General features: G+C 55.8%; 3 protein-coding genes across 12 annotated transcripts; all 3 read left to right on the forward strand.

Annotated features, from left to right (window-relative positions):
* The first annotated feature begins 961 nt into the window (after window positions 1–961).
* LOC148815968 (EH domain-binding protein 1-like protein 1) lies at window positions 962–64,043 on the forward strand. 10 transcript variants are annotated; one of them, XM_088904823.1, is made up of 30 exons: window positions 962–1,171; window positions 1,721–1,918; window positions 15,171–15,228; window positions 16,155–16,250; window positions 17,303–17,356; window positions 20,242–20,420; window positions 20,607–20,746; window positions 22,989–23,054; window positions 25,239–25,418; window positions 27,712–29,145; window positions 30,187–30,249; window positions 30,846–31,125; window positions 35,034–35,510; window positions 37,153–37,608; window positions 38,986–39,387; window positions 40,198–40,653; window positions 41,257–41,667; window positions 42,242–42,652; window positions 43,072–43,503; window positions 44,528–44,813; window positions 45,438–45,610; window positions 50,355–50,403; window positions 52,584–53,153; window positions 55,065–55,125; window positions 55,530–55,606; window positions 56,599–56,719; window positions 58,155–58,254; window positions 58,345–58,418; window positions 60,245–60,359; window positions 61,377–64,043. In XM_088904823.1, the coding sequence occupies exons 2-30, from the start codon at window positions 1,815–1,817 to the stop codon at window positions 61,462–61,464; spliced, it is 7,413 nt and encodes a 2,470-aa protein (XP_088760949.1). In that variant the 5' UTR covers window positions 962–1,171; window positions 1,721–1,814; the 3' UTR covers window positions 61,465–64,043. The 10 variants fall into 10 exon arrangements, with proteins under 10 accessions (XP_088760949.1, XP_088760950.1, XP_088760953.1 ...); XM_088904824.1 differs by having other exon boundaries at window positions 962–1,918; window positions 55,533–55,606; XM_088904827.1 differs by lacking the exon at window positions 41,257–41,667 and having other exon boundaries at window positions 962–1,918.
* Window positions 64,044–67,952: 3,909 nt separating this feature from the next.
* On the forward strand, window positions 67,953–90,695 carry LOC148815969 (tyrosine-protein kinase receptor TYRO3). Its single transcript, XM_088904807.1, has 15 exons — window positions 67,953–68,455; window positions 71,384–71,445; window positions 72,295–72,931; window positions 73,619–73,777; window positions 75,000–75,332; window positions 76,479–76,638; window positions 77,282–77,376; window positions 77,559–77,654; window positions 77,867–77,947; window positions 78,298–78,390; window positions 79,525–79,646; window positions 81,528–81,637; window positions 87,469–87,628; window positions 88,191–88,327; window positions 89,158–90,695. The coding sequence occupies exons 1-15, from the start codon at window positions 68,359–68,361 to the stop codon at window positions 89,492–89,494; spliced, it is 2,679 nt and encodes an 892-aa protein (XP_088760933.1). The 5' UTR covers window positions 67,953–68,358; the 3' UTR covers window positions 89,495–90,695.
* A 2,359-nt stretch (window positions 90,696–93,054) lies between these two features.
* On the forward strand, window positions 93,055–121,029 carry bbs1 (Bardet-Biedl syndrome 1). The gene is made up of 17 exons (XM_088904809.1): window positions 93,055–93,203; window positions 94,524–94,600; window positions 95,849–95,883; window positions 96,770–97,042; window positions 98,536–98,582; window positions 99,805–99,843; window positions 101,921–101,993; window positions 104,073–104,204; window positions 105,088–105,194; window positions 106,110–106,230; window positions 106,873–107,031; window positions 107,248–107,317; window positions 108,416–108,574; window positions 110,910–111,043; window positions 113,202–113,336; window positions 115,983–116,069; window positions 118,689–121,029. The coding sequence occupies exons 1-17, from the start codon at window positions 93,172–93,174 to the stop codon at window positions 118,773–118,775; spliced, it is 1,767 nt and encodes a 588-aa protein (XP_088760935.1). The 5' UTR covers window positions 93,055–93,171; the 3' UTR covers window positions 118,776–121,029.
* The last annotated feature ends 6,478 nt before the right edge of the window (window positions 121,030–127,507 follow it).

A 127,507-nucleotide genomic window follows, 5' to 3' on the forward strand; every position in this document is an offset into this window, starting at 1 on the left:
GAGTTAAGAGAGTTCGGGAGAGTTCTTGCCGCCAGACCACCCGAACACACCGAACCGGGACAGAACTCGCGTTGGATCTTTAACTGAAAAGGCAGCACAATGAGCCGACTGGCTTGCACTGGGTTCGGTGAGCTTGACTCGGGGGCACCCCCCTGCTCGGATAGACGGAACACCCCGCCGGACTGACCCCCCTGTACTGACTGGGCGCAGTGGGAAAATGTAGGAATTGACGGGGAGCGACGAAGGCGTCTGCAATATGGGCAAATACAGAAATACAGAAAATCACGTGTCGTGAAAAACCGCGGCAGGGGGCCGATGTCAACACATCAGCGGCCGAGTTTGTATGTTTATTTCTGTTGTTGTTGGCCCAAATAAGTGTTGTTGTTGTTGTTGTTTTTTTTTTCCCCCCACACACCAGTCACAACCCTTCAAAGAGCCCAAGTCTTGAAAGCTTCGCTTTCGCTTTCAAATTGAAGCTGTGGGGCTGCTCGATGTGGTTCTTCAGAGGTGTGACCTGTCCCCCGGGGGTCGTGCGTGGTCCCCTTCACGGGTGGGGGGGTGGGACTTCTTTTTTTCTCTCTACCCGGGAAACTGGCTCGAAACGTCCCGGGTTTTTCGCGTGAGCCGCTGCAAAGTCCGGGAGATTACCAAACGCACTTTGCCTGCCGGTCACATCGTCTCTGCTTTGCATGTCGTCTCTCCTCCCTCTCTCTCCCTCTCTCTCCCTCCCTCTCTCTCTTCCTCGCAGGCAAAGTCGCTCACAGCGGCGGAGCTCAAGTCTTCAAACAGACTTTCCAGAAAACCCCAAGAGCGGCTCGGTTCCTGCGGGCCGTGGGGTCGTGAAATCGCTCCCCCCCCCCTCCTCCTCCCCTTCCACAGCAGCAACAGGTTGAGGAATAACCGGCCCATTTTGTGTTCTTGTTCTTTTTTTGTGGTCTTTTACTGTCGCAAGCGGAGGATGAACTAACTCATCTGCAAAGGGAGAGAGAGAGAGAGAGGAATAAAAAAAAAGAAAACGTTTCTTGACACACGCGGTCGTGGCGCGACCGGGCCGTTTGACCTGCCGGGGGGGACTCCTTCCTATAACCAGCGAAGAACTTGTTCTTTAACGACGACAACGACAACAACAACAAAACTGTTTTACTGGAGACGACGCGGACTTGGCGGCCGGGTGAGGAAGCGACACTGACAGCGAGCTGCGCCTTTCGCCGGCAGGAGTTGGTTCCTCTCCGGGGCGTCTTTTAATTAATTAAAGCCGAGCTCTGCAACTTCTCTATCTGCTCGGATCTGCCCCCCTCCGGGGCGGAAAAGTGTGTGTGTGTGTGGGGGGGGGGGTTGATTTCTGTGAAGAGGAGCTGGGGGTGGGGTGGCATGGAACCGGGGCCACGGGCGAACCCCGGCACCAGCGACACACCGGACCCACACCAGCGTCCAGTCCCGTCCCGTCCCGTCCCACCGCCACCGAGCCCGCCCGCAAGCCGGCGAAAAATGCCCTCACCTCGGACCACCACCCCCGCCGGAGCCTGTGAGCGCCTCTCCGGACTCTGCTGGACCTGAGGGAACCCGTTACCGGTGTTTTTTTTTTGGTTTTACCCCCCAACACCCCGGTCCCGGACGGGGTGGACAGGGGGGAGGCTTTTAAAAAAAAACATTGGTCTAAGAAGCTCGGAAACCGCAAGTGTGTTTTTTTTTAATTATATTTTTCGCGCTGTTGGTGTAGTTCGTTCCTGTTTTCGGAACCACCCCACCCCCGCCCCCCCGGGGAGACAACCTCCGCAAACACCACCAGCACCAGTACCAGCAGCAGCCCAGCCATGAGCTCGGTGTGGAAACGGCTGCAGAGGGTGGGGAAGAAGGCGTCCAAGTTTCAGTTCGTGGCGTCCTACCAGGAGCTGATGGTCGAGTGCACCAAGAAATGGTGAGTTGGGGTGGTGGGGACCGGGACCGCGCCCCCCCCGCCGCCGGCGAAGTTTCCTTCGGAAAGAGGGGCGTGTTGCCTTGCCCGCCGCCCGCGGAAAGGTCCGTGGACGTGCGATTAAGCGCTTCGTGGGGAGGGGACCGCCGGTGTGAGCCGAAAGATAAGAGACGGGTGTAGCTCGCCAGAAGTGACGGCTCTGGGGAGGAGGAGGAGAGGGGGGTCTCTCGTTTCTCCTCCTTGGGGCTGAAAGAGTTTCCCCCCCCCCCCCCCCCCACAAGAAGCGAACAGCGCGACTTGTTCGTTCCGCACTTCCGCGTTGAGTCGCTCGGCTGCTGCTGTTGCGCCACCCCGGCAGCGGCAGCGGCGAATATCGCGTCGGTCGGGAGAGGATTCGTGTGTAAGCCCGTGTAAGCCCGGCCTGCGCACCGTTAACCCCCCTCGGACGGTCGCTCGGCTGTGAAAGGAACGGAGCAGGGCGGAAGAATTAAAAAAACAACAAAACCGACGTCATTTCGCCACCGCGACAACGGCGAAGTCACTCCGGTCCCGTTAAAACCTAGTTTGTGTCGTCTTTCAAAGCTTTCTCAGACTTGAGGTTTGTCTCCCCACTTCCTAGTTGGCCTCATAAGTGTTTCCTAGTTTATAGACTATTACTCTGTTGTAAGCTGTGCTTTTTTTTTTGTTTCGCCGAAGGAGTGCGGTGACCTGATATTTCAGGTGTGTGAAACAGCAGCTACGCTTGGCTGTTGATTGAGAGAGCTCCTTGCTCAGAAGGTCACACTGACAGCGTTGTGGCGCTAACGGTGACAACCGCAGTCCTGCCCTTAGCCCAGCGCCGATGGTCCAACCTCCATTTTCAGATGCGTTTCTTTATGTTATAGTCTATAATATGATTCATAACAAATCTTGCAGCTGTGGGTTGGCACAGTGGTGCAGTGTTGCTGCCCTGCAGTCCTGGGGCCCCGGGTTTGGTTTCTGAACCTGCCTGGTGCTGTCTGGGTGGAGTTTGCATGTTCTCTCCGGGTAAATTGGCTTCTCGGTAAATAGGCTGTGGTGTGTCTGTGTGTGGCCTGTGATGGACTGGCGTCCTGCCCAGGGTGTACCCCGCCTTGCGCCCGTTGCTTGCTGGGATAGGTCACCCCGCTACCCTGTAGTGGATAAAGCAGTTAGAAAATGGATAATAGTGTTTGCATATTATATAGTTATATTTATATCTGATCTCCCTAAGTGTAAGGAGGTGTCCCAGATAGTGGGTCAGTCCGCCTCCAACAGGAAGTAGAGCTGTGTCGTCAATCCCACAGGAAGTCCACAGAGATTGGGGGCCACGTTGCTGACAGCACGAGATTCGGGGTGGCTTTTCAGCGGTGTCTTTGCAGGCCGAATTGGCCCATGAGCCAGGTCTGCTGTTGCCTTCTGCAGCGAGGGCTCCGGCCCTCGTGCGACTCTTGTGAGGAGACAAGAGTTTCCCCGCCCGTTAGGGTCCAGGGGAGGAGCCAGACTCCCAGTAGGACAGAACTCTTGGGATCTGAGTGCGGAATGGCAGGGGACTGCTCTCATTGGCCACAGGCAAGTGAAGGCCAGGTGGAGCAGCCAATCAAAGCTCGCCGGCGCGACAGCGATGGGTGGGAGCAGGCCACAGGCCAGTGAAGGGCAGGTAGAGCAGCCAATCAAAGCTGGCCGGCGCGACAGCGATGGGTGGGAGCAACCCCGAGCGACCAATGAAAATGCAGCAGCTCACAGCAGGGGCACATGCAAACTCCACACCGTCGGAAAGAGAGGCGGGGCCCATCGAGAAGCCCTCCCCCTTTTTAAACCTGTTTCTTCCTTGTCTGAGATGGACTGAAGAGTTTTTGAAGGCTAGGGAGGAGTCCTTACTCCTCTCTGTCCTACAGGGGTGCACGTCCCCTGCCGAGCTGTGAGCGTGAGAGGAGAGCTGGGGATTCTCGGGCTATAAAAAGCGCCCGTCCGCGCAGTGCGGCCTCCGTCCCCTTGAGCCGAAATTAGCCGGCTGTTCCTGCCATTGTTCTCCTCCGAGCTTCCCTGGGAATAGGGCTTCCTCTCAAACACAGCACAAACTGGAAAGCACAAAGGCACACAGTAGCTGAGTATCTGCCCAGGGTAAGAGACATTGAAGAGAAACTGACTCTGATGAAGGACAGGCTGGGTGACCACAGCCTGGCCATAGAGACTGGACACAGGCAGACCTGGCTGTCCAGAGAGGACAGGCTCAGTGACCACAGCCTGGACACAGACACTGGACACAGGCAGACCTGGCTGTCCAGAGAGGACAGGCTCAGTGACCACAGCCTGGCCATAGACACTGGACACAGGCAGACCTGGCTGTCCAGAGAGGACAGGCTCAGTGACCACAGCCTGGCCAGAGAAACTGGACACAGGCAGACCTGACTGTCCAGAGAGGACAGGCTCAATGACCACAGCCTGGCCATAGAAACTGGACACAGGCAGACCCGGCTGTCCAGAGGACAGGCTCAATGGCCACAGCCTGGCCAGAGAAACTGGACACAGACAGACCTGGCTGTCCAGAGAGGACAGGCTCAGTGACCACAGCCTGGCCATAGAGACTGGACACAGGCAGACCTGGCTGTCCAGAGAGGACAGGCTCAGTGACCACAGCCTGGCCATAGAGACTGGACACAGGCAGACCTGGCTGTCCAGAGAGGACAGGCTCAGTGACCACAGCCTGGCCAGAGAAACTGGACACAGGCAGACCTGGCTGTCCAGAGAGGACAGGCTCAATGACCACAGCCTGGCCATAGAAACTGGACACAGGCAGACCCGGCTGTCCAGAGGACAGGCTCAATGGCCACAGCCTGGCCAGAGAAACTGGACACAGACAGACCTGGCTGTCCAGAGAGGACAGGCTCAGTGACCACAGCCTGGCCATAGAGACTGGACACAGGCAGACCTGGCTGTCCAGAGAGGACAGGCTCAGTGACCACAGCCTGGCCATAGAGACTGGACACAGGCAGACCTGGCTGTCCAGAGAGGACAGGCTCAGTGACCACAGCCTGGCCATAGAAACTGGACACAGACAGACCTGGATGTCCAGAGAGGACAGGCTCAGTGACCACAGCCTGGCCATAGAGACTGGACACAGGCAGACCTGGCTGCCCAGAGAGGATAGGCTCAGTGACCACAGCCTGGCCATAGAAACTGGACACAGGCAGACCTGACTGTCCAGAGAGGATAGGCTCAGTGACCACAGCCTGGACACACACACTGGACACAGGCAGACCTGACTGTCCAGAGAGGACAGGCTCAGTGGCCACAGCCTGGCCATAGAAACTGGACACAGGCAGACCTGTCTGTCCAGAGAGGACAGACCACAGTCTCACAGGCAGCAGGGAGAAGCAAAGTCAAGAGATGCACTTTCTGCTGCCCTGTGAGAAACACTCTGGGAAGAGACAGACATTCTTCCCTAAAATAACACATCCGATCCCGGAAATTCCCACACCTGCCAGAATCAGCCCAGCTGCTACTGGGGGAGGAAACTCACTAGATCTTCAGCCCAGCGTGTGATCTCCTGTCACGGCCCGAGGAGCAGAAAGCGAACCTCTCTCAGAATACTGTACGTTGGTGTTCTAAGTGTTCGTAACTGTGTATCTGATCGTTTCTGCCTTATAATTCAGTGATCCTGCCAATAGAGCTCCTCAGCCACTGAACGAGCTGGGAGTGATCCCACATCAAGAGCCACAGCCACATTTCCAGCTTTGATCTCTCCTGCCCTACTTCTTTTTGTGATTGCCCGCCAACTCTGTGCCCGGGCGGACGTGTGCCCTTCAAGATTCGGGAGAACTCGAGAAAACTAGGAACCCAGCCTGTACATTTCCAGAACCGGACCGGACCGCCGCCGCCCTGGCCCGGCGTGAACTGGTGTCCAAGCTCTCCAACCCAACGCCGTGGATGCTATGGACGCTGTGGACACTGCGGACCCTTTGGACGCTATGTATATTGCGGACACTGTGGACGCCATAGATGCTGTGGACACTGTGGATATTGCGGACACTGTGGACACTATGGATGTTGTGGACACTGTGGACGCCGTGGATGCTGTGGATGTTGTGGACGCTGTGGACACTGCGGACCCTGTGGACACTATAGGATGTTGTGGACACTGTGGATGTTGTGGACACTGTGGACACTATGGATGCTGTGGATGTTGTGGACACTGTGGATGTTGTGGACACTGTGGACACAATGGATGCTGTGGATGTTGTGGACACTGTGGACACTATGGATGCTGTGGATGTTGTGGACGCTGCAGACACTGCGGACCCTGTGTACACTGTGGACGCTGTGGATGCTGTGGACACTGTGGACGCTGTGGATGTTGTGGACACTGTGGATGCTGTGGATGTTGTGGACGCTGCAGACACTGCGGACCCTGTGTACACTGTGGACGCTGTGGATGTTGTGGACACTGTGGACGCCGTGGATGCTGTGGATGTTGTGGACACTGTGGACACTGCAGACCCTGTGTACACTGTGGACGCTGTGGATGTTGTGGACACTGTGGACACTGTGGATGTTGTGGACACTGTGGACACTGCGGACCCTGTGGACAGCGAACCCGTCTTCCTGAAGGAGACAGCCCAGGAGCCCGATGACGGATGCGAGATGATGGAGACCCCCAGGGTCTTTGTGTTAAGAAGCAGCTTCTGTTCCTGGGATCAGAACCTGTGTTTGACACTTCTGTCCCCTTGTGGGTGTTTGATTTTGATTTTGTCTTCTGTGCCCGAGACTGGGCCGTCCTGTCCTCGTCCTGGAGGGGGCGCTGTGTCTGCAGATTCTCTAGGTCTCTCCAAGGGGGAGCAGCAGCTAAAAGACCTGGGAGCCTCGTTAAGCCAATAATGAGCCGATGGGTCCCGTTAGGAGCCGAGTGAGAACGAAAACCCGCACCGGCCCTCTGGGACTAGGATTGCCGACCCCTTTCGCAGAGGATGAACCCCTGGGGTACCCGTCAGAAGGGCCCCACGTCTTTGCGGGACGGGAGGAAAGCAGAGCACGCGCTCAGGCAAATTGCAAACGCGAGGCAAAACATGGGGCATTGGGATAACATGCAGGCTCCCCACAGCAGGACTGAAACAAACCCAGGACCCCAGAGGCCTCAGCTGTGTCCCCCAGTAGCAAAGTCAGAAACAAGCTGAAATAGATACCCCGTACGAGTTAGTCAGCGATCTGCACCTTTGAAATCCAAGCCTGAACATGTGTCTATGGCTGTCATTATAATCGCAGGCAAAAAACCGGTCTCTTACGTGCGCGGTGCGTCCCTTAAGATCTGCGTCTGACTGTTACTTGAAAACTGTTGCAGGGAGTTTCTCGGTGGCACACTGGAACGATGAGGTGCGCGGTTCTGTTGACTCAGGAGGTGGCCACGCCCTGCGCAGACGCCTGTGTGGTAAATAAGGGCGAGATCCGAGCCGCTCCAGACATGACTCAGTCCGTTGCCAGAGAGAGCCTGCCCTCCTTCTCCCCCTGCGGTGATCAGGTGTCAGGAGTGCAGATTTGTAATGATGTCAGGACCCAGCTGTACCTGTACTATTGTCTGCACTGTGTGTCTCTGTACTGTAGACAGGTCTCTCAGTGTGTGATCTGTACCTGCTGTGTGTCTCTATACTGTAGACAGGTCTCTCAGTGTGTGATCTGTACCTGCTGTGTGTCTCTATACTGTAGACAGATCTTTCAGTGTGTGATCTGTACCTGCTGGGTGTCTCTATACTGTAGACAGGTCTCTCAGTGTCTGACCTGTACCTGCTGTGTGTCTCTATACTGTAGACAGGTCTCTCAGTGTGTGATCTGTACCTGCTGTGTGTCTCTATACTGTAGACAGGTCTCTCAGTGTCTGATCTGTACCTGCTGTGTGTCTCTGTACTGTAGACAGGTCTCTCAGGGTGTGAACTCTACCTGCTGTGTGTCTCTATACTGTAGACAGGTCTTTCAGTGTGTGATCTGTACCTGCTGCGTGTCTCTATACTGTAGACAGGTCTCTCAGTGTCTGATCTGTACCTGCTGTGTGTCTCTATAATGTAGACAGGTCTCTCAGTGTCTGATCTGTACCTGCTGGGTGTCTTTATACTGTAGACAGGTCTCTCAGTGTCTGACCTGTACCTGCTGTGTGTCTCTATACTGTAGACAGGTCTCTCAGTGTGTGATCTGTACCTGCTGTGTGTCTCTATAATGTAGACAGGTCTCTCAGTGTCTGAGCTGTACCTGCTGTGTGTCTCTATACTGTAGACAGGTCTCTCAGTGTGTGATCTGTACCTGCTGAGTGTCTCTATACTGTAGACAGGTCTCTCAGTGTCTGATCTGTACCTGCTGCGTGTCTCTGTACTGTAGACAGGTCTCTCAGTGTGTGATCTGTACCTGCTGAGTGTCTCTATACTGTAGACAGGTCTCTCAGTGTGTGATCTGTACCTGCTGTGTGTCTCTATACTGTAGACAGGTCTCTCAGTGTCTGATCTGTACCTGCTGAGTGTCTCTATACTGTAGACAGGTCTCTCAGTGTGTGATCTGTACCTGCTGTGTGTCTCTATACTGTAGACAGGTCTCTCAGTGTGTGATCTGTACCTGCTGAGTGTCTCTATACTGTAGACAGGTCTCTCAGTGTGTGATCTGTACCTGCTGGGTGTCTCTATAATGTAGACAGGTCTCTCAGTGTCTGATCTGTACCTGCTGTGTGTCTCTATACTGTAGACAGGTCTCTCAGTGTGTGATCTGTACCTGCTGTGTGTCTCTATACTGTAGACAGGTCTCTCAGTGTGTGATCTGTACCTGCTGTGTGTCTCTATACTGTAGACAGGTCTCTCAGTGTGTGATCTGTACCTGCTGTGTGTCTCTGTACTGTAGACAGGTCTCTCAGTGTCTGATCTGTACCTGCTGGGTGTCTCTATACTGTAGACAGGTCTCTCAGTGTCTGACCTGTACCTGCTGTGTGTCTCTATACTGTAGACAGATCTCTCAGTGTCTGATCTGTACCTGCTGTGTGTCTCTATACTGTAGACAGGTCTCTCAGTGTCTGATCTGTACCTGCTGTGTGTCTCTATACTGTAGACAGGTCTCTCAGTGTCTGATCTGTACCTGCTGTGTGTCTCTATACTGTAGACAGGTCTCTCAGTGTGTGATCTGTACCTGCTGTGTGTCTCTGTACTGTAGACAGGTCTCTCAGTGTCTGATCTGTACCTGCTGGGTGTCTCTATACTGTAGACAGGTCTCTCAGTGTCTGACCTGTACCTGCTGTGTGTCTCTATACTGTAGACAGATCTCTCAGTGTCTGATCTGTACCTGCTGTGTGTCTCTATACTGTAGACAGGTCTCTCAGTGTCTGATCTGTACCTGCTGTGTGTCTCTATACTGTAGACAGGTCTCTCAGTGTCTGATCTGTACCTGCTGAGTGTCTCTATACTGTAGACAGGTCTCTCAGTGTGTGATCTGTACCTGCTGTGTGTCTCTATAATGTAGACAGGTCTCTCAGTGTCTGATCTGTACCTGCTGTGTGTCTCTATACTGTAGACAGGTCTCTCAGTGTGTGATCTGTACCTGCTGTGTGTCTCTATACTGTAGACAGGTCTCTCAGTGTGTGATCTGTACCTGCTGCGTGTCTCTATACTGTAGACAGGTCTCTCAGTGTCTGACCTGTACCTGCTGTGTGTCTCTATACTGTAGACAGGTCTCTCAGTGTGTGATCTGTACCTGCTGTGTGTCTCTATAATGTAGACAGGTCTCTCAGTGTCTGAGCTGTACCTGCTGTGTGTCTCTATACTGTAGACAGGTCTCTCAGTGTCTGATCTGTACCTGCTGGGTGTCTTTATACTGTAGACAGGTCTCTCAGTGTCTGACCTGTACCTGCTGTGTGTCTCTATACTGTAGACAGGTCTCTCAGTGTGTGATCTGTACCTGCTGTGTGTCTCTATAATGTAGACAGGTCTCTCAGTGTCTGAGCTGTACCTGCTGTGTGTCTCTATACTGTAGACAGGTCTCTCAGTGTGTGATCTGTACCTGCTGTGTGTCTCTATAATGTAGACAGGTCTCTCAGTGTCTGATATGTACCTGCTGTGTGTCTCTATACTGTAGACAGGTCTCTCAGTGTGTGATCTGTACCTGCTGTGTGTCTCTATACTGTAGACAGGTCTTTCAGTGTGTGATCTGTACCTGCTGGGTGTCTCTGTACTGTAGACAGGTCTCTCAGTGTGTGATCTGTACCTGCTGTGTGTCTCTGTACTGTAGACAGGTCTCTCAGTGTCTGATCTGTACCTGCTGGGTGTCTCTATACTGTAGACAGGTCTCTCAGTGTGTGATCTGTACCTGCTGTGTGTCTCTATACTGTAGACAGGTCTCTCAGTGTCTGATCTGTACCTGCTGTGTGTCTCTATACTGTAGACAGGTCTCTCAGTGTGTGATCTGTACCTGCTGTGTGTCTCTATACTGTAGACAGGTCTCTCAGTGTGTGATCTGTACCTGCTGGGTGTCTCTGTACTGTAGACAGGTCTCTCAGTGTCTGATCTGTACCTGCTGTGTGTCTCTATACTGTAGACAGGTCTCTCAGGGTGTGAACTCTACCTGCTGAGTGTTTCTATACTGTAGACAGGTCTCTCAGGGTCTGATCTGTACCTGCTGCGTGTCTCTATACTGTAGACAGGTCTCTCAGTGTCTGATCTGTACCTGCTGTGTGTCTCTATAATGTAGACAGGTCTCTCAGTGTCTGAGCTGTACCTGCTGTGTGTCTCTATACTGTAGACAGGTCTCTCAGTGTCTGATCTGTACCTGCTGGGTGTCTTTATACTGTAGACAGGTCTCTCAGTGTCTGACCTGTACCTGCTGTGTGTCTCTATACTGTAGACAGGTCTCTCAGTGTGTGATCTGTACCTGCTGTGTGTCTCTATAATGTAGACAGGTCTCTCAGTGTCTGAGCTGTACCTGCTGTGTGTCTCTATACTGTAGACAGGTCTCTCAGTGTCTGATCTGTACCTGCTGGGTGTCTTTATACTGTAGACAGGTCTCTCAGTGTCTGACCTGTACCTGCTGTGTGTCTCTATACTGTAGACAGGTCTCTCAGTGTGTGATCTGTACCTGCTGTGTGTCTCTATAATGTAGACAGGTCTCTCAGTGTCTGAGCTGTACCTGCTGTGTGTCTCTATACTGTAGACAGGTCTCTCAGTGTGTGATCTGTACCTGCTGTGTGTCTCTATAATGTAGACAGGTCTCTCAGTGTCTGATATGTACCTGCTGTGTGTCTCTATACTGTAGACAGGTCTCTCAGTGTGTGATCTGTACCTGCTGTGTGTCTCTATACTGTAGACAGGTCTTTCAGTGTGTGATCTGTACCTGCTGGGTGTCTCTGTACTGTAGACAGGTCTCTCAGTGTGTGATCTGTACCTGCTGTGTGTCTCTGTACTGTAGACAGGTCTCTCAGTGTCTGATCTGTACCTGCTGGGTGTCTCTATACTGTAGACAGATCTCTCAGTGTCTGATCTGTACCTGCTGTGTGTCTCTATACTGTAGACAGGTCTCTCAGTGTCTGATCTGTACCTGCTGTGTGTCTCTATACTGTAGACAGGTCTCTCAGTGTCTGATCTGTACCTGCTGAGTGTCTCTATACTGTAGACAGGTCTCTCAGTGTGTGATCTGTACCTGCTGTGTGTCTCTATAATGTAGACAGGTCTCTCAGTGTCTGATCTGTACCTGCTGTGTGTCTCTATACTGTAGACAGGTCTCTCAGTGTGTGATCTGTACCTGCTGTGTGTCTCTATACTGTAGACAGGTCTCTCAGTGTGTGATCTGTACCTGCTGGGTGTCTCTATACTGTAGACAGGTCTCTCAGGGTGTGAACTCTACCTGCTGAGTGTTTCTATACTGTAGACAGGTCTCTCAGTGTCTGATCTGTACCTGCTGCGTGTCTCTATACTGTAGACAGGTCTCTCAGTGTCTGATCTGTACCTGCTGAGTGTCTCTATACTGTAGACAGGTCTCTCAGTGTGTGATCTGTACCTGCTGTGTGTCTCTATACTGTAGACAGGTCTCTCAGTGTGTGATCTGTACCTGCTGTGTGTCTCTATACTGTAGACAGGTCTCTCAGTGTCTGATCTGTACCTGCTGTGTGTCTCTATACTGTAGACAGGTCTCTCAGTGTCTGATCTGTACCTGCTGTGTGTCTCTATACTGTAGACAGGTCTCTCAGTGTGTGATCTGTACCTGCTGTGTGTCTCTATACTGTAGACAGGTCTCTCAGTGTGTGATCTGTACCTGCTGGGTGTCTCTATACTGTAGACAGGTCTCTCAGGGTGTGAACTCTACCTGCTGAGTGTTTCTATACTGTAGACAGGTCTCTCAGTGTCTGATCTGTACCTGCTGTGTGTCTCTGTACTGTAGACAGGTCTCTCAGTGTGTGATCTGTACCTGCTGCGTGTCTCTATACTGTAGACAGGTCTCTCAGTGTGTGATCTGTACCTGCTGCGTGTCTCTATACTGTAGACAGGTCTCTCAGTGTCTGATCTGTACCTGCTGCGTGTCTCTATACTGTAGACAGGTCTCTCAGTGTCTGATCTGTACCTGCTGCGTGTCTCTATACTGTAGACAGGTCTCTCAGTGTCTGATCTGTACCTGCTGCGTGTCTCTATACTGTAGACAGGTCTCTCGGTGTCTGATCTGTACCTGCTGCGTGTCTCTATACTGTAGACAGGTCTCTCAGTGTCTGATCTGTACCTGCTGTGTGTCTCTGTACTGTAGACAAGTCTCTCAGTGTGTGATCTGTACCTGCTGTGTGTCTCTGTACTGTAGACAGATCTCTCGGTGTGTGATCTGTACCTGCTGTGTGTCTCTATACTGTAGACAGGTCTCTCGGTGTGTGATCTGTACCTGCTGTGTGTCTCTATACTGTAGACAGGTCTCTCGGTGTGTGATCTGTACCTGCTGAGTGTCTCTATACTGTAGACAGATCTCTCAGGGTGTGAATTGCTTTTTTGTGAAAGGATCAATTCATCAGGAGGGAAATTTGTTTTTCGAACAACTTGTATAAAAAATGATTGAAACACACAGTGTGCGGGGAAGAGGGACAATATGTTATGCAGTGTCTTTAAAAGTAGCTTCTCAAAGTGCCTTACAGTAAACTTTCTTAAGTAGACTTCCAATCTATAGGATTTTAAGGTCTTCGACAGCTGATTGCTTCAGACATTGACCTGCTTAAAGGTCTGGTCACATTTGTTATACCATGAAGCCTGATGAGAAGTGTTAACGATTAAATGGATAATTAATTAGTCCTGCAAAGGACCAAAAACCTGAAGACTCTGTGCAGGAAGTCACAAAAAAGGTCCAGATCACGCCGTCGAAGGGACTCAGTCTCTTCGGTCCTGGTTCGGTCCTCTGAGATCCTGCCGCCTGCCTGTCCGTCCACATTGAGGTTCTTCCACCCCCGTCTCCTTCTGTACCAGCAGGACGAGAGGCAAAGTTCCTCTTTCCTCTGCCCGCACCCCCCCCCTCCCCCACTCCCCTCCTCCCCCCACGCACGCCCCCACCCTGGGGCGGTTTCAGATCTGCTGTCACAAGATCCGCATTACTGCCTCTGCCTAAAATTACCTCCCTGTCTCATCCAGGCCACCCTGGCCTGTACTGACAGCCCCATGTGCTGGACCTGTGTGTTAGTCACTCTGTGTCCCCTGAACAGACAAGTGTGTGTGTGTGCACATAATTTTTTTATCTTTCATACACATGGGTCAGGCATGGCCGTCCAACAGGCCTGGTGGATCTGTGTCTATGTGTGATTGTGTGTCTGTGTGTCTGTGTGTCTGAGTGACTCTGTGTGGCTCTGTGTCTATGTGTGACTGTGTGTCTACGTGTGTTTGTCTGTGTATCTGTGTGTGTGACAGTGCGTGTATGTGTGTTTGTGTTTGTCTGTGTGTCTGAGTGTCTCTGTGTGTCTGTGTGTGTGACTGTGTCTGTGTGTGTGTGTGACAGTGTGTGTACGTGTGTTTGTCTATGTGTGTGACTGTGTGTGTCTGTGTGTGTCTGAGTGACTGTGTGTCTGTGTGACTATGTCTGTGTGACTGTGTGTGACTGTGTGACAGTGTGTGTCTGTGTTTGACTGTGTGACGGTGACAGTGCGTCTGTGTGTGACTGTGTGATTGTGTGTCACTGTATGTGTCTGTGTGTGACTGTGATTGTGTGTTTGTGTGTCACTGTGTGTGTCACTGTTTCGAATCTTGTGTGGGACTGTGTGTGTCACAGTGTGTGTCTGTGTGTGACTGTGTGACTATGTGATTGTGTGTTTGTGTGTCACTGTGTGTGTCTGTGTGTGTGCCCGGTCTGCGTTGTCCTAATAATAATAATTGCTTACACTTATATAGTGCTTTTCTGGACACTCCACTCAAAGTGCTTTACAGGTAATGGGGATCCCCTCCACCCCCAGCAGTGTGCAGCATCCACCAGCATCCATCCTAGTCTGCACTTCTGTGATCCCACTACACAGTCTAGAGCTTTTTCCATTTTCCAAGAAAGCCTTTACACTCAATAAAGACTGGAGGAGTGGACTTTAGCTCTTGTTTCTAAAGGGCTGCAGGTTGAGTGGACTTTAGCGCTTGTCTCTAGAGGACTGCAGGTTGAGTGGACTTTAGCTCCTGTTTCTGGAGGAGTTTCTGGCCCTGTTTCTGCAGTCCAGCCCAGCTATATCAAAGGTTTCCTGCCTTTACTAGAGTAGTTTCATAATCAAGCCACTGCGTCACCCCTACCAAGAGGAGGGAGATTTAATGGATACTCATAACTCTCTTAATAATAGCTACAGGATATGGGAGGAACCCAGGGAATGGGTGACTAGACAAGGATTTTCAACTAGAAATAAATGCAGACTGGTTGATCAGCTTGCCATGTGAGGTCTTAGAATCGATAAAGGCGTGATGGCTCACAGCTGTTGTCTGTGTGATAAAGGTGCTGTACTTTACCCCCGAATACTTCAGTCGGCACAACTGGACCACGGTGCACCAGCACTACTGTCGACGGCAGATTAGCCTTCAGTGTACTGTAGCGCCCCCTCCAGGGCTGGTCTTGTAATAGCAGCTCTCTGAACAATTACAGAGACCGATGTGCTCTGGCCCCTGGGAGAGGACCAAACTCTGGTTCCTGCGCAGACAGGCCAGATCCCCTTTGGGGGGAGAAGATTACTTGGGGTGGATTATCGAATGCAGAGCAGTGTCCGACCTCAACCTTGAAATCTCACGTTCTCTCTCCCTGCTTCCCCTCTTCACAGGCAGCCGGACAAGCTGAAGGTGGTCTGGACCCGGAGAAACAGGCGCATCTGCTCGAAGGTAGAGTATTTCATCCATCCACCCGTTTTCTAACTTGGTCCTTCCTGTCCCGGGTCACGGGGGGGGGGGAGCCAGAGTCTATCCCAGCAGGCAACAGGCGCAAGGCAGGGACTAGACCAGGACTCTTGACTCGACAGAAATGCGAATTGAACATATTTTTGTCGGTCTCTAGATATATTTTTTATTTTGGGCGTAAACAGGGCAAGTGCTTTGGCACTGCTCATCCGGGTGATTGGCGGTTACCCACGAGACACTGCTGCTGCTCATTCAGAATGGCGACTGGCGGATGGGGGGTTACCCACAAGACACTGTTGCCGCTCATTCAGAATGGCGACTGGCGGATGGGGGGTTACCCACAAGACACTGCTGCCGCTCATTCAGAATGGCGACTGGCGGACGGGGGGTAACCGACGAGACACTGCTGCTCCTCATTCAGAATGGCGATTGGCAGACGGGGGGTTACCCACGAGACACTGCTGCTCCTCATTCAGAATGGCGATTGGCGGACGAGGAGTTACCCACGAGACACTGCTGCTGTTGATTCAGAATGGCGATTGGAGGACGGGAGGGTTACACACAACACACTGCTGCCGCTCATGTAGAATGGCGACTGGGGGATGGGGGGTTACCCACGAGACACTGCTGCTGCTCATGCAGAATGGCGATTGGCGGACGGGGGGTTACCCACGAGACACTGCTGCTCCTCATTCAGAATGGCGATTGGCGGACGAGGGGTTACCCACGAGACACTGCTGCTGTTGATTCAGAATGGCGATTGGCAGACGAGGGGTTACCCACGAGACACTGCTGCTGTTGATTCAGAATGGCGATTGGCGGATGAGGGGTTACCCACGAGGCACTGCTGCTGCACTTTCAGAATGGCGATTGGGGGACGGGGGGTCACCTGGCTTCTCTTTTTGTTCCAGCCCCATGGATGGCAGCCGGGCATTAAGAACCCGTACCGCGGGATGGTGGTGTGGCCCGTACCGGAAAACGTGGACATCACCGTCACACTCTATAAGGTAGCCCTCCCTTGCCTGGGTCAGTGGGCACAGCTGCATTAGTGTCGAAGAGCAGAAGGGTAGATCCATTTATCCATTTTCTAGCCTCAAGATGACAGGGAAGCCGGAGCCTATCCCAGCAAGCAACAGGCAGAAGGCAGGGTACACCCTGGGTGGGACGCCAGTCCATCACAGGACGCACACAGACACAGACACTCGCACTCAGACCGGGGCCAGTTTTCCCAGAAGCCAATTAACCTCCCGAGCACGTCTTTGGACTGTGGGAGGAAACCCATGCAAACATGGGGAGAACATGCAAACTCCACGCAGACAGCACCCCCAGCTCTGGAATTGAACCCAGGGCCCCAGTGCTGCAAGAACCACAGCGCCAGAGGGGTACTATGGAATGTAAATCGAGGGAAGTTTACAATGCGGTCTCACCGCCTGATTTTTGGCAACATTTTGGCCCGTGTGTTAAAGATCAAGACATCACTGCTCTGGAATGGGTTAGAGGGGGAATGATCATGATGACAGAGCAAGGCCCTGTTCAGACAGGCCAAAGGGACTGAATACACATATACTATACTGTACACACCTCTATTACTACATACACAGAGTTACATACGTACTATACACTGTACAATTACTATATACAAAGAGGTATGCACATACTATAGAGCAGAGATTTGAGGAGGTTATTGTAGATATACATTAGCATGCGTATTTGCACTGCTCTCTCGGGAAATGCACGGTACAGCAGGCAGCACCACACAATGTAGACAGGACATTTCAGACATAATAAATAACAACAACCAGAACCGTAAATACACTGTAGAGAACAATAAATAAACTTGGTAGTCCTTTCAAAAAGTGCAGAGGTGAATTGAATTCTAAAGCACTGCAGTTAGCTGTTAAGGAGACACACTGCCGTAGGGTGGAAAGGGGTACAGTCATTGCAGGCTGCTGTTCACAGTTACAAGAGGCCACAGGCCTGAACAGTGCCTGTCGACTCTGGGTCGGTTCTCGCACCCTGGCCTGTAGTGACGGTGTGCGTATCGATCCCTCTCCTGCAGGACCCTCATGCCGAAGAGTTTGAGGACAAGGACTGGACCTTCGTCATTGAGAATGTGAGTTGGTTGGCCTTAGTCGCCATATTTACTCCTGATGTCCACTGTTTCCTGCTTTCAACAGAGGTTGGAAAGGCCTGTGCTGTCCAGTATAGACCCAGGTTAGAAATCATTGACAGATATCTAGTAAATGATGCAGATATTGTTGACCTGTACTCTCACTCTGGGCCTGTAGTGTCACTCTGGGCCTGTACTCTCACTCTGGGCCTGTAGTGTCACTCAGGGCCTGTACTCTCACACTGGGCCTGTAGTGTCACTCAGGGCCTGTACTCTCACACTGGGCCTGTACTCTTACACTGGGCCTGTACTCTCACACTGGGCCTGTAGTGTCACTCAGGGCCTGTACTCTCACACTGGGCTTGTAGTGTCACACTGGGCCTGTACTCTCACACTGGGCCTGTAGTGTCACACTGGGCCTGTACTCTCACTCTGGGCCTGTAGTGTCACACTGGGCCTGTACTCTCACACTGGGCCTGTAGTGTCACTCAGGGCCTGTACTCTCACACTGGGCCTGTACTCTCACACTGGGCCTGTAGTGTCACTCTGGGCCTGTACTCTCACACTGGGCTTGTAGTGTCACACTGGGCCTGTACTCTCACACTGGGCCTGTAGTGTCACACTGGGCCTGTACTCTCACTCTGGGCCTGTAGTGTCACACTGGACCTGTACTCTCACACTGGGCCTGTAGTGTCACTCAGGGCCTGTACTCTCACACTGGGCCTGTGTCACACTGGGCCTGGGCCTGTGTAGTGTCACTCAGGGCCTGTACTCTCACACTGGGCCTGTACTCTCACACTGGGCCTGTAGTGTCACTCTGGGCCTGTACTCTCACATTGGGCCTGTAGTGTCACTCTGGGCCTGTACTCTCACACTGGGCCTGTAGTGTCACACTGGGCCTGTACTCTCACACTGGGCCTGTAGTGTCACTCTGGGCCTGTACTCTCACTCTGGGCCTGTAGTGTCACTCTGGGCCTGTACTCTTATACTGGGCCTGTACTCTCACTCTGGGCCTGTACTCTTACACTGGGCCTGTAGTGTCACTCAGGGCCTGTACTCTCACACTGGGCCTGTAGTGTCACTCAGGGCCTGTACTCTCACACTGGGCTTGTAGTGTCACACTGGGCCTGTACTCTCACACTGGGCCTGTACTCTCACACTGGGCCTGTAGTGTCACACTGGACCTGTACTCTCACACTGGGCCTGTAGTGTCACTCAGGGCCTGTACTCTCACACTGGGCCTGTAGTGTCACACTGGGCCTGTACTCTCACTCTGGGCCTGTAGTGTCACACTGGGCCTGTACTCTCACACTGGGCCTGTAGTGTCACTCAGGGCCTGTACTCTCACACTGGGCCTGTAGTGTCACACTGGGCCTGTACTCTCACACTGGGCCTGTAGTGTCACTCTGGGCCTGTACTCTCACTCTGGGCCTGTACTCTTACACTGGGCCTGTACTCTCACTCTGGGCCTGTACTCTTACACTGGGCCTGTAGTGTCACTCTGGGCCTGTACTCTCACACTGGGCCTGTAGTGTCACACTGGGCCTGTACTCTCACACTGGGCCTGTAGTGTCACTCTGGGCCTGTACTCTTATACTGGGCCTGTACTCTCACTCTGGGCCTGTACTCTTACACTGGGCCTGTAGTGTCACTCAGGGCCTGTACTCTCACACTGGGCCTGTAGTGTCACTCAGGGCCTGTACTCTCACACTGGGCCTGTACTCTCACACTGGGCCTGTAGTGTCACACTGGACCTGTACTCTCACACTGGGCCTGTAGTGTCACTCAGGGCCTGTACTCTCACAATGGGCCTGTAGTGTCACACTGGGCCTGTACTCTCACTCTGGGCCTGTAGTGTCACACTGGGCCTGTACTCTCACACTGGGCCTGTAGTGTCACTCAGGGCCTGTAGTGTCACACTGGGCCTGTAGTGTCACACTGGGCCTGTACTCTCACACTGGGCCTGTAGTGTCACACTGGGCCTGTACTCTCACACTGGGCCTGTAGTGTCACTCTGGGCCTGTACTCTCACTCTGGGCCTGTACTCTTACACTGGGCCTGTACTCTCACTCTGGGCCTGTACTCTTACACTGGGCCTGTAGTGTCACTCTGGGCCTGTACTCTCACACTGGGCCTGTAGTGTCACACTGGGCCTGTACTCTCACACTGGGCCTGTAGTGTCACTCTGGGCCTGTACTCTTATACTGGGCCTGTACTCTCACTCTGGGCCTGTACTCTTACACTGGGCCTGTAGTGTCACTCAGGGCCTGTACTCTCACACTGGGCCTGTAGTGTCACTCAGGGCCTGTACTCTCACACTGGGCCTGTACTCTCACACTGGGCCTGTAGTGTCACACTGGACCTGTACTCTCACACTGGGCCTGTAGTGTCACTCAGGGCCTGTACTCTCACAATGGGCCTGTAGTGTCACACTGGGCCTGTACTCTCACTCTGGGCCTGTAGTGTCACACTGGGCCTGTACTCTCACACTGGGCCTGTAGTGTCACTCAGGGCCTGTAGTGTCACACTGGGCCTGTAGTGTCACACTGGGCCTGTAGTGTCACTCTGGGCCTGTACTCTTACACTGGGCCTGTAGTGTCACACTGGGCCTGTACTCTCACACTGGGCCTGTAGTGTCACTCTGGGCCTGTACTCTTACACTGGGCCTGTAGTGTCACACTGGGCCTGTAGTGTCACTCTGGGCCTGTACTCTTACACTGGGCCTGTAGTGTCACACTGGGCCTGTACTCTCACACTGGGCCTGTAGTGTCACTCTGGGCCTGTACTCTCACACTGGGCCTGTAGTGTCACTCTGGGCCTGTACTCTCACACTGGGCCCTAAAAACGGCGTGTTCTTCTGACCGTCACCCCCGTGACCTCTCCCGCAGGAGTCCAAGGGGCACCGCAAGGTGCTGGCGTCGGTGGACGTCAACATGAAGAAGTACGCCAGCGCCCTCCCCACCCAGACCGACCTCACGCTGAAGCTCAAGCCGCTGTCCGTGAAGGTGGTGGAGGCCACGCTGAAGCTCTCCCTGTCCTGCGTCTTCCTGAAGGAGGGCAAGGCCACGTGAGTCTCCCGCCGGCCGCGGACGGACGGACGGACGGGCGGGCAGGGGGGGAGGGGGGGGTCCGCGCGGCGGGGCAGGACGGTAATACACTTCATCAGATATGGTATAGCGCCTTTCAGAGTGACGTGCAGCATCCAGACGACGGGCGCCCCTGCATGTGATGTGTGGGTGTTCTTCTCCCGCAGGGACGAGGACATGCAGAGTCTGGCCAGCCTGATGAGCGTCAAGCCCGCTGATATCGGCAACCTGGACGACTTCGCCGACAGTGACGAGGAGGAGGAGAGGAGATCGAGCGTCGGGGCCAGTCTGACTGCCGCCGCCATCGGTACTGACTGCCCTGCTGGTCCCCTGTGCTGTTACTGCTCTGTCCCACTGCTGCTGCCCCTCTCTGGGCCTGAGTCCCACTACTGCTGCCCCCTCTCTGGGCCTGAGTCCCACTGCTGCCCCCTCTCTGGGCCTGAGTCACAGTACTGCCCCTCTCTGGGTCTGAGTCAGAGTACTGCCCCTCTCTGGGTCTGAGTCCCACTACTGCCCCTCTCTGGGCCTGAGTCCCACTGCTGCTGCCCCTCTCTGGGTCTGAGTCAGAGTACTGCCCCTCTCTGGGCCTGAGTCAGAGTACTGCCCCTCTCTGGGCCTGAGTCCCACTACTGCCCCTCTCTGGGTCTGAGTCAGAGTACTGCCCCTCTCTGGGCCTGAGTCCCACTACTGCCCCTCTCTGGGCCTGAGTCAGAGTACTGCCCCTCTCTGGGCCTGAGTCCCACTACTGCCCCTCTCTGGGTCTGAGTCAGAGTACTGCCCCTCTCTGGGCCTGAGTCAGAGTACTGCCCCTCTCTGGGCCTGAATCACAGTACTGCCCCTCTCTGGGTCTGAGTCCCACTGCTGCCCCTTCTCTGGGTCTGAGTTCCACTACTGGCCCTCTCTGGGTCTGAGTCAGAGTACTGCCCCTCTCTGGGCCTGAGTCAGAGTACTGCCCCTCTCTGGGCCTGAATCACAGTACTGCCCCTCTCTGGGTCTGAGTCCCACTACTGCCCCTCTCTGGGCCTGAGTCAGAGTACTGCCCCTCTCTGGGCCTGAATCACAGTACTGCCCCTCTCTGGGCCTGAGTCCCACTACTGCCCCTCTCTGGGTCTGAGTCAGAGTACTGCCCCTCTCTGGGCCTGAGTCCCACTGCTGCTGCCCCCTCTCTGGGTCTGAGTCAGAGTACTGCCCCTCTCTGGGTCTGAGTCAGAGTACTGCCCCTCTCTGGGCCTGAGTCCCACTGCTGCCCCTCTCTGGGTCTGAGTCCCACTGCTGCCCCTCTCTGGGCCTGAGTCCCACTGCTGCTGCCCCCTCTCTGGGCCTGAGTCCCACTACTGCCCCTCTCTGTGCCTGAGTTCCTCTACTGCCCCTCTCTGGGCCTGAGTCCCACTACTGCCCCTCTCTGGGCCTGAGTCACAGTACTGCCCCTCTCTGGGTCTGAGTCACAGTACTGCCCCTCTCTGGGCCTGAATCACAGTACTTCCCCATCTCTGGGCCTGAGTCACACTACTGCCCCTCTCTGGGCCTGAGTCACAGTACTGCCCCGTCACTGGACCGGGGCAAATCAGAAGGGGAAGACAGGCTCCTCCTACCTGCGTCTCACCTACCGCAGCGCCATGCAGGAGACTCAGCTCTGATTGGAGCGGAGGCGCATCCGTTGCTGACATCATCGCCAGCCTGCGGGTGACCAGGATGCTGCAGAGCAGAGCCCTGGTCTGGCCGTCACCAGCTGGTCAGGTGCAGCTGGCTAATTGCTGAGGCTGCGCCTAACGAGCTCCTCGTGCACCTGGAGCCGGCCTCGTACAGCCCTTCCCAGAATCCCCCTGGGAGTGGAAGAGTGGTCAGCTCAGGATTCTGGTGACGCTCGAGACCGCACAGCCGCCGCCAGCCAGTCAGAATCTTGTTTTCGGAGCGCAGAGGAAGGTGGAACTGGAGTGTCTCAGGCTTCTGGCCTGCCCTCAGTGTAGCATCACTCTTCCTCACCCTCTCTCACTCTTCCTCTCTCTCTTTCTCACTCCTGCTCTCTGTTTGTCTTTCCCACCCCCACGTGCCCTCCTTTCCTTTCCTCCAAACTCCTGGCCCCCAACTCGGCCCTGTCTCTGCTGCCTCTCCTCCTCTTCCCCCTCTCCCCCCTCCCCCTCTTCCTCGTCTTCCTCCTCTCCCACCTCCTACTCCCCCTCTCCCCCTCTTCCTCCTCTTCCTCCTCTCTCACTTCTCCACCTCCTCTCCCCCTCTTCCTCGTCTTCCTCCTCTCCCATCTCCTCCTCCCCCTCTCCCCCTCTTCCTCCTCTCCCCCTCTTCCTCGTCTTCCTCCTCTCCCACCTCCTTCTCCTCTCCCCCTCTTCCTCCTCTTCTCCTCTCTCACATCTCCTCCTCCTCTCCCACCTCCTCCTCCCCCCTCCCCCTCTTCCTCCTCTTCCTCCTCTCTCACCTCCTCCTCCCCCTCTCCCCCTCTTCCTCGTCTTCCTCCTCTCTCACATCTCCTCCTCCTCTCCCCATCTCTCACCTCCTCCTCTCCTTCTCCCCTTCTCCTGTCCTCCGTCTCTCAGCGCCTCTCCCTCCAGCCCGACAGAAGGAGTGGACCCCAGTTATTGTTAAGAGCAGTCACCCCAATGGTACCTCAGCATCCCCCCCCCCCCCGCCACACTGTGTCCCGCTGTGTCCTGTAAAACCTCCCTGGCCAGCCCCCCACTGTACCCCTGTAACACTCTTTGGGGGTGGCGTCTCTCTGTAGTGCCTCTCCTCTCCCTGCCCCCTGCTGTACCCCCGCTGTACCCCTGTAACACTCTTTGGGGTTGGCGTCTCTCTGTAGTGCCTCTCCTCTCCCTGCCCCCTGCTGTACCTCCACTGCACCCCTGTAACACTCTTTCGGGGTGGCGTCTCCTCTCCCTGCCCCCTGCTGTACCCCCACTGTACCCCTGTAACACTCTTTGGGGGTGGCGTCTCTCTGTAGTGTCTCTCCTCTCCCTGCCCCCTGCTGTACCCCCGCTGTACCCCTGTAACAGTCTTTGGGGTTGGCGTCTCCTCTCCCTGCCCCCTGCTGTACCCCCACTGTACCCCTGTAACACTCTTTGGGGGTGGCGTCTCTCTGTAGTGTCTCTCCTCTCCCTGCCCCCTGCTGTACCCACCGCTGTACCCCTGTAACAGTCTTTGGGGGTGGCGTCTCCTCTCCCTGCCTCCTGCTGTACCCCCGCTGTACCCCTGTAACAGTCTTTGGGGTTGGCGTCTCCTCTCCCTGCCCCCTGCTGTACCCCCGCTGCAGGAGGGAGGTGTGTGTGTGCCCCCTGTAGGGTTTGGGGTGACCGGGGTCCCCAGAGCGCAGTGGGGTGCTCTGCCCTGTGTGGAAGAGACTGTTAGAGAGACGCTTCTTCAACCTGCTTCTCTCTCTCTCTCCTCTCTCTGGCCTTTTTCTGTCTCTCTGTGCCTCCATCTCTCCCACTCCTCTCTCTCTCCCACTCCTCTCTCTCCTACTCCTCTCTCTCCCTGTCTCTCTCTCCCACTCCTCTCTCTCTCCCACTCCTCTCTCTCCTACTCCTCTCTCTCCTACTCCTCTCTCTCCCTGTCTCTCTCTCCCACTCCTCTCTCTCTCCTACTCCCCTCTCTCCCACTCCTCTCTCTCCTACTCCTCTCTCTCCCTGTCTCTCTCTCCTACTCCCCTCTCTCCCACTCCTCTCTCTCTCCCACTCCTCTCTCTCCTACTCCTCTCTCTCCCTGTCTCTCTCTCCCACTCCTCTCTCTCTCCCACTCCTCTCTCTCCTACTCCTCTCTCTCCCTGTCTCTCTCTCCTACTCCCCTCTCTCCCACTCCTCTCTCTCTCCCACTCCTCTCTCTCCTACTCCTCTCTCTCCCTGTCTCTCTCTCCTACTCCCCTCTCTCCCACTCCTCTCTCTCTCCCACTCCTCTCTCTCCCTGTCTCTCTCTCCTACCCCTCTCTCTTCCACTCCTCTCTCTCTCCCACTCCTCTCTCTCCTACTCCTCTCTCTCCCCGTCTCTCTCTCCCACTCCCCTCTCTCCCACTCCTCTCTCTCTCCCACTCCTCTCTCTCCCTGTCTCTCTCTCCTACCCCTCTCTCTTCCACTCCTCTCTCTCTCCCACTCCTCTCTCTCCTACTCCTCTCTCTCCCTGTCTCTCTCTCCTACTCCCCTCTCTCCCACTCCTCTCTCTCTCCCACTCCTCTCTCTCCTACTCCTCTCTCTCCCTGTCTCTCTCTCCTACTCCCCTCTCTCCCACTCCTCTCTCTCTCCCACTCCTCTCTCTCCCTCTCTCTCTCCTACCCCTCTCTCTTCCACTCCTCTCTCTCTCCCACTCCTCTCTCTCCTACTCCTCTCTCTCCCCGTCTCTCTCTCCCACTCCTCTCTCTCTCCTACTCCTCTCTCTCCCTGTCTCTCTCTCCTACCCCTCTCTCTTCCACTCCTCTCTCTCTCCCACTCCTCTCTCTCCTACTCCTCTCTCTCCCCGTCTCTCTCTCCCACTCCTCTCTCTCCTACTCCTCTCTCTCCCTGTCTCTCTCTCCTACCCCTCTCTCTCCCACTCCTCTCTCTCTCCTACCCCTCTCTCTTCCACTCCTCTCTCTCTCCCACTCCTCTCTCTCCCTGTCTCTCTCTCCTACTCCCCTCTCTCCCACTCCTCTCTCTCCTTGTCTCTCTCTCCTACTCCTCTCTCTCCCTCTCTCCCACTCCTCTCTCTCTCCCTCTGTGCCTCCTTTCCTGTCACCCTCTCCCTGTCTCTCCCTCCCGCTCCCCTCTCTCCCTCCCTCCGTGCCTCCTCCTCTCTGTCTGTCTGTCTCTCTCCTTCCTCAGTGCCTCCCTGTGCCTCCTGCAAGGCCGGAGCCGGGCCCCTGGGGGCCCCCTCCCTGAGCCCCCCCCGCGCAGGCGCTGCTCCCGCGCCCCGCCGCTCCCCCTACGCCTACACCGTGCCCGCCTTCGCCCCGGCCCACCCGCCGGCCCTGCCCGCCGTCTTCCAGCCCGCCGGCGGCTCAGGTACGCCTCCGGCAGCGTGGCCCCCCCAGTCCCGCAGAGCGCCGCGTCTCTAGTGTCGGGGTCCCCTGTCCCGGCGGCTTGCTCTCACTCGCGTTACCCCACCCTCCACCCCCCTGTAGGACGATCCTCTGGGCCAAACCGGTTCCAGTCATAATAATAATAATCCTGACACTTCTATAGCGCCTTTCTGGACTCTTAAAGGAAGTGATGGAGTGTTACTGTGTGATCAAGCACACGTTCAAACCCATGATTCCTCTAACGAGCTGAAAAGTTAATTGAGGGGTCCTTGATTGAACCGAACCAAGCGCCTTATTTTAAAAATAACAGTTCCTGACACTTCTATAGCGCCTTTCTGGACCCCCCACTCAGAGCTCTGTACAGGTCAGGGGGATCCCCTCCACCCCAGCTCACCCTGCGGTCCGTGTGGGTCCTGATGCCCCAGTATAGTGACGGGGGACACTAGACTGTAAACAGGCGCCGTCCTTCGGATGAGACGTCAGACCGAGGTCCTGACTCTCTGTGGTCATTAAAAATCCCAGGGCGTCTCTCGAAAAGAGTAGGGGTGTTACCCCGGTGTCCTGGCCCAATTACCCCCCTGGCCTTTACCCATCATGGCCTCCTAATAACACCCCTCTCTGAACTGGCTCCATCACTCTGCTCTCCTCCCCACTGAGAGCTGGGGTGTGGGGAGCGGACTGGCGCCTCATCCAGGTGGGGGTACACACACTGCTGGGGGTGGAGGGGATCCCCATGACCTGTACAGAGCTCTGAGTGGGGTGTCCAGAGAGGTGCTGTAGAAGTGTCAGGAATTGTTACAAAGGACCCTTCGAGACAGAGTGGTCCAGTTTCAATGAATCTTTCAGCCCGTTAGAGGAATCATGGGTTTGAACGTGTGCTTGATCACACAGTAACACTCCATCGCAGTAACTTCCTTGCAGAGTCTCGGGCTGTATGAAGTCGACGTTTTCGCCTCTCCTTGCTGTTCCCTCAGTGGCCGCAAGGTGGCAGCACTCCACTCTGTCACTGGACGACAACTCTTGTCAATTCCCAGGTGGCAAACAAGGAGGCACAATTTAGCCACAATTAGGGATTGGGCTGCCTGATAATCTGTGATAATAATCACTGACTGCACCATAAATGTACCCTGATAAGCTTGCAATATCTAGAGCCTGGCTTGGATTGGTATGCAGTGCAGGAAAAAGTCCTTTAACATTATTTAACAGTTTTTTCAGTGACTGCACTGCTGGAAACAATATAGTAAAATTTTGTTGCTTTGTCGTGACAAAATTTTTGTTTTGAGGTCTTATTATCTACCATTTCCTCATATGTTGTCACCTTCAGTACTGCCTCCGATGTCATTAAAAGCAGATATTCTCCTCGCACACAAGAGGTGTTGCAGTTATACAAAATGTGATATTATTTCTGTAGCATCTTTCATACCAGAAGACCCCAAGAGATCCTGAAAGATCTTAACATAGAGCTGGGGATCCACTTCATCCCCCAGTGCAAACTGCAGCCCCACCCTGGGAGACACACAGTGGTCATTCTGCTCCAGCAGCCCCCACCTGGGAGACGCACAGTGACCATTCTGCACCAGCAGCCCCCACCTGGGAGACGCACAGTGTTCATTCTGCCCCAGCAGCCTCCACCTGGGAGACGCACAGTGTCCATTCTGCACCAGCAGCCCCCACCTGGGAGACGCACAGTGATCATTCTGCACAAGCAGCCCCCACCTGGGATACACACAGTGTTCATTCTGCACCAGCAGCCCCACCTGGGAGACGCACAGTGATCATTCTGCACCAGCAGCCCCACCTGGGAGACGCACAGTGTTCATTCTGCCCCAGGAGCCTCCACCTGGGAGACGGACAGTGATCATTCTGCACCAGCAGCCCCACCTGGGAGACGCACAGTGTTCATTCTGCCCCAGCAGCCTCCACCTGGGAGACGCACAGTGATCATTCTGCACCAGCAGCCCCACCTGGGTGTTTCACTAATTGAATTAAGGGGTGTCATTTGAGTCAGTCTGTGGTCAGATTGTTCGGACCCCATTGGAGTAAACAGCCACAGGATCATTAATGACCAGGTAGTGAGGACCCACCTTTAACCTCTCATTCCGAGCTCGACACCTCCTGGAGCACAGCGTCCAGAGGGCAGAGCGCCCCCTACAGGTCCCCCGACAGGATGGTTCTCCTTAGAGCTCACTCTGTGTCCTCTTCCTTTACCACATTGTTTCCTGACTCTCTCTCTCTCTCTCTCTCTCTCTCTCTCCTCTCTCCCCCTCGCCCCCCAGCACCCGTCTCCGCCGCCCGCAGGCACGAGTCCAGACCCCCGGGGGCTCACGGCGCCCCCCCTGCTGCCGCGGCTGCGGGCACAGCCCTTTTCTCCTCTTCCTCCTCTTCCTCCTCCTCTACCGTCCCCACGCCCACGTCTCTGCTCCCGCCCAGGCCCCCCCGACGTGTGACCGCCTCTGCCCCTGCCCCTGCTGCTCCTGCCTTTGCCCCTGCTCCTGCCCCTGCCGCTCCTGCCTTTGCCCCTGCCCCTGCCCCTGCTGCTCCTGCCTTTGCCCCTGCTCCTGCCCCTGCCGCTCCTGCCTTTGCCCCTGCCCCTGCCCCTGCTGCTCCTGCCTTTGCCCCTGCTCCTGCCCCTGCCGCTCCTGCCTTTGCCTCTGCCTCTGCCCCTGCTGCTCCTGCCCCTGCTGCTCCTGCCTTTGCCCCTGCCCCTACTGCACCTTCCTTTGCCCCTGCCCCTGCCCCTGCTGCTCCTGCCTTTGCCCCTGCCCCTGCCCCTGCTCCTACTGCTTCTTCCTTTGCCCCTGTCCCTGCCCCTACTGCTCCTGCCTTTGCCCCTTCCTTTGCCCCTGCCCCTGCCCCTGCCCCTGCTCCTGCCTTTGCCCCTGCCCCTGCCCCTGCCCCTGCTGCTCCTGCCCCTACTGCTCCTGCCTTTGCCCCTGCCCCTGCTCCTCCTACTGCTCCTGCCTTTGCCCCTGCCCCTGCTCCTGCCTTTGCCCCTGCTGCTTCTCCTGCCCCTGCCTCTACCCCTGCTCTTGCCCCTGCCCCTGCTCCTGCCCGCCCTCCTGCCCCTACCCCTACCCCTACCCCTGCCCCTGTCCCTATCCCTATCCCTATCCCTGCCCTTGCCCCTGCCCGCCCTCCTGCCCCTACCCCTGCTTCTGTCCCTATCCCTGCCCTTGCCCCTGCCCACCCTCCTGCCCCTACCCCTGCTCCTGTCCCTACCCCTGCTCTTGCCCCTGCCCGCCCTCCTGCCCCTACCCCTGCTCCTGTCCCTATCCCTGCCCTTGCCCCTGCCCGCCCTCCTGCCCCTACCCCTGCTCCTGTCCCTATCCCTGCCCTTGCCCCTGCCCGCCCTCCTGCCCCTACCCCTGCTCCTGTCTCTATCCCTGCCCTTGCCCCTGCCCGCCCTCCTGCCCCTACCCCTGCTCCTGTCTCTATCCCTGCTCTTGCTCCTGCCCCTGTCCCTACCCCTGCCCTTGCTCCTGCCCCTGCCCCTACCCCTGCTCTTGCCCCTGCCCGCCCTCCTGCCCCTGTCCCTATCCCTGCCCTTGCCCCTGCCCGCCCTCCTGCCCCTACCCCTGCTCCCGTCCCTATCCCTGCTCTTGCTCCTGTCCCTGTCCCTACCCCTGCTCTTGCCCCTGCCCACCCTCCTGCCCCTACCCCTGCTCCTGCCCCTGCCCTGCCTACAGTCTTCCAGCCTGCAGCTGGCACAGGTACAGACGGGCACACTGGATCAGTCGGTGCCTCGCGCATGTCAGCCGCATGTCGTGAGTCTGGGGACAGTTCTGGTCACGCGTTCCAGTATGAGCAGCGGAGAAGTCCTGTTAAAACTGAGTCCCAGTGGCACGTCTTTACGCAAAGGGCGGTGGGGGTGTGGAACAGGCTGTCCAGCCATGCTGTAGAAGCCGATAACCTGGTTTTTCTCGGGGTGAGATCCTGGTACCAATTATTTACCGAGCAACCAAAGGGCCTTGGCTCATTTGTGACCTTCCCTGACGCCTCACAGTACATGCCAAGATGTAAATGTAAATTTAATCTTTATCGCACCTCCTTCTTGCTCGCTGTGCATGGTTTCATATTAGCTCTCCTTGTCCAGAGTGCACGTCAGTGCTGCTGGGAGCTGGGAGCAGTGTGCAGTGCACCTGTGCATGTCTGTGTGTTTCTGCTTGTCCTTGCTCACTCCTGTTCTTCCAAACGAGTGACAGTGGGTGCCTGTTCACGGCCCCCACTTCCTTCACCTTAATGGGTCGATTTGAGGGGGGCGCGGTGGCACAGCGCTGGGGCTCCGGGTTCCATTCCGGACATGGGGTGCTGTCTGGGTGGAGTTTGCATGTTCTCCTCGTGTTGTTGTGGGGTTCCCTCCAGGCGCTCCTGTTTCCTCCCACATGTTTTGGCTCATTTGGCTTCTGGGAAAACAGGCCCTGGTGTGTGTGAGTGTGTGTGGGTGTCCTGTGATGGACTGGCGTCCTGTCCAGGGTGTAGCCTGCCTTGTGCCCCTGTTGCTTGCTGGGATAGACTCCAGCTCCCCCGCGACCCTGGACTGGATAAAGGGGTTCGAAAAACGGTTGATCTGGCGTGAGCGGTGCTTGCCTTGCAGTTGGGCGCCCCCTTTATTTTCAAAGAGCGGAGGGGGCACCCCCCTCTTTGGCTCCAGCCGTATAGGCGAGCTCCTGGGGGGCGCAGTCCGGAAACCGGGGGTGCGCCAGCTCGGTGGGGCCCCGAGACGCTCAGCGCGTGTGCTTCTGTGCTTCCAGAGATCCAGAGGGAGCTGGGCACGCTGGCTGAAGAGGAGGACGACTCCAGCGCCGCCTGTCAGGGTGAGTCCCCGGGGCGCCGGGACCCGGAGGAGCTCCCCGCCTGGGGGCGAGTGGTTCCTGTTCTCCCAGGCGGTGGAAATCAGGCTTGTTTTCCATTCACCCCCGGCAGCGATCGCACACATCTGGATCACATGGCAGGATGGCTGCCACACCAGATGTTCACAGCTGTTCATGCCACTCGGCCCAGCAGTCTGCAAGACGGGTTTTTTTTGTTTTTCAGTGAGCTGTTCCAGCACATCTCATCTTTGTGCAGCCAGCCGCAAGCTGTCAACAGCTGGGGCTTTCTGTCTTGAAACATTAGCCAGGTCTGCTGCTACTTTACGGTCCTCAGGCTTCATGAGCAAAGGACCGTGCACACCGCACTTTGGACAGAATAGGCCACTCCTCTGAGACATACCATGCTCTTAAAAGTTCAGTCTATGAAGAACTTAGGGTCTGAAAAGTTTGGGTTTTCCACATATTAAAAATGTTGCACACCCTAATATACTGTATAGCAACACGGCACGCTCAGATCGTCTGAATGGGCTTTTAATATTAATATTGTATTTTTTTTTTATGAAGGGTCTCAGTTCTCTTCCTGCTGATTTCATCCACAGGGTCAAAGGTCAACGCCGGCGCCCAGGAAAGCGAGTGGGTCCCCACTCTCAAACCGGCCCCCCGCCCTCTGAGCATCGGCCGCCCCGAAGACCTTCCCCGGCCTCCCCGGGCCGCGGGCAGCATCAGTATCGCCAACCAGGGGCCCCACCCGCCCACCGAGACCAGCGCCGGTCCGGGAGGAGAGCTGGCGTCGCCCAAGCCGAGCCCCGCCCCGGAGGAGAGAGGCAACGTGAAGACGTGGGGCGGAAGAGGGGCAGGAGGGGCCGCCCTGCACAGAGGGTAAGTGCACGAGGATACCACTGTCCGACACGGCTTGGCAAACATAACATAAGAGAGGAGATTATTAGCTGTTAGCACACGTACATCGGGATTCATATATCAGCTGTTCACTCGGAAACGTGCACAGTACAGTGGGTAACACTGTCACACAATGAGCACAGTCATTTACAGAACAGTAAATAATAATAATTAATAAGATCAGATCACTTTATTGGCCATATACAATTTCTTGCATTAGGAACGTGTCTTTTCGCAGACCCCAGCTTGCTCTCCAGGAGACACACAGACGGGGAGAGAGAAGCTGGGGGGTCAGAGCGCAGGGTCGGGCATTTATATGGCGCCCCTGGAGCAGCTGGGGGTGAAGGGCCCTGCTCGGGGGCCCAACGGAGTAGGATTCCTCTGCCGGCCGCGGGATTCGAACCAGCAACCTCCCAGACACACACCACACATTATTGTTGTAATAATGACAGTACATCAAAGCACAACAACTTATAATGGGTAGTACACGACAATAAACACATCAATACGTTCATTTGAATAAACAATATAATAATAATAAACTTTATTTTATATAGCGCCTTTAAAGGTGGCTTCTCAAAGCGCTTTCCAGAATGACAACAATAATAAATAAGAAGAATACACAAGATAAAACACAATGACAATACACAGAGGAGACCGTGGATGGTGATACTGAGTCTGGATTTGAAGGAGTTTAGAGAAGGTGACTCTCTGATATCCTTGGGCAGAGAGTTCCAGAGCTCGGGGGCGTAACAGGAGAAGGCCCTGTCACCCCTACAATGTAGACGGGCTTGGGGGGACAGTAAGGAGAGCAGAATTCGAAGAGCGAGGGTTTTGCGAGGCGGGGAGTAGGGCGATAATAGCTCAGACAGGTACTGAGGTGCCAAGCCATGCAGAGCCATGTAGGTGAGCAGGAGGATTTTAAAGTCTACACAGAATAGCAGGCTAAACTGGTGTCATTAAACAGTAGTGCTAGTGTATAGCCTGGGAGTGCTGTTACAAGATGTATTACGTAGTGTGGCACCGTGGCCCCAGCAATGCTAACTTCTGGGTACCACAGTGCCATCCGAACTCACCTGCCTCACCAGAGGGCTGGAGAAACCGGCCTCGGCCTGTCAGCGAGCTGATCTGGCGCCGTAGAAGGGACCAGCTCGGAGAGACCCTTGGGATCTAACGCAAAAGTTGGGCGGGTTCGGAAAAGTCCCAGGGTGCAGCTCCGTGCAGCGCCTGTAGGGGCTCAGTTCAGAGACGAATCTCGCAGGCTTAAGTGAAACACCGGTCGTCTGTAGCTTCTGAGCCAGAGGCATTCCTTGTCTCCCCCTACCGACTGCTGTAGAAATGTATCATCTGTTCCCTGGCCAAACAGGATCAGCCAGTTGTTACAGTGTGATAATAGTGCTAGGGACATCAGAACGGCTGTGTGACACTGGACCATGGTGGGGAGGCTGGGTTGGTATGACACTAGCTGATTAAGTATCCCTGGCCAAACAGGATCAGCCGATTCTAATAGGGTTTGTATCCCAGGGACACCAGGACAGCTGTCAGGTTGAGGGGCAGAAGTACTGCAGGTTTAATACCGGTCCCTGGCCAAACAGGATCTTGGCCAGATGTGTGTGGTTGAGGCCTGGACCGGGGAGGGGAGGCTGGGTGGGATGACATCAGCTGATGAGAGGGATTACCTGAATCGTCGCCAGGTCTCATGGACTAGAAGTTACCTGTAAAACCTGGTGCGGCCTCCCAGGAACAGGATTGCTTGTTTTGATTGTCACTACTGTACAGGTCGCCTAACCAAAGCAGAAGTGCAGGGCTGTGCTTCTCAGCCGGAGTTCCTGAGTCTTAGAGGACAGAGTGTTTAGGGCGTAACGTTCTCAGAACAGGTTCTGCGTTTCTAACTTAAAAAGATTTGTTTTTACAACACAGTATTTTCCAAATGCACGTTAACGCTGCAGGCTGGCAGTGTCACAGTGGTGCTAAGCGCCCTCTACTCACCTGGTGTTCGTGTGGCGTAGTAGGTATTGTGCAGAGGGTTATGGGTCTGAATCTTTGGTATGCTGTTGTGCATATACAGATTTTGATGTGCATTAACATATTAGCAATTTTTTTACGGTGATACATCATGGTTTTTCGGAAGTTACTGTGCTCCGTTCCTCAGCTGGTTGGGTTTGAGACTTCAGGTGGATTTTAATGTGGGTTCAGGGCTGGAGAGGCTTAAATGCTGCTATTTCGCAAAATGCCAGATGTTGCCGGTGACCGAGGACGCATGTAAATCACAGCTGACGGTCTCGCGCTGGAACCGTAGGCTCTGGTTCTGCAGCTTCCTTCCTGTCGCTGATGCGTGCGCCAGTGCCGTGGCCACAAGTGTCGAAGCTACAGCCGAACCCCTGCTTGTCACGGTCGTCATTCCACCCCTCGAGGGCGCTCCACTTGCTCCTGTCAATAGTCCCCTGCGATCGTTGACACGTGCTCCAGGCGTGCCCCTGTCGGGAGATCATGGATGGGATTTCCAGGTCTATCCCAACTCTTTCAGAAAACGTCGGCTTCACCAACTCGTGTGCCACAAGTATATTTTTTTTACTGTTTCCACAGCACTCGATGTCTCAATGAATGTAGGTCCCAACTTTTGCTTCTCTCTCTCGATGGCTTCACATAATAATAATAATAATAATAATAATTGCTTACACTTATATAGCGCTTTTCTGGACACTCCACTCAAAGCGCTTTACAGGTCATGGGGATCCCCTCCACCCCCAGCAGTGCGTACCCCCACCTGGATGAGGCGCCAGTCCGCTCCCCACACCCCAGCTCTCAGTGGGGAGGAGAGCAGAGTGATGGAGCCAGTTCAGAGAGGGGGGTTATTAGGAGGCCATGATGGGTAAAGGCCAGGGGGGAAATTTGGCCAGGACACCGGGGTAACACCCCTACTCTTCTCGAGAAACTCCCTGGGATTTTTAATGACCACAGAGAGTCAGGACCTCGGTTTGACGTCTCATCCGAAGGACGGCGCCTGTTTACAGTCTAGTGTCCCCCGTCACTATACTGGGGCATCAGGACCCACACAGACCGCAGGGTGAGCTGCACACTGCTGGGGATGGAGGGGATCCCCCTGACCTGGAAAGAGCTCTGAGTGGGGGGTCCAGAGAAACGCTCTAGAAGTGTCAGGAACTGTTATTTTTAAAATAAGGCGCTAGCTAGGTTTGGTTCAATCAAGGACCCGTCAAGACAGAGTAGTCCAGTTTCAATTAATCTTTTAGCTCGTTAGAGGAATCATGGGTTTGAACGTGTGCTTGATCACACAGTAGCACAGAGACGCCCTGGGATTTTTAATGACCGCCGAGGGTCAGGACCTCGGTTTGACGTCTCATCCGGAGGACGGATATACTTTCGGTTCGTAGCCATCGGTCCGCACTTCTCCACTTTATTAATGATAAACTCTCCCCATTCTTCACACTGGTGTTCCATGGGGCAATCGGGATATTCAACCCCCCTTCCCAGGTGCGAATCCGCCTCCCGTAATCGAGAGGCTTTCTCCTCGGGGGAACTGGTCTTCCTTTCTTTCTCCCTCTCCATGTTAGGCGGTCAAAAAAACATTCCATGAAAAAAAAATCAAACGCACGACGCTACACAAGACCACCGTTCGGCACAAACACTGAAACAGTACCGGCGGACACCTGAGGGGGCGCTGTTTTGGTTGGGACTGGAAGGAAAAAATGGCGTACCGGACGGGAGAACGTAAATCCCGATAACGCAAATCCGGGGTTCGACCTATATATAATTTTCGGGGTGCTGCCTTAGCTCGTCCTGTAAATTTGAGGGGTCAGTGGCTCCCCAAGACGTAAGATTGTTCTCCTTTACGAGAGTCTGACCTGAGCCCTGGTCTCATTGTCCATCAGCCCTGAGAGTGCAGCCTCTAAACTGCAGCCGTCTGGCCCGGTACCAGCCGGGGTATCGGGCGGCTCGTCCGCACCCCTGCAGCCCGAACCCGGAGTAGCCCCGAAAACGGACCAGCCGGTGGAGTCTCCCCCTCCGGCACCACCTCCGCAGAGAGTGGACAGAAGGATCGAAGACGTTCCGGAAAGCCCAGTGACCCCCCAGACCTCTCCTCCTCCGCTGCCCCAGGCTGCCCCCCCCGGGGATCCCAGCAATTCTACCCAGACACCCCCAGCCCGGGACCAGAGGCCCCTGCTGGGGGGGCAGCCGCCATTGGCTGAATTAGGCCCGGCTCTGGACGGGGCGGCCAATGAGAAGGAGGAAGGGGTTGAGCCGGCGCGCGGATTGGAGGACGGGGAAGAGGGGGCGGGGTTTGAGGCCAGGCAGGAGGAGTTACTTCCTGTGCTGGGCGCCCAGCTTCCTCTCCACCGTGCCCAGGGGTAAGTGTGGGTGCGGCGGCCCCCCCTGCATGGCTTGGCACGGTGGATTTTAAAGATGGCGGCAGTAAAGCTTTTCGAGTGGCTGAATCGGGACCAGCCCGCGGAGGCTAGCCCAGCGGACGGGTGTCTCCGCGCGGAGAGGAGAGAAACCGGGAGAGAGATCTCGGGGAGGCGCGGATCGACTCCTGGCTTGCCCTCTCAGGATAGGCGAAAATGTTTTTCGCCCCGCCCGGAAAAAGATACCGGAGCGGCCGCCCCCCCCCCCGTTGGACGGAACGGTATCTGGACTGACGTCAAACAAGAATCGTTTTCAAATTGAGAGCACCCTTCGTTTCAAGATCCAGCGCCCCTGTCACAGTGCCTCTATGTGACAGATTTACATGGCTGCTGCCTGCATATATGTATTTAGCCTTCTGCATCGGCACTTGCTCCTGGTGAGGATGAGCTCTAACAGTAGTTGCTTGTGTCGAGATATTTGCTGTCACATCAGCCACGACTCCCCTGGTCAACCCCTGTGCTTCTCCCAGAGCCGGGGCAGCTGGATGATGCTTCTGCTTCTAGGAGTGAATTGCAGTGTGAGCTCGGCAAAGAGGAGCCGTTCATTCGGCACTGCAGTGTTTTATCATGATGTATCCCTGACCCCTGACCCCTGACCCCTGACCCCTGAGCTCTGATGCTCTGGGGTGCCCCTGCTCTGATTGGCACTGCAGTGTTTCATCATGATGTATCCCTGACCCCTGACCCCTGAGCTCTGATGCTCTGGGGTGCCCCTGCTCTGATTGGCACTGCAGTGTTTCATCATGATGTATCCCTGACCCCTGACCCCTGAGCTCTGATGCTCTGGGGTGCCCCTGCTCTGATTGGCACTGCAGTGTTTCATCATGATGTATCCCTGACCCCTGACCCCTGAGCTCTGATGCTCTGGGGTGCCCCTGCTCTGATTGGCACTGCAGTGTTTCATCATGATGTATCCCTGACCCCTGACCCCTGAGCTCTGATGCTCTGGGGTGCCCCTGCTCTGATTGGCACTGCAGTGTTTCATCATGATGTATCCCTGACCCCTGACCCCTGAGCTCTGATGCTCTGTGGTGCCCCTGCTCTGATTGGCACTGCAGTGTTTCATCATGATGTATCCCTGACCCCTGACCCCTGAGCTCTGATGCTCTGGGGTGCCCCTGCTCTGATTGACACTGCAGTGTTTTATCATGATGTATCCCTGACCCCTGACCCCTGACCCCTGAGCTCTGATGCTCTGGGGTGCCCCTGCTCTGATTGTAACTGCGGTGCTTCTCGCTGCTGTATCCCTGAACCTTGACCTCTGACCCCGGCCCCTGAACTCTGCTGCTGAGTGGCGCCCCTGCCCTGATTGTAACTGCGGTGTTTTATGATGATAGATCCCCGACCCCTGACCCCTGAGCTTTGCTGCTGTAGGGTGCCCCTGCTCTGATTGTCCCTGAACCTTGACCTCTGACCCCTGAACTTTGCTGATGTGGGCTGCCCCTGCTTGGATATTTACTGCGGTGTTTTATCCTGATATATCCCTGACCCCTGAGCTTTGCTGCTGGAGGGTGGCCCCTGCTCTGATTGTCACTGCAGTGTTTCACACTGATGTATCCCTGACCTCAGTCTCCCTGTCCATCAGCCCTGACAATGTGGCCACAGAGCTTCAGTCATCTGATCCAGAAGCAACCAGAGCCCCTGGGGCTCCATCCACACGGGAGCCCAGATCAGAGGAGCCCTTGATGGAAGAGAAGCTGGAGAAGGCTGCCCTCCCAGCTCCAGCGCAGAGCAGAGCCGACAGGCAGACGGAAAGGGCATTGGCCCCTGGGCGCCCGCCCTCTCCAGGATCACAGACTGTCCCCCCCAAAGCCCCCTCCACGACTCCTCAGGAACCCGCACCTCATGTCCAGAGCCCCTCTCAGGAAGAGCAGCCCCCACTGGCCAATGCAGGCCCAGTTCCGGATGAGAGCACCAATGGGAAGGAGCTAGGGGAGGGGCCTGTGTCTGGATTGGATGCCCCGCGGGAGGAGGCGGAGTCAGGGGCGGGGCAGGAGGAGGAGGTGTCCCTGGGCGCAGTGGTGGGCATCCTGGACCGGGGGTAAGTGCGATAGGGGCACACGGGCACCACTCTTGTCGCATGGCTTGGCACGGAGGATGGCAGAAGGAGCAGCACAGGAGGATATCGGCGTCTGCGCAGGCTTCACTGAAATCCTCCCCCCCCCCCCAAACTCCCACTCCCTCATCCCCACCCCTCCCTCCAGTCTCTCCAGCACTTCTCTATCCCAGTACCTCTCTATCCCAGCCTCCTCTCGCTCCAGTTTCTCTGCTTTTCCTTGGCTCTCGCCTTCTTTTTCCAATCTGCTATGTCAACAGATGGGTCGGCACACAGATGCTCCTCAGAGACGTCATGGGGGTCTGCTGAGCTGGAGAAAAGACTCCCTTAGTTCAAGGAGAAATCTGGCCATCGCTCAGACCAGACACTTGTGGGGTCACCCCTATATGTCGCCTGTTTTTTGCTCTGTCCGAGTTCTTAATCCCAGGGGTTCATTTTATTTTAGATTCGTCGTACGGATCTTTATTTTGAGATTTTACAAGGGGAACAATACCGCAAAATAAACAACTGAGCAGGGAGTCAGCCACCTAAAATGAAAAGGCCTAGATCCCCAGCAACACCCACCCTGAAGCACAGAGCCTAGGGCAAAAGGCAATACAAGTACAGGTGATCAGATTAAAAACGATTAAACAAACCAAAAACAAAGATGAAGCAGCAACAAAGATACAAATCAAGGTACACTTTGTTTCAAAAAGTTCCAAAAGGCCTGGTTTTCGATCTGCTTTTAACCGAGTGCGGTTTGAAGCAGGGCGAGGTGGGGCGGGTGGAGTCTAAATCTTGATTGGAAGTCTTGCATTGGGAGGCGGGGCTAGAGGTGGAGTCTAAATCGGGATTGGAAGTCTTGCCTTATGGGCGGAGTCAGGGGAGGGGCTGGCCTGAATGGGGAGGGGCAAAGAACCCTTCCTCCCCGTGTGCGGTCACAGGGTTTGTCGCCGTGAGCCGGGACGCAGGGATGGCGTACCCTTTTCTGCGATTCCAACACCGGTCCCGGAATATAACCGAATAATTGGGGGAAAGAATCCCACCGAGGCGATCTTCCACCTGTTTGGTTTGATCGAATTTCGATTTTGTAGGGGAGTTAACTTGACCGCTGAAGAGCTCAAAGAAAGGTGTTCATATGCACATGCCACTCGATGCCACTCCCGTTCCCCGAACAAAAATTCAAAACCCCCAACTGGACGGGCCAGAAACAGGCCAGGGCGCGCGTCTCGCGCTTTCCCACACGCCTGGGCTTTGCCGTTGTGCGTTCTGCTGAAGTCCTGCCCTCTGGGCTGTTCTCTTTCCTGTCACCTTCCCCTTTCTGCCCGGTTCACCTCTTTAACCCCCCCGTGCCCTGTCCCCTTCCTGTCCCTGTCCCGTCAGCCCCGAGAGCACGGCCGCCACGCCTCAGCCGCCCAGCCCGGGGCCGGGTGGCGTTCCCTGTGCCCCGCCCACGTCGCGACCCAGATCCGGGGGGGCCCCACCGGAGGCCCCCGCAGCGTCGCCGCCCCGGGACGGAGGGGACGGACCCACGGATGCTCCCGCAGAAAGCCCACCGCCCCCCCATCGCCATCCCTGTCCGCCGGTGCCCTCCGAGGCTCCCCGCGTTGTCGCCCCGGAGCCCACACCCCCGGATCGGAGCCCTTCCCCGGAAGGAGAGCCAGCAGTGCCCGGCACGGTGATCGGGGGAGCCGAGGGGAAGGAGCCTGTGTCCAGACTGGAGGCTGTGGCGGAGGACACGCCCGCGGGCCCAGGAGAGGCAGCTGCGGGCTCCCCGGACAGTGGGTAAGTGTGGCGTGGGAGCTGCACCCTCCAGCATGGCTCGGGCCCGCCAGCGCACGGTGTTGCCGTCCTGCAGCGTCGTCATGGGACCCCCCCCTGCCATACTTCCCACTGAGGCTGATCGTGGGCCAAGATCCTCAACATCGACGTCAACTTCTTCCCGTGCCGGGTGTCGAGCCCACCCCAACGCCACCCTTTGTGCCACCCTTGGCGCTTCGCTCAATGTCACTGCTAGCTCAGCTGTGCCAGCCGGGAGTCCTCCGCCAGACCTCTGCCAGCGCGACATCTCGTCTGGGCTCGGCTCAGACGGGGTTCTGCAGGCGTGCGTGCGTGCGCGCGTGCGTGCGTGCGCGTGCGTGTGTGGCCCCCACGGCCCAGCTTTGTGCGCTAGCGGAGGTGGTGGGAGTCCGTGATCCGCTGCCAGCTGCTAGAGCTGCACTGTCTTCTCCGGCTCTGGAGAAGACGGCGGATTGGCTGGCGCTGGGGTTGTGAAGTCTGGGCATGCTGGGATTGCGGGCGGACTAGCCCCTTCGAGAGGGGCGGCTGGTAACCCTAGCGGAAATCAGAATTGTCGGTCGTCAGACGCTGGTGGCTGGCATTCCCGGGACCAGCATGGGGTCCCAGAATTCTTCCTCTATTCAGATCTTTTAGAGCGATCTTTAGCCTCGTAGTTTTTTCTGTTAACGGTGCTGAGTCAGTTGTTTCTGATTGTCGGTGGTTCGGGGGCAGTGTCCTCGTTGACTGTTGTACACCTGCACCCTGTTCTCAGGGCAACAGTGCTTGACCTCTGACCTCAATCTCCCAATCCATCAGCCCCGAGAGTGTGGCCGCTGTACCGCAGCAGCCTGAACCAGGTGTCGCTGCTGCCCTGTCTGCACAACAGCCTGGATCGGAGGAAGACCGGATCATGGAGGGACCAGCGGAGGCTCTCAGGTCAACTCCAGCCCAGGATGAAACAGGAAGACACACAGCTGCTGTAAAACTCCCAGTGACCCAGCTGTCCCCCACTCCGCTGTCCATTGGCTTTATGGCCCCCAAAGTCCCTTTCACTGATGCCCAGGAGCCCTTATCCCGGGACCACACCCCCTCCCAGAGGGACGACACGCCATTGGCCAAAACAGCCCCTGCTGTGGATGAGGGAGCCAATGAGAACAGCCTGGAGTTGCAGCAGGTGTCCGGATTGGAGGCTGTGATGGAAGAGGCGGGCTCTGAGCTGTGGCCGGAGGAAGTGGGCGCGGTGGAGGCGATAGTGGGCGCCCAGGTTAAGGGGTAAGTGCGTGAAGGCACACCGCTCTCGGCTCTGAGCGGCACTGGCGATGTGGGGCCTCTCAAGCCGGCGATTCCGATTCGGATTCTTATACTTGGCCCTGCTTAACTGCCTACTGACGCCCGTCCCTTGTGCTTGGCGTGACTTTTCAAAAGCGACTCTTGGTGCTTTAACACCGTCCCATGCTCGAGACCCGCATGGGAGTGCCGGGCTTTGCTGTGCTTCACCCACCTTCCTGGCATTGAGATCCAGTGCCGGAGATGAAGCCATCACCGTTTCTGTAGCGGGTGGTCGGTTGGTGCTGTGGACTAACAAAATGGCGACAGGTTTGGCATGTTGGGCTGATGTGAGAACAGATGGCTAGCTCGGAGACGAGCCTGCTGTGACCGTAGGATCCCAGTGTTGGCGGCTTATGGCGGCTTATGGTCGCTGTCAAGATCCAGTTCCGTTGAAATAACGGTATGAGCATGCTTTCGGGCAGAGGTGCCGAGTCCGTTTCCGGTGCGCTAAACGTTTGTGGTTCTCCGTCTCGCTCAGGGTGTGACCCCGGCCGCGCCCTTAACCCCTGACCCTTGACCCTTGACCCTGATTTCCTTGTTCGCCAGCCCCGGCGGCTCGGAGGTGTCAGGTGTGCGTGCCAGACCGCCCACAGAGCGGCCCGAAACAGAGGAAACCCCGACGTTTGGAAATCAAGCGAAGGCTCCAGATTTGCCTTCAACCCAGTTTTCAGGAGGCACATATCCTGCTCCAGTGACACCTCAGCCCTCTCCCCCTCTGCTGCCCCGGACTGTTGCCCCTGAGGCCCCTGGCGTCACCGCCCAGGAGATACCAGCTGAGGCCCAGAGCCCCGTCCAGGAAGAAGAGCCGCCATTGGCCGATGTCGTGGACGAGGGAGCCAATGAGGAGGCTCCAGAGCGGAAGGCTGGGTCTGGATTGGAGCCCGTGAAGGAGGAGGCGGGCTCTGGAGGGGGGAGGGAGGAAGAGGAGGCGGCAGCACTGGGCGCCCTGGACAGGGGGTAAGTGTGTGAGGGCACACAGCTCCCGGGCATCACCCCCCCGCATGGCTGGCACCCCTGCGCTTCTCGCGCCCGCTGCCCTGGACGAGACCGTTCCCGGTGGGTCTTCCCCATGCCGGGGTCTCTGGGCGGTGCCAGGGCCCTGCTGCACTGCTGGGCCGCGCCCCTCTGTCAGTGGCGGGAGCTGCGCCAGCTCTGGGGCTCTGGAGCAGCTGCTCGGCGATCACTGCTCTGCAGGAAGTAGAGGCATGGCATGCTGGGATTGTGGAGGACTAGGGCTGTCCAGAGGGATCTCAGAGCGCTCAGTCGTTTGGATTGGCGGGTGGCTCAGCTCTCTTTATTTTCATTAGTGGGTCCAGCGTGGGGCCATAGTGGAGACCCCAGCCCTGCACCCCCCTTCTGTTAAAGTGATACTTGTTCTGGCTTTGTCTTTTGATGACTACAGTCAGCAGAGTTGGGTATGTTTTGATTTGGTGGCAGTAGTCCAGATAGTATGACTTCCTTCATCTTGCACTCGGTGTCAGTGCCTGACCTCTGACCCCTGACCCCTGACCCCGGTCTCCCTGTCCATCAGCCCCCAGCTGTCTGGCCCAGGAGCAGCCGGTGTCCCCAGCGGCCCATCAGAGTCCCAGCGGATGGCAGAGAAAGCCCCAGAGCCTCCATCCCCGGAAAGAGAAGGGAAACACCGGGATGTCGCTCCGGAGCGCCCAGAGACCTCCCATCCCTTGGACTTCTCCCTGCCCCAGCCTGTCCTTCCCATAACCCCCCGCAGCCCCGCCCACGGACTCTCGGCTGAGGTGCAGGGCCCCTCTGGGGGAGAGAAGACGCTATTGGCTGCTGAGGGCCCTGTCGTGGACGAGGCAGCCAATGAGGAGGCTCCAGAGCGGAAGGCTGGGTCTGGATTGGAGCCCGTGAAGGAGGAGGCGGGCTCTGGAGGGGGGCAGGAGGAAGAGGAGGAGGCAGCAGTGGGCGCCCTGGACGGGGGGTAAGTGTGTGAGGGCACACAGCTCCCGGCCGCGCCCTCCAGCTTGGCTGGCACCCCTCTGCTTCTCGCGCCCGCCGACGCTCGGCCCCCCCGTTACAGGCCAGATTAACCCTCGGGCGCCGAAACAGCTGATTAGCCGTCGCTAAGGTTCTGCCGAAAGCAGAGGCTCGGCATGCTGGGAATTTTGGGTACCGCCGGGCTTTCCAGAGGGACGACTCAAGGAATCTCTGGAGACTCGGCCGTTTTCGACTCCTTGGCGGTTCTTCACAGGCATGCGTGTGACCGACAGGGGTCACGGCACTTAACGTGATATCCGGTGTGACGTTGGGGTGGTTCGTCTTAGCGTTGCTCCTGCAGTTAGCGCTCGGTGTCATGGTAGCTGACCTTTGACCCCTGACCCCGGTCTCCCTGTCCATCAGCCCCCAGCCGTCTGACCCAGGAGCAGCCGGGGTGCCCGGCGGTCCGGCTGCAGAGCCGCCCAGCTCAGAGTCCGAGCGGATAGCAGAGAATCTGGTGGCGGCTCCTCCTCCGGCTCCAGCCCCTGAGGGAGAGGAGGCCTTTCCATGCGCTCCTGCAGAAATCTCTGTGCCCTGCCAGCCCCTTCCCTCTGCGCTGCCCCGGACTGTCGCCCCTGAGGCCCCTGCCATCACCCCCCAGGAGATACCAGCTGAGGCCCAGAGCCCCGTCCAGGAAGAAGAGCCGCCATTGGCCGATGTCGTGGATGAGGGAGCCAATGGGAAGGAGCCAGAGCGGAAGGCTGGGTCTGGATTGGAGCCCGTGAAGGAGGAGGCGGGCTCTGGAGGGGGGCAGGAGGAAGAGGAGGCGGCAGCACTGGGCGCCCTGGACGGGGGGTAAGTGTGTGAGGGCACACAGCTCCCGGGCACAGCGATCACTGCTCTGCAGGAAGTAGAGGCATGGCATGCTGGGATTGTGGAGGACTAGGGCTGTCCAGAGGGATCTCAGAGCGCTCAGTCGTTTGGATTGACGGGTGGCTCAGCTCTCTTTATTTTCATCTGTGGGTCCAGCGTGGGGCCATAGTGGAGACCCCAGCCCTGCACCCCCCTTCTGTTAAAGTGATATTTGGTCTGGCTTTGTCTTTTGATGACAAAAATGAGGGTGTGTTCCATAGTTGGTTCTGTAACTCATGTCAGAGAGCATCGTACCTGTCGGTGTCTGACCCTTGACCCCTCACCCCTGACCCGGGTCTCCCTGTCCATCAGCTATGAGCGTGTGGACGCCACACTGCAGCCACCCAGGCCTGAAGTAGCCTGTAGCCTCTGTCCCCAGCAGCCCAACCGCACAGCAGCCTGTAAAAGCCCCCCTTCCAGGCCTGGGGGCGGGGGAAGGATGCCATTGGCCGAAACAGGTCCCACCCTGGTCGAGGGAGCCAATCAGAGAGCCCACTTCCGCATTCACTGGGCACCTTTTCCTGCCCCGCCCCCGAGCCTGCTTCCTCCAATCCCAATCCTCTCTGTGACACGTGAGCCCCCTGATTGGCTCCCTCATCCAGGGCGGGACCTGTTTCGGCCAATGGCATCCTTCCTACCAGGGTCGGGACCGAACCCGAGGCCTAGAGATGAAGCCCAGGCACATGTCATTAAGGCTGATGTCTTTCCAGCTGGGCCTGAACGCCGGGAATAGAGCTCGTGAATCAGGCTGCGGGCTTATGACATCACATCTTCCGATCAAATACATCGACTTGCGTTTCCTCACAAAAGGTGGACGACATCATCTTCAGGGGCCTTCAGGTGCACGGTTCAGGTCATTAGAAGGCGCTGTCTAACGGATCTGTCTGAAGCCGCCGTGCTTTGCAGTGAAGTACATACCCATCCTCCTCCTCCTCCTCTTTCTCTCTCTCTCTCTCTCTCTCCTCAGTCCTAAAAAGTCTCCGACGGCCCCCGAGGTGCCCATGCCCGCCCCCCGCCTGAAGAAGAGGCTGACCCTCTCCGACGACCGCGCCCCCTCCCCGGCCTCGGTCACCCCCCAGCCCAACGGGCGAGCCCCGGCCAGTGAGAGGGCGGCCCCGGCCCCGGCGGCCAATGAGCCGGTGGCTCCCAGGCGCTCCAAGAAGAGCCCGCCCACACCCCTGCTCAGCCAGGAGCAAGGCATTGTGGGAGGCCGGGAGGCAGACAGGAAGGCGGACCCAGCAGAGCCTCCTGAGGTGAGATGAGTCTCATCTCTCTGTCACTGTCTCCTTTTCTATTCCTCTGTTTCGGAGCCTTCCTCTCCTGCCTCTGTCTGGAGACTGAAGGCTGGTGGGTACCCTTTCAGTCCCTCCTTTTCCAGCCTTTGACTAATTCCTTACATTTATATAGCGCCTTTCTGGACCCTCCACTCAGAGCTCTGTACAGGTCCTGGGGATCCCCTCCACCCCCAGCAGTGTGTACCCCCACCTGGATGAGGCGCCAGTCCGCTCCCCACACCCCAGCTCTCAGTGGGGAGGAGAGCAGAGTGATGGAGCCAGTTCAGAGAGGGGGGTTATTAGGAGGCCATGATGGGTCAAGGCCAGGGGGGGGGAATTTGGCCAGGACACTGAGGCAGAAACGCCCCCTTTATTGTTTTCTGTTCCCTTTGGACGAACCTAAGAGAATAGTTTGCCGTTCCCCAGTTGGGCCCCCGAGGCCGGAGCTCGGCTTGGGCGATCTCAGCCTCGTGGGCCGGCCGCCTCCCGTTGTCCGTTTCCCTCTCCATGGAGGGTCCAGGAGTGCGACGCTGTCCCCACCGCCCTCTTGTCGCTCTGTGGTGGGTCACCTGACCTCCTCTCTCTCTCTCCCGGCGTGTCCAGATGTCCAGTCCTGTGCCCAGCCCTGGCCTGGTGAGCTCCAGCCAGTCCCTGCTGCAGTGGTGCCAGGAGGTGACCCGCGGGTACCGGGGCGTGAGGATCACCAACTTCAACACGTCCTGGCGCAACGGCCTGGCCTTCTGCGCCATCCTGCACCACTTCCACCCGGGCAAGATGTGGGTACCTGGGGCCCAGCCGCCCCCTGTGGTGATGTGTATAATGAGTATATACTGTATGTAGGGATATCAGTGGGGGCAGGCATGCACACAGGAACAGGAACTCTATATGAGCCATGAGTGTGGTGTGCAAGTCTTTCCAGTATAGTTATTATTCCCTTTCAGATCTTGTGGATTGTTAATTTATCGAACCCAGAATGATAGCAGAACACCCCTCTCCCCAGACTGACAGACTGACTCACTGACTCACTGACTCACTGACAGACTGACAGACTGACAGACTGACTCACAGACTCACTGACTCACTGACAGACTGACAGACTGACTCACTGACTGACAGACTGACAGACTGACAGACTGACTCACAGACTCACTGACTCACTGACTCACTGACAGACTGACAGACTGACAGACTGACTCACTGACTCACTGACTCACTGACTGACTGACAGACTGACAGACTGACTCACTGACAGACAGACAGACTGACTCACTGACTCACTGACTCACTGACAGACTGACAGACTGACTCACTGACTCACTGACTCACTGACAGACTGACAGACTGACTCACTGACTCACTGACTCACTGACTCACTGACAGACTGACAGACTGACTCACTGACTCACTGACTCACAGACTGACTGACTGACTGACTGACAGACTGACAGACTGACTCACAGACTCACTGACTCACTGACAGACTGACAGACTGACTCACTGACAGACTGACTCACTGACTCACTGACAGACAGACTGACTCACTGACTCACTGACAGACTGACTCACTGACAGACTGACAGACTGACTCACTGACAGACTGACAGACTGACTCACTGACTCACTGACTCACTGACAGACTGACTCACTGACAGACTAACAGACTGACTCACTGACTCACTGACAGACTGACTCACCGACAGACTGACAGACTGACTCACTGACAGACTGACTCACTGACTCACTGACAGACAGACAGACTGACTCACTGACTCACTGACAGACTGACTCACTGACTCACTGACAGACTGACTCACTGACAGACTGACAGACTGACTCACTAACAGACTGACTGACTGACTGACTCACTGACAGACAGACTGACTCACTGACAGACTGACTCACTGACTCACTGACAGACAGACAGACTGACTCACTGACTCACTGACAGACTGACTCACTGACTCACTGACAGACTGACTCACTGACAGACTGACTGACTGACTGACTCACTGACAGACTGACAGACAGACTGACTCACTGACAGACTGACAGACAGACTGACTCACTGACTCACTGATTCACTAACAGACTGACTCACTGACTAACAGACTGACAGACAGACTGACTCACTGACAGACTGACTCACTGACTCACTGACAGACTGACAGACAGACTGACTCACTGACAGACTGACAGACAGACTGACTCACTGACTCACTGATTCACTAACAGACTGACTCACTGACTAACAGACTGACAGACAGACTGACTCACTGACAGACTGACTCACTGACTCACTGACAGACTGACAGACAGACTGACTCACTGACAGACTGACTCACTGACAGACTGACAGACTGACTCACTAACAGACTGACTGACTGACTCACTGACAGACAGACTGACTCACTGACAGACTGACTCACTGACTCACTGACAGACAGACAGACTGACTCACTGACTCACTGACAGACTGACTCACTGACTCACTGACAGACTGACTCACTGACAGACTGACTGACTGACTGACTCACTGACAGACTGACAGACAGACTGACTCACTGACAGACTGACAGACAGACTGACTCACTGACTCACTGATTCACTAACAGACTGACTCACTGACTAACAGACTGACAGACAGACTGACTCACTGACAGACTGACTCACTGACTCACTGACTCACTGACAGACTGACAGACTGACTCACTGACAGACTGACTCACTGACTCACTGACAGACTGACAGACAGACTGACTCACTGACTAACAGACTGACTCACTGACAGACTGACTCACTGACAGACTGACTCACTGACTCACTGACAGACTGACAGACAGACTGACTCACTGACAGACTGACTCACTGACAGACTCACTGACAGACTGACAGACTGACTCACAGACAGACTGACTCACTGACAGACTGACTCACTGACAGACTGACTCACTGACAGACTGACAGACTCACTGACAGACTGACAGACTGAGAGACTGACAGACTCACTGACAGACAGACAGACTGACAGACAGACTGACTCACTGACAGACTGACTCACTGACAGACTGACAGACTGACAGACAGACTGACTCACTGACTCACTGACTCACCGACTGACTGACTCACCGACAGACTGACTAACTGACAGACTGACTGACTGACAGACTGACAGACTGACAGACTGACTCACTGACAGACTGACTCACTGACTCACTGACAGACAGACAGACTGACTCACTGACTCACTGACAGACTGACTCACTGACAGACTGACTGACTGACTGACTCACTGACAGACTGACAGACAGACTGACTCACTGACAGACTGACAGACAGACTGACTCACTGACTCACTGATTCACTAACAGACTGACTCACTGACTAACAGACTGACAGACAGACTGACTCACTGACAGACTGACTCACTGACTCACTGACAGACTGACAGACAGACTGACTCACTGACAGACTGACTCACTGACAGACTCACTGACAGACTGACAGACTGACTCACAGACAGACTGACTCACTGACAGACTGACTCACTGACAGACTGACAGACTCACTGACAGACTGACAGACTGAGAGACTGACAGACTCACTGACAGACAGACAGACTGACAGACAGACTGACTCACTGACAGACTGACTCACTGACAGACTGACAGACTGACAGACAGACTGACTCACTGACTCACTGACTCACCGACAGACTGACTCACCGACAGACTGACTCACCGACAGACTGACTAACTGACAGACTGACTGACTGACAGACTGACTCACTGACTCACTGACAGACAGACAGACTGACTCACTGACTCACTGACAGACTGACTCACTGACTCACTGACAGACTGACTCACTGACAGACTGACTGACTGACTGACTCACTGACAGACTGACAGACAGACTGACTCACTGACAGACTGACAGACAGACTGACTCACTGACTCACTGATTCACTAACAGACTGACTCACTGACTAACAGACTGACAGACAGACTGACTCACTGACAGACTGACTCACTGACTCACTGACTCACTGACAGACTGACAGACAGACTGACTCACTGACAGACTGACAGACTGACAGACTGACTCACAGACTGACTCACTGACAGACTGACTCACTGACAGACTGACAGACTCACTGACAGACTGACAGACTGAGAGACTGACAGACTCACTGACAGACAGACAGACTGACAGACAGACTGACTCACTGACAGACTGACAGACTGACAGACAGACTGACTCACCGACAGACTGACTCACCGACAGACTGACTCACCGACAGACTGACTAACTGACAGACTGACTGACTGACAGACTGACAGACTGACTCACTGACAGACTGACTCACTGACTCACTGACAGACAGACAGACTGACTCACTGACTCACTGACAGACTGACTCACTGACTCACTGACAGACTGACTCACTGACAGACTGACAGACTGACTCACTAACAGACTGACTGACTGAGTGACTCACTGACAGACTGACAGACTGACTCACTAACAGACTGACTGACTGACTCACTGACAGACTGACAGACAGACTGACTCACTGACAGACTGACAGACAGACTGACTCACTGACTCACTGATTCACTAACAGACTGACTCACTGACTAACAGACTGACAGACAGACTGACTCACTGACAGACTGACTCACTGACTCACTGACTCACTGACAGACTGACAGACAGACTGACTCACTGACAGACTGACTCACTGACAGACTCACTGACAGACTGACAGACTGACTCACAGACAGACTGACTCACTGACAGACTGACTCACTGACAGACTGACAGACTCACTGACAGACTGACAGACTGAGAGACTGACAGACTCACTGACAGACTGACTCACTGACAGACTGACAGACTGACAGACAGACTGACTGACAGACAGACTGACTCACTGACTCACTGACAGACTGACAGACTGACAGACTCACTGACAGACTGACAGACAGACTGACTCACTGACAGACTGACTCACTGACAGACTGACAGACTCACTGACAGACTGACTCACTGACAGACTGAGAGACTGACAGACAGACTGACAGACTCACTGACTCACTGACAGACTGACAGACTGACTCACTGACAGACTGACAGACTGACAGACTGACAGACTGACTCACTGACAGACAGACTCACTGACAGACTGACAGACTGACTCACTAACAGACTGACTGACTCACTGACTCACTGACTCACTGACTCACTGACAGACAGACTCACAGACAGACAGACTCACTGACAGACAGACAGACTGACCGGCCGGCCCCGATTGGCTCAGATAATCCCCTCGCCCCCCCAGCGAGTGGGTGAGCTGACCCATCCAGCTGCGGTCCAGCTCTCTGCTCGTCAGCCGCCTGGAGCCCAGAGTTCCCCGTGCGGGGGGGGGGGGCTCGGACTCCTGGCGGCCTCAGGGCCTGTGTGTGAGCCTGCAGGGGGTGCGCCGGACCCTCCCTCACGCGCTGTGTTTGTCTTGAGCAGAAGCTACGAGGCTCTGGATCCGCTGGACATCAAGGCAAACAACAAGAAGGTGAGAGCCCTGCTCACCTGCGCACGAGCTCTGTGCTCTGTGTTCTCCTGTGTCTTTGTATACAGCCTCTCTAGATGTACTGTGTGTGTCCTCCGTGTTCTCTTCATATGCACGCTCTGTGTGTTCTCTGTGTTCTCTGTACATGTTGTCTGTGCGGGTTGTCTGTGTTTATTGTCTGTGTGTGTTCTCTGTGCATGTTCTCTGAGTGATCTCTGTGCTCTCTGAGTGCTCTCTGTGCTCTCTGAGTGATCTGAGTGATCTCTGTGCTCTCTGAGTGATCTCTGTGTTCTCTGTGCATGTTCTCTGAGTGACCTCTGTGCTCTCTGAGTGATCTCTGTGTTCTCTGTGCATGTTCTCTGAGTGATATCTGTGCTCTCTGAGTGATCTGAGTGATCTCTGTGCTCTCTGAGTGCTCTCTGTGCTCTCTGAGTGATCTGAGTGATCTCTGTGCTCTCTGAGTGATCTCTGTGTTCTCTGTGCATGTTCTCTGAGTGACCTCTGTGCTCTCTGAGTGATCTCTGTGTTCTCTGTGCATGTTCTCTGAGTGATATCTGTGCTCTCTGAGTGATCTGAGTGATCTCTGTGCTCTCTGAGTGATCTCTGTGCTCTCTGAGTGATCCCTGTGTTCTCTGAGTGATCTGAGTGATCTCTCTGCTCTCTGAGTGATCTCTGTGTTCTCTGTGCATGTTCTCTGAGTGACCTCTGTGCTCTCTGAGTGATCTCTGTGGTCTCTGTGCATGTTCTCTGAGTGATCTCCGTGTTCTCTGAGTGATCTCTGTGCTCTCTGAGTGATCTGAGTGATCTCTGTGTCTCTCTCTCTCTGTGTTCTCTGAGTGATCTCTCTGAGTGCTTTCTGTCCTCTCTGAGTGATCTGAGTGACCTCTGTGCTCTCTGAGTGATCTCTGTGTTCTCTGTGCATGTTCTCTGAGTGATATCTGTGCTCTCTGAGTGATCTGAGTGATCTCTGTGCTCTCTGAGTGCTCTCTGTGCTCTCTGTGCTCTCTGAGTGATCTCTGTGCTCTCTGAGTGATCTCTGTGTTCTCTGTGCATGTTCTCTGAGTGACCTCTGTGCTCTCTGAGTGATCTCTGTGTTCTCTGTGCATGTTCTCTGAGTGATATCTGTGCTCTCTGAGTGATCTCTGTGTTCTCTGTGCATGTTCTCTGAGTGATATCTGTGCTCTCTGAGTGATCTGAGTGATCTCTGTGCTCTCTGAGTGCTCTCTGTGCTCTCTGAGTGATCTGAGTGATCTCTGTGCTCTCTGAGTGATCTCTGTGTTCTCTGTGCATGTTCTCTGAGTGACCTCTGTGCTCTCTGAGTGATCTCTGTGTTCTCTGTGCATGTTCTCTGAGTGATATCTGTGCTCTCTGAGTGATCTGAGTGATCTCTGTGCTCTCTGAGTGATCTCTGTGCTCTCTGAGTGATCCCTGTGTTCTCTGAGTGATCTGAGTGATCTCTCTGCTCTCTGAGTGATCTCTGTGTTCTCTGTGCATGTTCTCTGAGTGACCTCTGTGCTCTCTGAGTGATCTCTGTAGTCTCTGTGCATGTTCTCTGAGTGATCTCCGTGTTCTCTGAGTGATCTCTGTGCTCTCTGAGTGATCTGAGTGATCTCTGTGTCTCTCTCTCTCTGTGTTCTCTGAGTGATCTCTCTGAGTGCTTTCTGTCCTCTCTGAGTGATCTGAGTGATCTCTGTGCTCTCTGAGTGATCTGAGTGATCTCTGTGTCTCTCTCTCTCTGTGTTCTCTGAGTGATCTCTCTGAGTGCTCTCTGTGCTCTCTGAGTGATCTGAGTGATCTCTGTGCTCTCTGAGCTCTCTGAGTGATCTGAGTGATCTCTGTGTCTCTCTCTGTGTTCTCTGAGTGATCTCTGTGCTGTGCTCTCTGAGTGATCTGAGTGTCTCTCTCTCTCTGTGTGTTCTCTAAGTGATCTCTGAGTGATCTCTGTGCTCTCTGTGCTCTCTGAGTGATCTGAGTGCTCTCTGTGCTCTCTGTGCTCTCTGAGTGATTTGAGTGATCTGAGTGCTCTCTGTGCTCTCTGAGTGCTCTCTGTGCTCTCTGTGTTCTCTAAGTGATCTCTGAGTGATCTCTGTGCTCTCTGAGTGCTCTCTGTGCTCTCTGTGCTCTCTGAGTGATCTGAGTGCTCTCTGTGTCTCTCTCTCTGTGTCTCTCTCTCTGTGTCTCAGGCGTTCGACGGCTTTGCGGCGCTGGGCATCTCCCGGCTGCTGGAGCCCGCCGACATGGTGCTGCTGTCGGTGCCCGACCGGCTGATCGTCATGACCTACCTGTGCCAGATCCGCGCCCACTTCACGGGGCAGGAGCTGAGCGTGCTGCAGATCGAGCGCAACGGCCAGCACAGCACCTACGGCGTGGCGCCGCCCGAGCCCGGCCCGGCCGGGGGGCCCGACGCCAGCGCCGCCGCCCGCTTCTACGCCCAGCGGCTGCAGGCGGGCGCCCTGGAGCCCCCCCCGCCGCAGGGCAAGACCAACGGGGAGCTGGTGCCCCCGCCCAGGCCCCGGCGCGCCCTGCTGCGGCGGGGCGAGAGTCAGCCGGAGGGGGACGGGGCCCGGCGGGGGTCCGGCGGCAGCCTGGGCCGGCCCTCGTCCCCGGCCGCCGCGGCCCCCCGCCCCCACGCCGCCTTCGCCCACGTGCGGGACGCCGACCTGGTGAAGAAGCGGCGCTCGCGGCTGAAGAGCGAGTCGCAGTCGGTGGACGAGGGGGACGGCGCGGAGGGCGCCCCCCAGGCCGGCGCGGAGGTGAGCCCCCCCCTCCCCCCCCCACCCAATCCCACCAGGCGGGACCCGATCGGCCTTCCTCCCCCTCGATCCCGGACCCCTCCTATCCCAAAGGCGTGGGGCCAGTAGCCACGGGATCCATGCAGAATCCCGGCCAGTTAGACCCCTTTTCTCCGTGAAAGGGCGCCCCCTGCTGGTCTACCAGTGCCACTTCCAGACCCCCCCCCCAAAAAACGCATACTTTTTTACCTGATCGCTCAGTAACCGCGTGTCGCCTTCAGAGATGTGATCAAAGGTCAGAAAGTTAGGCTGTTAGGTCAAGCAATGAACTAAGACCCCTAATAATAATAATATAAACTTTATTTTATATAGCGCCTTTAAAGGTGGCTCCTCACAGCGCTTTACAGAATGACAACAATAATAAATATGAAGAATACACCAGATAAAACACAATGACAATACACAGAGGAGAGCGTGGATGGTGGTACTAAGAAGAGCAGAGGGGTGAAGAATGGAGCCAGTTCAGTAAAGGCTTTTCTGAAGAAGAGGGTTTGGAGTCTGGATTTGAAGGAGTTTAGAGAAGGTGACTCTCTGATATCCTTGGGCAGAGAATTCCAGAGCTTGGGGGCAGAACAGGAGAAGGCCCTGAGGTCACCCCCAGAGTGTAGACGGGCTTGGGGGGACAGTAAGGAGAGCAGAATTCGAAGAGCGAAGGTTGCGAGGTGGGGAGTAGGGCGATAATAGCTCAGACAGGTACTGAGGTGCCAAGCCATGCAGAGCCTTATAGGTGAGCAGGAGGATTTTACAGTCCACACGGAATTTGACCGGAAGCCAGTGCAAGGACTCCAGGATAGGAGTGATGTGATCACTTGCACTAGACCTGGTCAGGATTCTGGCTGCTGAATTTTGGACCTACTGCAGTTTGTTCAGAGTAGATTTAGATACCCCAGCGGGTAGAGCATCACAGTAGTCAATTCGAGAGAACACAAATGTGTTGATCAGCTTTTCAGCCCCCAGTTAGTGATAGCACAGGGCGTAGTCGAGCGAGATTTCTGAGGTGAAAAAAAAGATGTTAAGTAAAGGCTTTTCTGAAGAAGAGGGTTTGGAGTCTGGATTTGAAGGAGTTTAGAGAAGGTGACTCTCTGATATCCTTGGGCAGAGAGCTCCAGAGCTCGGGGGCAGAACAGGAGAAGGCCCTGAGGTCACCCCCAGAGTGTAGACAGGTTTGGGGGGACAGTAAGGAGGGCAGAGACCCCTGTTAGCTAAGACCCCTGTTCCCTGTCGTGTTGCTGAATCTAGAGTAGGGTCCGTGAGTGACACCTCCGGTCGAGAGACCCTGGAGAAGTGTGGCCAGCTGGGAACGCGCAGAACAGTAGAACAGGTCTTGAGGGCTCCCAAAACAGACCCGGGTTCCTACTGACCGGATCTCTGCAGGATCCGTCTTGCCGTAGATCCGACCGGCTCAAACTCCCTCTAGGGCTGCCGGGCGAGGGTCCGGCAGGCTGTGTGTGCAAGGCCGGGAGTGAGCTGTGTGCGTTTTTGAGCGCTAGCGTAGGAGAACCGCTCCTGTAACGCGGTTTAAAGGGAAAAGCCAGGATTCGCAAAACTCTCCGCAGCCTGAGCAGCTCAGGGGGGCCGGCAGTCGAATCGGTCGGCCGCAGCCGCTCGTCGATTTCATTACGGACCGCAGGGCGTTGAAACCCCGAAGATAGGGGCCGCTTCTTTACACCGAGGGCGGTGGGTGCGTGGAGCAGGCAGCCCAGCCACGCTGACGGTCCTGGTTTCTCGCTGGACGCGCCACTGTTGCTGGATGAAAACGGGCTCGCTGGGGGGACGAACGGCCGGTTTGTCGTCCTTGTGGTGCCCCACTGGCCTTGACGGGAAGGGTGCATCGTGGGTAAACGCTGACCGCCCTTGTGTTTGGGTCCTCAGGTGTCCTCCCAGACGGACGGTGCCAGCAAGGCCGGGCCCCCGAAGGAGAGCCACCCGCCAGGCAAGATCAGCCAAGGTTTCCTCCTTGGGGGGGGGGGTCCCTGTGCAACAGTGCCTCCCTGTGGCCAGGGCTGGTAACAGCAGACGCACCCGGGGGCTAGCGATGGGCTTTGTGCAGTGTTGAGGCCAGAGTGAGCCCATGTATGGGCGGGGGTGTTGGGAGGGAGGGAGGGAGGGAGGGGTTCAGAATATTTGGTCCAGTGGAAAGGGCGCCCCCTACTGGTCGACCAGTGCCACTTCCTGCAGCAGCCACATTTTCTCCCACCCTGGTGCTGATCGGCAACCTCCGGTCTTTAACCCCACTTCTCCCCCACCTCCCCCCCAAAACTAAAATGAGAAGCGGGGGACGCCCCCAGCTGAGGGTCCTTCTCTCCACCTTCAATCCCTGTGTGTTCTTTTCCACAGCAGCCAAGACCCCTCCCTCACCCAGGGAGCCCAGGGGTGCAGCTGAGGAGCCCCGACAGACAGAGGAGGAGAATCTGGTAAGTTAGCTGAGCTGAGGGTTAGGGGTTGGGGGAATGGGGGGCTGGGAAACTGGGGGGCACTCACCCTGCGGTCTGTGTGGGTCCTGATGCCCCAGTATAGTGACGGGGGACACTAGACTGTAAACAGGCGCCGTCCTTCAGATGAGACGTAAAACCGAGGTCCTGACTCTCTGGGGTCATTAAAAATCCCAGGGTGTTTCTCAAGAAGAGTAGGGGTGTTACCCCGGTGTCCTGGCCAAATTTCCCCCCTGGCCTTTACCCCTCATGGCCTCCTAATAACCCCCCTCTCTGAACTGGCTCCATCACTCTGCTCTCCTCCCCACTGAGAGCTGGGGTGTGGGGAGCGGACTGGCGCCTCATCCAGGTGGGGGTACACACTGCTGGGGGTGGAGGGGGTCCCCATGACCTGTACAGAGCTCTGAGTGGAGGGTCCCGAAAGGCGCTATAGAAGTGTCAGGAATTATTCATTATTAGATCTACATCAGCAACATAGATGAGTGGCTTGTCACAAACCCCCACCACTCTTTGTATAAAGCACAGCCGCCTGTTCTCGGTCCTAGGCCACCTGCCTTCTAATGTCTACTCAGTTTCTATTCATGTGCTTTTCTTTTGCTGCTGAGCAAAAGGGATTCAGGACAGAAGAGATTCAGTGCCTTGAGCCTGTGTGTGTGACGTTCGATTCAGAGCCCGAATTATTCTGGTCGCCCCTCTTTGAGCACTATCTGAGGTGTGAAAACATGGCCCCAGGACTGGAGTTGATCTCAGCTTATGCAGTCTGGGCCATTACAGGACTTTGGTTCTTCTAGTACGTTAATTGCTAAATTGATCCCTAATTGCTTAATTGATCCCCCCAACGACTGGAAGATCGTGGCGTCTGGTGCTCTGGGGGCATGGCGGTGTGTTAGCTTGCGGTGGGCCTGTCCTGTGGGAGGCCCGCGGGACCCAACAGGCCCGGTCTGAGCTGGTGTCTTCCTGTCGGCGCCTTGCAGAGGCTGCGGGACACCAGCCAGTACGTGCTGAGCGAGATCCAGGCGCTGGAGAGCGAGCAGAGGCACATCGACGGCCGCGCCGCCGTGGTAGAGATGAAACTGCGGCAGCTGATGGAGTCGGGTAGGTGTGGGGGTGTGGGGGGGGGGACAGGGGGTTCTGAACGAAGCAACGAACGGAGCAGACCCCCACCACTCTTTGTATAAAGTAGAATCTCCTGTTCACAGTCCACAGTCAGTTTCTTCACGAGCCTTGAGGCTGGCTCAGAGAGGTGGGTGTGTCTGCAGGTGTGGCTCGGAGAGGTGGGCATGTCTGTAGGTGTGGCTCTGAGAGGAGGGCGTGTCTGCAGGTGTGGCTCTGAGAGGTGGGCGTGTCTGCAAGTGTGGCTCTGAGAGGTGGGCGTGTCTGCAGGTGTGGCTCTGAGAGGTGGGCGTGTCTGCAGGTGTGGCTCTGAGAGGTGGGCGTGTTCACAGGTGTGGCTCTGAGAGGAGGGCGTGTCTGCAGGTGTGGCTCTGAGAGGTGGGTGTGTCTGCAGGTGTGGCTCTGAGAGGTGGGCGTGTCTGCAGGTGTGGCTCTGAGAGGTGGGCGTGTTCACAGGTCTAGCTCTGAGAGGTGGGCGTGTCTGCAGGTGTGGCTCTGAGAGGTGGGCGTGTCTGCAGGTGTGGCTCTGAGAGGAGGGAGTGTCTGCAGGTGTGGCTCTGAGAGGTGGGTGTGTCTGCAGGTGTGACTCTGAGAGGAGGGCGTGTCTGCAGGTGTGGCTCTGAGAGGTGGGCGTGTCTGCAGGTCTGGCTCTGAGAGGTGGGCATGTCTGCAGGTGTGGCTCGGAGAGGTCGGCGTATCTGTAAGTGTGGATCTGTGAGACGTGGGCGTGTTCACAGGTCTAGCTCTGAGAGGTGGGTGTGTCTGCAGGTGTGGCTCTGAGAGGTGGGCGTGTCTGCAGGTGTGGCTCTGAGAGGTGGGTGTATCTGCAGGTGTGGATCTGTGAGAGGTGGGCGTGTTCACAGGTCTGGCTCTGAGAGGTGGGCATGTCTGCAGGTGTGGCTCTGGGATTTGGGCGTGTCTCTGCAGGTCTGGCTCTGAGAGGTGGGCGTGTCTGTAGGTGTGGCTCTGAGAGGTGGGCATGTCTGCAGGTGTGGCTCCGAGGTGTGGGCGTGTCTGCAGATGTGGCTCCGAGGTGTGGGCGTGTCTGCAGATGTGGCTCTGAGAGGTGGGCGTGTCTGTAGGTGTGGCTCTGAGAGGTGGGTGTGTCTGCAGGTGTGGCTCTGAGAGGTGGGTGTATCTGCAGGTGTGGATCTGTGAGAGGTGGGCGTGTTCACAGCTCTGGCTCTGAGAGGTGGGCATGTCTGCAGGTGTGGCTCTGGGATGTGGGCGTGTCTCTGCAGGTCTGGCTCTGAGAGGTGGGCGTGTCTGTAGGTGTGGCTCTGAGAGGTGGGCACGTCTCACATATATGATGCATATATATGAAGTGTTGGCGTTGATTGGTGCCAAGAGTGGGGTGTGTGCTGTGTGCTGACCTCTGACCTGTCCCCCCCCCCACCCCCCACCCACTGTCCTGCAGGCAGCAACCGAGATGAGGAGGAGGAGCTGATCCAGGAGTGGTTCACGCTGGTCAACAAGAAGAACGCGCTGATCCGACGACAGGACCACCTGCAGCTGCTGTGAGAGCCCGTACCCCCCTCCTCCTCCTCTCTCTGTCTCCCCCCTGCACCCCGTCATCTAACTCCAGCCTCTCTGTCTCGCACCCACAGCCAAGAAGAGCAGGACCTGGAGAGAAGATTTGAGCTGCTCAACCGGGAGCTCAGGGCTATGATGGCCGTAGAAGGTACTGATGAGCTATTGCTGTATAGGTGCTACTGTGCTGTTGTAGAGCTGCGCTGTGCTGCTGTAGAGCTGTGCTGTGCTGCTGTAGAACTGTGCTGCTGTAGAGCTGTGCTGCTGTAGAGCTGCACTGTGCTGCTGTAGAGCTGTGCTGCTGTAGAGCTGTGCTGTGCTGCTGTAGAACTGTACTGTGCTGCTGTAGAGCTGTGCTGCTGTAGAGCTGTGCTGTGCTGCTGTAGAACTGTACTGTGCTGCTGTAGAGCTGTGCTGCTGTAGAGCTGCGCTGTGCTGCTGTAGAACTGTGCTGCTGTAGAGCTGTGCTGCTGTAGAGCTGTGCTGTGCTGCTGTAGAGCTGTGCTGCTGTAGAGCTGTGCTGTGCTGCTGTAGAGCTGTGCTGCTGTAGAGCTGTGCTGTGCTGCTGTAGAACTGTGCTGCTGTAGAGCTGTGCTGTGCTGCTGTAGAGCTGTGCTGCTGTAGAGCTGTGCTGTGCTGCTGTAGAGCTGTGCTGCTGTAGAGCTGTACTGTGCTGCTGTAGAGCTGTGCTGCTGTAGAGCTGTGCTGTGCTGCTGTAGAGCTGTGCTGCTGTAGAGCTGTACTGTGCTGCTGTAGAACTGTGCTGCTGTAGAGCTGTGCTGCTGTAGAGCTGTGCTGTGCTGCTGTAGAGCTGTGCTGCTGTAGAGCTGTGCTGTGCTGCTGTAGAACTGTGCTGCTGTAGAGCTGTGCTGTGCTGCTGTAGAGCTGTGCTGCTGTAGAGCTGTGCTGTGCTGCTGTAGAGCTGTGCTGCTGTAGAGCTGTACTGTGCTGCTGTAGAGCTGTGCTGCTGTAGAGCTGTGCTGTGCTGCTGTAGAGCTGTGCTGCTGTAGAGCTGTGCTGCTGTAGAGCTGTGCTGTGCTGCTGTAGAGCTGTGCTGTGCTGCTGTAGAACTGTGCTGCTGTAGAGCTGTGCTGCTGTAGAGCTGTGCTGTGCTGCTGTAGAGCTGTGCTGCTGTAGAGCTGTGCTGTGCTGCTGTAGAACTGTGCTGCTGTAGAGCTGTGCTGTGCTGCTGTAGAGCTGTGCTGCTGTAGAGCTGTGCTGTGCTGCTGTAGAGCTGTGCTACTGTAGAACTGTGCTGCTATAGAGCTGTGCTGCTGTAGAGCTGTACTGTGCTGCTGTAGAGCTGTGCTGCTGTAGAGCTGTACTGTGCTGCTGTAGAGCTGTGCTGCTGTAGAGCTGTGCTGTGCTGCTGTAGAGCTGTGCTGCTGTAGAGCTGTACTGTGCTGCTGTAGAGCTGTGCTGCTGTAGAGCTGTGCTGTGCTGCTGTAGAGCTGTACTGTGCTGCTGTAGAGCTGTGCTGCTGTAGAGCTGTGCTGCTGTAGAGCTGTGCTGTGCTGCTGTAGAACTGTACTGTGCTGCTGTAGAGCTGTGCTGTACTGCTGTAGATCTGTGCTGCTGTAGAGCTGTGCTGTGCTGCTGTAGAGCTGTACTGTGCTGCTGTAGAGCTGTGCTGTGCTGCTGTAAAACTGTGCTACTGTAGAACTGTGCTGCTATAGAGCTGTGCTGCTGTAGAGCTGTACTGTGCTGCTGTAGAGCTGTGTTGCTGTAGATCTGTGCTGCTGTAGAGCTGTACTGTGCTGCTGTAGAGCTGTGTTGCTGTAGATCTGTGCTGCTGTAGAGCTGTACTGTGCTGCTGTAGAGCTGTGCTGCTGTAGAGCTGTGCTGTGCTGCTGTAGAGCTGTGCTGCTGTAGAGCTGTGCTGCTGTAGAGCTGTGCTGTGCTGCTGTAGAGCTGTGCTGCTGTAGAGCTGTGCTGCACAAGCATCAGCCGTGACTCCCCTCCCTCGCTCTCCTTCAGAGTGGAAGAAGACCCAGGCCCAGCAGCATCGCGAGCAGCTGCTCCTGCAGGAGCTGGTGGCGCTGGTCAACAAGAGGGACGAGCTGGTCCGCGACATGGACGCCAAGGAGAGAGGGTGAGTGCACCCACCCCCACCCCCCCCCGAACCCGCGCTCCCCGTCTCGAATCAGACAAATCCACACCACAGCGGGGCTCCTGTAACTCTTCTAGATCTTCTAGATCTTCTCAATACTGACATTCTAGACTGAGACCGGGCAGCCCAGGTGAAGACTGGACCTGTGCTCTCTTGCAAGACTGTGAAAAACTGTTTGTAACCTTTTATGATGCCCTGATTTACCACTAATCGTGGGCTAGCGATCCATCTGCTAACAGCTTCTCAGCTTCTTACGATTCAGGGTCGCAGGGGAGCCCGGATTTTCTCTGCCAACCAGTGGGCGTACAAGGTGGGGTACCACCTAGACGCCAGTCCGTCGCAGGGCACACACAGACACACACGCTCACACACCCACACCAGGATCTGTCCGTTCATGGATTTCCCAACCGCGTTATCCAGTACGGTCTTCGGGAGCCGGCGCCTATCCCAGCAAGCAAGGGGAGCAAGGGCAGGCTACACCCTGGAGGGGACGCCAGTCCATCACAGGGCGCACACAGGGACAGACGCGCTCATTCTCACACCAGGGCCACATTTCGCAGAAGCCAGTTGACCTCCCATGAGCATGTCTGTGGACTGCGGGAGGAAACCCCGCATGAACATGGGGAGAACGTGCAAACTCCACACAGACAGCCCCCCAGGTCCGGAATTGAACCCAGGGCCCCCAGCGCTGCCAGGCAGAATCACGGACAGCGCTCTGGAGAGTCTGTCGGGCTCGTGTGGTTGATAAGTAGGTTATTGATCCCAGGCTCTCATCCACCCATGTCTTGAATGAACCCAGGGCATCTGGTCCAAAATTCCCAAGGGGCCACTCCGTTCCTGACACCCACAACTCTTTGTGTACAGCGGCCGCTCCTGCTTTCGGGCTTCCCCCCACCGCCGGGCTCCCTCGGGCTCTAAGACAGAGCAGGACGGAACCCCAGGATCTCGACTGCCGGCCGCCTAAACGGGGTCCCCCCCCCCTCCCCCTTTTCCCCACAGGGCCCTGGAGGAGGACGCCAGGCTGGAGCGCGGCCTGGAGCAGCGCCGCCGCAAGTACAGCCGCAAGGAGAAGTGCGCCCTGCAGTGACCGGCGCGGGCAGAGGGCAGAGGGCAGAGGGCAGAGGGCAGAAGCCCAGGCGCTCGTTCATCCTCGCCAACGGAAACAACGGAGTCACTGCGGCCGTGGCACTATGTGTTTGTGTGTGCGTGCGTGTGTGTGTGTGTGTTTGTGTGTGTGCGCGTGCGTGCGTGTGTGTGCGCGCCGCAGACCGACCTCCCAGGGCAGCCTGCTGTAAAACCCCCCCGATCCGGACGGCGCTTTGCGAGCTCTGTGAAATCCGCCCTCCGAACGCGCGCGGTGCCGGTCCCTGTTCCGCGCGGCCTGGAGACCGACACTGGCGGGTCTCCCCTGCTGGGAAGAAGGGGGCGCTTCCTCTTGCGAACACGGGGGGGGGGGGGACACCTCCCGCCTCCTAACCCCTGTGTTCAGGATGGGCAACGGGCACCGCCCGAAGACACTGCCGTGACATTTTTTTGGACTTGCGAGCTCTCCTCCGAAAAACGTCACACAGTTATTGCGATCATTTACCTATATTTGAGCAGTGGTTTTGCCTTTTGATGTTGTTAATTATCGCTGCAGATGGAGCTTCTGAAAGCCCCAAAATGTAAAAGAGAGGAAGTTAGTTGGGGGAGGGGGGAAGCAATTAAGGGTCGCACCAGGTGCATTTGTTTCCTGCCCCTATGTTGGCCAGGCATTACCGTGCGACGCTGAAATCCTTCCCCCTAGATACTTCCTGTCACTCAGCTGTTAGAAGTAACCCCACTGAGCAAGTAGCTCACTGAATTGTTACACATCAGACCCACGGAGACAAACCCATCGACGCACAAAAGGGTCTAAACGCTACCGCAGCAGAAAGTACAGAGTCCTGTCCGCCTGCGTTTGTGGCTGCTTGCACTGAGACTGAAAGATCACCTTGGAGTGTTGCAGGTTCAGGGAGTTTGTAAACCACAACTGAGGCAAGATCCCTGCTGCGAGATTTACAGTCAAGAAGGCGTTTTTGAAAAAAGGCACTAAACCGGCACAAAAACGAGATGATCGGATCGCTGCTGCCTTTTCCTGGAGGTGTTTTTAATGCCAGCAGTGGGAAAACCTGACTTTGGAGACAGAGGGTGCAGGCTCTGTGCTGCAGTCTTCAAAACACAGAAGACTTCCTCCTTTCCTCCGGTGTCTTCCAGCCTGCGTGTCCTGCCCTCTGTCGTGTGGTCTGTGTTTTAGAAGAGTTTTTAGAAGCAAAACAAAAAAAAAAACAGAACAACTTCCATTAGCTGAAAGGCAGCCTCTTGCCGTAACTATTAAAACACATATTCTGCACTAATACAGCAGACTGTTTCAGAGCATCCCACGTGAACTTCCTCTGCTAAAAAAAACAAATTATAACTACCTTTTTATTTAAAACTGTTACTTATTACATTTTAGCGCTGGATGTTTTTGTCTTGAGATCTGGTTTCGTCCTATGCGCTGTGTTACCGCACTGTGAAGAAGGATTTGGGACTGTCTGTGGAGGTATTTTAATTTGACCTGCTGTGCTATCCCCCCCTGATTTTTGAAGATGATAACGTTGACGTCGCCTGAACTCCACCAGAGACATAACCTCTGTCTTGTGACATAACCTGCGACGAGCCCAGAGGTGTACGATGCACGGCACTTTCCCCCAGGTGCCTCACTGTCTTGCCGGACCAATCGCCAGGCCTTGATTGCAGACACGCCCCCCCCAGCCCGGTCCAGGTACAGGTGAGGTGGCCCGTGATTGGTCAGATGACGAGCCAATCGCGTGGCACCAGGTCACAATGAGCCAATCACGTGGCACCTGACCGGCGCCTCTCTCAATCCTTTGTCAGCTAAGGAAAACAAATCACTTCACCTGCAGTGTTGCTGTTACACTGAGCTTTCCAGAGCTCACTCAAGCGAAGAGAAGAGAAAATATAGCAGTGGGAGATGGGGGGAGGATGAGCTTGTAGCTCAGTTATGAGCTCCCTGGCCTGAATGTTGTGCGACAGGCTTTGCTGCTATACATGTACCAGGAGTGCCGTTTTTGGGAGGTGCCTGGGGGTCACCTAGTGCTCCGGGGTGGCACATCAGAATAGGAGCTGCATGTGCAAAAGGTCAAAGTTCCCCATCGCAGAGGGAAACAGGGAGCTCAGCAGGAAGGAGGTGTGGGGTGGGGGGGCGGGGGAGGTGGAAGTCAACTCCTGCCGTGGTGAGACCCCCCACCCCTCGGAGAACGAGGAGGTCCGTTTTGGCACTGAACCGAAACATGTATGGGATTGGGGGGGGGAATGGGGTATGGCGGGGGCTCGGCTCAGGCGATCTCCTGGAGGCCTGGATAAGGAGATCAGTCTGACCGGCTGGCCCAGCGTGGCCGCGCTCCTGAAAAAACGAGTCTCCCCTGAAAAGCGTCGTCGCCCCCTGCCTGCGCTTCCCGTGGTACTCTAGTGTCTCTAGATTTAGCTTTACCGCGGTACGCGTTCCTGTTTGTATGTGGAAGAGCACGGCAGATACAGTATGTTACGCCTTTTCTGCGTCATTTACTAACTAACCTCCTGGATTTGCACTATTTGGAATAACTTCTGTTTGGGAATAAAGCCATTGTGAACGCTCCTGAACAATGTCTGGTTTGTGCGAACTCTCCGCGCGGATATTGACGACACCAGCAGGGGGAGTGCTATCACCTGTGCAGCTGTCTCGCTGTCAGCCTGTGTCTGTTTCTCATCGCCCCACAGAGCAGGCATAACACACAGCAGGGGATTACTGTTATTTAGACACCCAGTACATCAGCAAATACAATAATAACAACTCTCCCCCTCTCTCCGATTCCTATATCCCCCACACTGTACTATTATTATTGAGAGACAGGCTCACTGTTCATCAGACTGGGACAGGAGATCACACACTGTATTATTATTATTGGGAGACAGACTCACTGTTCTTCAGGCTGGGACAGGAGATCACACACTGTATTATTATTATTGAGAGACAGGCTCACTGTCTGTTCCTCAGGCTGGGACAGGAGATCACGAACTGTATTATTATTATTGAGAGACAGGATCACTGTCTGTTCCTCAGGCTGGGACAGGAGATTACACACTGTATTATTATTGAGAGACAGGCTCACTGTCTGTTCCTCAGGCTGGGACAGGAGATCACACACTGTATTATTATTATTGAGAGACAGGCTCACTGTCTGTTCCTCAGGCTGGGACAGGAGATCACACACTGTATTATTATTATTGTTGAGAGACAGGCTCACTATTCCTCAGGCTGGGACAGGAGATCACACACTGTATTATTATTATTGAGAGACAGGCTCACTGTCTGTTCCTCAGGCTGGGACAGGAGATTACACACTGTATTATTATTGAGAGACAGGCTCACTGTTCCTCAGGCTGGGACAGGAGATCACACACTGTATTATTATTATTATTGAGAGACAGGCTCCCTGTCTGTTCCTCAGGCTGGGACAGGAGATCACACACTGTCTTATTATTATTATTATTATTGAGAGACAAGCTCACTGTTCCTCAGGCTGGGAATAAGGAGATTATTCCTCACCTCTCCCTTTAGTGTGATGGCCCCTGCGCCAGTCTGTCATGTTGTTTACTTCACCCAGAGTGAAGGAAGGAAGGAAGGCGGGAGCAGGGCTGACATTTCCTTTGTGTTCCTCGACTCGCTCTCTGCCACCCTCGAGTTGGGTGGAGACTGCTCCCAGCCCACGCTCCGGTCTGCCGCGCGTGTGGCGTCCGAGTGCTGCGGGCGTGGAGGAAAACCAAGCCCTGGGCAGAATCCCCCAGTCTGTGCAGGAGGCGTAGTCCCCCAGGAAACTGGATAGACATAAGCTCTCCTGGGACAGGAGGCCTGCCCCTTTGGCGTAGGGGAATTCCCCCTCCTCTGAAGGGCCACTGTGTGGCTCGTAACCGAGAGGAACTGAACCCGGACAGGGGAGAGAGGCTGGGAAAGACAATGTCGGTGGCCCGGACACGGAGAATTTCTAGGAAAAATCTTCCTCGTGATGCATAGGCGGGCAGAACTCCGGGAGGATGAAGACATGTTGATCGAGAGGAGGGCTGTTATCTTTTAATTACCAGCCCCGGGGTGGGGTGGTGCATACCTAGCATTTTTCCAAACGCCTGAATTGTCCTCCCACTGCCTCTCCGTGGTACTTCCTCCTCTCCCTGTTTCCGGTGTGACTCAAGCGTCTGTCCCCTGTCGACAGCCCCCAGCAGCGGGCTGATTCTCCTGCCCCACCAGGGGCAACTTCTGCCCGAACAGCGCGATCCCGGATTTATTGTTCCTTAATTAATGTTCCTGGGCAGGTTGAGCGGAGATTTTGGTGAGTGGGATCAGCTGATCACCGCTGAAGCGGGGGGTGTAGGTTCGGTGGGGAGCTAAGGGGGTCTTCAGTCGAGTGGGGGGGGGCTAATCTCTCCTTCTGGCACTCTGGGCTGAGAGTAGGTAATTGATCTGAGAATCCCTGGACGGGCTGTTTCCTTGAGGGATCCCCAGGGGCCTCCACAACCAGGCTGGGCGTCTCGTTCCAGACCCCCGCCACCCTTTGTGTACAGCGCGGCCCTCCTGCTCTCGGCCCGGCCCCAGCTTTTGCGAGGAAGAGGAGGAGGAAGACGAGGAGACCGAACAGATGGCGGCGTCATCGTCATCAGGCCTTAATTGCGTGAGAACCCTCTCTATATTTGAAACTTGTTGGCTATTTTTAAAAACCGAAGGGTGAAAAAAGCAGAAAACAGAAGGAAATCATCTGACCCCTTCCTCCCTCCCCCCCCCCCCAACACACCAAGAGAGAGGAGAAGTGAAAGAGCGATGGATTGAGGAACAGGGGCTCGATCCTGATGACCTCAGCTTTCTGTGCCGCGCCGGACAGGGTGGCGTGAGAGAGGTGCCAGGCGAGAGGGGAAGCCAGCCCTGTCCGTGCTGGTGCCAGCGCTACGTCAGCGGGTATCTGCTGGACAGGACAGGGACTGGACTGAGCCGAACGGCAGGGCGTGACTGAGGCAGGAGACTCCTGGACTCCTGACTCCCTCTCTCTGCTGTGGGTTTATGAGGCTGATGAGCTCCTCCAGGATATAACCTCTACCCAGAATTATGGGCTGCACATAAAAAGCAGGGGCCAGAACTCCTACCATCACAGGGCCCCGCTGAGCCCAGAGCTGAGCCCAGAGAAGAGGCCTCTGAGCCAGCTGGTCCTGAGGCTCACTGACACCAGCCAGCCTCAGGACAGCTACAGCAACACCCATCACAGCACAAGACACACAACACTGCCTCACCCGCTGGGACACACACAACACACAAACACAACACACACTGAACAGCACTGCCTCACCCACTGGGACACACACAACACACTGGACAACACTGCCTCACCCACTGGTACACACACAAACACAACACACACTGGACAACACTGCCTCACCTACTGGGACACACACAACACACAACACACTGGACAACACTGCCTCACCCACTGGGACACACACAAACACAACACACACTGGACAACACTGCTTCACCCACTGGGACACACACAAACACAACACACTGGACAACACTGCCTCACCCACTGGGACACACACAACACACAGGACAACACTGCCTCACCCACTAGGACACATATACACAACACTGCCTTACCCACTGGGACACACACACAACACACTGGACAGGCTCAGTGACCACAGCCTGGACATAGAAACTGGACACAGGCAGACCTGACTGTCCAGAGAGGACAGGCTCAATGACCACAATCATGACACAGACACTGGACATGGACAGATATGACTGTCCAGAGAGGACAAGGTCAGTTACTACAATCTGGCAAGATCCACTGGACTGTGGGAGTAAACCGGAGCACCCAGAGGAAACCCTCGAGCTCAAGAGGAGAACATGCAGACTCCACACAGACAGCACCCCGGGTCCACAATTGAACTCAGGACCCCAGAACTGCGAGGTAGCAATGCTAACGACTGTGTCACCCCAAAATTCACATAATCTGTCCAATAATTATTTTTTTTAACGGGCTGTTTCCTTGAAGGATCCCCAGTAAGGACGTATCTCAAAGCGCCCGGCAGGTGTGAGCGATACAGCAAGCGCTCTGCCATTAACTGCAATTAAACGGTTCTCATCTCCACCAGCAAAAGACCCGACAACCCGAGAGACCAGTCGCGGAAATCCTCTTCGATTCATATAGCGCCTTTTCGGGGGACGTGACGTCATGAAACGTGACGATGGGGCCAACAAAAAGTGATCAATTCAAAATTAAAGTCAGGAGAGTTTTAAGACGGGGGCTCAGAAGGGTTTACTGAGGGACTGGAAGAGTCTTCTACTTTCTCGGCAGAGCCGACCCGCCTGTGTTCGGATTTTGATATGAAACACTGCGACAAGATGTTTTTTAAAAAAAACAATTCACAGAGAAGCTGGGTGTTATTTTTTTTTGTCGTGGCCGTCCCCTGTAGTGAACCCACCGCTCGTTCCTGTTATTGTGAGTCTTGAACACGAACAGGAGTGACCCCTGAGGGCGTCGCCAACGCCACAGAAACAGCCCGCGTAAAAGCAACGACCGTCGTCGTTCTTCACAAAAAACAACCCAAAACAAAACAAAACAAAACAAAACAAAACAGAGAGAACGCAGTCCTCGGAAACGTTACGAAACCCGACAACTAAAAATACGCGGCTGGGAGACGTGTCTGTGTGTCTGTGTGTGTGTGTGTGTTTTTCCTCTTAAATTCCTGAAAGCCGCAGGTTTATGATTATTCCCGAACAGCGAGGGAGGAGAAGGATTCGGGGACGGAAACTTCTGGATAACACACGCCGGGACGGCCGGGCGGGAGTCTGGGCTGGGCTGGGCTGGGCTGGACTGGACCGGACTGGGCAGGACTGGGCAGGACTGGACTGGGACGGCCGGACCCGGTCGCCATGAAGCTCGTGAGGCTGCGGGGCCACACGCTGCTGCTGCTGCTGCAGCTCCTCGCGCTCCCGCCGGGCGCAGGTGGGCAGCCCGCGCCCCTCGAAGGTAAGACCGCGGCGCGCGGGTGTTGGGGGGCTGAGACCGGGTGGGGGGGGGCAGAGGAGCCCCGGGGCTCTGCCGTCCAGATGTGAGGAGCCGACAGCGCACAGCAGTGACTTGACTTCAGCCGGCTGGGGAGGACACTGTTAGAGGTGGTGCAGAATGAGCACTGTGCGTCTCCCAGGTGGGGGCTGCTGGTGCAGAATGAACACTGTGCGTCTCCCAGTGTGGGGGCTGCTGGTGCAGAATGAACACTGTGCGTCTCCCAGGTGGGGGCTGCTGGTGCAGAATGAGCACTGTGCGTCTCCCAGGTGGGGGCTGCTGGTGCAGAATGAGCACTGTGTGTCTCCCAGGTGGGGGCTGCTGGTGCAAAATGAGCACCGTGCGTCTCCCAGGTGGGGGCTGCTGGTGCAGAATGACCACTGTGTGTCTCCCAGGTGGGGGCTGCTGGTGCAGAATGATCACTGTGCGTCTCCCAGGTGGGGGCTGTGCTTCAAAGTGGGATACAACCCACCCCACCCCCCGTCCCTCATTTAGGAAAGGAATTCAGGAGTGAACAGCTCAATATAAATCCTAATTATCGTTGTTATTGCTGCTCTCTTGTTATTATTATCCCGGTAAAACAGGGACAGCGCGATACTGTTGACGAAATATCAGCGACGTATGTTTGCCCGTGGTCCACCTGTAGGGTCGTGCACTTTTTTTTTTTTAAACGTGTTGTTCTTAGACGTGTCTGATATTTATGCCGCTGCCGGCTCCCACGCCTATAACCCCGAAGGTGATCTGAGGTTGGCGTGAGGCTGCAGCCGGGAAGGGGGCTGAGAAACCGGGCGTGTCCGGTCCACACCTGCCGCCACCGGACAGCGGGGGCCGCGCAGGCCCACAGTAACGGCGACGTTACTGGTCAATTCAAGATAACCCCCCCCCCCCCACGCTCAGTCCCGTCTTCTCCAGTCCTCCCGTCTCCAGGTGTGGAGAAACGGCTCGGGAAGAGCCTCAAACCTGCTGAGGGGGTGAGGAGGGGAAGTGAAGCGACGCGTTGCCGGGGTTGAGAAACCTGTTCGGGCCGCTCGGTCCCGGTCGGTCTCGCTCGGGAAGAGCCGACGCCGACGACGAGGCGGGGCTGCCCGAAGCGCCCTGCTTCACGGGGGACCCCCCCGGGCGCGTCTGTCTCCCGATACAGGTGGTTTTCCCAGCCGCAGGGACAGAGGCGAAGCCACCCAGCGGCACAGGCGGGGTGACGCCTGCCCGTTCCTAAGCGGGAGTTTAGCCCGACCGTTCATACTCGCCTTGTTGACGCACAACAAAAGCGAATACGCCTGAAAAAAACACCCCCACTAACCACGGACTTCGAGGGAACCAAAAGCTTTATTTTTCAATCGAACGAACGGGTACGCTTAGAATTGAACGGAGACGGATTTGCTTCTTTTTAAAACGTTTTTCCTCAGAGAAGTCGCTCAGGCAGGACGGGGCGACTCTGCCAGATGTCGGTGGAGTGGGGGGGGGTATTCTCCCGTCGGTGACGTCGGCGGTCCGGATCCTCCCTCCGGGAAAGCGACGCCGCCACCCCGCTTGTGGGCCGCGAGCGAGCATTCAGAACCGGGCGAGACGCGACACCCAACGTCGCTCGGACCGCACTCCTCGGTCTCTTGACTGCGAGTTTGAGGAACCTGAACCGGGCCCGTATAAACGCCCGGGGGCCGCCAGCCGGCTAATGGCGCTGATATTCGGGTCCGCGGTGGAGAAGAAGTCAAGTCGTTTCCCGACCTAGTGCTTATTTTCGTGACCTCAGGTCTCAGCAGGGGCAGGTGGGGCGCTGTGGAGGGGGAACTGGAGGAAGACGCAGTGAAATAAACCGAACTTAGAAGAATCTTTCAATTAGAATCTGGGTCTCGGCGGGCGCTGTGGTCCCGTTTTTTTTAATCATGGCGAATTGGAATAAATATCCTTTAAACAGCCAGTAAACCTGCACAGATTCACGGCAGAAGAGGGCATCTGTTTACACCGAACATCGGTTATATCACAGCTGACTACAGTTGTAAGAAAGTGGAATAGTTGTGCTGTGGGGGGGCACAATTTCTATTATAATGGTCTTCGTAAAAAAGATCTTGGAATATGCACTGTACGAGCAGGTTCCGAGCCACTGTGACCGAGGTGTGTGTGTGCCTATTTAATTCACTTCTTCACAAAACAAAAGAAATGCTGTGAAGCAGTGGACTTTTGCACGCTTTCCTGTGTGCCAGCACAGAAACACGTCTGCGCCGATCGAATGGCCTGAAATGTTGTGGTCCGGGGGTCAGCGAGATATCCGCCAGTCTCTCAGGAAAGGCGCGTCCCCTGTTCTCTGTGGACGCCCGTTTCCGCCAGGGAGTAAAGAAAAACGCACTATGGTATCTCAGAATTCCGACTTAGTCACTCAGAATTGCGACTTAGTATCTCAGAATTGTAACTCAGAATTCCGACTTAGTATCTCAGAATTGCAACTTAGTAACTCAGAATTCCGACTTACTCAGAATTGCGACTTAGTATCTCAGAATTCCGACTTTATATCTCACATTTGCGACTTCGAAATAGCCCACGTTTCATGGTCTGTCCTCTTGTTATTGTAACGGATTCGGGGTCAAGGGCTGTCAAGGGATAGACAGTCTTTACGCCAAGAGTTGTGGGGGTGGGCAACAAGTTACTCAGCCCTGCGGTTGGAGTTAATTGTTTGGGATCCTTCAAAGAGTGAAGGGTTCCAGTCGGCTGCTAGCATCCAGATGGGCAGCATGGGCTGAGTAGCCTCCTCTCCTCTTCTTTGTGACCTGTCTTGTGTCCCTACGTCTTTCACAGCCGATGAGGAACAGCCCCTAGATATGCCCCCCAAAAAAACAGCGGCATTTAGGTTTGGGACAAGCTGAAGACGGCACACGGATCAACTCTCTTTCTTTGCAGAAGACCTGCTGAACACCGCGACGCTGTCGAGCCTGCAGTGGAAGCAGCACCCAGAGAAAGCCGTGAGTTCTGGTTCTGACCCAAAGTCTGCGTTCGGCGGGGGGGGTAACGGTCCAGCTCGGTTTGAAGGGCTCCCGAGACCACCAGCAGTCTGAGATTGGATTATCCGGACCTGGATTCAGAAGTAGGTCAGATCGGTCCGGTGAAGCTCCTTCCCCCTGCGTCTCCATCTTAAAGACCTGCTGGGGGTTGTTGCTCTCCGAGAGCGAGGGTTTGAAGGGTCATCGGTCCTGGTCTTCCCCTGACCCGCTGGACCGCGTCGTCCAGCTCCAGAGTTGCTGAGGCTGATCAGCTGCTTCAGGAGTCAGTTCTAAATCATCAGCATTTGAGTGGTGCTTAGAAAGTTCTCCAGGTGTGCCAAGTTCAGCAGCTGTATTCTCCTGAACTCTGCTACTAGGTGATGGTATCTGCCGGGCGGCACTACTGCCTCACAGCGCTGGGGTCCTGGGTTCAATTCAGCTGAGGACACGGGGTGCTGTCTGTGTGGAGTTTGCATGTGTTCGCATGGATTTCCCCCTGTGTTTTCGGGTTTGCTCCCACAGTCCAAAGACATGCTGGCTTCTGGGAAAGTTGGCCCTGGTGTGAGAGTGTGTGTGTCTGGGCGTGCCCTGTGATGGACTGGCGTCCCGTCCCCAGGGTGTACCCTGCCTCGCGCCCGTTGCTTGCTGGGATAGGCTCCAGCTCCCCCCCCCCCCCGAGACCCCGTACTGGAAAAAGCTGCTACACGATTGGATGGATGGATGGGTGGATAATATCTGCCTGGGGGAAAGCACCCCCTCCGAATCCCCACAGCCGGGTGGGCAGATAGGCCGTCATCTTGAAGCGCAAAACCCTGTTGGCTCTCGTTTCAGTGGCGAGAGGCTGCGCTTCACCCGGGCAGAAACGCCTCCCTCCCTATTTACCAAGCCTGCGCCAAAAAGCTCGCGGGCGTCGCCAAATCCCTGTGGACCGGCTGGGTCGCCCGTGACGGTGCCCGTCACCTGCTCCTGGACCTGGTCTTCACCCAGGAGCCGGACAGCCACAACGACTCCGGCCCGCTGGAGGTCTACGTCCTGGAGGGCGACGGGCCCTCACGGGGCGTCCCGAATCGCCGCCAGGCGCGCGGTCCCGTCGCGGTCCCCGCCGCCAGGTTCAGCCAACCTCACTGGGGCCCGTCCCGGATCGTGGAGGCCCTCAACTACGTCACGGGGATGGACCTCGGCCCGCTGACCCGGGAGGGTTTCCACCTGGGCCTTTCCTACTCCGGCCCCTGCCTCCTCCTCTGCTCGGTCAGGCTGTACTTCAGGAAATGCCCAGGCTTCACGCGGGACCGGGCCGAGTTCGGGAGGGTGGCGGGGGGGTCCGGCCCGGCCCGGGGGACCTGCGTGGCAAACGCCCTCGAGGTGGCCCCGCCCCAGCGGGAGTGCCGGGAGGACGGGAGGTGGGGGCCCCTGCAGGGCCGCTGCGTCTGTGGCCCCGGGTACGAAGAACGGGGCCCCGCCTGCGAGGGTAAGGGGGCAAGGGAAGCAGGCCGCAAAGCCGTCCTACTCCACACACCCAACGCTTGGCCGTGCGTTTTCTGAAAACAGGAAGCGAGTCTGAATCAGGGGGCCGAGTGTCCTAACAAAACCAAATGTTCCGCAAATTGTTTTTTTTTTTGTTGTTGCTATTTTTAATAGAACGTTCCCCGTTTATCCCCCTGATTTGATTGGGCTTCGAAGGGGGTGAACGACCTCCTTTACGCTATGATATTGTTCCAGCTGTGATGGCGCCACTATTGGGGTGTGTGGGAAGAGACAGATCAGATCAGGTCACTTTATCGGCCCTATACAATTTCTTGCATTAGGAATGTGTCTTTTCGCAGACCCCAGCTTGCTCTCCAGGAGACACACAGACAGGGAGAGAAGCTGGGGGGTCAGAGCACATTTATACGGCGCCCCTGGAGCAGCTGGGGTGAAGGGCCTCGCTTAGGGGCCCAACGGAGTGGGATCTGGGTTGCGGAGAAGGTTGCCGGTTCGAATCCCGTGGCCGGCCGGCGGCAGAGCCCCCCCCCCCCCTCCCAAAAAAAAAACGCCAAGCCTGTTGCTTGCTGGGATAGGCTTTGGAAAATGGATGGACGGTTGGGGTGAAGGGGGAGGGATATCCCTTCCAGAAGTCCCTGGTGGCAACGTGACTCTCTGCCTCTCCCCGTCGCAGCCTGCAGGATCGGGCACCACAAGCCGGCCAGCGACGACAGCGGGGGGTGCCGCCCCTGCCCCCCCAATAGCCAGGCGGACCAGGAGGGCGCCGAGGGGTGCCGGTGCGCGGAGGGGTACCGGCGGCTGGACAGCGACCCCCCGAGCATGGGGTGCACAAGTACGTATCCCCGCCGTGACCGGATCGATCCCGCAGTGTGGGGGTGGGGGGGGGGGGTAAATTTACCCCCACCGAAGAGGTGGGGGGAGCTCTTACCCTGCTGATAATGAGTTCAAGGAGGATCTGAGGCTGGGAGGTTGCCGGTTCAAATCCCACAGCCGACAGAGGAATCCTACTCCGTTGGGGCCCCTGAGCGAGGCCCTTCACCCCAGCTGCTTCAGGGGCGCCGTATAAATGTGCTCCGACCCCCAGCTTCTCTCCCTGTCTGTGTGTCTCCTGGAGAGCAAGCTGGGGTCTGCGATAAAAGACACGTTCCTCATGCAAGAAATTGGATATGGCCGATAAAGTGATCCGATCTATCTTCAATTAGGACATCTCCTTCAGCTAGAGCACGGTCCCGGTAGGTTTTCCTTCCAAGCTCAGCTCTTAACCATCTCAATGAACCAATTACCAGCTTAACTGGGGGCGGGATCAGACCTCCTCCCCTCTCTTCCGTGCCAGCGTGGGCGGCTTGTTCCACGCTCCCACCACCCTTTGTGTAGAGGAGCGCGACGAGCGTGCTGTCGACCACCGAGGGCTGGGTCTCGATCCGGAGTGAGCTGTGAGCCGAATCGGCACCAGCACTGCTCCTGGCAAGCATTACAGGCCCCCGTCGAATCACTGGTTTCTAAAGGATCTACTGATCAGCTGCAGACACTTTCTTAAATGATGTAACTTACAGGCACAGAGATCTCGCGCCTGGAAGGGCAGGAGCTGCCTTCTTAAAGAAAACTGCTCTGTAACTTAGAGATAGAGATCACTTTATCAGCCCTATACAATTTCTTGCATTAGGAATGTGTCTTCTCGCAGACCCCAGCTTGCTCTCCAGGAGACACACAGACAGGGAGAGATGCTGGGGGTCAGAACGCAGGGTCTGCCATTTATACGGCGCCCCTGGAGCAGCTGGGGTGAAGGGCCTCGCTCAGGGGCCCAACAGAGTAGGATTCCTCTGCCAGCTGTGGGATTTGAACCGGCAACCTCCCAGCCACAGGCGCAGATCCTCAGCCACAGAGCCACCCCTCCCCAACTTGTAACTTGTAAGTGTTTCCCCGTCTGCAGGAAGAGGCGATTTGGGGGGTACAGGGCTGGGGCTCCTTCACGACCAGGGGTGGGGACCCCACCTTTAGCAGATCTGATGGCGGCGTCAGTGTCCCCGAAAACAATGGCGAACCTCTCTCGACAGGACCACCGTCGCCCCCCCGGAACCTGACCACCCACGGGCTGAGCCCCTCCTCCCTCACGCTCTCCTGGGACCCCCCCGCGGACATGGGGGGGCGGACCGACCTGACCTACGGGGTGGGGTGCCAGCGGCGGGACGGGGGGTCCGGCGGGGGTTTCGAGGCCTGCGGGGACGCTGTCCGGTTCGAACCGGGCGCGGGGGGCCTGACCGCGCCGCTGGTCAACGTCACCGGCCTGCGGCCGTGGCTGGACTACCGGTTCACCGTCCAGGCGTCGAACGCCGTGTCCAGCGGCCTGCCCTCCGCGGCCTCCACCGCCTCCGTCGCCATCCACAGATGTGAGGGCGGGTTTCTATTCGCTATTACTAATTGCTTTTTAATTACACAGGGGTGTCACTCCAGGAGGCACCTGCCTTTTATCTTGTGGGGGTAAACTGCCTGTTCTCTGACCATTGAGGTCAGAGGTCACCTGCCCTGGTCCTGTGGGTCCGCAGTCTAGTTATTCTTACAGGTCACCCTGAATCAGGGGTCCCTCAGCCCTGCTCCTGGGGAGCCCCAGTCTAGTTATTCTTACAGGTCACCCTGAATCAGGGGGTCTCCAGCTCTAGTCCTGGGGAGCCCCAGTCCAGTCAATCTTACAAGTCACCCTGAATCAGGGGTCCCCCAGCCCTGCTCCTGGGGAGCCCCAGTCTAGTTATTCTTACAGGTCACCCTGAATCAGGGGGTCTCCAGCTCTAGTCCTGGGGAGCCCCAGTCCAGTCAGTCTTACAGGTCACCCTGAATCAGGGTCTCTAGTCCAGTCAGTCTTACAGGTCACCCTGAATCAGGGGGTCTCCAGCTCTGGTTCTGGGGAGCCCCAGTCCATTCAGTCTTACAGGTCACCCTGAATCAGGGGTCCCCCAGCCCTGCTCCTGGGGAGCCCCACTCCAGTCAGTCTTACAGGTCACCCTGAATCAGGGGGTCTCCAGCTCTAGTCCTGGGGAGCCCCAGTCCAGTTACTCTTATAGGTCACCCTGAATCAGGGGTCTGTAGCTCTGGTCCTGGGGAGCCCCAGTCCGGTCACTCTTACAGGTCACCCTGAATCAGGAGTCTCTAGTCCAGTAAGTCTTACAGGTCCCCTGTTTCTAAAAATGGACTGTACCTGCACAATATTGATTAATCAAAGAAACGATTAACCACAGAGCCTGGAGGTGACTCAGATTTCGGTCCCTCGCAATCTCTAAATTGCTTAATTGACTTGCTTTCTTGAAAGCACCAAGGATATTGGCTTTGACAACATGGCTGGGCAGCTTGTTCCACACTCCTGCCACCCTCCGTGTAAAGAAAGGCCTCCTGCCCTGATTGGCGGATCTCGTCCTGCCGTTCCCTGAAAGAAGCCAGGGCAGGGGCTTCTACAACATGGCTGGGCAGCTTGTTCCCCACTCCCGCCATCCTTTGTGTACAGAAGGGAGAAGAGGCCGTGACATGTCTGTGTCTCCGCACAGGGGAACGCAAGTCTAAACCCTCCACCTCCCCCGTCCCGGAGTCTCAGAAGCAGAACAGCCCCCTGTTCCTGCTCATCGTCACTGGCCTGGCCAGCATCCTGACGGTGCTCGTCCTCACCAGTGTGTGTTTCGCTGTGCGTAAGAAATACTGCAAGCTGGAGTAAGTATGCGCCTTTCATGGGTGGGTCTGACACGGCGGAACGGCCACAGTCATTTTCTAACAGCTGTATCCAAAACAGGGTCGCGGGCACAAGGTGGGGTACGCCCTGGATAGGACGCCAGTCCATCACAGGGCAGACACGCACATACACACACTCACACCAGGGCCAGTCTTCCCAGAAGCCACCAGCATGTCTCTGGAGTGTGGAAGGAAACCTGGAGCACCTGGAGGAGACCCACGCAAACACGAGGAGAACATGCAAACTCCACCCAGACAGCACCCCTGTGAGGCAGCAATGCGAACCGCTGCCCCACAGAACATCGTATCTTCATTTAATACTGATTGTGACGATATGGAATGACCAGTTACCCATACCAAATGAAAAAACACAGAAATACCCAAGGATAAAAGTACATGTTGGGTGTATATATACAGATGTATCGCCAAAAAATGTTGTAGTTCGATAGATAAAGCATTTAAGTGACCATCTTTCAAGCAGCATGTGTTGATGACATTTTCCAGTTTATTGCAGTTTATTCAACAGCGAAGTCGTCTGGGCGGGGCCAGTCGGTGCTCCAATCACAGGCAAGGGATATGGCCACGCCCCCCCCTCTGAGGTCATAACAGCCGCTTTTCTGTCCAGTCAGGAGCAGGAGGTGGAGCTGCTGCCCATCCAATCGGCCGTGACGTACCGCAGGCAGGAGGAGGTCAGGCCAGCCCCCCAGCAGGAGGTCAACCGTGAGTCAAACTGGTCACAAAAATCACAAAAATCACAACGCACTGCAGGAAGGGCTCGTACTCCACCGGTTTTGTGTGCAGCTACAATATCACACAATCGCACTAAAAAGAGGGCTCAGAGCTCTGATGATCCCGGATGCGCTGCTTGTGACACCTCCCGCCTCTCTCCCTCCCCTGAGCAGCGCCGCGCGTGGGGCTGAGCGAGAGGCTGGCCGCCAGTCTGAGGGACGTGCTCGTGGACTGCTCCCGGCTGACCCTCGGCAAGGACCTCGGCGCAGGTCAGTGTGGGTCTGAAAGGCCAGCCGCGCTTCGCTGCTCATATAGGCGGCTGGAGGCTCCTCCCAGTCAGCTGATGGGAGCGACCGGCCAATGAGAGCAAGGCGTGCGGTAGCAGAGCTGAGTAACTCCGCCTCCCGGCCGGACCAGGTGTCACAGGGGTGTTGGGCTCTGCGCTCGGCTGCTAACAGATCTGTGTGTGTCCCATGTGCAGGGGAGTTTGGCACCGTCTACAAGGGGGTCTTCAGTCCCAGGGAGGGGCCTGACCTTATCGTGGCAGTGAAGACGATGAAAGGTGGGTGTCGGGGGAGAAACACATGCATTTCTCTCCCGATCTTTTTTTTTTTTTTTTTTTTAGGGAAGACCCTAACCTTTGCAAACCCTGCATAACCCCTGACCCCTGACCCCTAACCCCCTAACCCTGACCCAGCAGGGGACTCCAAAGCATGTCCCACTTGTCCGATCCGGTCAGCGCCAGCCCCAGCCGGGCGTTGCTGGTTTTTCTCCCAGAGGGGTGACCCTGTGATCCCAGAAGGGGCGCGGAGGTCACCGCGGAGGTCACGGCAGTAGGTGCACTTGACGCCTCTTGCTCAGGAGCTCAGCCCCCTGGGGAGTGCGTGACGCCGCCCCGCCTCTGTTTTGCAGTGGGGATATACAGCCAGGAGGACCTGGAGGCTTTCCTGAGGGAGGCGGAGATCATGCTCAACTTCGACCACGAGAACGTGGCCAGGCTGCTGGGTGAGGAGCCGGCCGGGGATCTGATCGGCCTGACCTCTCTCTCGCTCGCCGGCCTGCCTGCCTGCCTGCTGGGATTGGGAGCAGGGGGGTCAGTGGGATTGGGATTAGGGGGGTCAGTGGGATTGGGAGCGGAGGGGGGTCAGTGGGATTGGGAGCAGGGGGGTGGGTGTGTGGGATTAGGAGCAGGGGGGGGTCTGTGGGATTGGGAGCAGGGGGGTCAGAGGGATTAGGAGCAGGGGGATCAGTGGGATTGGGAGCAGGGGGGTGGGTGTGTAGGATTGGGATTAGGGGGGTCAGTAGGATTGGGAGTAGGGGGGTCAGTGGGATTGGGAGCTGGAGGGGGGCAGTGGGATTGGGAGCAGGGGCAGTCAGTGGGATTGGGAGCAGGGGGGTCAATGGGATTGGGAGCAGGGGGGTGGGTGTGTGGGATTGGGAGCAGGGGGGTCAGTGGGATTGGGAGCAGGGGGGTCAGTGGGATTAGGAGCAGGGGGGTCAGTGGGATTGGGAGCAGGGGCAGTCAGTGGGATTGGGAGCAGGGGGGTCAGAGGGATTAGGAGCAGGGGGGTCAGTGGGATTGGGAGCAGGGGCAGTCAGTGGGATTGGGAGCAGGGGGGTCAGTGGGATTAGGAGCAGGGGGGTGGGTGTGTAGGATTGGGAGCAGGGGGGTCAGTGGGATTGGGAGCAGGGGGGTCAGTGGGATTGGGAGCTGGGGGGGGGCAGTGGGATTGGGAGAAGGTGAGTGGGTGAGTGGGAATGAGAGGGGGTGAGTGGGTGGGTCACTGGGATTAGGAGCAGGGGGTGGGTGATCAAAACAGGATGAGCAGCGATCACATGGCCTTACAGTGATCCCTGTGCCTTACAGGCAGTTCCCAACTAGTCCATAGACCTGTCCTTCCATAATCCTGTCAATAATACTGAGGCATTAATACATACAGCACCACTGTTTCCCGTAGTAGAGTTTATAGAAGTATCGCTGGGAGCCTTAATTATAGATCTTTTATCAGAGGCCAGAAAGTTCCAGTTTTGCTTTTAAACTGAGATCTTAATTATGAACGTTAGAGGTAAATGAGTGAAGCTAGGGGTTCAGGGGTGATACTGTACGGTCTACCTGCAGTGTGGCGTTTTGACCACTAGGGGTCGCCCTGCAGTCCAACAGCGAGAGCCCTACCCCAGTTCCACTGGTCATCCTACCCTTCATGAAGCACGGCGACCTGCGGCGATTCCTCATTGCCACGCGCTACGGAGACATCCCCATGGTGAGTGCGCCCGAGACAGGACCCCAGGAGGGGCTGTCTCCAAAGGTGCCTGACTGTTAACCCAGAACAGGCCCCAGACCCAGCACAGAGTGAGGTTAATTCACCTGGCCTCTCGGGTGAAAGAAATCAACACGTCATGAGTTTTAACTCTCTAATAAACGGACCTTACTGATAAAGTGCTGCTTGACAACTCTGCAGGATATAATAACAAATTAAACATGAAAGGGGTCTTAAGTGCTTTTTTGTTAAGGTGCTACTTTGCAGTTTCTCATACTCATGAGAATGTACTTGTGCCCTGTGCTGATTAACACTACAAACTAATTGGCTGGTCAGACGAGCTCGTTGGTGGAGGATATTCCTAACGAGAGTCTAAATCTAAGTATTCAAAGTAGAAATGCTCAGTTTCTGTGTGAAATCATTTCTGTTTTTGGAAACGTTGAGCCTTAATTACAGTCTGTAGATATTATAGATTGTATAGATTATGTATGTTCTGCTCTGGAGTCAGTACTCGGAGGAGAACACTGACAGGCTGAAGGAACTGAGTCTCTTTAGTCTGAAAGGAGTGTCCCACACTGACAGGCTGAAGGAACTGAGTCTCTTTAGTCTGAAGGGAGCGTCCCACGCTGACAGGCTGGAGGAACTGAGTCTCTTTAGTCTGAAAGGAGTGTCCCACACTGACAGGCTGAAGAAACTGAGTCTCTTTAGTCTGAAGGGAGTGTCCCACACTGATGGGCTGAAGGAACTGAGTCTCTTTAGTCTGAAGGGAGCGTCCCACGCTGACAGGCTGGAGGAACTGAGTCTCTTTAGTCTGAAGGGAGCGTCCCACACTGACAGGCTGGAGGAAGTGAGTCTCTTTAGTCTGAAGGGAGCGTCCCACACTGACAGGCTGGAGGCACTGAGTCTCTTTAGCCTGAAGGGAGTGTTCCACACTGACAGGCTGAAGGAACTGAGTCTCTTTAGTCTAAAGGGAGTGTCCCACACTGACAGGCTGAAGGAACTGAGTCTCTTTAGTCTGAAGGGAGTGTCCCACACTGACAGGCTGAAGAAACTGAGTCTCTTTAGTCTGAAGGGAGCGTCCCACGCTGACAGGCTGAAGGAACTGAGTCTCTTTAGTCTGAAGGGAGTGTCCCACACTGACAGGCTGAGGGAACTGAGTCTCTTTAGTCTGAAGGGAGTGTCCCACACTGACAGGCTGAAGAAACTGAGATTCTTTAGTCTGAAGGGAGTGTCCTACACTGACAGGCTGAAGGAACTGAGTCTCTTTAATCTGAAGGGAGTGTCCCACACTGACAGACTGGAGGAACTGAGTCTCTTTAGTCTGAAGGGAGTGTCCCACACTGACAGACTGGAGGAACTGAGTCTCTTTAGTCTGAAGGGAGTGTCCCACACTGACAGGCTGAGGGAACTGTCTCTTTAGTCTAAAGGGAGTGTCCCACACTGACAGGCTGAGGGAACTGAGTCTCTTTAGTCTGAAGGGAGTGTCCCACACTGACAGGCTGAGGGAACTGAGTCTCTTTAGTCTGAAGGGAGCGTCCCACACTAATACCACTTTACACAAAGGGTGGTGGGAGGGGGGAACAAGCTGCCCAGCCCTGTGGTTGAAGCCGATACCCTGGCATCTCTCAAGACCCAGCTGGATGAGATCCTCCAGTCAGGACAGGGCATAACACTTTACACAGAGGGTGGTGGGAGGGGGGAACAAGCTGCCCAGCCATGTGATTGAAGCTGATACCCTGGCATCTCTCAAGACACAGCTGGATGAGATCCTCCAGTCAGTACAGTCTTTAGCAGGGTTAAAAGCTAAATACAAACCTGAGAGCCAGTGGTCTACCTGCACCAGGGCCACACACCCTCCCATAACGCCACCTTGTTTTTTTCCAGTTTGTTCCCTACCAGAGTCTCCTGCGCTTCATGATTGACATCTCCTCCGGTATGGAGTATCTCAGCTCCAAGGGCTTCCTGCACCGAGATCTGGCTGCCCGCAATTGCATGTGCGTCCAGCAGGTGGCGCCATTCAGTAACTAAAATGATCCCTGAGACTGTACTGCAAATGTCGGCAAAATTGTTGTGCTTTGGCAACCCTGTAATTCATTGGTCATGCTAATAAAGTGGTTGAGTTGAACTGAACTGATCTGAGAGGGCGGGAGGCAGTGTGGGCTAGTGGTGAGAGCTGAGGCACTGGGAGAGAGAGAGAGGGAGGCAGTGTGGGCTAGTGGTGAGAGCTGAGGCACTGGGAGAGAGAGAGAGAGGGAGGCAGTGTGGGCTAGTGGTGAGAGCTGAGGCACTGGGAGAGAGAGAGAGGGAGGCAGTGTGGGCTAGTGGTGAGAGCTGAGGCACTGGGAGAGAGAGAGAGGGAGGCAGTGTGGGCTAGTGGTGAGAGCTGAGTCACTGGGAGAGAGAGAGAGGGAGGCAGTGTGGGCTAGTGGTGAGAGCTGAGGCACTGGGAGAGAGAGAGAGAGGGAGGCAGTGTGGGCTAGTGGTGAGAGCTGAGGCACTGGGAGAGAGAGAGAGGGAGGCAGTGTGGGCTAGTGGTGAGAGCTGAGGCACTGGGAGAGAGAGAGAGGGAGGCAGTGTGGGCTAGTGGTGAGAGCTGAGTCACTGGGAGAGAGAGAGAGGGAGGCAGTGTGGGCTAGTGGTGAGAGCTGAGGCACTGGGAGAGAGAGAGAGGGAGGCAGTGTGGGCTAGTGGTGAGAGCTGAGGCACTGGGAGAGAGAGAGAGAGGGAGGCAGTGTGGGCTAGTGGTGAGAGCTGAGGCACTGGGAGAGAGAGAGAGGGAGGCAGTGTGGGCTAGTGGTGAGAGCTGAGGCACTGGGAGAGAGAGAGAGGGAGGCAGTGTGGGCTAGTGGTGAGAGCTGAGTCACTGGGAGAGAGAGAGAGGGAGGCAGTGTGGGCTAGTGGTGAGAGCTGAGGCACTGGGAGAGAGAGAGAGAGGGAGGCAGTGTGGGCTAGTGGTGAGAGCTGAGGCACTGGGAGAGAGAGAGAGGGGGAGGCAGTGTGGGCTAGTGGTGAGAGCTGAGGCACTGGGAGAGAGAGAGAGAGGCAGTGTGGGCTAGTGGTGAGAGCTGAGGCACTGGGAGAGAGAGAGAGGGGGAGGCAGTGTGGGCTAGTGGTGAGAGCTGAGGCACTGGGAGAGAGAGAGAGGGAGGCAGTGTGGGCTAGTGGTGAGAGGTGAGGCACTGGGAGAGAGAGAGAGGGAGGCAGTGTGGGCTAGTGGTGAGAGGTGAGGCACTGGGAGAGAGAGAGAGGGAGGCAGTGTGGGCTAGTGGTGAGAGCTGAGGCACTGGGAGAGAGAGAGAGAGGGAGGCAGTGTGGGCTAGTGGTGAGAGCTGAGGCACTGGGAGAGAGAGAGAGGGGGAGGCAGTGTGGGCTAGTGGTGAGAGCTGAGGCACTGGGAGAGAGAGAGAGAGGCAGTGTGGGCTAGTGGTGAGAGCTGAGGCACTGGGAGAGAGAGGGGGAGGCAGTGTGGGCTAGTGGTGAGAGCTGAGTCACTGGGAGAGAGAGAGAGGGAGGCAGTGTGGGCTAGTGGTGAGAGCTGAGGCACTGGGAGAGAGAGAGAGGGAGGCAGTGTGGGCTAGTGGTGAGAGCTGAGGCACTGGGAGAGAGAGAGAGAGGGAGGCAGTGTGGGCTAGTGGTGAGAGCTGAGGCACTGGGAGAGAGAGAGAGGGGGAGGCAGTGTGGGCTAGTGGTGAGAGCTGAGGCACTGGGAGAGAGAGAGAGAGGCAGTGTGGGCTAGTGGTGAGAGCTGAGGCACTGGGAGAGAGAGAGAGGGAGGCAGTGTGGGCTAGTGGTGAGAGCTGAGGCACTGGGAGAGAGAGAGAGAGGGAGGCAGTGTGGGCTAGTGGTGAGAGCTGAGGCACTGGGAGAGAGAGAGAGGGGGAGGCAGTGTGGGCTAGTGGTGAGAGCTGAGGCACTGGGAGAGAGAGAGAGAGGCAGTGTGGGCTAGTGGTGAGAGCTGAGGCACTGGGAGAGAGAGAGAGGGGGAGGCAGTGTGGGCTAGTGGTGAGAGCTGAGGCACTGGGAGAGAGAGAGAGGGAGGCAGTGTGGGCTAGTGGTGAGAGCTGAGTCACTGGGAGAGAGAGAGGGAGGCAGTGTGGGCTAGTGGTGAGAGCTGAGGCACTGGGAGAGAGAGAGGGGGAGGCAGTGTGGGCTAGTGGTGAGAGCTGAGGCACTGGGAGAGAGAGAGAGGGAGGCAGTGTGGGCTAGTGGTGAGAGGTGAGGCACTGGGAGAGAGAGAGAGGGAGGCAGTGTGGGCTAGTGGTGAGAGGTGAGGCACTGGGAGAGAGAGAGAGGGGGAGGCAGTGTGGGCTAGTGGTGAGAGCTGAGGCACTGGGAGAGAGAGAGGGAGGCAGTGTGGGCTAGTGGTGAGAGCTGAGGCACTGGGAGAGAGAGAGAGGGAGGCAGTGTGGGCTAGTGGTGAGAGCTGAGTCACTGGGAGAGAGAGAGGGAGGCAGTGTGGGCTAGTGGTGAGAGCTGAGGCACTGGGAGAGAGAGAGGGGGAGGCAGTGTGGGCTAGTGGTGAGAGCTGAGGCACTGGGAGAGAGAGAGAGGGAGGCAGTGTGGGCTAGTGGTGAGAGCTGAGGCACTGGGAGAGAGAGAGAGGGAGGCAGTGTGGGCTAGTGGTGAGAGCTGAGGCACTGGGAGAGAGAGAGGGAGGCAGTGTGGGCTAGTGGTGAGAGCTGAGGCACTGTGAGAGAGAGAGAGGGAGGCAGTGTGGGCTAGTGGTGAGAGCTGAGGCACTGGGAGAGAGAGAGGGAGGCAGTGTGGGCTAGTGGTGAGAGCTGAGGCACTGGGAGAGAGAGAGAGGGAGGCAGTGTGGGCTAGTGGTGAGAGCTGAGGAACTGGGAGAGAGAGAGAGGGAGGCAGTGTGGGCTCGTGGTGAGAGCTGAGGCACTGGGAGAGAGAGAGAGGGAGGCAGTGTGGGCTCGTGGTGAGAGCTGAGGCACTGGGAGAGAGAGAGGGAGGTGGTGTGGGCTAGTGGTGAGAGCTGAGACACTGGGAGAGAGAGAGAGGGAGAGAGGGAGGCAGTGTGGGCTCGTGGTGAGAGCTGAGGCACTGGGAGAGAGAGAGAGAGGGGGAGGCGGTGTGGGCTAGTGGTTAGAGCTGAGACAGTGGGAGAGAGAGAGAGGGGGAGGTAGTGTGGGCTCGTGGTGAGAGCTGAGGCACTGGGAGAGAGAGAGAGGGAGGCAGTGTGGGCTAGTGGTGAGAGCTGAGGCACTGGGAGAGAGAGAGAGGGAGGCAGTGTGGGCTAGTGGTGAGAGCTGAGTCACTGGGAGAGAGAGAGAGGGAGGCAGTGTGGGCTAGTGGTGAGAGCTGAGGCACTGGGAGAGAGAGAGAGAGGGAGGCAGTGTGGGCTAGTGGTGAGAGCTGAGGCACTGGGAGAGAGAGAGAGGGGGAGGCAGTGTGGGCTAGTGGTGAGAGCTGAGGCACTGGGAGAGAGAGAGAGAGGCAGTGTGGGCTAGTGGTGAGAGCTGAGGCACTGGGAGAGAGAGAGAGGGGGAGGCAGTGTGGGCTAGTGGTGAGAGCTGAGGCACTGGGAGAGAGAGAGAGGGAGGCAGTGTGGGCTAGTGGTGAGAGGTGAGGCACTGGGAGAGAGAGAGAGGGAGGCAGTGTGGGCTAGTGGTGAGAGGTGAGGCACTGGGAGAGAGAGAGAGGGAGGCAGTGTGGGCTAGTGGTGAGAGCTGAGGCACTGGGAGAGAGAGAGAGAGGGAGGCAGTGTGGGCTAGTGGTGAGAGCTGAGGCACTGGGAGAGAGAGAGAGGGGGAGGCAGTGTGGGCTAGTGGTGAGAGCTGAGGCACTGGGAGAGAGAGAGAGAGGCAGTGTGGGCTAGTGGTGAGAGCTGAGGCACTGGGAGAGAGAGGGGGAGGCAGTGTGGGCTAGTGGTGAGAGCTGAGGCACTGGGAGAGAGAGAGAGGGAGGCAGTGTGGGCTAGTGGTGAGAGCTGAGGCACTGGGAGAGAGAGAGAGGGAGGCAGTGTGGGCTAGTGGTGAGAGCTGAGGCACTGGGAGAGAGAGAGAGAGGGAGGCAGTGTGGGCTAGTGGTGAGAGCTGAGGCACTGGGAGAGAGAGAGAGGGGGAGGCAGTGTGGGCTAGTGGTGAGAGCTGAGGCACTGGGAGAGAGAGAGAGAGGCAGTGTGGGCTAGTGGTGAGAGCTGAGGCACTGGGAGAGAGAGAGAGGGGGAGGCAGTGTGGGCTAGTGGTGAGAGCTGAGGCACTGGGAGAGAGAGAGAGGGAGGCAGTGTGGGCTAGTGGTGAGAGGTGAGGCACTGGGAGAGAGAGAGAGGGAGGCAGTGTGGGCTAGTGGTGAGAGGTGAGGCACTGGGAGAGAGAGAGAGGGAGGCAGTGTGGGCTAGTGGTGAGAGCTGAGGCACTGGGAGAGAGAGAGAGAGGGAGGCAGTGTGGGCTAGTGGTGAGAGCTGAGGCACTGGGAGAGAGAGAGAGGGGGAGGCAGTGTGGGCTAGTGGTGAGAGCTGAGGCACTGGGAGAGAGAGAGAGAGGCAGTGTGGGCTAGTGGTGAGAGCTGAGGCACTGGGAGAGAGAGAGAGGGGGAGGCAGTGTGGGCTAGTGGTGAGAGCTGAGGCACTGGGAGAGAGAGAGGGAGGCAGTGTGGGCTAGTGGTGAGAGCTGAGGCACTGGGAGAGAGAGAGAGGGAGGCAGTGTGGGCTAGTGGTGAGAGCTGAGGCACTGTGAGAGAGAGAGAGGGAGGCAGTGTGGGCTAGTGGTGAGAGCTGAGGCACTGGGAGAGAGAGAGGGAGGCAGTGTGGGCTAGTGGTGAGAGCTGAGGCACTGGGAGAGAGAGAGAGGGAGGCAGTGTGGGCTAGTGGTGAGAGCTGAGTCACTGGGAGAGAGAGAGAGGGAGGCAGTGTGGGCTAGTGGTGAGAGCTGAGGCACTGGGAGAGAGAGAGGGGGAGGCAGTGTGGGCTAGTGGTGAGAGCTGAGGCACTGGGAGAGAGAGAGTGGTGAGAGCTGAGGCACTGGGAGAGAGAGAGAGGGAGGCAGTGTGGGCTAGTGGTGAGAGCTGAGGAACTGGGAGAGAGAGAGAGGGAGGCAGTGTGGGCTCGTGGTGAGAGCTGAGGCACTGGGAGAGAGAGAGAGGGAGGCAGTGTGGGCTCGTGGTGAGAGCTGAGGCACTGGGAGAGAGAGAGGGAGGTGGTGTGGGCTAGTGGTGAGAGCTGAGACACTGGGAGAGAGAGAGAGGGAGAGAGGGAGGCAGTGTGGGCTCGTGGTGAGAGCTGAGGCACTGGGAGAGAGAGAGAGAGGGGGAGGCGGTGTGGGCTAGTGGTTAGAGCTGAGACAGTGGGAGAGAGAGAGAGGGGGAGGTAGTGTGGGCTCGTGGTGAGAGCTGAGGCACTGGGAGAGAGAGAGAGAGGGGGAGGCAGTGTGGGCTAGTGGTGAGAGCTGAGGCACTGGGAGAGAGAGAGAGAGGGGGAGGCAGTGTGGGCTCGTGGTGAGAGCTGAGGCACTGGGAGAGAGAGAGAGGGGGAGGCAGTGTGGGCTAGTGGTGAGAGCTGAGGCACTGGGAGAGAGAGAGAGAGGGGGAGGCGGTGTGGGCTAGTGGTGAGAGCTGAGGCACTAGGAGAGAGAGAGAGAGGGAGGCGGTGTGGGCTAGTGGTTAGAGCTGAGGCACTGGGAGAGAGAGAGAGGGGGAGGCAGTGTGGGCTAGTGGTGAGAGCTGAGGCACTGGGAGAGAGAGAGAGAGGGGGAGGCGGTGTGGGCTAGTGGTGAGAGCTGAGGCACTGGGAGAGAGAGAGAGAGGGGGAGGCGGTGTGGGCTAGTGGCTAGAGCCGACAGCCATGATCGTATTCCGTCTCCTCTCCCCGGAGCAGGCTAGGCGACGACCTGCGCGTGTGCGTGGCGGACTTCGGCCTGTCCAAGAAAGTCTACAGCTGTAACTACTACCGCCAGACGGCGGCCATTCGCATGCCCGTGAAGTGGATGGCGGTCGAGAGCCTGGCGGAGTCCGTGTACACCACCAAGAGCGACGTGGTGGGTGTCGCACCCCGGGGCGTCTGTGGACCAGGACGGGCGACACTCCCAGCTCTGGGGAGCAGGGTTCGAGCCCATTACTTTGGCACCTGTCTGTGCGGAGCTAGGCTCTCCAGTGTCTTCCAGGCCTCCCATAAACGTGGGTTAACTCTAAATGGCTACCCCACAACATCCTGAGAGGTATTTTCCCCGGGGGGGGGGGGGGATACTTGTGAGTGGGGTGTCACTGTCTCCCCCCACAAGCAGCTCGGGCTCATGGGGGCCACACAGAAAGATCAGATGAACACCTCCGTAGTGCTTCCTGTGGATCTGGCTCTACTACTGACTAGAATGACTAGCTTTCTGAGAGCAGATACACAGATTGTTGTAACAATCAGGCGTCTTAAAAATATGAATGCACAGCAGTGTGACCAAGACTGCAGAATGGGTAGAACTACAGTTAGTAGCATTTAGTCCGAAATGTTAACTTCTCAGCCCCCCTGCGCTGTGGGGATCGTGTCCGACGGGAATTCTTAGTTGACTGGGACTAGAAACCGAGTCCCAACCCACTTCTGTGTTGTAGTGGTCCTTTGGGGTGACCATGTGGGAGATCGTGTCACGAGGGCGAACCCCGTATCCCGGCGTCCATAATCATGAGATCCCAGACCTCCTGGAGTCCGGGATCAGACTGAAAGAGCCGGCGGATTGCGACCGCAAGCTGTGAGTATCGATGATCTGATCGGTAACACCCCGTCTCTGGGCACACACTCTGCGCATCTGATCAGTAATACCCTCTCTCTCTCTCTCTCACACACTGTGGATATGATGCAGACAGCCTGGTCAGTACCTGGAGGGGAGACTCCTGGGAAAGCTGAGGCTGCTGCTGGAAGAGGTGTTAGTGGGGCCAGCAGGGGGCGCTCACCCTGCGGTCTGTGTGGGTCCTGATGCCCCAGTATAGTGACGGGGGACACTAGACTGTAAACAGGCGCCGTCCTTCAGATGAGACGTAAAACCGAGGTCCTGACTCTCTGGGGTCATTAACAATCCCAGGGCGTCTCTTGAGAAGAGTAGGGGTGTTACCCCAGTGTCCTGGCCAAATTTCCCCCCTGGCCTTTACCCATCATGGCCTCCTAATAACCCCCCTCTCTGAACTGGCTTCATCACTCTGCTCTCCTCCCCACTGAGAGCTGGGGTGTGGGGAGCGGACTGGCGCCTCATCCAGGTGGGGGTACACACTGCTGGGGGTGGGGGGGATCCCCAGGACCTGTACAGAGCTCTGAGTGGAGGGTCCAGAAGTGTAAAGATTAGTATTATTATTATCCTCATCATCATCTCTGATGCTGAGGCTGTGGTGAGGGGTTATGAAGCCGGCATTGAGCTGCTCTTCCCGCTGGGATCCAGTGTTTCCCGATGGGAATGGGATCCAGTGGGGGGGGATGTTTGGGACAGGGAAGGGGGCGAGGTGCCGTCTCCCCCCGGTGTCCCAGCGAGAGGGGGCCAGCCAGGCCGTGGTCTGACAGCGTCCCTCTCCCCCTCCCCCCCCGTTCCAGGTACGAGGTGATGCTCAGCTGCTGGCACAGAGACCCGGCGCAGAGGCCCGGGTTCGCCGAGCTGGGGGGGCGTCTCCGCGGGCTGCTGTCCGCCCTGCCCCCCCTGCCGGCCAAGGAGGAGGCCCACTACATCAACCAGGGGCTGGAGGCGGCGGCGGCAGGGTGGGGGGCCGAGGTGGAGGCCGCCAGGGACGGTGCAGGCCCCGAGTCCGATGGAGGAGGAGGAGGAGGAGGAGGGGGCAACCTCTACCTGCCCACTCCCCTGGCGCTGGCCCAGAAGGACGACGAAGGCTACGAGCTCTGCGCCAAGGCGGAAGTCGCTATTTCCCTCCCTTGAAGGGGGCGGGAGATGGATGGTGGGGGGGGCTACCGACCTCCAGCCTCCCCCACAACCCTTTGGAAGCATCCAGGAGACCTCGAGCCGAAAACCCCTCTGAGCCTCTCATGGCCCTGATCCTATCGAAACCGCCCCCCCCCCCCCCCCCGTGTAAAACTCTGAGCCCCTCTCACCCGGCCGAAACGGCTCGGCCAGAGTGCAGGGCCTGGGGCAAATAACCGAGTGATACCCCTTGAAGACCAGTCAATGCCAGCAGCCATATCGCCCTGCAGCTCCCCGCCGGCAGCCCCACTGGAGACTCAGCAGGTGTGAGCCTGGCCAGTACCTGGAGGGGGAGACTCCTGGGAAAGCTGAGGCTGCTGCTGGAAGAGGTGTTAGTGGGGCCAGCAGGGGGCGCTCACCCTGCGGTCTGTGTGGGTCCTGATGCCCCAGTATAGTGACGGGGGACACTAGACTGTAAACAGGCGCCGTCCTTCGGATGAGACGTCAAACCGAGGTCCTGACTCTCTGCGGTCATTAAAAATCCCAGGGCGTCTCTCGAGAAGAGTAGGGGTGTTACCCCGGTGTCCTGGCCAAATGTACCCCCTGGCCTTTACCCCTCATGGCCTCCTAATAACCCCCCTCTCTGAACTGGCTCCATCACTCTGCTCTCCTCCCCACTGAGAGCTGGGGTGTGGGGAGCGGACTGGCGCCTCATCCAGGTGGGGCTGCACCCTGCTGGGGGTGGAAGGGATCCCCATGACCTGTAAAGCGCTTTGAGTGGAGTGTCCAGAAAGGCGCTATATAAGTGTAAGCAATTATTATTCTTATTAATATTGCGCCACAGAAACTGAACGTTTTCCAACCGGGTGGTCGCGATGCCTGTGCTCCGATGTGCCGCTTGTCCATCCCGCGACGTACAGCTTGTTTCTCAGCTGCAACCGAAGCCTGCTGAGACTTCCCAGCTTGGAAAATGACCGGAACGTGATCCGTTCCTTCCTGGCTTCCTGACGCCGGGGCTCGACGAGAGCTGCCGGCAGCCTGTCTCTGCTTCACTGTCAAATCCCTTCGTTTCCCAGGAGGAGCCACCCGGCTGTGGTGCCCCTTGGGAATGCTGTTGTGAGCTTTTGGCTCCTTATACTGTACAGCATCGTTGTGCTTATTTGCCTCTTTTTTTTAATGTTTAAAACCGAATGCAATAAATTCTCCTCTTCAAAACCAATACTGTGTGGCAGAGCTGTTCAGCAGACCTCAGCCAGGGATCCTTAATAAAGAGCCAGCACAAATACTGTACATAGACTGTCTCTTCAATTGATGACAGGACCACTTTAAGAGCACAGCTCCCCCTAGTGGCTGTGTCCCGGCCCTGCAAAACAAACACTGACACTTGTTGTCTGTACGCTGGAAGATGGATAGATACTTTATTGATCCCCTGAGGGAGATTGCAGTGCAACAGCAGCTTAACACAGACAACACAGCCACAGTGTCACGAATGATACAATAATACTAATACAACACAGATGATACAATCAGTGCAGCGAGAAGTTACTCCCAGTCCAGAACACGCAAGGAACAAACCAGAACAGTCCACAAAAAAAGTCGTATTGCACAATCTGAATATAAATATAAATGGATTGCACGGATCCCTGGCATATAAAAAAGGTTGTAAACGGGAAAAGAAAAAAAAAAGAACAGATGTATCAGTTTACTAGTTTAGATCTGAGTCCTTGCAGCTGTAGGGAAACAGTTCTGCTAGACTGTAGCATCTGGACGAAGGCACTGCAGTCTGTCACAGCATGAGCTCAGGTGTCCCCCGACTTGTTATATAGATCCTGAGCTGTGTTGTCCTGGTCAGAGGAGTGACGTCAACAGCAGCTCAACAGCAGCTTGTGTGTTTGTGCTTTTACACACAACAGATCTAGTGCATCCACAATGTGAAGGCAAGTATTCGCACCCTATATCGAGAATACAGCTATTCATTTATTGATTAAGTATAGAGAATCCATCCATTTTCTCACCATTTTTTCCAGTTCTGGGAGCTGGAGCCTATCCCAGCAGGCAATGGGCGCAAGGCAGGGTACACCCTGGGCAGGACACCAGTCCATCACAGGACACACACACACTCACACCAGGGCCAGTTTTCCCAGAAGCCAGTTAATCTCCCAGCACGTTTTCGGACTGTGGGAGGAAACTGGAGCACCTGGAGGTAAACCCACACAAACATGGGGGGGAACATGCAAACTCCACACAGACAGCACCCCAGGTCCGGACTTGAACCCAGGGCCTCAGGACTGCGAGGCAGCAACGCTCACTACTGCACCACTGTGCCTCTTAATGCTGTGTGAAAAAACGACCAGTTTGTTGAACACCCATTCACCTGAGCCGGTGGCAGTTACTCTAGTGTGTGAACTGATCTGATAAGACTGGTGCCTGGAAATCCTGCCTGTACACTGATGTGACAAAATACTGTCCTTAGGGTGAGGCATTAAAGCAGAGGTGAGCCTTCCTGCTCCAGGAGGGGCGCTGTGTCTGCAGATTTGTCTATTATAATAATAATAATAATAATAATAATAAAAATAATAATAATAATTGCTTACACTTATATAGTGCTTTTCTGGACACTCCACTCAAAGCGCTTTACAGGTCATGGGGATCCCCTCCACCACCACCAGTGTGCAGCCCCACCTGGATGATGCGACGGCAGCCATAGTGCGCCAGAACGCTCCCCTCCTCACACCCCAGCTCTCAGTGGGGAGGAGAGCAGAGTGATGGAGCCAGTTCAGAGAGGGGGGTAATTAGGAGGCCATGATGGGTAAAGGCCAGGGGGGAAATTTGGCCAGGACACCGAGGTAACACCCCTACTCTTTTCGAGAAACACCCTGGGATTTTTAATGACCACAGAGAGTCAGGACCTCGGTTTGACGTCTCATTTGAAGGAGGGCACCTGTTTACAGTCTAGTGTCCCCGTCACTATACTAGGGCATCAGGACCCACACAGACCGCAGGGTGAGCGCCCCCTGCTGGCCCCACTAACACCTCTTCCAGCAGTCTAGTGACGGGGACACTAGACTGTAAACAGGTGCCGTCCTTCGGATGAGACGTAAAACCAAGGTCCTGACTCTCTGTGGTCATTAAAAATCCCAGGGCGTTTCTCGAGAAGAGTAGGGGTGTTACCCCGGTGTCCTGGCCAAATTTTCCCCCTGGCCTTTACCCATCATGGCCTCCTAATAACCCCCCTCTCTGAACTGGCTCCATCACTCTGCTCTCCTCCCCACTGAGAGCTGGGGTGTGGGGAGCGGACTGGTGCCTCATCCAGGTGGGGGTACACACTGCTGGGGGTGGAGGGGATCCCCATGACCTGTAAAGCGCTTTGAGTGGAGTGTCCAGAAAAGCGCTATATAAGTGTAAGCAATTAATAATAAAAATTATTATTATTATTATTATTATTATTATTTCTGCAGATATCTTCCTCACAAAAAGCGGGTTTGTGGTGTAGAAGCGGAACGCCTGTTTGGCGCCGGCGTTTCCCTCCAGCGGGGGGGGAATGTTTTGAGCGAGCGGACGGCGCCGGGGTCGTGACCTCCGTCGCTGCCATGGAGACGGATAAAACCGATTAGTGGCGTCTGCACCAAAATAAAAAGCTCATTAAAAGATATTTCCATGGCGCTGGGCAGATTTTGATACACCGGAGAGCGGAGATGTCCTCGGCCACCTCAGAACCCAAAGAAAAGTAATTAAAACGCGGTTCGAACGTACTATTACAGATGATTTCGGCTAATTCTTTATATGAGAAGTTAATTCGATGGCTAACATGAGACGCATACATAGTAATAATAATACTTTTGAGTAGACAGCTTATTTTTGTAGAAAGAAATGAAAATCCGCGCATGCAATCGTGCAATCAGGTGTCGTTTTGCAGAATTAAATCATACACTTGTCTACTTATCCGTAAACATAAATGTAAAATATATTCATCTTTCTGGCCGATGTTGTAGAGTCGGACTGCAGGCATACTGTGTGCGAAATCCGACCTCCAGGACGTGTCGTACTCCAGGCTCGGTACGAGAAATGTGAGATGTTAAGAAAAATGTAGACCTCGATTTGACTCTGTAAAATTGTAAAACAGAAAACGCGTCGCTTATGGAAATGACGGGTTAGGAATAAATCCCAGCGGTGTGTGGATTTCCTTAATTTGGCAACCGTGGTTTCCGTTCAGTTTACTTATTATGCTACAATAAATCGTAAATCCCGCCCCGAAGTTCGGTTCGGGTGGTCCGTGAGCGGAGTGGATAGATAGAGCGATAATACTTTATTAATCCCGTAGGGAAATTGATGTGTGTTACAGCAGTCCAGCCCAAGACAAGCAAAAACAGACATCATCATAGTTATAAAACAAAAGACAACAAAATAAATAAAAATAAATAAATACATAGGTGTGTGCAAAATGCGATGATCATAGTCGCTGTAAAAACAATAAAATATGTGCAAAATGTGCATAGGTTTATACAGACTGAGTGTCCAAAAAGTACAATGGAGCAAACATGCTGTCCATAGATGAGCAAATGAAAGGCTAACAGTCCTAGCCTAGGCCAGCGTTATACGAATACGCGAATACGCGCTCTAGGAGTTTAATCCAGTTTTTGACAGACAGTATCAGTCCTGAAAATATCGTGGTCTTAAAAAAAAAAAGTTCCTTTCAGGCTCGGGTCTGGAGCTTGTCGGTGGGATCAGGCACATGGCAGAACACACAGAAATGCGGATTGACCCCGGTTTTTGCAGGACTGGTTCTCAGTAATAATAATTAATAATAATAATTGCTTCCACTTCTATAGCGCTTTTCTGGACACTCCACTCAAAGCGCTTTACAGGACATGGGGATCCCCTCCACCCCCAGCAATGTGCAACATCCATCGCGACTTCTTTTCGAAATCCGAGTTGCTTTCACACCGGGGTGAAATCGCTCTCGTTATCCGTCCTGTGGTATAGTAGTATGGTACTACGGCCAGGTTTCGGGGGACTTGTTAACGCCAGATCGCTCGCTGTCTTGCAGCGCCGACGCCAATTCGAAATGGCTGGAAGCTCACTACGACCCGGTGGCTAACCTGTACACCTTCTCCTCCTGCATCGGTAAGACCCAGCGAGCGTCAGGGCTTGGTTACTGCTCGTCTGGAGGCGAATTGCCCTGCTCAGGCTTTTGTATTTTAGAGAGATAGATGAGACTTGATTGATCCCGAAGGGAAATTGACGTATCTTTGTTGTAAATGTCTGTGGATTTTATTTTACTTTAATTTTCTGTTTTGTTTCATGTGAAGTTTTATTTGCTTTGGCAACACAGATCGGTCATGCTAATAAAGCACCTTGAATTGAATTGAATTGACACACGGAGAGACACAGAGAAACAGAGAGAGAGAGACGCACACAGAGAAACAGAGAGAGAGAGACGCACACAGAGAAACAGAGAGAGAGAGACGCACACAGAGAAACAGAGAGAGAGAGACACACACAGAGAAACAGAGAGAGAGACACACACAGAGACACAGAGAAATAGAGAGAGACACACACAGAGAGACACAGAGAAATAGAGAGAGACACACACAGAGAGACACAGAGAAATAGAGAGAGACACACACAGAGAGACACAGAGAAATAGAGAGAGACACAGAGAGAGAGACACAGAGAAATAGAGAGAAAGACACAGAGAGAGAGAGAGAGACAGAGAGAGAGACACAGAGAGAGACAGAGAAACAGAGAGAGAGACAGAGAAATAGAGAGAGAGACAGACAGAGAAATAGAGAGAGAGACAGACAGAGAAATAGAGAGAGACACAGAGAGAGACACAGAGAGAGAAATAGAGAGAGACACAGAGAGAGAGACACAGAGAGAGAGAAATAGAGAGAGAGACAGAGAGAGAGAGACACAGAGAAACAGAGAGAGAGACACACAGAGAGACACAGAGAAACAGAGAGAGAGACACACAGAGAGAGATAGTGACACACAGAGAGACAGAGAAACAGACACAGAGAGACAGAGAGAGAGACACAGAGAGTGAGAGAGACACACAGAGAGACACAGAGAAACAGAGAGAGAGACACACACAGAGAGAGATAGTGACACACAGAGAGACACACAGAGAGACAGAGTCAGTCAGTCTTTATCATCCCCACGGGGGCACTCAGTTCTACAGCAGCAAGGTAGGTATACAGCCAGAAAAGAAACCCAAACAAACACGACAAGAGCGTCCCGTCCGTCTTTGCAAAGAGAAACAAGCGTTGCGACTCCAGACACGGCTCCAGGTACGACTGAGATCGCGCGCGCGCGCGTGCTGGGTGTCATCTTCCCCGAGACTGAAGCGCCGCCGTGTTTTTCTCTCGGCAGCGCTGGCTGATCTGCACGGAGATGGCGAGAACAAGGTGAGGACGACCGGAGACCGGCGGGCTGGGGGCTTAAAAAGAGTTTGTAATGGGGGGGGTGGGAGCTATCCTGCTTTTCTAAGCCTGAATCCTTGAACGGGCTTCATTTCCCCCCCCCCCCCCACTCCATGAATGGGACGTCCCAGCTCCGCGCTGAAGTTAACAAATGCAGTTTTTTTTAAATAATAAAGGCACAGGAATAGCCGAACCCCGGCAGGATGTTTTCCTGTCTGGAATCGCCCGTTCCCCCGATCATCGCTTGCCCTCCCGGTGCGCTGTAGAGTTTTGGGGGAATTAGGGTGGCCTTCACCTCTGGCACGGGCCAAGTGTTTAAAAATCATCCCTAAAATGACACAAAAAAAAAGCTTCAAAGTCCAAAAAGCTTGCTTCTTAACTGATGCGGTTGACTGTGGGGGCCGCTGAGACGGCCCATATCCGCATCTAAAACCCAGAAAGCGAAATGGCATGCATGGTGAACAGCTACCCCCAAATTCAGACGAGCTGTTCCTTCCAGCTTGGAGATTTAAGCCTTGGGAAGGGAAGACGCTGGGCTACCGATCCTAATCTGTGCATTAGGCGAACTGCAAGGTTAATACTGACGTTGCAATGAATTTAGAATGCCGCCTTTCAATTGGAGTGCAATGTTTAAAGCTCTGGGGGGCAGTGTGGAGGGCTCGGGACATCTAATCCCACCGCTGACACCACAAGCTGTCTCACCCCAGTGGCTCCAGTCAAGCCCCCTGCATCAATAGGCATCGGGGGGTAACCGTGCAGTGGGACGTGCGCACTCTTCCGCTTAAAACCTCTGAGCCAGGGTAGGTTGTGACCTAGCGACCAGGCTCGAGTGTGGGCGTCCTCGTGATTGAACCCCGTGTCCCCGTGCCAGCTGGTGGTGGGAGACCTGGGCACCGGCGTCTACAACATGAAGCTGAAGGTGTACAGGGGCACCAGCCTGGTGAGCGAGAACACCCTGCTGGACCTGCCCGCCGGCCTGGTGGCCTTCCTGATGGACCAGCACGAGCCGCGCACGCCGGCCGTGGCCGTGGCCTCCGGCCCCTTCATCTACATCTACAAGAACCTGCGGCCCTACTTCAAGTTCACGCTGCCCCCCCTGGAGGTCAACGCCCTGGAGCAGGAGGTCTGGAGCCAGGCCAGGGAGGTGGGTCTGGACCGGGGTTGGGGGGTGGGGGGGGTCGGTCGGGTCAGCTGGACGGGGAAGTCCGCGTCGCCCCAGAAGCGGCAGACGTTCACGGCCTCAACCCGACCGATCGCCCAATCAGATTTCATTCCTATATAGCGCCTTTCAATCCAGAGTTCTCTCGAGGCGCTTTTCAACATGATACCTACATGGGGGGAAAAAACGGGAGTACGGTCAACGGACAAAATATAATCATACAAAAAAAAACGTGTAGAAATGTGAAATTAAGTGAAAGAAGTGGGTTCCCAATTCAAGGTCGCCGAAAAACAGGTAGGTGTAGCTAAGGGCTAAAAAAAAAAACTCTAGAGCAAATACTCCTTCAGACAAAGCTTAAAACGCACATCAGATCAGCAGAGACCTTGGATTACTCACCCTGCAGCTCACCGCCGGCAGCCCCACTGGAGACTCAGCAGGTGTGAGCCTGGCCAGTACCCGGAGGGGAGACTCCTGGGAAAGCTGAGGCTGCTGCTGGAAGAGGTGTTAGTGGGGGCCAGCAGGGGGCGCTCACCCTGCGGTCTGCGTGGGTCCTGATGCCCCAGTATAGTGACGGGGGACACTAGACTGTAAACAGGCGCCGTCCTTCGGATGAGACGTCAAACCGAGGTCCTGACTCTCTGTGGTCATTAAAAATCCCAGGGCGTTTCTCGAGAAGAGTAGGGGTGTTACCCCAGTGTCCTGGCCAAGTTTCCCCCCTGGCCTTTACCCATCATGGCCTCCTAATAACCCCCCTCTCTGAACTGGCTCCATCACTCTGCTCTCCTCCCCACTGAGAGCTGGGGTGTGGGGAGCGGACTGGCGCCTCATCCAGGCGGGGCTACACACTGCTGGGGGTGGAGGGGATCCCCATTACCTGTAAAGCGCTTTTGGAGTGGAGTGTCCAGAAAAGCGCTATATAAGTGTAAGCAATTATTATTATTCTTATTCAGAGCTGCGAAACCTTCAGATTCCTGCTCTCCGTTGAGACCAGGTGAGGGGCGGTACCCCTTCTTATTTCCTGGCTCAACAAAAATGCCATTCTTTGCCTTGAGTTGATCGTTATTACTTTGATATTATTGTAGCAGCATAAGAATCGGTAAAACGTGAAATCTCAATTGTTGTGGTGCTTTCCTTCTTATTCTCCGAAGGTTAGTTCTGGGAAGGAGAAAATCTGGAAACTTTGAAATGTCTTAATCGAAATCTCTTGCCTCAGCATCCCTGCTTGGGCTCAATTCACGAGCGGTTAGGTCACGACCGGGAGGTATATTTCTGTATAAACTCCCAAATGGGATTCCGAAATGCAACGTTGTAAGATTTTGGCAGTGTCGGCCGATGGCGTTCTTCAGGCGGGTTGAATGGGCAGAGGAGAGCTACTGAAGAAAATGAAAAGGCACTGGCACTAGTCTGGTACGAGTTCATAGCCTCACGGCCGCACAGCTCACCTTGTCTGACTCTGTGTGCCTCGTGTTTCCTCGCAGGATAAAATTGATCCCATGTCCCTGAAGGAGATGCTGGAAGGAATTCGGTGAGTCGCTGGTTTGGGAAAGTTTGACACTGAGTAATATTGTCACCCTGTGTACGGTACTTACTGAGCAAACACTGAGTAATATTGTCCCCCTGTGTACGGTACTTACTGAGTGAACACTGAGGAATACGGTCCCCCTGTGTACAGTACTTACTGAGCAAACACTGAGTAATACAGTCCCCCTGTGTACAATACTTACTGAGCGAACACTGAGGAATACTGTCCTCCTGTGTACAGTACTTACTGAGTGAGCACTGAGTAATATTATCACCCTGTGTACAGTACTTACTGAGTAAACACTGATGAATACTGTCCTCCTGTGTACAGTACTTACTGAGTGAACACTGAGTAATATTATCACCCTGTGTACAGTACTTACTGAGCGAACAATGAGGAATACTGTCCCCCTGTGTACAGTACTTACTGAGTGAACACTGAGTAACACAGTCACCCTGTGTACAGAACTTATTGAGTGAACAATGAGGAATACTGTCCCCCTGTGTACAGTACTTACTGAGTGAACACTGAGTAACACAGTCACCCTGTGTACAGTACTGACTGAGTGAACACTGAGTAACACAGTCACCCTGTGTACAGAACTTACTGAGTGAACACTGAGTAACACAGTCACCCTGTGTACAGAACTTACTGAGCAAACACTGAGTAATATTGTCCCCCTGTGTACGGTACTTACTGAGTGAACACTGAGTAACACAGTCACCCTGTGTACAGTACTTACTGAGTGAACACTGAGTAACACAGTCACCCTGTGTACAGTACTGACTGAGTGCACACTGAGGAATATTATCACCCTGTGTACAGTACTGACTGAGTGCACACTGAGGAATATTATCACCCTGTGTACAGTACTGACTGAGTGAACACTGAGTAACACAGTCACCCTGTGTACAGTACTTACTGAGTGCACACTGAGGAATATTATCACCCTGTGTACAGTACTGACTGAGTGCACACTGAGTAACGCAGTCACCCTGTGTACAGTACTTACTGAGTGCACACTGAGGAATATTATCACCCTGTGTACAGTACTGACTGAGTGCACACTGAGGAATATTATCACCCTGTGTACAGTACTTACTGAGTGCACACTGAGGAATGCGGTCACTCTGCTGTATATATGATATATAGAAAAACAGATGTTCTGACGAGCCCTCGCTCGCCGACTCTGCGAGACTGACCGTGGTCTCTCTTCCGATCGCAGGGAGAAGGCTGACGTCCCGCTGTCTGTCAGATCGCTGAAGTGAGCCTGCGCCGGTCGTCGTCGCCCTTCCTCTCGAGCCGGGTCAGCGTACGGGCTGCATTCCACGCGGAGACGCAGAGAAACGCCTAACTCAGCAGTATCAGTTCAGCAGGTGGCGGATCCCTGTACTCAGGGTGATGTGCGTACAGTAATCCCAGTCTGACAGGTGATTGTGTCGGATGTCCACAGCGCTGTAAGTAGAGGGATACCGTGAAGCTGGTTTTACACTATAATCTGTTCCAGTCAGAAATACAAGGTGGCGTAGTGTAGTGGCTAAGTCTCTGCAGTCTCAGCTGGTGGGTTGTGGGTTCGAGACGCTTCTCTGGGCCCTGCTGTCGTACCTTAAGCGAGGCGCTCTACCCCAGTTGCCCCAGTCCGCCCAGCACCCTGGTGTATGAACGGGCACCGGCACCCTCGTTGTCCCCGTGATGGGCCAGTGCCCCAGCAGAGTCACATGCTCTCCGTTCGCTAAAACGCCATGCCAGCCACGATCAGCCCTGGCCCAATCACTGCCCCGAATGTGGACCTGAACGCAGACTGAGCGTTACCGGAGCCGATGAGCACGGCAGCACCGCGAAACAGGCCGATGAGAGCCGCATACTTCATTCGGATTTCTCAGGGATGTCGTGTCATACAAATGACAAAGCTCAGGCGTCTGTGAAGCGGTAGTGTCTTTATTTCCACATGCATATGGAAGTCCGGCTTGCAACCAACCAGACTTAAAAAAGAAGTAGCTGAAGATGGTCCTTTATACCTTAAAACAAAACGAGTTACACATTCTAAACAAATGATAAGACAGCAACACCTGCAAATTAATTATTTCTAAGTTGCAGACTAGACAACAGTTCTTTTCATGTTCTGGGCAGCTGACCAAATACATGCCCCTTATCTTACTGACCAAGGACAGGCGGCATCTTTAGATATATTTGAGCGCAAAGCTAACTTCAAGACACTGGACTGCACGGTTTGCAAAAATAGGAAAAACAAGAAATTCTATTATCATCTCACTTCCCGGGCGGCTCTCTTAGCTCCTCAGGGATCTGTTTGTGCCGTTGAAAGTAGTGTTTGTGCTGCTGTTCGCGAGATATAGCGCCGTCTTGATCAGGGTGTGTGATGTCACTCCCCCTCCCCCTTAGAGGCACAGGAGGCCAGAACCAGTCTCATTCATTAGTTATTATAATAATAATAATAACATCACTTTATTAACCCTTTACAATGTCTTGCATTAGGAATGTGTCTTCTCACAGACCCCAGCTTGCTCTCCAGGAGACGCACAGACAGGGAGAGAGAAGCTGGGGGGTCAGAGCGCAGGGTCGGCCATTTATACGGCGCCCCTGGAGCAGTTGGGGTGAAGGGCCTCGCTCAGGGGCCCCAGCGGAGTAGGATTCCTCTGCCGGCCGCGGGATTTGAACCGGCAACCTCCCAGCCACCGGCGCAGAGCCTCAGCCACAGAGCCACCGCTCCGCCCCCCCCCCGAAAAATTAGTTAGTGCTCCGTTTGTGCCATCGAAAGCACTTGCCTTCTTTATTTGGGGGGGTTGTGACCTTACTCAACCCCCACCCCCCCCCCTCCTCACAGCAGCGACAAGGGAGTCCCCGAAAAAAGACGGCTCTGTAGCTCGGGAACAGAAAACACAAGCTGAGGGCCTGAAACCTCCCGGGCCTCGTGGAGATCAGGGCAAACGCGTCCCGTTTCTCCCTCTTTACGGAGTGCTGGGTGGGCGTGACGGGGGGGGTGGGGTTGTGCTGTGATGGTAGTCACGTGCAGTTCTTCCCGGACCCTGTGCAGACGACATGATCCGGGTTGAAGTGAGAAAACACAGGGGGGAAAAAAGTCTTTTTTCCAGGGAAAAATGGAGACGGGGGCGTGTCCCGGGTGCGCTGGAGTACGGGGAAGGTGTGGCCGAGGCAAACGATCCAGAGAATAAACCCATAGGCGAGTCCAAGAAACGGGCAAAAGTCCAGGGCCAGGTGATCCATCCAAAACGCAGGATTAAAAACAGGAACCAGCGAGGGAAAGAGGAGGGGCTGGCGATCGGGACCGTGGTCCGGTGGTGACTGGGCTCCGTCTTCCCCAGGTTCCTCATGCTGGAGCCCCAGGACATGGAGGCCTACGTCAACCTGCACAAGCAGCAGCCCATCAGGAGGCAGGTCAGTGTCCCGTCCAGTACGAAAGAGAACTGGACCGCCGGGCTGCCCGGGGGGGGGGGGTGGTGTCCGTGCTCTCCAGACCACCTCCAGCAGAAGGGCTGGTTCTCGCCTGGTTAAATAGCTGCTGCAAGGGGGGGGGGCAGTTTGGAAAGCACTTGTAGGAAGGCACCGGTGAGGTCTGAGGTCATCAGAGTGGGGGACAAATTTCCTGCTTCCTCAACAGAGGGCGCTGGATTTCTAATTTCAATGGTGTTGTACCTCCCAGGAAGATGTGATGCACCCCGGGGGCACACACAGATGTTGATACTCTAATCATTCTGATTTGCTCAGCATATTTCAGTTCAATTCAAGGGGCTTTATTAGGATGACCGATGGGTATGATCAGTGTTGCCAAAGAAAATAAAAATAATAAAATTAACATGGAACAAAACGTAAAATAAAATCTACAGACATTTACAACAGAGACATATCATAAAATATTTACATATACTGTAAAAATATGGAGCGTTATTGGGAGCCAGGCTCACTGTTCCTCAGGCTGGGACAGGAGGTCACACACTGTATTATTATTATTGAGAGACAGGCTCACTGTCTGTTCCTCAGGCTGGGACAGGAGATCACACACTGTATTATTATTATTGGGAGACAGACTCACTGTCTGTTCCTCAGGCTGGGACAGGAGATCACACACTGTATTATTATTATTGAGAGACAGGCTCACTGTTCCTCAGGCTGGGACAGGAGATCACACACTGTATTATTATTATTGAGAGACAGGCTCACTGTCTGTTCCTCAGGCTGGGACAGGAGATCACGCACTGTATTATTATTATTGGGAGACAGGCTCACTGTTCCTCAGGCTGGGACAGGAGATCACACACTGTATTATTATTATTGAGAGACAGGATCACTGTCTGTTCCTCAGGCTGGGACAGGAGATCACACACTGTATTATTATTATTGAGAGACAGGCTCACTGTCTGTTCCTCAGGCTGGGACAGGAGATCACACACTGTATTATTATTATTGGGAGACAGGCTCACTGTCTGTTCCTCAGGCTGGGACAGGAGATCACACACTGTATTATTATTATTGAGAGACAGGCTCACTGTTCCTCAGGCTGGGACAGGAGATCACACCCTGTATTATTATTATTGAGAGACAGCTCACTGTCTGTTCCTCAGGCTGGGACAGGAGATCACACACTGTATTATTATTATTGAGAGACAGACTCACTGTCTGTTCCTCAGGCTGGGACAGGAGATCACACACTGTATTATTATTATTGAGAGACAGGATCACTGTCTGTTCCTCAGGCTGGGACAGGAGATCACACACTGTATTATTATTATTGAGAGACAGGCTCACTGTCTGTTCCTCAGGCTGGGACTGGAGATCACACACTGTATTATTATTATTGGGAGACAGGCTCACTGTCTGTTCCTCAGGCTGGGACAGGAGATCACACACTGTATTATTATTATTGAGAGACAGGCTCACTGTTCCTCAGGCTGGGACAGGAGATCACACCCTGTATTATTATTATTGAGAGACAGCTCACTGTCTGTTCCTCAGGCTGGGACAGGAGATCACACACTGTATTATTATTATTGAGAGACAGACTCACTGTCTGTTCCTCAGGCTGGGACAGGAGATCACACACTGTATTATTATTATTGAGAGACAGACTCACTGTCTGTTCCTCAGGCTGGGACAGGAGATCACACACTGTATTATTATTATTGAGAGACAGGCTCACTGTTCCTCAGGCTGGGACAGGAGATCACACACTGTATTATTATTATTATTGAGAGACAGGCTCACTGTCTGTTCCTCAGGCTGGGACAGGAGATCACACACTGTATTATTATTATTGGGAGACAGACTCACTGTTCCTCAGGCTGTGACAGGAAATCACATACTGGGCTGCCAGTTACTCATATACTCTTACCTGGGGTAAGCACAGAAAACGTACCTTAAGCCCAGGCATAGGGAGGAAGCATGCGGATCGAGTAAGGTGCAAGTCCCGCAGAGTGACCGGGGGGCTCTGACCCTCGGCCCGTGACCCTGTGCCTCCAGACCGTCATCACCTGCATCGGCACCCTGAAGAAGAACATGGCGGACGAGGACGCGGTCAGCTGCCTGGTCATCGGCACGGAGAGCAGGGACGTGCTCGTCCTGGACCCAGAGGCCTTCACCATCCTGCACAAGGTGCGACGCTGCTGCTAAGTCACCCTCCCCCCCCCCCCCCCAGAAATGCTTGGAGCCCCTGGCGCTCTACCCTTCGGGTGAGACGCTAAGCTGCCATCCTGTGGCCAGCGTCTCTTCACAGAAGCAGCCTTTTCACTTCTCGGTGTCGGTAAGCCTGCCGAAGGACTGGCTCTTATTACTGCGGAATGTGCTTTCACCGTTGTGTTGCGTGGGCGCTGATGCAGGGAGACGTGCCTTCCAGGTTTCTTCTCCTGGCTCGGCCTGTCTTGGTGGCAGGCAGCGTTGGCCCTGGATTAAACGGGGTGCATTAATGTGTGTTGAACGTTTTTGCTTTCCTGTATTGGAGCGTAGAGCCTCACAGGGTGAAGGCCGGTTTGTGTCTGAGGTTCGTGAGCGATGATCTCTGACATTAGAGTTATACTTAACAGCTGCCCTGACATCAGAGGCATTTTTAACAGCTGCTGAGCTCTGACATCAGAGGCATGCTGAATAGCTGCTGAGCCCTGATATAAGAGGCATTTTTAACAGCTGCTGAGCTCTGACATCAGAGGCATTTTTAACAGCTGCTGAGCTCTGACATCAGAGGCATTTTTAACAGCTGCTGAGTCCTGACATCAGAGGCATGCTGACATCAGAGGCATTTTTAACAGCTGCTGAGCTCTGACATCAGAGGCATTTTTAACAGCTGCTGAGCCCTGACATCAGAGGCATTTTTAACAGCTGCTGAGCCCTGACATCAGAGGCATGCTGAACAGCTGCTGAGCTCTGACATCAGAGGCATTTTTAACAGCTGCTGACCTCTGACATCAGAGGCATGCTGACATCAGAGGGGTGCTGAACAGCTGCTGAGCTCTGACTGTATCCATCATGATCTCTTCTGTAGATGAGCCTGCCGAGTGTCCCCACCTTCATGGACGTCACGGGCCAGTTTGACATAGAGTTCAGGATCACGGTGGCCTGCCGCAACGGAAACATCTACATCCTCCGCAGGTATGGGGTCAGGGGTCAGGGGTCAGGGGGTCAGGGGTCACAGGGGTGGGGAACTGACTTCTACCTAAGAGTCTCATCACCTTATATTTCTAAAAAAAAAAACGTTCCACAGCGTTGCTCTGAAAAATATCATAGATGGATAGATAAGACTTTATTGATCCCGAAGGGAAATTGATGTGTTACAGCAGTCCAGCCCAAGACCAGCAAAAAACAGACATCAGAATAGGCGAATTTGCAGACATCTATGTATTTATTTTGTATTACTGTATGTATTATAATTTTTCGCCTATTCTGATGTCTGGTTTTGCTGGTCTTTTTGCATGCCAGCAGCCATATCACCCTGCAACTCACCACTGGCAGCCCCACTGGAGCTCAGCAGGTGTGAGCCTGGCCAGTACCTGGAGGGGAGACTCCTGGGAAAAACTAAGGTTGCTGCTGGAAGAGGTGTTAGTGGGGCCAGTAGGGGGCGCTCACCCTGCGGTCTGTGTGGGTCCTAATGCCCCAGTATATGACGGGGGACACTAGACTGTAAACAGGCGCTGTCCTTCGGATGAGACGTCAAACCGAGGTCCTGACTCTCTGTGGTCATTAAAAATCCCAGGGCGTCTCTCGAGAAGAGTAGGGGTGTTACCCCAGTGTCCTGGCCAAATTTCCCCCCTGGCCTTTACCCATCATGGCCTCCTAATAACCCCCCTCTCTGAACTGGCTCCATCACTCTGCTCTCCTCCCCACTGAGAGCTGGGGTGTGGGGAGCGGACTTGCGCCTCATCCAGGTGGGGGTACACACTGGTGGTGGTGGAGGGGATCCCCATGACCTGGAAAGAGCTCTGAGTGGAGTGTCCAGAAAAGCGCTATATAAGTGTAAGCAATTATTATTATCCTCTGTGTGCGTGTGTGTGTGTGTGTGTGTTACAGAGAGTCAACCAAGCCAAAGTACTGCATTGAGCTGAGCTCCCACCCAGTGGGACTGGTCAGGGTGGGCAAGAACGTGGTGGTGGGCTGCACCCAGGAGACCTTGCACGGCTTCACCCAGAAGGTAAGGGCCCCCACCTTGGCAGACCCGGGTCATAACCCCTTAATTTACCAGGAGGGGAGGAACGTTGAGGCCTGTCTGCTGCTTCTCAGAGAGTCTATTCGTATTCCTTCCCTGATCGGAAACCGCTCCCGGATCCTGATCCCGGGGCTCATGGAACATACGTTTCGGCCTCGCACGTTATCCGCTACCCCGACTACAGCTTCGTCTGCGGGCAGTCCTGCGAGGAGGGGGGGGGGGGGCTGCTCTGTACACAAAGGGGGGCGGGAGGGGGGAACGAGCTGCCCCCGCCGTGTTGGCGAAGCCTGGCTTCTCGCCAGAAACGGCGGGATGAGAACGTCCAATAAGCCCTGCTTTACACAAAGGGAGGTGGGAGGGTGGAACAAGCCGGGGGGAAAGTATTGGCTTCTACAAGAAACCCCCGGATGTGATCCTTGGATTAATGAGCTGGCAACTACCAAACGAGCTAGACGGTCTGAATTTCCTCCTCTCGTTTGTAACCTCTTGTTCTTAAAAATGACGTGAGATGGGCCGGCCGCTGTTTCAGCCCCCGAGGTCGGGCTGTTACCGATTACAGAGGGCCCCCGTTCTTCAGAAGGTACGAGACTCAACAAGCCAGGCTGTCCAAAATGTCCTCCCGGGCAGGGAAAGAAGCTGTGGACAGCCTACCTGCCGGCTCCCATCACCACCATGAGCCTGATGGACCACCACGCCAGGGGCTTCCAGGCCGTGCTGGTGGGACTGACCAACTGTGAGGTCCACATGTACTGCGACAAGAACCTGGTCAGCGTGATCAGGACTCCGGTAAGGCCCGGTTCTGCTCTCTGGACCCGACCCTCCTATCGCAGTCGAGAGCGTGAATTACTCAGCCACCAGCTGGGTTGAAGAAATGAAGAGAAACTCTGTTTTAAAAGGCTGTGGCAAGATAACCCCCCCCTTAAAACAGTCTAGAGAGGTGAACTAGCACCAACGTCAAAGGGCGATTGACTCTCGATTCCCGATCCCCTCCTGTCGTTTCAGGACATGGTGACCAGCATTTGCTTTGGGAGGTACGGCCGGGAGGACGGCGCTCTGATTATGACCACCAAAGGTACGCAGCAGCGGGGGTCTCGTAGCGCCCGGCTGCGCAGACAGAGCAGGAATGTGTGTCTCCCCGGTGGGGCGGCTGGTGCAGAATGAAAAGACAGAACTTTATCGGCCATATGCAATTTCTCGCCTTAGGAATTATCTTCTCGCAGACCCCAGCTCGCTCTCCAGGAGACACACAGACAGGGAGAGAGAAGCTGGGGGTCGGAGCACATTTATACGGCGCCCCTGGAGCAGCTGGGGGTGAAGGGCCTCGCTCAGGGGCCCCAGCGGAGTAGGATTCCTCTGCCGGCCGCGGGATTCGAACTGGCAACCTCCCAGCCACAGAGCCCCCGCTCCGCCCCATCGTGATCTTTGACCCTTAAGAGCCCCAGTAGACAACAAGATCATTTGTTTCCGGTTGCTCCGGTATGGGGAAAGCGGACTTTGTGCGAATTGGGCCGGCCGAAAGACCGCCCAACGTGCTCGGCTCGCGCCCTGATCCCTCTGCCTCTCCCCCCCCCCCCTCACCCCCCCACCATCCTAGTCCGCAGCCATATCACCCTGCAGCTCCCTGCTGGCAGCCCCACTGGAGATTTAGCAGGTGGGAGCCTGGCCAGTACCTGGAGGGGAGACTCCTGGGAAAGCTGAGGCTGCTGCTGGAAGAGGTGTTAGTGGGGCCAGTAGGGGGCGCTCACCCTGCGGTCTGTGTGGGTCCTGATGCCCCAGTATAGTGACGGGGACACTAGACTGTAAACAGGCGCCGTCCTTCGGATGAGACCTCAAACTGAGGTCCTGACTCTCTGTGGTCATTAAAAATCCCAGGGTGTTTCTCGAGAAGAGTAGGGGTGTTACCCCGGTGTCCTGGCCAAATTTCCCCCCTGGCCTTTACCCATCATGGCCTCCTAATAACCCCCCTCTCTGAACTGGCTCCATCACTCTGTTCTCCTCCCCACTGAGAGCTGGGGTGTGGGGAGCGGACTGGCGCCTCACCCAGGTGGGGGTACACACTGCTGGGGGTGGAGGGGATCCCCATTACCTGGAAAGCGCTTTGAGTGGAGGGTCCAGAAAGGCGCTATATAAGTGTAAGCAATTATTATTCTTATTAATTATCCCCGGTCAGGCGGCGGCCTGATGGTGAAGATCCTGAAGCGCACGGCGGCGTTTGAGGACAGGGACACCACGCCCGGGCCGCCCGCGGCCCAGAGCGTCAGGCTGAACGTGCCCAAGAAGACCAAGCTGTACGTGGACCAGACCCTGCGGGAGCGCGAGAGTGCCGTGGGTACGTCTCGGGAACGGGGCGGCGTGTTTAAGCTGAAGGCCGACGGGTGAGGCCCACCCCCGTCAGGCAGGTAGGTCGGTCGGTCCCTTCTCGGGCCATAGAGGCTCATGGGGGACAAGGGCCACCATGTTTCTTGGCCATCCGACACTGGAGGTGGAGGTGATGTGGTCATCATCATGCTCCGGCCGGCCTGTTACCCCCGGACAATGTTCCCTCTCGTTTTTAATGGCCTGTGCGCGCAAAAATTTCAAATTGTGCAACTTCCCCCCCCGTGACCAAAACTTCAATTGACCAAAAAAAGTTCAATTTCCCGTGTGCGCACACACGCTCGGCTTAGAGGGAACGTTGCCCCCGGAAGGATTAACCCCCCCCCCCCAGTACTCGTTCGGAGTGGAGCTGGGAGCCGTCTGGAAGGAATCAGAGCAAGCCCCATCCCCTGCCCCCCTTCCCTGGGATCGAACCCGGGACCTTCCGGTCAGGAGCAAGACACCCTTGCTGTCTCAAGTCAGGGGACGGGGGGGAAAACGGCTGGAGGCCAGGCTGCAGACGTGAAGCGATCGGCTGGCCTCTATTTCAGCTGAAGTTCAGGCGCTGTACAGCAGCAGGAGAGGAAAGGGTTTTTCCCCTGACTCTGTCTGCCCCCCCCCCCCCCCCCCCCCAGCTAGGTTCTTGTTACAAACAACTCTAGCAAAAAACCGCAATGCAGTGACTGCTTCCTCATCTCAATGCTTTCGATGGAAAAGACGCCCCCCCCCCGTCAGACGCTCTTAATTTATAACTGTCTGCTGTCTATGTATTATTTATATCAAAGGCATGTTAACAATAGCAAAAACTAAAACATTGAGCGCAAGCAGCTTTTATAGGTTTAAGGTTATCGATGCTTCTAGTTAACACCTGGGTTACACAGAAGAAGATATGCCCAGGTTACAGTTATGTTATGTATAGAAGCCATATCGCCAGCAGCCATATCACCCTGCAACTCACAACTGGCAGCCCCACTGGAGCTCAGCAGGTGTGAGCCTGGCCAGTACCTGGAGGGGAGACTCCTGGGAAAAACTAAGGTTGCTGCTGGAAGAGGTGTTAGTGGAACCAGTAGGGGGCGCTCACCCTGCGGTCTGTGTGGGTCCTGATGCCCCAGTGTAGTGACGGGGGACACTAGACTGTAAACAGGCGCTGTCCTTCGGATGAGACGTCAAACCGAGGTCCTGACTCTCTGTGGTCATTAAAAATCCCAGGGTGTTTCTCGAAAAGAGTAGGGGTGTTACCCCAGTGTCCTGGCCAAATTTCCCCCCTGGCCTTTACCCATCATGGCCTCCTAATAACCCCCCTCTCTGAACTGGCTCCATCACTCTGCTCTCCTCCCCACTGAGAGCTGGTGTGTGGGGAGCGGACTTGCGCCTCACCCAGGTGGGGGTACACACTGTCTGGGTGGAGTTTGCGTGTTCTCCTTGTGTAAATGTGGGTTTCCTCCGGGTGCTCCAGTTTCCTCCCACAGTCCACAGACATGCTGGTGAGTGTGTCTCCCTGCGATGGACTGCTGTCCCATCCAGGGTGTACCCTGCCTCGGGCCCATTGCTTGCTGGGATAGACTCCGGCTCCCCATGACCCTCGATTAGAAGAAGCAGTTAGGAAATGAATGGATGGGAAGTTCCTCTTTGCCTGTCCCTCGTGATTGCAGCAGGAACCAGCAGATGGCGCTTGAGAGAAACGTTAAATGACAGAAAACTTACAGTGGCGCTTGAAGGGATCTGAGAAGAAAGTAGTGACAAACCATCTTCACTTTTTGAAGATCACTTTATTAATTAATTTATTACTTTATTGTACAATTTCTTGCGTTAGGAATGTGTCTTTTCGCAGACCCCAGCTTGCTCTCCAGGAGACACACAGACAGGGAGAGAGAAGCTGGGGGTCAGAGCGCAGGGTCTGCCATTGTACGGCGCCCCTGGAGCAGTTGGGGTGAAGGTCCTTGCTCAGGGGCCCAACGGAGTAGGATTCCTCTGCCAGCTGCGGGATTTGAACCGGCAACCTCCCAGCCACAGGCGCAGATCCTCAGCCACAGAGCCACCGCTCTGCACTTTGTGCCCTGAATGCTACATCATCCCCGTCTGCTCTACAGAGGATAATTTTAAAAAAAACTGATGAAAACTTGAATTAGGAGTTATCCTGAAGAGCTTGCATATATTATTGCAGCTGCTTTTTCAATTTAGTTTGAAAACTCACTGGTAGCCAGTGCAGGGCTGCGGGCCCAGGAGTGACTGTTGTTCGTTTTGAGAGCCCACCCTTCTCCTTGGTGATTGAATCCGCCTTTCTCCCCTCTGCTCCCCCCCGTCTCTAGCCATGCACCGAGCCTTCCAGAAGGACCTGTACCGGCTGCGCCTGGCCTCGGCGCGTGCCTACGTCAAGGCCCTTGAGTCCAGCCTCACGCCCATGTCCTCCAGCCTCTCCGAGCCGCTCAAGATGAACGCGGTGGTGAGTTTTCAAGCTGCAGCACGATATCTGGAATCAGGGTCCCGGGGAGGGCAGCAGTCCCGAGGGTGTTACTGCAGGGATGAGGAGCTCCGAGTCCCGCGGGTGTCACTGTAGGGATGAGGAGCTCCGAGTCCCGCGGGTGTCACTGTAGGGATGAGGAGCTCCGAGTCCCGCGGGTGTCACTGTAGGGATGAGGAGCTCCGAGTCCCGCGGGTGTCACTGTAGGGATGAGGAGCTCCGAGTCCCCCGGGTGTCACTGTAGGGATGAGGAGCTCCGAGTCCCGCGGGTGTTACTGCAGGGATAATGAGCTCCGAGTCCCGCGGGTGTCACTGTTGGGATGAGGAGCTCTGGAGTCCCGCGGGTGTCACTGTAGGGATGAGGAGCTCCGAGTCCCGCGGGTGTCACTGTAGGGATGAGGAGCTCCGAGTCCCGCGGGTGTCACTGTAGGGATGAGGAGCTCCGGAGTCCCGCGGGTGTCACTGTAGGGATGAGGAGCTCCGAGTCCCGCGGGTGTCACTGTAGGGATGAGGAGCTCCGGAGTCCCGCGGGTGTCACTGTAGGGATGAGGAGCTCCGAGTCCCGCGGGTGTCACTGTAGGGATGAGGAGCTCCGGAGTCCCGCGGGTGTCACTGTAGGGATGAGGAGCTCCGGAGTCCCGCGGGTGTCACTGTAGGGATGAGGAGCTCCGAGTCCCGCGGGTGTCACTGTAGGGATGAGGAGCTCCGGAGTCCCGCGGGTGTCACTGTAGGGATGAGGAGCTCCGGAGTCCCGCGGGTGTCACTGTAGGGATGAGGAGCTCCGGAGTCCCGCGGGTGTCACTGTAGGGATGAGGAGCTCCGGAGTCCCGCGGGTGTCACTGTAGGGATGAGGAGCTCCGGAGTCCCGCGGGTGTTACTGTAGGGATGAGGAGCTCCGGAGTCCCGCGGGTGTCACTGTAGGGATGAGGAGCTCCGGAGTCCCGCGGGTGTCACTGTAGGGATGAGGAGCTCCGGTCCCGGAGAGCAGCAGTCCTGCGGGTGTCACTGTAGGGAAGAGCCACTCCATGTGCAAATTCATAAGAAAAGCATAAAAAACTAAAAACCAGATTATTCAATTCCCTGTCCTGCGGCAGTCTTTGAGGAGTGTTCCCTGCTGTCCCTCCCCGTCTTCACTTAAAGTTTAGAAATGAGAAACGACAGTCAACAGGTAACAGTGTCTAGCAGCCCTGTCACGTCCCAGTGTGTGTTCTGTGTGTGTTTTTTCTGTTATGGCCACACTGCTGACCCTTGATTGTTCTCCCTTCCCCATTGGCCAACCATCACACCACTGTTTCAGTATGACGTCATCATCAATCAGCCCTCAGCCAATCAGAACTCATTTTGTTCACTATATAACATGGAGGCTTTCAGGAAGAAAAGGCCTTTCGTTTGACTTCGGTCCCGTTTGGTTCTGGTTATTGCTTCGTTTCGCTTCTGGTTATTGCTTCGGCTTCGTTTGTTGGTTTGGTTTGTTTTGCTTTGTGTGTGTGTGTATTTTCGTATAGCTTCGGCTTTGTTGTTTTGTCGTTTTTTTTTTTTTGTTAGTTTCGTTGTACTTTTGTGTGTTTGTGTGTTCATCCTTGTTTTGCCATTACCTTGCCCCAGTGTTGCACGTTCAACTTTTGTGTTCTTTTGTACCCTGCTCCTGTTGAGTACTCTTGTATTCCTGGTTCGCTTGTGTTTTTGTGTGAACTTTTGTATAGTTTAGGTTGTTGGGTACACTTGACACACTTAGTTGATTTTGTATTAGTAACACTAGTTCAGTGCGGGTGAGTGCCGTTTGTCTTGTGTGGTTTTGGGTAGTCGGTGCAGGTTAGCTAGGGTGTTGAAGACACTGAAGACCGTGTGTTTCGGGTTTTATTTTGTAGTCGGATTAGCTTTCCCTCACTGTCCTAGCCAGCTCCATCTTGTTTGTTATTTTCTTTCCTTTGGCACTACTCTAGTTCCTTACCCTTGTTATCACGCTTCCTAGTCCCTCGCCAAAACCCCCCCTGCTTCCAAAAGAATTATCCTAAATGTTACACCCCTTTACCCCTAGACAGGCCCTACTGAACGCAGGTCCGCTTCGTGGGCCCGCGCACACGCTGGGCTGTTCACGCGTGTCGTCTCTGCTCACCGGTTCCGTTCCGTCTCCCCGCAGGTCCAGGGCCTGGGCCCGTCCTTCAAGCTGACCCTCAACATCCAGAACACGGCGGCCTGCCGGCCCGTCATGAACCTGGCCGTCAGCTTCCTGTACGACGAGAGCCTGTACTCCATGAAGACGGCGTTCTTCAAGGTCCGGGCCCGACCGGCGCCGAACCCGCTCTGTACACCCTTCTCCGGGCCCGACCGGCGCCGATCTGCTCTGTGCATACATACACCCGGGCCCGACTGGCGCCGACCCGCTCTGTGCATACAGACACCCGGGCCCGACCGGCGCCGACCCGCTCTGTACATACAGACACCCTGGCCCGACTGGCGCCTACCCACTCTGTACACCCTTCTCCAGGCCCGACCGGTGCCGATCCGCTCTGTACACACAGCCCCCGGGCCCGACCGGCGCCGATCCGCTCTGTACACCCGCCTCTGGGCCCGACCGGCGCCGATCCGCTCTGTACACACAGCCCCCGGGCCCAACTGGCACCGATCCTCTCTGTACACACAGACACCCGGGCCCAACTGGCGCCGATCCGCTCTGTACACACAGCCCCCGGGCCTGACCAGCGCCGATCCGCTCTGTACACCCGCCTCCGGGCCCGACCGGCGCCGATCCGCTCTGTACACACAGACACCCGGGCCCGACCGGCGCTGACCCGCTCCGTACACACAGCCCCCGGGCCCAACTGGCGCCGATCCTCTCTGTACACACAGACACCCGGGCCCAACTGGCGCCGATCCTCTCTGTACACACAGACACCCGGGCCAGACCGGCGCTGACCCGCTCCGTACACACAGCCCCCGGGCCCGACCGGCGCCGATCCGCTCTGTACACACAGACACCCGGGCCAGACCGGCGCTGACCCGCTCCGTACACACAGCCCCCGGGCCCAACTGGCGCCGATCCACTCTGTACACACAGCCCCCGGGCCCAACTGGCGCCGATCCTCTCTGTACACACAGACACCCGGGCCCAACTGGCACCGATCCTCTCTGTACACACAGACACCCGGGCCCAACTGGCGCCGATCCTCTCTGTACACACAGACACCCGGGCCAGACCGGCGCCGATCCGCTCTGTACACCTGCCTCCGGGCCCGACCGGCGCCGATCCGCTCTGTACACACAGACACCCGGGCCCGACCGGCACTGACCCGCTCCGTACACACAGCCCCCGGGCCCAACTGGCACCGATCCTCTCTGTACACACAGACACCCGGGCCCAACTGGCACCGATCCTCTCTGTACACACAGACACCCGGGCCCAACTGGCGCCGATCCGCTCTGTACACACAGCCCCCGGGCCCGACCAGCGCCGATCCGCTCTGTACACCCGCCTCCGGGCCCGACCGGCGCCGATCCGCTCTGTACACACAGACACCCGGGCCCGACCGGCGCTGACCCGCTCCGTACACACAGCCCCCGGGCCCAACTGGCGCCGATCCTCTCTGTACACACAGACACCCGGGCCAGACCGGCGCTGACCCGCTCCGTACACACAGCCCCCGGGCCCAACTGGCGCCGATCCTCTCTGGGCCAGACCGGCGCCGATCCTCTCTGTACACACAGACACCCGGGCCCAACTGGCGCCGATCCTCTCTGTACACACAGACACCCGGGCCAGACCGGCGCCGACCCGCTCTGTACACACAGACACCCGGGCCAGACCGGCGCTGACCCGCTCCGTACACCCGCCTCCGGGCCCAACTGGCGCCGATCCTCTCTGTACACACAGCCCCCGGGCCCAACTGGCGCCGATCCTCTCTGTACACACAGCCCCCGGGCCAGACCGGCGCCGATCCGCTCTGTACACACAGACACCCGGGCCAGACCGGCGCTGACCCGCTCTGTACACACAGCCCCCGGGCCCAACTGGCGCCGATCCTCTCTGTACACACAGCCCCCGGGCCAGACCGGCGCCGATCCGCTCTGTACACACAGACACCCGGGCCAGACCGGCGCTGACCCGCTCTGTACACACAGCCCCCGGGCCCAACTGGCGCCGATCCTCTCTGTACACACAGACACCCGGGCCAGACCGGCGCTGACCCGCTCCGTACACACAGCCCCCGGGCCCAACTGGCGCCGATCCTCTCTGTACACACAGACACCCGGGCGAGACCGGCGCCGACCCGCTCTGTACACCCGCCCCCGGGCCCAACTGGCGCCGATCCTCTCTGTACACACAGACACCCGGGCCCAACTGGCGCCGATCCTCTCTGTACACACAGACACCCGGGCCAGACCGGCGCCGACCCGCTCTGTACACACAGCCCCCGGGCCCAACTGGCGCCGACCCGCTAAGTATACACAGCCCCCGGGCCAGACCGGCGCCAATCCGCTCTGTACACCTGCCTCCGGGCCCGACTTGTGCCGACCCGCTCTGTACACCTGCCTCCGGGCCCGACTTGTGCCGACCCGCTCTGTACACCCGCCCCTGGGCCCGACCGGCGCCGACCCGCTCTGTACACCCGCCCCCGGGCCCAACTGGCGCCGACCCGCTCTGTACACACAGCTCCTAATAACCCCCCTCTCTGAACTGGCTCCATCACTCTGCTCTCCTCCCCACTGAGAGCTGGGGTGTGGGGGGAGCGGACTGGCGCCTCACCCAGGTGGGGGGTACACACTGCTGGGGGTGGAGGGGCTCCCCCATGACCTGTTTTCTCATCCCTCAGTTCCCTGCGGCCCAGAGCTCTCTGCTGTGCCCACTGGTTGAAAACGCCCCACCGTACGGGGCGTGTCTGGGCTTTGATGCGAGAGCCTCTTTTCTCCTGTCCCTTCGCAGATCCCCCTTCTGATCCCGGGACTGAACTACCCCATCGACACCTTCGTGGAGTGCCTGAGTGACAGGGGCATCTCGGACATCATCAAGGTCTGAACCGTTTCGCAGGGCAGTGGGAAAGGGGCCGGGCGGGCGTGAGGAGGCCCTCTGAGGAAAAACCAGGCTGCCGCTCGGAGTGCTGCTGGGCATTGGCGGACCTGTAGGGGGGCGCCCTTTCGCCTGCACCAGAAGTTCCAAATCCGTTCCCCAGCGTGGTGACTGAGGACACCGCTGAAGGAGATACTGTCTCTGAGATGAGATGTTAAAGGTCCATTTTATTATGAAAGTTCCCATGACTGTTCCTCAGAGAAGTTTCCTAGTTACACTCCACTTGGCTTGAACTTTTTGGTCTTCCTTAAGTCCCCCTCTCACTGAACTGGTGCAGCAGTGTCTCACACTACCCCTGATCTGCTGTGCAGTGGTGCGGCTGGTGCAGAATGATCACTGTGCGTCTCCCAGGTGGGGGCTGCTGGTGCAGAATGATCACTGTGCGTCTCCCAGGTGGGGGCTGCTGGTGCAATGAACACTGTGCGTCTCCCAGGTGGGGGCTGCTGGTGCAGAATGACCACTGTGCGTCTCCCAGGTGGGGCTGCTGGTGCAATGAACACTGTGCGCCTCCCAGGTGGGGGCTGCTGGTGCAGAATGATCACTGTGCGTCTCCCAGGTGGGGGCTGCTGGTGCAGAATGATCACTGTGCGTCTCCCAGGTGGGGCTGCTGGTGCAATGAACACTGTGCGTCTCCCAGGTGGGGGCTGCTGGTGCAGAATGATCACTGTGCGTCTCCCAGGTGGGGCTACTGGTGCAGAATGATCACTGTGCGTCTCCCAGGTGGGGCTGCTTGTGCAGAATGAATACTGTGCGCCTCCCAGGTGGCGCTGCTGGTGCAGAATGATCACTGTGCGTCTCCCAGGTGGGGCTGCTGGTGCAGAATGATCACTGTGCATCTCCCAGGTGGGGGCTGCTGGTGCAGAATGAACACTGTGCGTCTCCCAGGTGGGAGCTGCTGGTGCAGAATGATCACTGTGCGGCTCCCAGGTGGGGGCTGCTGGTGCAGAATGATCACTGTGCGTCTCCCAGGTGGGGCTACTGGTGCAGAATGATCACTGTGCGTCTCCCAGGTGGGGCTGCTTGTGCAGATTGAACACTGTGCGTCTCCCAGGTGGCGCTGCTGGTGCAGAATGATCACTGTGCGTCTCCCAGGTGGGGGCTGCTGGTGCAGAATGATCACTGTGCGTCTCCCAGGTGGGGGCTGCTGGTGCAGAATGATCACTGTGTGTCTCCCAGGTGGGGGCTGCTGGTGCAGAATGATCACTGTGTGTCTCCCAGGTGGGGGCTGCTGGTGCAATGAACACTGTGCGTCTACCAGGTGGGGGCTGCTTGTGCAGAATGAACACTGTGCGTCTCCCAGGTGGTGCTGCTGGTGCAGAATGATCACTGTGCGTCTCCCAGGTGGGGGCTGCTGGTGCAGAATGATCACTGTGCGTCTCCCAGGTGGGGCTGCTGGTGCAGAATGATCACTGTGTCTCCCAGGTGGGGGCTGCTGGTGCAGAATGATCACTGTGTGTCTCCCAGGTGGGGCTGCTGGTGCAGAATGATCACTGTGTGTCTCCCAGGTGGGGGCTGCTGGTGCAGAATGATCACTGTGTGTCTCCCAGGTGGGGGCTGCTGGTGCAGAATGATCACTGTGCATCTCCCAGGTGGGGGCTGCTGGTGCAGAATGATCACTGTGCGTCTCCCAGGTGGGAGCTGCTGGTGCAGAATGATCACTGTGCGGCTCCCAGGTGGGGGCTGCTGGTGCAGAATGATCACTGTGCGTCTCCCAGGTGGGGCTACTGGTGCAGAATGATCACTGTGCGTCTCCCAGGTGGGGCTGCTGGTGCAGAATGATCACTGTGTGTCTCCCAGGTGGGGGCTGCTGGTGCAGAATGAGCACTGTGCGTCTACCAGGTGGGGGCTGCTGGTGCAGAATGATCACTGTGCATCTCCCAGGTGGGAGCTGCTGGTGCAGAATGATCACTGTGCGTCTCCTGGTGTGGGGGCTGCTGGTGCAGAATGATCACTGTGCGTCTCCCAGTGTGGGGGCTGCTGGTGCAGAATGATCACTGTGTGTCTCCCAGGTGGGGGCTGCTGGTGCAGAATGATCACTGTGTGTCTCCCAGGTGGGGGCTGCTGGTGCAGAATGATCACTGTGCGTCTCCCAGGTGGGGGCTGCTGGTGCAGAATGATCACTGTGTGTCTCCCAGGTGGGGCTGCTGGTGCAATGAACACTGTGCGTCTCCCAGGTGGGGGCTGCTGGTGCAGAATGATCACTGTGCGTCTCCCAGGTGGGGGCTGCTGGTGCAGAATGATCACTGTGCGTCTCCCAGGTGGGGGCTGCTGGTGCAGAATGATCACTGTGTGTCTCCCAGGTGGGGCTGCAGAACAGTGCTGGATGTATTGGGGGTCCCCCAATACAAGAGGTCCCTCATATTCTGTATGTAAAGCACTTGGGGATCCTGTGGAATGAAAGACACTGTATAAATGCCATTATTATTATTAACATTTTCGCCACATTCTTTTCACTCATGAGGACATTGGGCCCAGCTTGAGACGGACACACGTTCTCTGGTCTTGTCTTTGCTCCTGGAGACGCGCGGTGCTGACCTGGCCCTGTGCTCCCTGTGCTTGCAGGTGTTCGTCCTCCACGAGGGCAAGAGCGCCCCCTTGCTGACCGCGCACATCAACATGCCCGTGAGCGAGGGGCTGGCAATGGCCTGAGGGCTGGAAGAGAAGAGGGGTGGACACGCCGACGCACGCGATGTCGCACACGCACACACTGACATACACACACACGCACGCCGACACACGTGATGTCGCACACGCACACCGACACACACACTGACATACACGCACACGCACGTCGACACACGTGATGTTGCACGCACACACCGACACACACACTGACATACACGCACACGCACACCGACACACGTGATGTCGCACACGCACACCGACACACACACTGACATACACGCACACGCACGCCGACACACGTGATGTCACACATGCACACACTGACATACACGCACGCCAACACACGTGATGTCACACATGCACACACTGACATACACGCACACGCACGCCGACACACGTGATGTCACACATGCACACACTGACTACACACACACGCACGCTGACGCACCTGATGTCGCACACGCACACCGACGCACACGCACACCGACACACGTGATGTCACACACACACTGACATACACGCACACGCACGCTGACGCACCTGATGTTGCACACGCGCACCGACACACACACTGACATACACGCACATGCAAGCTGACGCACCTGATGTCGCACACGCGCACCGACGCACACGCACACCGACACACATGATGTCACACACACACTGACACACACGCACACGCACGCTGACGCACCTGATGTTGCACACGCGCACCGACACACACACTGACATACACGCACATGCAAGCTGATGCACCTGATGTCGCACACGCGCACCGACACACACACTGACATACACGCACACGCAAGCTGACGCACCTGATGTCGCACACGCACACTGACATACACGCACCCGCACGCCGACGCGCCTGATGTCGCACACGCACACCGACACACACACTGACATACACGCATGCTGACGCACACGCACTGACGCGTGCAATGTCACGCACACTGACGCTCGATGTTGCACGCACACTGACACGCATGATGTTGTATGCACACTGACACACAATATCGCACGCACGCTGATGCATACGCACCCACTCAGACATGCAATATGCTGCACGCACAGAGATGCACACTGACGCGCACAATTTCACACACTGATGCACGCACAGGCACACACTGACCCGCCCTGACACACGCAGTGTCGCACGCACACGCTGACATTCGCAGTGTTGCACGCACGCACCCACATCCACAGTGACACTCGCGCACTGTCGCACACACACCAACGTGTAAACGTGCACGTGCACGCACACACACACACACCACACACAGAGGCTCCAGGCCTCCTTGAAACATTCCAGGGCCATCTTTACACATGGCATCATCCCAGCACCTGCAGACTGGCCTACAAAGCCTCTTCCTGCCCCTCCCTGAAGAGCTTCTGCTCAAACACGCCCTCCCTCATCACCGGAAAAAGACCGACTGCACCCTGGCTCACAAGAGGTTTTATCTTTCACGGGCGGATTGTCCTGTTTTACCAACCTGAAGAACTGGGGGCCGAAAGGGCGGCCTACAGCTCTCCCGGACTGGAGCCGGTATCTCCCTGGGGAGGCGGGCCGGGTCTCCGATGTGGGCGCAGGCTGGGTCACCCCCCCCCATCCGGAAACAGCCCTACCCGGCAAGCCAGCAACCACCGATCCCACACGGAGCCGGTCAGGGGCCGGTGGTCCTCAAAGATGGGGCGAAATGGAGGAAAATGATGAAAGACGCCGAATCAGTTTGGCACCTTTCCGAGGTCTCCCCATTCCGCCCCAGCGATTCGTAGCGGGGGAGGCCTCAAAGAGACCTAGCTGTCGATGAATGGACCTGTGTATTCCAGTCTGAACGGTAGGATATATGTAGAACGGGCTGATCCCGTTTCAAGCCTGTGAATTCGCTCGGACACCTCCGCAGGTAAATACCGTTTCCCCTTCCCCTGCTCCTGTGAGTGTACGGGCAGGTGTATAACCCGATCTCAGACACAGGGAAACAGCCTTTTATACCAGAGACGAGACTCCTGACCCCCCCCCCCTCTGCTGTTTGTACGAGCGTACGGGAGTGTCGCTAGATTATTTCAAGGGTGGCGGCCTCTGTCTTTCGCTGTCTCGTGCAGGCGAGCTGGTCTTCGACGGGCTCGCCCAGTTCAAGGGCTGCTGGGGGCTGGGGGAGGGTGGGGGGGGGTGTGGCACAAGCCGGGTCTGTAATTCTGGGAGGCCTCTGAAACAGCTGGTTAAATAAATGGGGGGAAAAAATAAAACTAGCAAGAAGCTGAACAGCTTTACAATGTTGAGACGTTTTTGTCTGGTTTTTTTACAGACTTGCCTTAAAATAGTGTGTTATAATAGTGTATAATATGACTATAATAATAATAATTGCTTACACTTCTATAGCGCCTTTCGGGACACTCCACTCAGAGCTCTTTCCAGGTCATGGGGATCCCCCCTCCACCCCCAGCAGTGTGTACCCCCACCTGGATGAGGCGCCAGTCCGCTCCCCACACCCCAGCTCTCAGTGGGGAGGAGAGCAGAGTGATGGAGCCAGTTCAGAGAGGGGGGTTATTAGGAGGCCATGAGGGGTAAAGGCCAGGGGGGAAATTTGGCCAGGACACTGGGGTGACACCCCTACTCTTTTCAAGGATTTTTAATTGGAGCGGTTGGCTCTGTGGCTGAGGATCTGCGCCTGTGGCTGGGAGGTTGCCGGTTCAAATCCCCCTACTAACACCCCTACTCTTCTCGAGAAACGCCCTGGGATTTTTAATGAGCACAGAGAGTCAGGACCTCGGTTTGACGTCTCATCCGAAGGACGACGCCTGTTTACAGTCTAGTGTCCCCGTCACTATACTGGGGCATCAGGACCTACACAGACCGCAGGGTGAGCGCCCCCTGCTGGCCCCCACTAACACCTCTTCCAGCAGCAGCCTCAGCTTTTCCCACTAAGTTTTTTAATATGGCGTCTTTTGTCTATATAATGTGTCCACTGTGACCTTTAATGTGTAGTACCCGAGCTTGCTTATCCCAGACCCCGATTAGCGGGGAAAAAGGGGGGATTGGGGAGGTCGGTGTTCACAGGGGTACCCAGAAACTCGTTGTAAATGAGAAGGTGTCGTCACTGGACTTCAATGCTAAAAAAAAAAAGCGATTAAAAAAGACCTTTAACGCCACCGCCTTACGCCGTCAGGCTGAGGTTCCGGTTCGGTTCCAGTCCAGATTTGCGGGCCCTCTTCGGCTCCCCAATATTTCGCTGAACCGGAGCATCACTTCGAAGAACTAAAGGTGTCGTGCGCTGTCCTGACCACCAGAGGGCGCCACCGCCTTTTGAAAGAGCGCGTTTGTTTCTTGAGTAGCCAAAAAAAAAAGTCTTTTGAGCACAGAAAAATGATCTGAACCGATCGACTTGTTGCTTCAGAGAAGGATCTGTCGAAGTAAGAATCTCGGCTTCGATGACAACCAGGGGTGAGCCTGGCCAGTACCTGGAGGGGACTTCACACAGCTACCTCCTGTACAGCTCATTTCACCCCAACCACACTAAAAACTCTCTTCCTTTTTCACAGTTCCTTAGGCTACGACGATTATGCAGCGACGACATCGACTTCGAGAACCAAGCCCTCGAAATGTACTCATTTTTCATCAACAGAGGATACCCCAGCAGTGTGATTGACAGGGCCCTTGCCCGAGCCAAAAACACCCCCCGGACCATCAACCCGATCAGGAACTCCCGCCGTAACAACCGCATTCCTCTGGTGCTTCCTTACCACCCTAACACACTTCCTATCCCCAGGACCATTAACCACAACTTTTCCATCCTACAGGATGATCCCTCCATTGGGGCCCTCTTTTCTGATCGCCCTATTATCTCATATCGCCGACCACCTAATCTGCGTAACCTCCTTGTTCACAGCTCCCTTGACCGCCCTCAACAACCATCCACACCAGGCACTTTCCCTTGCAACAGAGCTCGCTGTATCACCTGCAAGTACACATCCACCACCACACTCATTCAAGGCCCCTCAGGACAATTCCGGATCACCCAGACAGCATCTTGTACCTCCAGCAACCTTGTTTACTGTATCTCTTGCAGTAAATGCCCAGCCATCTACATTGGAGAAACAGGAAGGAGACTTGGAGACCGTTTCAGAGAACACGTCAGGGCTGTAAAGATTAAAGATCTCTCCAAGCCCATTGTTTCTCATTTCACCTCTGACGGCCACGACCACTCTAATCTCTCCGTCTGTGTTCTCAAAGACGGTTTTCCAAACTCATACATCAGAAAGACCACCGAAACTAAAATTATTCTGCAGCTAGGATCACACCTTCTCCCTTCCCTTAACGACAGACTACTGTTCTTTTAAATTTTCTCCATTCATTGGAAGTTTCATTTCACACCTCTCTGCACCCATTCTGACTTCACACCTCTTGATTGGCCTCTCTTTCTGTCCCCTGCTCCCGCCTCTCACTCCTCCTCCCTCCCAACCTTTGTTCTCCCGCTACTTTACCTTTGCCTACTGCCCTGTCTCTCTCACACCTGAAGAAGGCTCCACGGCCGAAACGTTGTGTTCTCTTTCTTCTTTTTTTCAGCATGGAATAAACCTACTACTTGTTCCCCTGGAGGGGAGACTCCTGGGAGAGCTGAGGCTGCTGCTGGAAGAGGTGTTAGTGGGGCCAGCAGGGGGCGCTCACCCTGCGGTCTGTGTGGGTCCTGATGCCCCAGTATAGGGACGGGGGACACTAGACTGTAAACAGGCGCCGTCCTTCGGATGAGACGTCAAACCGAGGTCCTGACTCTCTGTGGTCATTAAAAATCCCAGGGTGTTTCTCGAGAAGAGTAGGGGTGTCACCCCGGTGTCCTGGCCAAATTTCCCCCCTGGTCTTTACCCATCATGGCCTCCTAATAACCCCCCTCTCTGAACTGGCTCCATCACTCTGCTCTCCTCCCCACTGAGAGCTGGGGTGTGGGGAGAGGACTGGCGCCTCATCCAGGTGGGGGTACATACTGCTGGGGGTGGAGGGGATCCCCATGACCTGTACAGAGCTCTGAGTGGAGTGTCCAGAAAAGCGCTATATCAGTGTAAGCAATTATTATTATTATTAACCAGATCGCAGGTCTGGGGGTCCCCCAGCACCAGAATGGGAATGGGGGAACCCCTGCTGTACTGTAGCTGCCTCTGGTGGGGGGGGGGGGGTCATTCTCCCTCTGATCTTGATTGAATCAATGAGTTGGATCAGAGGCCGGTCGCTCGTCTGGCGAACCTGCGTGCCCCTCTCTCTCCAGCTCCGCTATCTCTGCTCATCGGGACATCATTGTCTTTCCCGGCGCTAAGCCGCTCAGTCGCTGACCTGATCAGTCCCACCATTGTGTTGGCGCCGTGGGAGTCCGGTCACCCGTGCGGACCGGCATGCGAATCGCCCTAAAAAAGGATCCATTCACAATGCCCCGCTTCCGTGGGAGAAATAATGGCGCGCCTTTGAACCGAGAAGTGATTGATTGATTGATTGATTGATTGGTTTGAAAGTGAAGACGGGTGTCGGGACGTGAGGAGCTCGGGGCTGCTGCTCTGATCTGAAGGCGCCGCGTCACAGCCCCCGCCCCCTCCCGTGTGACGTCACGGCCGGAGGGGGTGGGCGTGTGTGAGTGGCGCGTGCGGTCGCCCTCGCTCACGGGAGCGACGCGCCAAATTTCAAACGCGCGCCCAGACGCCCAGGAGGTGAGACGGCTCCTCTCTCTCCTCTCTCCTCTCTCCTCTCCTGCTCCCTGTCCTCCGCCTTCCACCACGGGATTCAACAGGTAGGAGCAGCCCACACCCGTGGGGAAGAAAACAATTTGTGTGTGTGTGTTTGTGTGTGTGTGTGTGTCGCTCGTCCCCGACGTGGCGCCTCGTCCCGTCGTCGTCGCCGTGAGCGTTGTGGGCGGAAATAGACGTTTTTGCGCGGAATTGTCTAATTTAGGTCCCTGTTTATGAGCTGGGGGGAACAGGGCGGGTACCCGCAAAGCCGCTCTATTATTATTATTATTATTATTATTATTATTGTTGTCGTTGTACACCGCGCCTTTAAAAGTGTACCTGCACCGCTCATCCTTCACGCAGATGTCTGCTTGTTATTGTAACGCAACGGGGGCTCCGGCGGGCGCCCTTGCCGCATTAGGTCGCCCCCCCCCACCGTCGGGGGGCTCGAACCCGGGACTCCCGCGTCGCTCAGCAGGGACCCAGCCCGGTGAGCCAAAGAGAGATCTCTCTACAGCCCAGTAGCTGTGGTCCTGCTATCACTGGGAAGGGCGGTGACGTCACCTGCTCTTACACAGTACCTGTCGGGCGTAAGCGTTACAGTATTATAGTGACTGTTGTTATACTCGCCCTCCCTTGCGAGTATAACATATACACTGCGGGTATAAGGGGCGTGTGAGCCGGCGCAGGCTGTAACGGGACGAGTGAGGGTTTTATTCCCTGCGGGAAAGGAGGCAGCACCTTTCGGCGGTGGTCTCTAGGATCACTTTATCGGCCCCATCCAATGTCTTGCATGAGGAACGTGTCTTTTCGCAGACCCCCAGCCTGCTCTCCGGGAGACACACAGACAGGGAGAGAGAAGCTGGGGGTCAGAGCACATTTATACGGCGCCCCTGGAGCAGCTGGGGGTGAAGGGTTTCGCTCAGGGGCCCCAACAGAGTAGGATTCCTCTGCCGGCTGTGGGATTCGAACCGGCAACCTCCCAGCCACAGGCGCAGATCCTCAGCCACAGAGCCACCGCTCCGCCCCGGGTTTGGGGGTACAGTGGGGAAGCGAGGCGCAGACACGGATCCAGTTAGATAGAACCCTTCCGACGGAGAAGGTTCGGAGTCTGGGTTTGAAAGACTCGTTGTTATTATTATTATTATTATTATTTGTGGTGACAGCCGGCTCATGATCCTCCGGGGGGGGGGGGGGGGGGGAGTATTTTAAGGGGCGCACCTCTGATCGTCCGAGTGTGCGGGTGGGGGGGGGGGTCCGGAGTTATGCGCTCTTTTGCGATCGTGGGGGTAACAGGTGCGTTTGGCTGAGCTGTTACCCCTGTCTGTACCCCCCCCGCCCCGCCCCGCCCCTTTCCTTGTTTGGCCGCGTAGCGCACGTATTCGTACCGCTCCTGCCTCCTGCCTTCAAAACCCTGGACCGTGTCCCAGCACTTCCCGCTGTCGCTGCAGTCCTGTGTTTTGTTTTTCGGCGTTTCCGTGGCGCCTTTGTGTTGGAGCGTCCGTGCAAATGAGCCTGTCACTGCACGGGACAAATGAAGCCCGTGATCCGACCCCAGGGGGCCCACCCACGCGTGGGGGGGGGAGGGATTGTCGGGGTCAAGAGTACAGCCCTAATGGGGATGTCGGCACGTAGGACGGGATTGCGAGAGAACCGGCGTTAAGAGAAAAAAAAAACCGATTGCGTGAACAGGAGAAATCGAGCCAGGAAGGATGTCGTCGTCACGAAAGGAGAATTCGCTGCTCCACTCCGCAGGTGACCGGGAGTCCGATCTCGGGCGGCCCTGCTCGTCCTCGCTGAGAGACCTCGTAGCTTAATACCACCGGGGGGTGTGCGCTGAGCCCCCACGTTAAAGACACCCTCATCTCCGGCTTGTATTCACAGCCGGAGGTCGGCGGCGTGTTACTGTGTGAGGCTTTGTGGGGGTGGATCTGTGGCTGGGAGGGTTGCCGGTTCGAATCCCACGGATGGCAGAGGAATCCTACTCTGTTGGGGCCCCTGAGCAAGGCCCTTCACCCCAGCTGCTCCAGGGGCGACGTATAAATGTGCTCTGACCCCCCAGCTTCTCTCCCTGTCTGTGTGTCTCCTGGAGAGCAAGCTGGGGTCTGTGACAAATTCCCTAATGCAGGAAATCGTATATGGCCGATAAAGTGATCTTGTTTCTCAGGGTTTTCTTTTAAAGAGACAGCGCTCAGCTAATATTGCTTTTCCACCTTGATAGCGTGACGAAGAGGGTGGATCATTAGACCAGCGTCCTTCTGAAGCAGTGCCATCTTTCTGGCATCGCTGAAAGTTTAATTATTACTAAACGTCCTGTTTCCATACGACCTCTTGCGAAGTAGAACGTGACGTCAAACTTCTTCAATCCAACTGGCGCACTTAAGGGCATCAAGCCGATGTTTTGCAAGTCGATCCCAAACTGTTGTGTGTGTGTACTCACAAGCAGTTGGGTTTTCCAGCCTTACGACAGCCCTGCAGGGGGCATGCTTGCCGTCACACACTCCGCTCGGGGCGACGAAATAATTAATAATCGTAATAATAATAATAATAATAATAATTGCTTACACTTATATAGCGCTTTCCTGGACACTCCACTCAGAGCTCTGTCCAGGTCATGGGGATCCCCTCCACCCCCAGCAGTGTGTACCCCCACCTGGATGAGGCGCCAGGCCACTCCCCACACCCCAGCTCTCAGTGGGGAGGAGAGCAGAGTGATGGAGCCAGTTCAGAGAGGGGGGTTATTAGGAGGCCATGATGGGTAAAGGCCAGGGGGGAAATTTGGCCAGGACACCGGGGTAACACCCCTACTCTTCTCGAGAAACACCCTGGGATTTTTAATGACCACAGAGAGTCAGGACCTCGGTTTGACGTCTCATCCGAAGGACGGCGCCTGTTTACAGTCTAGTGTCCCCCGTCACTATACTGGGGCATCAGGACCCACACGGACCGCAGGGTGAGCGCCCCCTGCTGGCCCCACTAACACCTCTTCCAGCAGCAGCCTCAGCTCTCCCAGGAGTCTCCCCCTCCAGGTACTGGCCAGGCTCACA

The sequence above is a fragment of the Atractosteus spatula genome, chromosome 24 (assembly GCF_055471065.1).
Source record: "Atractosteus spatula isolate fAtrSpa1 chromosome 24, fAtrSpa1.hap1, whole genome shotgun sequence".
NCBI classification, from domain to species: Eukaryota; Metazoa; Chordata; class Actinopteri; order Semionotiformes; family Lepisosteidae; genus Atractosteus; species Atractosteus spatula.

Bases quoted from the DNA above. Each gene is read 5' to 3' on its own strand.
- LOC148815969 (XM_088904807.1), top strand. From the start codon at position 68,359: ATGAAGCTCGTGAGGCTGCGGGGCCACACGCTGCTGCTGCTGCTGCAG. The intron at 68,456-71,383 runs GTAAGACCGCGG...CTTTCTTTGCAG, and splicing joins GCAGCCCGCGCCCCTCGAAG to AAGACCTGCTGAACACCGCG. The intron at 76,639-77,281 runs GTAAGTATGCGC...TTTTCTGTCCAG, and splicing joins AAGAAATACTGCAAGCTGGA to TCAGGAGCAGGAGGTGGAGC.
- LOC148815968 (XM_088904823.1), top strand. From the start codon at position 1,815: ATGAGCTCGGTGTGGAAACGGCTGCAGAGGGTGGGGAAGAAGGCGTCC. The intron at 17,357-20,241 runs GTGAGTTGGTTG...CCTCTCCCGCAG, and splicing joins GGACCTTCGTCATTGAGAAT to GAGTCCAAGGGGCACCGCAA. The intron at 45,611-50,354 runs GTGGGTACCTGG...TGTCTTGAGCAG, and splicing joins CACTTCCACCCGGGCAAGAT to AAGCTACGAGGCTCTGGATC.
- bbs1 (XM_088904809.1), top strand. From the start codon at position 93,172: ATGTCCTCGGCCACCTCAGAACCCAAAGAAAA. The intron at 104,205-105,087 runs GTGCGACGCTGC...TCTCTTCTGTAG, and splicing joins CCTTCACCATCCTGCACAAG to ATGAGCCTGCCGAGTGTCCC. The intron at 106,231-106,872 runs GTAAGGGCCCCC...CCTCCCGGGCAG, and splicing joins TGCACGGCTTCACCCAGAAG to GGAAAGAAGCTGTGGACAGC.